Source organism: Tripterygium wilfordii, chromosome 22 (assembly GCF_013401445.1).
Source record: "Tripterygium wilfordii isolate XIE 37 chromosome 22, ASM1340144v1, whole genome shotgun sequence".
NCBI classification, from domain to species: Eukaryota; Viridiplantae; Streptophyta; class Magnoliopsida; order Celastrales; family Celastraceae; genus Tripterygium; species Tripterygium wilfordii.
The window spans coordinates 5,631,460-5,752,208 of NC_052253.1; the positions used below are offsets into that span (position 1 = coordinate 5,631,460).

General features: G+C 36.8%; 18 protein-coding genes across 32 annotated transcripts; 11 read left to right on the forward strand and 7 right to left on the reverse strand.

Annotated features, from left to right (window-relative positions):
• Nucleotides 1–3,600: 3,600 nt before the first annotated feature.
• Nucleotides 3,601–6,214, reverse strand: LOC119992231 (PLASMODESMATA CALLOSE-BINDING PROTEIN 3-like). 2 transcript variants are annotated; one of them, XM_038838915.1, is made up of 4 exons: nt 5,983–6,214; nt 5,551–5,793; nt 5,414–5,450; nt 3,601–4,172 (listed from the first exon to the last, which is right to left on the reverse strand). In XM_038838915.1, the coding sequence occupies exons 1-4, from the start codon at nt 6,032–6,034 to the stop codon at nt 3,947–3,949; spliced, it is 558 nt and encodes a 185-aa protein (XP_038694843.1). In that variant the 5' UTR covers nt 6,035–6,214; the 3' UTR covers nt 3,601–3,946. The 2 variants fall into 2 exon arrangements, with proteins under 2 accessions (XP_038694843.1, XP_038694842.1); XM_038838914.1 differs by having other exon boundaries at nt 3,601–4,164; nt 5,983–6,211.
• A 4,243-nt stretch (nt 6,215–10,457) lies between these two features.
• Nucleotides 10,458–13,461, reverse strand: LOC119990789 (14-3-3-like protein GF14 iota). Its single transcript, XM_038836884.1, has 7 exons — nt 13,270–13,461; nt 12,220–12,526; nt 11,688–11,775; nt 11,468–11,577; nt 11,225–11,373; nt 10,847–10,893; nt 10,458–10,750 (listed from the first exon to the last, which is right to left on the reverse strand). The coding sequence occupies exons 1-7, from the start codon at nt 13,340–13,342 to the stop codon at nt 10,745–10,747; spliced, it is 780 nt and encodes a 259-aa protein (XP_038692812.1). The 5' UTR covers nt 13,343–13,461; the 3' UTR covers nt 10,458–10,744.
• Nucleotides 13,462–14,829: 1,368 nt separating this feature from the next.
• LOC119991280 (probable inactive purple acid phosphatase 2) lies at nt 14,830–18,336 on the reverse strand. Its single transcript, XM_038837602.1, has 2 exons — nt 17,462–18,336; nt 14,830–16,484 (listed from the first exon to the last, which is right to left on the reverse strand). Exons 1-2 carry the CDS (start codon nt 18,143–18,145, stop codon nt 15,216–15,218), a joined length of 1,953 nt encoding a protein of 650 aa, XP_038693530.1. The 5' UTR covers nt 18,146–18,336; the 3' UTR covers nt 14,830–15,215.
• A 996-nt stretch (nt 18,337–19,332) lies between these two features.
• LOC119991062 (probable leucine-rich repeat receptor-like protein kinase At1g35710) lies at nt 19,333–22,188 on the forward strand. 2 transcript variants are annotated; one of them, XM_038837248.1, is made up of 12 exons: nt 19,333–19,552; nt 19,651–19,798; nt 19,924–19,995; nt 20,122–20,193; nt 20,294–20,365; nt 20,470–20,613; nt 20,708–20,788; nt 20,883–20,954; nt 21,126–21,197; nt 21,344–21,417; nt 21,627–21,698; nt 21,786–22,188. In XM_038837248.1, exons 1-11 carry the CDS (start codon nt 19,462–19,464, stop codon nt 21,689–21,691), a joined length of 963 nt encoding a protein of 320 aa, XP_038693176.1. In that variant the 5' UTR covers nt 19,333–19,461; the 3' UTR covers nt 21,692–21,698; nt 21,786–22,188. The 2 variants fall into 2 exon arrangements, with proteins under 2 accessions (XP_038693176.1, XP_038693175.1); XM_038837247.1 differs by lacking the exon at nt 21,344–21,417 and having other exon boundaries at nt 19,338–19,552.
• A 332-nt stretch (nt 22,189–22,520) lies between these two features.
• Nucleotides 22,521–25,825, forward strand: LOC119991063 (PH domain-containing protein DDB_G0287875-like). The gene is made up of 6 exons (XM_038837249.1): nt 22,521–22,946; nt 23,081–23,130; nt 23,501–23,692; nt 24,259–24,634; nt 24,933–25,014; nt 25,100–25,825. The coding sequence occupies exons 1-6, from the start codon at nt 22,921–22,923 to the stop codon at nt 25,289–25,291; spliced, it is 918 nt and encodes a 305-aa protein (XP_038693177.1). The 5' UTR covers nt 22,521–22,920; the 3' UTR covers nt 25,292–25,825.
• LOC119991064 (nodulin-related protein 1) lies at nt 25,647–29,325 on the reverse strand. Its single transcript, XM_038837250.1, has 2 exons — nt 28,887–29,325; nt 25,647–26,000 (listed from the first exon to the last, which is right to left on the reverse strand). Exons 1-2 carry the CDS (start codon nt 29,239–29,241, stop codon nt 25,930–25,932), a joined length of 426 nt encoding a protein of 141 aa, XP_038693178.1. The 5' UTR covers nt 29,242–29,325; the 3' UTR covers nt 25,647–25,929.
• Nucleotides 29,326–33,952: 4,627 nt separating this feature from the next.
• LOC119991269 (26S proteasome non-ATPase regulatory subunit 10-like) lies at nt 33,953–38,429 on the forward strand. 4 transcript variants are annotated; one of them, XM_038837580.1, is made up of 6 exons: nt 33,953–34,336; nt 34,456–34,588; nt 35,166–35,290; nt 35,429–35,575; nt 37,522–37,693; nt 37,929–38,429. In XM_038837580.1, the coding sequence occupies exons 1-5, from the start codon at nt 34,130–34,132 to the stop codon at nt 37,654–37,656; spliced, it is 747 nt and encodes a 248-aa protein (XP_038693508.1). In that variant the 5' UTR covers nt 33,953–34,129; the 3' UTR covers nt 37,657–37,693; nt 37,929–38,429. The 4 variants fall into 4 exon arrangements, with proteins under 4 accessions (XP_038693508.1, XP_038693509.1, XP_038693507.1 ...); XM_038837581.1 differs by having other exon boundaries at nt 37,522–37,679; XM_038837582.1 differs by lacking the exon at nt 37,929–38,429 and adding an exon at nt 35,693–35,811 and having other exon boundaries at nt 33,954–34,336; nt 37,522–37,660.
• Nucleotides 38,430–38,630: 201 nt separating this feature from the next.
• On the forward strand, nt 38,631–40,410 carry LOC119991268 (UDP-glycosyltransferase 13-like). The gene has a single exon (XM_038837578.1). The coding sequence runs from the start codon at nt 38,760–38,762 to the stop codon at nt 40,200–40,202; it is 1,443 nt and encodes a 480-aa protein (XP_038693506.1). The 5' UTR covers nt 38,631–38,759; the 3' UTR covers nt 40,203–40,410.
• Nucleotides 40,411–44,812: 4,402 nt separating this feature from the next.
• On the forward strand, nt 44,813–47,940 carry LOC119992245 (UDP-glycosyltransferase 13-like). 2 transcript variants are annotated; one of them, XM_038838937.1, is made up of 2 exons: nt 44,813–46,269; nt 47,804–47,940. In XM_038838937.1, exons 1-2 carry the CDS (start codon nt 44,828–44,830, stop codon nt 47,805–47,807), a joined length of 1,446 nt encoding a protein of 481 aa, XP_038694865.1. In that variant the 5' UTR covers nt 44,813–44,827; the 3' UTR covers nt 47,808–47,940. The 2 variants fall into 2 exon arrangements, with proteins under 2 accessions (XP_038694865.1, XP_038694864.1); XM_038838936.1 differs by lacking the exon at nt 47,804–47,940 and adding an exon at nt 46,680–46,875.
• Nucleotides 47,941–47,985: 45 nt separating this feature from the next.
• On the forward strand, nt 47,986–49,720 carry LOC119992246. Its single transcript, XM_038838938.1, has 4 exons — nt 47,986–48,236; nt 48,317–48,406; nt 48,494–48,590; nt 49,365–49,720. Exons 1-4 carry the CDS (start codon nt 48,017–48,019, stop codon nt 49,504–49,506), a joined length of 549 nt encoding a protein of 182 aa, XP_038694866.1. The 5' UTR covers nt 47,986–48,016; the 3' UTR covers nt 49,507–49,720.
• A 3,934-nt stretch (nt 49,721–53,654) lies between these two features.
• Nucleotides 53,655–62,037, forward strand: LOC119992118 (protein GDAP2 homolog). 3 transcript variants are annotated; one of them, XM_038838751.1, is made up of 15 exons: nt 53,655–53,811; nt 54,511–54,914; nt 55,919–55,996; nt 56,120–56,175; nt 57,313–57,432; nt 57,553–57,623; nt 58,629–58,722; nt 58,896–59,099; nt 59,941–60,192; nt 60,422–60,530; nt 60,759–60,826; nt 60,928–60,997; nt 61,080–61,154; nt 61,255–61,346; nt 61,670–62,037. In XM_038838751.1, exons 2-15 carry the CDS (start codon nt 54,594–54,596, stop codon nt 61,743–61,745), a joined length of 1,686 nt encoding a protein of 561 aa, XP_038694679.1. In that variant the 5' UTR covers nt 53,655–53,811; nt 54,511–54,593; the 3' UTR covers nt 61,746–62,037. The 3 variants fall into 3 exon arrangements, with proteins under 3 accessions (XP_038694679.1, XP_038694681.1, XP_038694680.1); XM_038838752.1 differs by having other exon boundaries at nt 53,660–53,811; nt 54,444–54,914; XM_038838753.1 differs by lacking the exon at nt 59,941–60,192.
• Nucleotides 62,038–63,673: 1,636 nt separating this feature from the next.
• LOC119990532 (clp protease adapter protein ClpF, chloroplastic) lies at nt 63,674–68,755 on the forward strand. Of its 2 annotated transcripts, none has more exons than XM_038836499.1 (9): nt 63,674–63,827; nt 64,468–64,886; nt 65,008–65,067; nt 65,384–65,478; nt 65,657–65,829; nt 66,553–66,665; nt 67,790–67,835; nt 68,266–68,306; nt 68,405–68,755. In XM_038836499.1, the coding sequence occupies exons 2-9, from the start codon at nt 64,545–64,547 to the stop codon at nt 68,558–68,560; spliced, it is 1,026 nt and encodes a 341-aa protein (XP_038692427.1). In that variant the 5' UTR covers nt 63,674–63,827; nt 64,468–64,544; the 3' UTR covers nt 68,561–68,755. The 2 variants fall into 2 exon arrangements, with proteins under 2 accessions (XP_038692427.1, XP_038692428.1); XM_038836500.1 differs by lacking the exon at nt 63,674–63,827 and adding an exon at nt 63,839–64,047.
• A 725-nt stretch (nt 68,756–69,480) lies between these two features.
• Nucleotides 69,481–72,418, reverse strand: LOC119990495 (pentatricopeptide repeat-containing protein At2g03380, mitochondrial). The gene has a single exon (XM_038836437.1). It carries the CDS (start codon nt 72,326–72,328, stop codon nt 70,184–70,186), a length of 2,145 nt encoding a protein of 714 aa, XP_038692365.1. The 5' UTR covers nt 72,329–72,418; the 3' UTR covers nt 69,481–70,183.
• A 2,075-nt stretch (nt 72,419–74,493) lies between these two features.
• On the reverse strand, nt 74,494–80,737 carry LOC119991264. Of its 4 annotated transcripts, none has more exons than XM_038837571.1 (5): nt 80,344–80,737; nt 79,001–79,138; nt 78,646–78,881; nt 77,522–78,332; nt 74,494–77,140 (listed from the first exon to the last, which is right to left on the reverse strand). In XM_038837571.1, the coding sequence occupies exons 2-5, from the start codon at nt 79,053–79,055 to the stop codon at nt 74,919–74,921; spliced, it is 3,324 nt and encodes a 1,107-aa protein (XP_038693499.1). In that variant the 5' UTR covers nt 79,056–79,138; nt 80,344–80,737; the 3' UTR covers nt 74,494–74,918. The 4 variants fall into 4 exon arrangements, with proteins under 4 accessions (XP_038693499.1, XP_038693498.1, XP_038693497.1 ...); XM_038837570.1 differs by having other exon boundaries at nt 80,333–80,737; XM_038837569.1 differs by having other exon boundaries at nt 80,321–80,737.
• A 6,068-nt stretch (nt 80,738–86,805) lies between these two features.
• LOC119991438 (alpha-1,3-arabinosyltransferase XAT3-like) lies at nt 86,806–89,386 on the forward strand. The gene is made up of 4 exons (XM_038837792.1): nt 86,806–86,880; nt 87,844–87,952; nt 88,044–88,125; nt 88,234–89,386. The coding sequence occupies exons 1-4, from the start codon at nt 86,806–86,808 to the stop codon at nt 89,384–89,386; spliced, it is 1,419 nt and encodes a 472-aa protein (XP_038693720.1).
• Nucleotides 89,387–91,035: 1,649 nt separating this feature from the next.
• LOC119990815 (mitotic checkpoint protein BUB3.3) lies at nt 91,036–95,169 on the forward strand. The gene is made up of 9 exons (XM_038836934.1): nt 91,036–91,239; nt 91,330–91,460; nt 92,346–92,428; nt 92,630–92,881; nt 93,036–93,105; nt 93,958–94,035; nt 94,113–94,194; nt 94,321–94,421; nt 94,749–95,169. Exons 1-9 carry the CDS (start codon nt 91,135–91,137, stop codon nt 94,831–94,833), a joined length of 987 nt encoding a protein of 328 aa, XP_038692862.1. The 5' UTR covers nt 91,036–91,134; the 3' UTR covers nt 94,834–95,169.
• Nucleotides 95,170–100,561: 5,392 nt separating this feature from the next.
• LOC119990683 (agamous-like MADS-box protein AGL30) lies at nt 100,562–107,019 on the forward strand. 3 transcript variants are annotated; one of them, XM_038836738.1, is made up of 13 exons: nt 100,596–100,692; nt 100,811–100,840; nt 101,011–101,196; nt 103,373–103,429; nt 103,514–103,532; nt 103,657–103,721; nt 103,837–103,852; nt 103,963–104,024; nt 104,140–104,236; nt 104,735–104,782; nt 104,879–105,003; nt 105,338–105,695; nt 106,557–107,019. In XM_038836738.1, exons 3-13 carry the CDS (start codon nt 101,012–101,014, stop codon nt 106,566–106,568), a joined length of 1,044 nt encoding a protein of 347 aa, XP_038692666.1. In that variant the 5' UTR covers nt 100,596–100,692; nt 100,811–100,840; nt 101,011; the 3' UTR covers nt 106,569–107,019. The 3 variants fall into 3 exon arrangements, with proteins under 3 accessions (XP_038692665.1, XP_038692664.1, XP_038692666.1); XM_038836737.1 differs by lacking the exon at nt 100,811–100,840 and having other exon boundaries at nt 100,562–100,692; XM_038836736.1 differs by lacking the exon at nt 100,811–100,840 and having other exon boundaries at nt 100,566–100,696.
• A 220-nt stretch (nt 107,020–107,239) lies between these two features.
• LOC119990812 (expansin-A1-like) lies at nt 107,240–109,092 on the reverse strand. Its single transcript, XM_038836929.1, has 4 exons — nt 108,983–109,092; nt 108,748–108,892; nt 108,142–108,439; nt 107,240–107,899 (listed from the first exon to the last, which is right to left on the reverse strand). Exons 2-4 carry the CDS (start codon nt 108,878–108,880, stop codon nt 107,593–107,595), a joined length of 738 nt encoding a protein of 245 aa, XP_038692857.1. The 5' UTR covers nt 108,881–108,892; nt 108,983–109,092; the 3' UTR covers nt 107,240–107,592.
• Between the last annotated feature and the right edge of the window lie 11,657 nt (nt 109,093–120,749).

Genomic DNA, 120,749 nt, shown 5'->3' on the forward strand with positions numbered 1-120,749 from the left:
TCTGATTTTCTGTCTATTTTTTAGATTTTGGGAAATTAATGCAGAATGAAGAAGATGAGGAATTAGGGTTTGCTTGTGGAGATTTGATGACGGAAGGCAATGCGACACTATCGGGGATTCTAGACTATCAGTGTAACTAACTATCGCTGCATTTCGCGCCATCCTTAACCGCTGATCTATCACCGATGAAGAGTAGTAAAATACTAAAATGAGCTTACATTTAGAATCTCTTAGATTGACTAATCAAAGCGCGACACGTCAATGGTGATTGACCATTCATTCTGTCATGTGACGTCGCCCGCTATTTTATTTGCACGGTTACTTGGAGTCTTGGAATCATATAAATTATTGAGTTTGGTGTACAGTTTTGAAATTCCAAAAATGTTAGGGACTATAGTAAAAAACACTCCAGTTATTTAAATAGTAGATCTTGTCTCTTAATTCATGTAAGTATAGGGGTCCACAAAATCTGATGATTGAATCAAAGAATGACACATCCACTATTGTGTGATGACTCAGATGCTTTTTACTGGAATATCTTTTTTTATATCTTGCTATATGAAATATTGGGAATATTTGGTTCAATTTATGCCGATAGCATATATGATGTTTAAAATGCTATGACAAATTATGTACAAGATTTTATGCATTTTACCTTAAACATAAGCAATTAAATATTTAATTGTTCCACAATTCTAAGTAATTCTTGTATGGTCTAAATTCATACCAATTTACTTTACAAAATATATTACATATTTAAAATAAAATAAAATAATTTCTTATTTAATAATTTTTTATTTACTCCTATCAAAATTTTTTTGAAAAATTACACTTGCACCTTAAGATGAAGTTGAGATAATTCGGATAATTCAATAAGAAAGAGAGGACAGTTTGGTCAAAAAAAAATAGAATTGTGGTGAAATGGAAAATGGTCCACTGAAGTAGCATTCCAATGCTACATAACATTGCTACTAAAATTATTATTGGAATGGTGGTCCAAAATTTGTGTTTGGTGTCCACCAAACAGACCCAATATCGATGAACAACTCTTATATAAATATAAATAATTTTAGTTACCAAAGTAAATGTAATGGAATGACAATCACATGTCTCAGACATGTCTGGGATTAATACAAAATTATTTATGAAATTCAAATGCAATGTCATGTTATCCATATGTTTTAGATTAACAACTCCTTAAAAACAAATTCTTAAATTCGCTTTCACATGCTTTTGAACTTTCAACATCTTTTTTTGTCTATTAGAAAGAAAAAAAACTTAAATCAACCACACCTCATATGTGCATGTCCATTATAACTATTAGAGGGGAAAATTGTTTCAAAAAATTCATAACCTAGTGAATTCATGAATGTCAGTCACATTAAAATGGAAATTCATGACTTAGTAAATTCATGAATGTCAGTCAGATTAAAATACTTTTGAAGTTGTGGACATGTGCTAGTTTGTTTGTCATTCTCTTTTATAATACACAAAAACCATTGATGAAACCATCTATTAATTAACAACCTTATAGGGCGCACCATTAATCAAATATTTGCCTGATCATTTAATTGAATTGATCAGGTCAGAATAATGTTCCAGCCCCATCTTATTGGATGAAGAGTTATTGTTGAATAAGATTCGAGGGTCGGTCCAAAAACGAAAGCCCATACATCGGACCCATGATACACTAGGGGGTTAATGAGTAGAAATGTGTCTTAATTATATTTAAGAACTTAGAAGTAATTATATAAGCCCTACTCATCGAAAGAGGCATACTTGAGCCCAAGTCTGTACTTGAGTGTTGGATCTAATATTGATCTGGTAAGATAAGCTTAGAGCATAAAATAATATTAAGTGTATTTAAAAAAATTTATGTTCTGAGTATATATATTTTTTAAAAATACACCCCTTCCATCGGCCCTTAGGCCTTAAGGCAATCCCCTTCCCTCCGCCCTTGGATACGCAATGTCGTGATATAGTTCCTTATTATCATTTAACAGTTTCTTCTAACTAAACCCTAAATATTAAACATTAAATCCTAATGTGCCATTTGCGAAAAAAATAATTATTTTAAAGGGGAATTATAGCTCATTCTAGCTAAAAGAATGGTCGATCACAAAACTCCAAGAAGTGTGGTAAAATTTACTTGGCTTGATCCAGGAATGACTTAAATCCTTAAAACTTTACAACTACCTTAATATGTTTGGGAGACTTCAAATCTACCATTTGTGTCTCCAACAATGTGGCCCACCAATACATGATATATTATAGATTCTCCATCTCTTTCAAGCAGTAGACAATCACAACACAACCACCTTGAATAAGAATATCACTACTCACTTGACCAAAACTATTGAGAAGAAGAAGAACAAAAGCACAACCATAATCCACGGGGTAATAGCACTTTTGAGTATTGAATAATCTGACCCAATTCAACTCGGGAACTCATTTTTCAAACTTTTCAAATTGGGTATTCAAAATTCAAATTTGTTTCAATTTACTCATTCGGGCAGTTAACTTGCTGAGATGGCAATAAAAAGTCAAATTCAATTGATTTTGGTGATGTGGCTTGATGACTTGGAAATTTATAAACAAATTAATGTAATTTCTCTTTATCGACGTGAGAATCAAATGAAGAACTCTTAAGAACTCAACCAGAATATGATAATTTCTCTTTATCCACCCACATCAATTTAATTTCAGGTCTGGTCCTGGATAAATTGGCCAATGTTGTTGGGCTGCTTGCTACTCCCACTGTTGTTGGATAATGAAGCCATTGTTATTTGAATAATCCCAGATGGAGAGGACACAGAGGTCGGCTGAGGGCTATCGGAATCTCCATTTCTGGCAGCAGCCCACCACCGGGTGTGGAGGCCATCCATGAAGTGGGTTTGCTGTGGCCCGATTCTATAAGGCCTAGCCCCATCCGGATCTGGCCCATCTCGTCATTCATCATTCATGGAGCTATGAGCGGCCATTGATTGCGTTATTCATGGAGCTGTGAGTGGCCATTCATGGATCTGACCTATCTAGCTGGGCTATTTGTTTCTGATGTATAGATCATAGCACTAGATCATTGTTGCTGGATTTGCTCAATTGTCACTGGATTATTTTACTGGTTTTGCTCTATTGCATTGGAGGATTCCGACGACAGTGGTGTTGTCGATGGTGTCTTGGCCGGTGGCGTAAGGCCAAGCGAGCATAAAGAAGGTAGCATTTGGGAGATTTGGTTTGGTTTTGAGGAGTGCAGTTGGAGGAGGAGGAGGAGAAGAGAGGTTGGAGTAGAAGGGAATTGAAAATTTAGGGCTTTAATTTTGAAGAAGATGATGATTAGCAGTATTTTTAATTATTTATTTATTTTTATAAAATTTCACATTATTGCCACATATTATAAACAACTAATTATTTGACTTTTTATTGCTATCTCAGCAAGTTAACTGTCCCAATCTGCCCGAATGAGTAAATTGAAACAAATTTGAATTTTGAATACTCAATTTGAAACGTTTGAAAAATGAGTTCTCGAGATGAACTGAGTCAAATTATTCAGTACCTAAAAGTGCTATTACCCCCATAATCCACATAGCTAGCCACCACAAATTGACTTGTACTAATTCTAAAACCTCCATTCAATTCAATTCAAAAAATACTGCCTCTCTAAATGTACAGTAGGAAAAATCCAAAGGAATGCAATAATAGTCATAGGGGTAGTAATCTATATTCCCAGCCACCGCGGCCCACAGGGAATCCAATTCCCAGCTTTTACACACAGAAAGATAGACCTAGTAAAGCAGTGGGGTTTGCATCCCTAGATGACAATGTACATGACTTCCCCCATTCGTGGCAAAATCTCATCCACACATCATAAACCCCACCCCGGCCAAGATGGTAAGTACCTTCTCAAGAGCTCAGCCCCACATGAGGAATAGGACGGAAATCCATAAAGTCAAAGAAACGTACAACAAGTGAGAGGCTGAGATGCGAGTTGTGCCACCATTAGGATCAGTGAAGCCGGTGCTAGTGGTAGGTCCAAGTCCAAACACTGAAGGAGTTGGAGTTGTGCCTCCGGTTGGTGTAGTTGTGCCTCCGCCTGTTGTTGGTGTTGTGGAACCATTAGTGGTTGGAGAGGTGGTTGGTGTTGAAGTGCCTGTCCCGGTGTTGTTGCTGCAATTCTCAGGAAACCCAGTTAACACCAAATTAGCCGACTTAACCCACACTTACTTTTGTAATTACCCAGATGAGAGCAAATCCAATACGTATATAAAGTGACTCAACCACACCAAATGAATAAATAAAAGTGAGTAGATACACTTATGTAGTACAGGTTAAGGATCCCTATAATATAAATCACAACAGTTTTAATCACAGACGTCTAGTTTGCTTACCAATATAAGGTCCACACAATTTTTGTATTGAACTTGGCGAACAGATTGGATGTCTGTGATTGAAACTATAAGAAAACTATCGTGATTTCTATTGCATGGGTCCCATATTAATAAACAAACTGGACGAACATATGTGATTAAAACTATATAAAAACTGCTAAATAACTTATACGACATGGGCCTCGTCTCGTCCATATGTAGTTACACTACACAGATGTGAAGCTTCCAATCTTTTTAATTAGAATATATATATGAGAAGGAAGAGGACAAATGACTAATGAAATATCAACATCATGACAGCTCACAGCTGTTGAAAAGAAATTCAATACATGAATCATGATGCCAAGTGTAGGGTGTTAGATATGTTAAGAAGGGACTTACGCAATCTAGTGCTATATACTATACATGGGTAAAGCCTATTCTCTACATACAACAAGAACTTTTCTTAAGTTAGTGAGTTCAGTTTTGACCCAATGAGTTAGGTTTTGACCTATAATAGCTGAACTAAGGAGGAGGAACAAAGCTATGTGAACCCGATATATTCACGAAAACCCCAAAACAGAACATGGAGGGGGTGTGGATTTCTTATAAAGATCTACTTGATCAATGCATTAAAAAGGTTTCTTAAGAACAAATTGAAAAAAGAAAAAGAAAAAGGAATGATATGAATGGAAGAACAATCCATTCATATCAACCATGTGTATTTCAATAATGATGGCGTAGAAATGAAAGAAAAATGAGATGTTACACCTGCCTTAGACAAAACCCAAAAGACAAAAAAGACTTTAGGTATGCCAGAAAGTTTCACAAAAGAAGAATTCTTAAAAGGAGCACAAAATTCTTCCATCATATTGCATCAAGATTTGAGAAGAATCAAAGGGAAAGAAAGAAAAAGATCTCCACACCCAATCGTTAAAATTTCTCTAGTGAAAAAGGGAATCCAAAGTTTTCAATCCAGATTCCCAACACATACACAGATGTGAGACAGACAACCTTATCTGCAGATGAGAATATAATTTAACAAATACCTTGGACTTGAGGGATATGCACAACCAGAAGCAGCAGCTGCAAGATTTTACAAGAAAAAAGAGGGAAAAAGGGGGAAACTAATCAGTGCTCAACAAAGATGTGCAAAGGATTAAGGGTTTGTGAGGACTGGACTTACTAGTGGGAGGATTGGCACTAACAGTGGCAGTTCCTGAAAAATCACAGCTTCCAGTAGCCTGACCCTTTCTCTGGTAATAGCTGTTGACAGCATAATTGCAGTGATCTTTCACAGTGTTGGGTTGATAACATGGACCGTTTTGAAGAATTGGTGTACAGTCGGCTCCAGCACCACAAGCATAATCTATGGCTTTTTGAAGAGATTGGTCCCCTACGCCATCTTTACACAAGCAGTAAGTGGCACCTAAAACAAAAGAAGACAATCAGTCCACACAACAAAACCAGTGATTCAACAATAAAGACAACATAAGAAAGATTATAAGAACAGAGAAGATCAGTAATCCTTGAAAAAGAAAATCTCTCAGTTTCAAGCTTCACAATCCAAGCAAGGAATAAATTGAAAATATGATGAAACCCATCTCGTAAAACTTACTTGAATGGCCAGTAAGGGACAAGAGAAGCACCAAGAACACTAAAACAGCCATGATTGCTACAAGATTTTGCGGGAAAGTATGAGAAATTAAGCAGCTTTATGAGATTGGATTGAGATTGAGATCGAGATGAGTGAGGGACAGTAAAGAAGAGGTAAGTTGTGTTTTGGGGGCTGGAGATTTCTAGACAAACAATAATAAGGAGCAGGCAAAGAGTGGGGAGGGTGGGTATCTGTATCTGAGCTTTATAAACCTTTTCTTATGTTACACAACTTTCTGGACAATAATATTTTTTAAAGGGAGAAGTAACGATTAAGGTCATGTACTTTTAAAAATGGGCCAACTGAACCTCTAAATTTATTTTCGTGTCAAGGAAGCCCTCTTACTTTGGATAGTGGTCCATATTTGCCCTCACTGCGCCACCATTCTTTTTCTTCCTTCTTCTTCTTTCTTCTTCGGTCAATCGGTTGCAAATCTCTCAACTCCCACTTTTTCAGGTACGATTCTTCTCTCTTCTCTCACTTTCCTATCCCTGAAATGCAGGTTTCGTTGCAATATTTTTTGTGTTTCTACTTTCGATTTTGCATTGGATATGATAATGGGTTGGAATGATATGTTCCATTAAGCTATCTTTTCACACTTATTCTTGCTTAGATTTCACTTAATGAGTTTCGATTTTGGAGACCCATTCAAAATCGAAAAATATAAACCCTAATTTTAGGGATTTTGGGGTTTTCATTTTTTATTGATTGTGGGGTTTTGATTTTCAGTTGATTTTGCTGTATAGGGATTGAAATGGTGAAAAAATCCAGAGCTAATAGAAAGGCAAGACCAATTTCAACACATGAAGAATTTTTCCCTTATGCTAGCAGTGATGGATTTCATGTTTAATCTTTTAATATGTGTTATGTTAAATTTGTATAGAAACTTATGGGGATTTGTATTGTTATTTGTGTTATTTCATGTTATGTTGAATATGTACTATTTTGTTTTTGAATTATAATTGAAGGACTTTGTGTCATCTGCTAGGTTTTCTTTTTTTGATCTGGATTACAGGGCATTCTCGAACTGATTGAAATAAAGGGGTGAATTGACTCATTTTTTACAACTATAAGGGCTTATTTGTCCCATTTATGAAAATATAAGGGCTTCAATATATCGATTTCATAAAATTTATAGAATTTATCTCCTCCATATCTAAATTTAATCATGTAGAAATTTAATGCCACATGTTATCAACACATTGGAATACACATGGAATATCTGAAAATTAAAAAAATTACATGTTATTCACTAATTGCAATGTTAGCATGTTTAAACGGAAAATGGGAGAGAAGGACAAACGTGGTCTACTGTCCAAAGTAGGAGGACTTCTTTGACACGAAAATAAATTTAGGGGCTCAGTTGACCCATTTTTTGAAGTAAAAGGGCTAAATCGTTACTTCTCCTTATTTTTAATATTTGTTATAGAATGGGAGAAAGTGTGTGATGGGAAATGAGCAAGCTAAAGATTTTGTCGTGATTGATGGGATAGTTGAGATAAAAAACACTAAGATGGGTCATACAAATTAGTTCATGACCGTTTGAGAACTAGATTGATAGCGATAGTTGAGACAAAAAACACTGAGATGCATATGATTGCTCAAGATACAAAAGGACTTAACGGAGAAAAGAAAATGAGAAGTGGACCTTTAAGTGTAGGAATAGGACCCACCTAACATTACCAAACCATGCTAAATGTTAATCATGCATATGAGTTTATGATGTATATGATCCAAGTGATATTATTTTCGAATTAACCCATGCCAACATTACTTCTTGGCTCTAACCCTGCCCACGAGTCATTTAGTATCCTAATTATTCAAACCTCAAAAATCAATTTCGGTTATGCTATAATCTACTTTGTGTTGGCTTCTCATTCAAATTGAGAAGCTTGAGAGAGCAAAATCAATGTTGTATTGAACAAACATATCTATCTAGTTTTTGAAAACTTATGCATAATGCATCATGAATTGCTAAAATTTTTCAATTGTGCAAATGAACAGATACACTTAGCATATTATATTGGCTAGAAATTGTCTGTCCCATTTTCATGGCCCCACGACTCTTCGACATGCACCATCTCCAAAACCACATATTTATCACGCTTCTCGACTCCGACCTTTGGCCCACCTTGATGTCGACATATCATCACCTCGACCTATCCATCCCCTCAACTTCAGCTCTCGATATTTAATCACTATGATATCATATGCTACTGATACCTCTTTAAGATGGATCTAACACTCATTCTACCTTTTACATCTCTAAAGTAAAATTCGATATTCATGCCTACCTTGCTCCTGACAGCAAAAGGCTTTGTCCCAAACATCTCTCCACCAAATCTGGCATGTCCCTTTCATCAGACCAAGTGATCAGATCTAGTGTTGAAACATTTTGTTACAAATCGTTCCTCTCTAACGGTAATCTTGACCAACGCCTGTATAGCTAAAAGACATGTGTCCCTCCAAGGACACTAATTAAGCCAAGTCCTTCACGGTTGAAAGGATTTTCTTATCCTTTCCTCTTCTAAAACAACTTATCTCTTGAACTTGCAAACAACCCTAACGAGTTACAGAACTTTAACACTAAACATACATAAACCAAACAACATCATATACCATAGACACATATTATATTCTTTTTGTCATCACAATCATTATTGACTCGATCGTCAAAGATCATTTCGTTGCCTGGCACCCCACCGATATCTAAGGTCCTCGATTATCAGCATTTGTTGGTTTCGCAGATTGCTGGTGACCCCTTTCGAATATTCCTTGATTATAGATTGGAAAACTTAAACATATCAGTATCACTAAGTTGCTCCTTCTCCCCCTTGCTTCGATCTCATCTTGTAGTAAAATATTTTTCTTGTTCTTTTTCCATACAAAAAGTTCAAGGTTCGATTCTTTGCTGATTTAATACCATAACTTAATTGGAATAAATAATGACATGTATAGTCAGATTATGCTAATTAAATAGGCTTAAAGGAAGACAAACACCTTTCTTCTTTCTTTTTTTCTTTTTGTTGAAGATTCTACTGCCAATGATGAGATAATGAGTTCACAATCAAATAACAACAGACTGCAAGCTGTATAATTATTGAAGAACAAGAAAATGCAATCTCCTTTAGGTGGTTGGTTGCTTTCAGATCAGTCTTTTTATTTTGTGTGTGTGTAAGTAATGCCCGAGTCTCTAAAGTGTTTGATTGGGCTTTGAAATTCCAATCATAAAAAAGAGAATAAAATTAAACTGGACGACAAATTACAAAACATAAAATAAAAATAAAAAGGTAGATGCCTTTGGCTGGTTGTAGTATAGGAGCACGTCTTAAAAAGACATTAATGTGTGTTTGGAAGGGTGGTTGTGTTGACTTTCAACCTTAGTTGTTAAGTTGTGAAAAAAAAATGAACATTTTCATTTGGGGAGTTACCGCCCCATTTTGCGGGCAATAATGCCCAGCGGAATCACCATGTGTGGTGAAGCTCGCTGTGCAGCCCAGTTCACCAAACGGAGCCAATATGTCTATTGAGCTAAGTTGAGCAACAAAAGGGAGATATCCCATTTTAAAAGTTTGAGGGCTCTCTTCACCAGGTTGATCCAAGGTTTCGAGCCCCTTCACAGACATTAGTGGGGGTGGAAGAGGAAGAATCCGATGGAGCTACTCAGATTTGGTGACGTAACTCTGTTATTATCAAGTAACCCAGAATCCGAGCCCGATAACCAGACAACCCGGTTAACACTTAATAGGATTATCGGTCGGGTAACTTAATTCTTAAAAAATCTCAAGTCAGGTCAAACCCGGCCCGATGGACACCTCTACTTACACCTTAAAATGTCGGGCTGGCTGGGTTTCATAAAATTTTATGAGTTTGGGTGTCGGGCTTGATTGGGGCCGGTAACTTGGCCCTACTTTCTTATAGATAAACGAGCCGAGCTCAAACAAGAGTGTGTTCTGCTCGGTTATCTTCGTAACCAAATTTGTTCCTCTGTAATGTTGGACTGAGGCCAGCTCTTAAACCACTTAAAAATTTTGGCGTTAACTTAGAACCAAATTCTCGACCTCAGGCAAGATTCTTTACACACTAAGTCCGAAGAGATAACCAGATAATCTATCACCAAGTGGTTCACAGAACACAGCTATGGCTAATCAATAACGTTGCACAAACTGAAGTGTCTAATGCAAATTGGACTCCAGAATGAGAATATGAATAGAAACATGTCAGGTGGTGATTATACCACATCAAAGTAAATCGCATCTTAGCACCACATAATATGGCAGAGGCTTTAGTGGCATTAGATAAGCCATAAGCCTCAAATAAAACATATTCTGATTCCAATCCTATTTTATCAGAATAGAAAGAAACGCACGATCCCTCTTCTACCACTTCTTCGACCAAAAGCAGTAAGTCAAGAAGGTGTGCAATGAAAGTTAAAATAGAGATAACTCTAGAAAAGATCCATTACCTTATGACAAGTTCACATAACCAAGCTTTGAAGTACAAGGAAAAAAAAGCAAGAAAGGAAAGAGAAGTAAAATTAGTTCTCTTCTCTAGGAAAAAAAAACCATTATCTGGCGTTTGAAGGACTCAAAATGATCCATCCAAGTTGAAAACTGTCCATGCTGTTTACGCGGATCTCTTTTGTGAAAAACAATAATAAAACAGCTACCTTGCAAAGTAGTCTAACATCCAATTGCCATGTGCAAGGTTCTCAAGAAAATCTTCAGTGCTGCAAATTACAAAGTAAAAAAGTGAGATCATCCAAAATGGCAAAGAAAAAAAATCAAATTTTAGTTATGCAATAAAATAGATCATGAGATCTTACCTCGCCTTCAGCAGGTTTGGATTCTTCACCTTTCAGATTTTCTTCACCTGTATAAATGCACTGTATGTCTGAGATGGAGATTTAGGAGCTAAATTTCTGAATAGAGATAAGCTAAAGATTAATAAGTACTCGAATTTCCAGACAAAGCTGAAATTGGTGTGAGACGCAAAACTATTTGTTCTCATTATCTACAACACAAATAAAAATGGAGAATGCTCTGGTGATGTATTTATGTCAACAGTTGACTATCTATGTTTGATCGGACTTTGAATGCCAGTGTTCTATACTAAAGCATAGTTCCAGCAGATTGCGTGTATGCATTCGCCATAACCAAACAGTGTCCATGCAATTAGGGCATTTTATTTCCATCTATTATACCTCCATCTTCAGGCAAATCAGAAGTCCATAGAGTGAGGTTGTCTCTCAATAACTGCATAATCAGGGTGCTGTCTTTGTATGATTCCTCACTTAAAGTGTCCAACTCAGCAATTGCCTCATCAAAAGCTTGTTTAGCCAAATGGCATGCCCTGAAAGTACAAATCATGGAAAGGTCACGAAAACATACATTGTCAGTGCTTCAAAAGCTTAAAAACGATTCAATAGCATGAAGCATGTTTATACCTCTCAGGAGAATTCATGATCTCATAGTAGAAGACTGAGAAGTTGAGGGCAAGGCCAAGACGAATTGGGTGGGTTGAAGGGAGTTCGGTGTTTGCAGTGCTGGAAGCAGCCTAAAAGAAAAAGAAAAAAAGAGGACAGCTTAATGGAATAAAAGAGTAGAGAATGCTAAATATGTATTCAGTAATTCACTGTGTTCATTTCAGAGGCCAGCTTCACGTGCCTCGTAACCCTTCAAAGACTGCTCAGAAGCTTCCTTCCTTTCCAGGTCAGCCTTGAATTCAGCAAGATAACGATAATAATCACCTTTCCTAAAAGAATGAATGCCGTGAATGTTAAGTCAACTATAAAATAAGTAAGTTAAGAACTTAGGTTATTTCATATATCATGTCTCAAAGATAACTTAATTAATGCATGGATAAGTTACACTGAAATATGAATCACTCAAACAATTATGTTATCAATGGTTGAACCCATCAGCCAGATGGGTTATGATAAGAAATTAGAAAGAAGGTTCCAGTTCTTTACTTGTGCACCACTTGTGTGCAAGGCAGAAAAAGTGAGTTATCATCATATCCAAACAAGAGCACTTTTTTTTTTCCAGCTTTTATTTTAAAATAATGTCAGAAAAGAGTCTAATTTCAGTGGGATAGAAAGAATTGAGGATAAAGCTATTCAAAAGCATGGATAGACTGCTAGAGGAGCAACTTCTACTGACTTGGAATAAATGCCGACCTCAAGTTAAGATGACTCACATTTTGTAGTAGAACACTGTAGCTTCTCCTGAGGTAGAAGAAGGGATTAGGTGTTTGTCTATGATAGTCAGGATGTCACCACAAATCTTGGAGAGTTCCTCCTCAACCTTCTGACGGTAACCCTTTATCAGTTTAACGTTGTGCTCATTTCCCTTGGACTCTTCCTTCTGCTCAATTGAAGACATAATGCGCCAAGAAGCTCTCCTGGAGCCAATCACATTTTTGTAGCCAACAGAGAGAAGGTTCCTCTCCTCCACAGTCAGCTCACAATCAAGTTTGGCAACACTTTTCATGCTCTCAACCATCTCTGTGCCACCAAACAAATATGAAGTTTTCAAGAAAATACAGTCATGTATAGTTGGTAGCCAGAAAACCAGTAATTAATGATACATTCCTTTACATAGAGATTAAATCTGTGCGTCTTGATAAACATCTTGGAAAAAATCCATGGTAACAGATAAGGCAAATAAGGTCAGACCACTAGCAGAAGACATTTAATTCTACCGTCCAACAAAGTTAATAAAAAAAACTAAATAGAAAGCACATTCATTATAGATTACCATCAACATTCAACAGACGGCTAACAACATATTATTGGTATTTATCAAAAAAACAACATATGCTGTTCTCTTGCTATATCATGGATATTTTCTCTCCTCTTTAGAAGCAATGAATGGATCCTCGGGTTGTATCTGTGACCATAAAGGTAAAAATCTCTTTCCATATAGGGGTCTTTTTGGCACCATTTATGCATATTAATTACATTTCAGCTGCTCAACTGATAACCGTATTCTTCAGTCAAGAAATCACTTCCCGCGCTGGTGGTCACCATACCATTGTATGCCGCATATTAACACAACAAATCAGTTTCTTATACTAAAGAGTACATATATATCAGACTCAAAAACTGGAAGTCTCAATCGATTCACTAGGCACATTTTCAGGTAATCATTAAAATTTACCAATTTTAATAAGAAATGATAAATCAAATCACAAGAGAAGCAGATCCAGAATATTGTCAAAATCAAAGACAGATCGGTAACAAATTACCTTCGTAACGTTCGGCCTGCTCGGAGAGCTTGACCATGTAAACATGAGTCTCTCTCTCCTTCTCGATCGACATTGCAGAGAGAGATTACCGGGAAAACGCAGACGCACACTCGCTCGAATAACGAAGAAGAGGGAGAAGATGAAAAGTCGGGAGAGAGAAACGGTAAAAATGAATATGGAGGAGGAAAAGGAAGGAAGTAGTTAAATAAGGAGGGAAGGAGGTGTTAAAGGTCGAGCAACTTGTGGGGAAGAAAGACCGGATCTGGACCGTCCGATTTGTTTTAGGGTATCATTTTGAAAGAGGGAGCGCGCAAGTTGGATTTGTTCAATCACCTCTGTCGGAGGGGCTTTTTCGGTATTGACCATCCTTAAAATTATGTGCCTCAAAGGTGTGGAATTTGCTGGTGGAAGAAGGGTTGGAGCCGGGTGGGGAAGTGTTGGAGAAAATGATGAAGACCCTTCTCAAGAACAATCGTTATGGTGAGGCAATGATGGTGTTTAGAACTGTGTGAGTGTGTTGAGGAAGGATGTTTCAAGTTACAGGCTAGTCATTGATTGGTTGTGCAAAATGGCCAAGGTTACTAGCAAATAGCCAAATATGGTGTTTGATGAAATGCTAAGAGAATATCAGAAATCTCATCCCATATATGCTGATTATATTGTCTGCTTTGGGTTATTCGATTCCCGTGATACATCGAATCCGCATGGCTTTGTTTTTCCTTGGTCCGTCTCACTTAATGATACTTGAAAAAGACCTAATTGACATGTATGAAGACGGGCTTTTGGCGAGGGGGGAGAGTTGGAGTGGCTTACAAGATTCGAGGAGGGATTTCGAGACCTGAAATTGGTGTTTACCATGCACTGATAAAAGGGATTTTGATGTTGAGAACGATTAGTGAAACAACTCGAGTGTTCAGTTATATACGTTGATTGAGACCTCATATTACTATGTTGATTTAGAGATCAGCCAACTGTGTCAATAAGGAGGATATGCTACATTGGCAATATGGAATTTAAGTGTAACAGTCCACCCCTCCTTGGGCCTAGTAGATATTGTCCGCTTAAGCCCGTCACGGTTTTGTTCTCCAAGACTCTTCGGCCAAGAAAACGCATCAACTAGGTTAGGAAATTTGATCTATTATATTACGCACTTCATGGGCGATGTGGAATTTACAGCACTAAGCCCCTTCGCCACTCGATAACTCACCCAGTACTATCAAACTTGATATTGCATAGACTTGTAGGTCCGCTCACTCGAGCCAAGTGTTACATTACATGGAACTGTCAATGATTGCCATCATGAAAGCCTAATATGGCGATTGAGGTATTTTTATTTGTTGGATTATATTTGTTCTCAACTCATTTGCTTAAAGTTTCAAAAGCTTGTGCCAAGAGTGTGTTTTCCTAGATGAGAGACATCACTACGGTTTGCTCTCTAAGGGATTGCTGCAAATTTCATGATAAACCCTCGTTCCCATGGTTTTCATCAACTAGAAAGTAAACAACAAAATCTTTGGTTTCCTACTTGAATCATCAATTGAATCATATGCTCAGGAGACATGAAAAATATCAGGATACATCAAGCAAACATAACTACTGAGTTTGAGAATCTCATCATGGCACAGCATCAGAACGTTTATGTTCCTATATGCAATGTACTTCTTTGCTATAAAAACTCCTATCAACAAGTAAATTACACAAACATTAAAAAGTCATGTTGCAGTAGCCTCTAGTTGACATCTAACATGGAAAAACTTACATAAGTACATTGGCAATGAGTAAAACAGGTGAACATCACAAGCATTTTTGTCTGCCTGATTCCTAACCTCTCCAAAAATAGATACCTTAAAGTGGAGACAACCATCTGTGATGCCTCATTCTCCAAGCAACAGTGACGCATTGAAGCGGCAATGCATCTCTCTCTGGTCATCTGACTGTTCCACATTTCATATATCCTCACTCTTTACAGGAGTCCAACTGTTTCCCGAGGTATTGTGTTTTCTGGCATGTGAAATGATCCCAAGAAGATAGCCCATAAAAGCTCCAAGCAACAGCATACTTGCTCCTTTCACATACCATGAGAATGGAGATTCCACCCCCTCTGCACTGCCTAAAGAAACAGTAGCATCACCACCACCACTGAGAACTTGCCCCGATGCAAGAATCTCGACCATATCGTGCACCTCCCCGTCATGGTTTCCCACATAAGAAAGTGTAAGCTTTTCCTTCGTGGCGAACAATCTGGTGTATCCGAACTCACCTCCACGGTATAAAGACCGCTCAGGCTGTGGAAAGATTGGGACATCCTGGTGGTCAGGTCTAGGTTCCCAGATTGGTTGCCAGTCTTGTCCTGCCATCCCAATAACAACATGGACTGGAAATGCCTTCCAATCCTCTCCATTCAAGCCCAGGCTTCCACAGGTGAAGTTATTTATTGGACAAAACCTCTCATATCTATGCACATGACCCCACAATGCAAGGGTCACATTATTTTTCACAAATAATGGTTCAAGGTGCTCAAGCATTCTCTCCCTAAATGGGGCATCCCTGTTTTCGTGGCTGGTTGTGTACATTGGCCTGTGCCCCTGGACTATCACAAAAGGGGTTTTGCTCCGATTAACAGATTCCAGGTCATGCTTTATAAATTCATACTGTCTGCTCCCAGGAAGAAAATTTGTCTCAGTTGATATGTACACAAAATGGACTACCCCCATATTAAATGAGTAGTAAAGGTTTCTAGTTGCAGGGGCACGATTTCCAGATGGTTCAGAGGAGTTCCCGGGCATGTTAAATCGAAGGCTATAGGGAACTCCACATTCGCCACCTCCATCAGTTCCATAAATTGAATAGGACCACTCAGGCCTCCATGGCTGTAAGGGCCAATCATATTCATGATTACCGATGCATACATGGTATGGAACTACGGATGCAACAGGTTCAATTTGAGCGAAAAAGTTGTCCCATATCCATGCATAACCTCTAGCATAGCTGATGTCTCCAATATGTGACACAAAAGCAGGCCGATCACCGAGGACTTTTATGTCGCGGAGGATCCACTTCAGTGTTGATATGCTTTCATCTTGAGTGCGAATAAAGGTTGAGTAAGGCGTTGCAGTTCCCATGTCTCCAAACAGAAACGCTACTGTTTCGGCTGAGTCTTCATTTCGTGACACAAAGCTATGAGTTTCGCTCCAACCTTTGGAGTCACTCCCCACCTTTCATGAAGAGAAAAAAAAAGTTCTTAGTCAGACCTCTCATAGAAAACACAAAGTCGAAACTTCTTAGTCAGAGGGAGGAAGATAGACTTTTTGAGAACAAACACGTGGTGCATGATGCTTTGATTGCTAATCCAAAATTAGAGTCTGCGATAACAATGGCATCAGTAACCTTATTGCCTATAAGTAATCTAGTATACATTCTACTAGAGCAGTATAAACTCAACTCTGCTGGCTGTGTGAATTAATGTGCCTATTTTTTGAAGGATCCTGAATCATGCTATAACAAGAAAGCTGTTGTGACAATGTGCCTCTGTGAAAGTGCTCTCTTGAAAATCACTACGTTCTAGCACCTTATTGATAATGCAAAGCAATTTGAGATAATATTGAAAGAACTTGCGAAGCAAACCAACCCAAAACCACTGCACAAATCAACTATCAGTCGAAAGAATTAAATCAAGTATCAGTCAAAAGAATATAACAATTCCTTTGATAAATGAACCAAGAATCCCAAGTTACGAATTACATTCATTAATGCTCCATTTGTTTCAAGGAAAATCAAACTTTTCAAAAAATCACAATTTTTCGGTGTTTGTTTCAAAGAGTTCTCTTTTACAAAATTTCATAAAATACTTGCCGAAAAACTAACTATTTTATCCTAGGAAAACCATGGATTTTCCAAACGGTTTATTTTCCTCAAACAAAGCCTAAAAGGAAAACAGAAAATGAATAGAAAACCCTATCAGATAGATAGAAGTTCTTGTTTATCCTATCCCTAAATTCCCACACAACTCCAACATAAAAAAATCCAATATACATATATATATACATATATATATATATATACATATATATATATATACATTTATATATATATATATAATCAATGATCTTCAAATTCGGAAAATAGAAAACTAAAATTGAAGGCCTTACTAATGATAGATAAATCCCAGAAAAAAGACAAAAAATTTGATTACCTGATAATAGTATCTAACTGCTTTCTTCAAATTCGTCATGACCGCATCATGGATCCATCCTGGATCTCTCCACCCAGTGCTCTCATTCGCCGGTTTGTCACACATGTGCTCTCTCTCATACCTATCCACGCGCGCAGCCGCCACGTGAACAAACGCGGCCTCCTCTAACCCATACCTCACGTACCTCTCCTCCCGATCTCCGGTCACGAACATCACCCGCATCTCGTCTTCATTATTCGTGTACGCCAGATGAATCTGTTCCGCCCGATGGTCCGAACCAACGAAACCAACCTCCTCCGACTTGGCCAACAAATGTGCCGTTCCAGGAAGGGGATTATGGTCGTGATCGTGGCGCTTGGGATTGATCTCGGACTCCGTCCAGCGGAAGATCCGAAATGAGTAATTGGAGCGAAGGTTGATGAGGGGCATTGATATGGAGCCCGAGCCGGATTGCCAAGAAGGCGAGGAGGAGAGGAACTTGTAGCCGATGAAATTTTCGTGACGCGAGTCCGAAGGGGAGTAGAGGCCGACCCAGTCGAGCTTAGAAGGGGACTCGACGCCAGACCATTGGATCTGAATTGTGTCCCCCGATTTAGAGAGGGTTTTGGGTGAGACAGAAATGGTGACTGCGGAAAGAGATGGATGAGGGAGAAGGAGGACCGAGAGGAGAAGGAGAGGTATCATGGTGGTGGTACGTTTTGGGGGGATTGTGGGCAGAGAGAGAAGGGGGTATGTAGAGAAAGGAAGGTGAAGGTTGTCAATGGCCGGTGGCCATTGATCAATCAGAAGGTGGGCTCTGATTGCTGCTTAGCACCAACAGAGAGAAGGAGACGCCGATTGAATCTAAAATCTAAGAATAGGTTAGCTACAATTTACGTTACGTGTATTCTGTTATACTGTTTTCCTCTTTTTTATATATGCATTTTTTTTTTGTTTTATATATGCATTTATATGGCCTTTCTTGACCAAACACACATATTATTGACTAGTCATGTATATACATTTAACATTTGATCAAAATTTCTTGGTTTTTTTTTCTGTTTTTTTTTTAATTTTAATTTTCTTCTTTTCTCATATTTTCTATTTTTTATAGAAAAAAATTATTGTGATTCCATGTTTCTCTCGTTTTTTAAATGAAGAACCAAATGTGTTTTCAAGGTTATTATTTATTTTTCATAAATGAACACAGAAAATACATAAAAGGAAAAAAAAAACACTTATTAAAGAGACCCAATACTAATTCACCTCCCCACTTTTTTTCTTTAGTAAACCAAAAAAAAAAAAAAGTGATAAGGAAAGGTCACCCTCGTTCGAAAATATTTTGTTTGTTTTGAGCCCGTGACCTGCATATATTTATCCTTTCAAGCTCATCCCATATTAGGCCCAAGAGACCTTATCCAAGTAGCAGGCCAAGGCCCGTACCCTAGCCTTAAAGAGCGTCGGCTTTCATTCTAGAACTCAGGACTTTGTCATCTTTGTCTATGTAGCTTTTATTCTTTTAATAAAGAAGTTTTGGTTGGAATGATGAAGTTGACTGTGATAACTCTTTGCAAATGTAAGAGGTCACAGGTTCAACTTCAACGAATTAATATAATGTTTGAGACTTCTCTCAATTTTATTGGTGGATTCCAAGTTATTTTGGTTTAGTCGTAAACTAACCAATCAATCATAACTTTCGCATAAGATCACATTTTGGGGGTTTCAATCATTTTCCAACTAGAAAACGAATAGACATTAAATTATCAAAAAGTACTAAAAGTAAAATTAAAAATATTAACTTGACTAAATTTTTTAGTAATTCTATAATAAATACATTTCTAATAAGAAAAATAAAAGTAATTTCCCTAATTTCCAAATGAAATTAGGAACTTGTCTTCACATCACCAATTTTCTTGACATTTCGACACTTGGCGGGCATCAACCCCCATTGCAGCAGTTGAGAAAGAAAAAACAGGCGCGATTTGATAGATCCAACTAAAAATCCTTGTCTTCAGAGATCTATGGCGCGACTGCCATTTTCACTCTTACTGTTCCTCTTCATCTTCCCTCTGCTCCTCGACGTCGGTGTCTCCAAAACTCTTAAACGCGACGGTAATCTCAAGATCTCTCTCTATTGTAATTTCCACACCTCAGTAGTTAGTTAATCAACTCTTGAATGAGAATTTCGGATTTTGTGTTTTTTTTTTAAGTGAAAGCATTGAACGAAATCAAGGCGTCTCTCGGTTGGAGAGTGTTGTATACGTGGGTAGGTGACGATCCCTGCGGCGACGGTGACCTGCCGCCTTGGTCCGGCGTCACTTGCTCCGCTCAGGGTGACTACAGAGTTGTCACCGAGCTGTAAGCGTATAGATTCACACCTTTTATTTCAAGTTGATTTCCTTGTTTTGAGGAGCAAGATCTGGAAACTGTGACTTGTATTTGATATTTTGATTTACTCTTTCGGATTTCATACTTGTTTGCAGGGAAGTGTATGCAGTGTCGATCGTGGGGCCGTTTCCTGTTGCTGTAACTAATCTGTTAGATCTCACTAGACTGTAAGACTTCTATCTCCTTAGCTTTGTTGATCTTGGTAATTATGGGTTAATGGGATGTATTTATGATGTTTGTGCATCTTCTACCAATATGTTCTTCACATTGTATGGATTTATGTTAAACTACAGGGATCTCCACAATAACAAACTGACTGGGCCTATTCCTTCACAAATTGGGCGGTTGAAGCGCCTTAGCATACTGTACAGTTTTTCACTATCCGTCTCAGTTTGAGTGAAATTGTTGTGTGCTCTAAGTTCTGGATATTTATACTGTTGTGTTGATTTTTCTTTGTTCTCTCAGTAATCTGAGGTGGAATAAGCTGCAAGATGTCATTCCTCCTGAAATTGGGGAACTTAAGAGTTTGACCCATCTGTGAGTAATTAATTCTAGATATGTTTGAAAGTAATATGTTTTTGTAAAGGAGTGAAATGGGGATATTTCCAAATTTACGGACTACTTAACTGAGAACTCTGCAGCTATCTAAGCTTCAATAATTTCAAAGGGGAAATCCCAAAGGAGCTTGCTAATCTTCCAGAGCTTCGTTATCTCTACCTTCAAGAAAATCGTTTCTCTGGGCGAATCCCAGCAGAATTGGGGAACTTAAAGAGTCTACGGCACATGTACTACTCTTTCTCTTCAACTTACTTTCTTCTATAATGGAAAATTCATATTATGTCTTGTGTTTCTTCTTACATATCTTCGGTCATATATAAGGGATCTTGGGAACAATCATTTGGTGGGCACTATAAGAGAGCTTATTCGCATTGAGGGCTGCTTTCCTGCTCTTCGTAACCTGTAAGTTGATGATTTATGTTACTAAACTGATTTTGCAATGTATGAAAAAAAAAATACTAATCTTGGCAGTTTTAATTGGGATTCTGATGGGCAGTTATCTGAATAACAACTACCTCACTGGAGGAATTCCATCACAGCTTGCAAACTTAGCCAACTTGGAAATCTTGTAAGCTTTCTGTTTCTTTCCTTCACCTCTCTCTCTCTATGACTTATGTGGACTACAAGTTTTTGTTATTTATGGAAGGTCTATATTTTGGAAACTGAGATTCAATCAAGGAGTCCATTTGTTTTTCTACTGTCATAAAAGTTTATAACTTTACAAATTGTTGGTTTTTAGGTACCTATCCCAGAATAAAATGTCTGGAGTGGTTCCTCCTACACTTGCTCATATCCCCAGATTAACGTACTTGTAAGTTTCTCACTTAGCATTCCTACCTCGTTGATGATATATCAGACTGAACAAGGAATACATTGATGAATGATTTTAGTGATGCAAGTTCAAAAGATACTGCCTTTAATCCCCTTACTTCTTGAGCTAAGGAATTTCTTTTGCAGTTTATACTTCCCTAGTAATATGCAAGTAATGGTTCTTTCAACCATGAGGTCCTCTAATACGCTCTACGGAAACTGTAAGGCACTGATGTAAAATTAATGGCAGATATGGCTTTAAGAAGTTCAATGGCTACACCTAAATTTCTTGCAGTTTTCTGCGCTTGGTTGGCATTTAGTGCCCTGTTTACTTATTTTCTACTTTAACTTTTATCACTTAAAAAACTAGGAAATGTTAGGAACACACATCAGTGCTTGATTTATGTTGTTGTCTCTTAATACAATTCAGGTACTTGGATCATAACCAATTTTCAGGGGGAATTGCAGATGCCTTTTACGAACACCCCTTTTTGAAAGAAATGTGAGTCATTGTATTCCTTAACCTGGGAAATTTAATATTTCTGCGGTCATGTCCATAAATTCATGATTCTCTTAATGTTATGCCCAGGTATATTGAGAGAAACTCATTTCGCCCTGGTGTAAAACCAATCGGCATCCACAAAGTTCTTGAAGTTTCTGACACAGAATTCCTTGTTTGATGGAGGTTGGTAGCTTCTTTTCTTACAGGCTCTGGTTCTGATTGCCACACGAGAGGTTAATCTCATTTCATGATTGAACTGTGTCAGTCAAAGTTTTGCCATTGATGAGCTATGTCCTTGAGTTAGTAACTTAATATTGATGCTTCAACTGTAGAAAATAGATTCTGCCTTCATAGTTGAAGGTTACTCTTGAACCAATGTACAAGAACCTCAGAAATATTATAGTTAAGACAGTTATTTTGTGGTTGTTCCGATAGAAATTCTAAGAAATTGTTTGTGTTAAAATATATTCACTCCAGCCATCTGACTATACACATCTATACATTGAACATGTGGAGTATCAGCTGTATGGAATGGCTATGCCTCAGAATGCCCAGTGAATTTTATCAATTTGATTTGTTACCATTTGAACGCCGCGGATTTAATTTCTATCAAATTCAACGCATGAAATTTTCATGTACTTGCCTGACATATTTGCGGGTTATATGGTAGACTTATGCATTTATCCAGGGCATATCAAAAAATAGTAGAAATAAGGCGGGTCTCGGGTCAACGGTCCAACCAGTGGGTGGGCCAGTTTCGAAATTTGCCTTTCTTGCATTAACTAATAATTAAGATTGTAATCTATTAAGATATTTATATAACATGATTAACCCGGCGGTCCGGTTACCGTGTCCGCCGGTTTTGCGGGGTAGGAGTAGGACTGCAAGTTCAGTTGTTTGAGCATTGATTTGATGTACCCAAACTTGGATTTGTCCCGGTTCGACCAGCCGGCCCATCTGGGTCTCACAAGACTGCATCAAAGCTTTTGCTTACATAGAAAGCTAAAACTGAGATGAAAAAGAATGCTTCCCTTGCTCAAACAAAGCCTGCTTTGCATGCAAAGCACATCAAACCTTGCTTGCCTCTCATCCTTGGCTCAACCCTATGGACAAGGCATAACATGCCTTCCCTCTTCCTAGATAAACTCACCTTCATATAAACACAACAACAATCCATGACAGATTCTAAATCAAAATTTTCAATCATCAAAGAGGAGCAATAATGGAATATCTACTCAAGCAAACGAGGTAATTCTTCTTCCATATAATACCCTCCTTGTACATCTAATTAGCTTATACTTCAAATAATTTTCATACCAATTCAGATACTTGTTCAGTTGTTCTTCTATTTGATTAACATCTCTGCTATGGTGAGTTTTTAGGTCTAGAGACAGAAGAACACTTCCCCAGAAAACTCAATCCTTCAAACCAGGTAATCCGAAGAATAAACGCATATATATATATATATATATATATATTGTACTATGTAAAAGGAGTAGCTGAGCGCTCTTTTCTTTCCTTTTCCTTGAGATACTTACAAAGGATAGAATACGACACTCTACAAAGGATAAAAAGTATGGAAAATGCTAGAATCCTAGTGTTTTTTGTACCAACTACCCAAGTGTTGATATGGATACACATGATCCATGTGAAAATCGTGGACTCCAAATGTCCATATGAAATCATGTGCGTTGATCTCTCCATTTGGGATAGCTGAGACAAAAAAAAAAAAACTGAGATCTGTAGGATTGCTCAAAAAGTATTGCTTGTTGGATGACTCGCAAAACTGGTGGGTTTTGCAGAAAAGAATAAAGCTCAAGACTGGTTCAAGAGACAATTTTCAAGAAAAATGACTGAAGATTTCACTTCCAACAATGAGATAGAGCATATAGTTGCGGTGGCAGCTGCTGCGTTCGCCATTAACGCAATCCAGGAATCAAGCTTCCCTGACAAGACACAGATTGATGATATCAGAATTTCAATGCCAAAACCAGGTAGGTATCTAATCACATGCTTCAATATAAATCGATATGATACCTAACTCGAGTACCAGTGTCAAACATGGGTATATATCTGAGTGTCAGACTCTTCAATTTGAAAAATTGATGGGTACATGGACACCGTCCAAAAACTAAGATACAAGTATGTGGATACCGTCCAAAACTAAGATACGGGACGTCATCTTAGTATTTGTTAGGATTATTAGATAAAAATATTAATGTTATGTTACATTTTTTTATCAAATGAATTTTAGTAATTTTATCAACTATAACTTAAGTAGCTTTCTCATACAATTAATAAACATATACTAACTGTTATATATGAAAGAATTAGTACAAAAGCATAAAACTCTCTCCCTAATTGAATCTTCAAATTTTTCGACATGAATCCCATATCATATCATGTCGTGTCGTCTCGACACAAGTATGGCAGGGTATATTGAAGAGTCGAGGTATCATAGATAAAGCGTGAGAAACAATTTGAACCAATTTTATTGAATGATAATTTTAAATTCCTGATGCTGTGATCTTTAAGAAAAACTAATGACAAGCACTGGCAGGGGAAAGCTCAAAGACAATGGCAGAGAGTCAGGATAGCGAGGTACCAGTAACTGCTGTAATGACCAGCCGTCCGCGGTCGATTAAAAAAACTCCAACTTTTGCTGGTACTAAACCTGAAAGTGATCCTGGTAGATCATTTAAAAAAGATCCATCCTTTTCTGATAAGAATTTGAACAGAACCAATGGAATGAAACCCGATGGCAGCAGACCAATGGCCGATACGCCGACCGTTAAACCTAGATCTCCATTGCCAAAACCTGAACAGCCTGCCTACCCATCAACCCAAACAAGAAGGCAGAATTCAGCAAGAGCTGGAACTGGAGAAACCATAGCAGATGCTTGGGAGAGAGAGGAGCTGGCCAAGATCAATGAACGGTACTTACTCTAAAGACTATTCCACTATTCCTAGCTTCAAAACCTCTCGCCACACACTTTACCCTGATGTCCCAAGTGTTTTTTATTTCAATTATCTTAGATGTTAAGATGAACGCATCCATATGAGATCATATGCGTCTATCTCAACATTTAGGATAATTGGGAAAAAAAATTGGAATTCGTAAAACTGCTGAATATGCTTATTCTGAAACAAGGAGAGGAAACTATGTTTACTTGTTCATTTTAACAAGAACATTAGAACTGTATTCCTTCATCTACTAACAGACAGAGTTGTCAGGTATGGCAAGTTAAAAGATGAAATACTTTCTTGGGAGAACAAGAAGAAGGCAAAAGCTAAACGCCGGCTCAATAAAAACGAGGTACCACTCCATCTGTTCCAATCTAGCTCACTTCAAAATTGATGGTTATATATGCACCAGTAACCTGTTATTTGTGTTCCTGCAGCAAGAATTGGAGCAGAGAAGATTGAAAGTGATAAGTAATTTCCACAGCAAAATCGAATACATCGAGCAGATCGCGGCAGGAGCAAGAGCACAGGCAGAGGAGAAGAGAAGAAACGAGGAGTTTAAGGTGAAAGAGAAGGCTAATAAAATCAGAACAACAGGGAAGATTCCTGCAACATGTTTCTGCTTCTGAAATCCATATCTCAGCAAACATCACCAGATCAATTAAGTAAGAAAGTAGATTTCGTAAGTTATATAATGTAAATAGCTCTTTCACAAACACAAACAAATGATATTAATGAATCAAGCAGTATATTATTTATAGTATTGGCTGAGATATAGCTTGACTAACATGGATATGAAATATGTAGTACCCGGCTCGAGTAGGCATGTCATGAGACTCTGCAATGTCAAGCTTGGTGGTGCTTGTTTAGATGACGATTGTCTGTCGTATAATATGTGCTTATGAAATTAATTAGTAGAACTAATCTGTTTAATTAAATCTAATATTTAACTTTACCAAACTCAAAATTTCAAAAGATACAAAATTGAAACAACATATTTATATAACATAACAACCGATTTTGGAATACAGGGGAAGGGGATGGGAGGCTCGAACCGAGACCTTTATGAGATATCATACACATGAGTACCATATGAGCTACTCGTAGTTCTCACATAATAACCGATTTGAATACAACTTTAGAGAAAAATACAATGTTGAGATTTGCCAGATCTCTAACACATAGATACATATAATAACATGGGAAGTTTAATCGAAAAGACATAACCACCATAATTTTAACAAATTAGACTATTATTATCTTAATGTTACTTGAAGAAGCCTTCAGCCATCTTGACATAATCACCATAACCACCACCACTCTCAGACTTCCCATCACCACCGCCAGAGTGCGACGATGGGTGCTGAGTGGCAGCAGCTGTGGTGGTGGTGGATGTGGTGGAGGAATGAGAGGACTGGTATTTGTGGAGATAATCTTCAGCTTGGTCAACATACTTTCCAACTCCCTTGTCGTCAAACTTGCCATAGTGAGAGGCGGCTCCAAGAATGTTCTCGGCAGCACCAGCTACCTTGGCCTTGTCCACCTCGTCCGTCTCTTGACTGAAGGTGGCCTTCCCTGCCTCTGCCACGAGCTTTGCACTCGAGAATAGCTCCGATGAGGATGGGTTGTGGTGTGGACGAGAGCCTTGCTTGTCTTGTGAATCCATTAATATTTTTTTTTTTTGTCTTTCAGATTGTGATTGTGGATTTCAATAGTTGAAGAGATTATAGAGAGATTTCAATGAATGTGTGGATATGGTTGGTTTATAATATATAGTTGGTTGTTGGTTGTTGGTTGTGACACGCGAGAGACGCGGTCTACTGATTGCAAATGGCATTCAAGTGTTTTGTGAAGTGAGCGTGTCGGCAGCGTGTCCTTTCCACGGTGTATTTCTTATCCCTATCCCTATCCCTCTATTAGTTTGTGAATCGAAAATGATAATAGAATAATTTTTTCATCCATAAACTTACATCATCTAGGTGGCAAGTAAAAAAGACATGCTACATAGATTAAAAAAATAAACAAACTTTATTAAAGAAATCACATAGACATGTCACATGTTTATGTAAGTTTATGGATGTTTATTTTATGGATGTGTAGTGCTTCCGGTTTGATAAAGAGTATATGTTATCGATTTATGCTAGAGTATATGTTGAGAAATTATTGAAAAAAGATGGTTTTGAGGCGTGAAATATCACTTTCTTTTAAGTGATATTTGCCCCCACTACAATAGTTTGTTATTGGGTTAATGACAAATCACCCTCATAATACAACAAAGCCTTGAAAACTTACAATCGGCAAAACTGAAAGTTTTTCAAATTAACTTCTTATTTTGTTGCAGAGAAACAAAGATAACAGAGATTGAAAGAAAGGATTAATACAACAAAGTCTTGAATGCAGAGAAACAAAGATAACAGAGATTGAAAGAAAGGACTAATACAACAAAGTCTTGAAAACTTACAGTCAGCAAAACTGAAAGTTTTCCAAATGAACTTCTTATTTTGTTGCAGAGAAACAAAGATAACAAAGATTGAAAGAAAGGATTAATAGAATTGTTTCTTAATATCAGTATTTATAAATAGCCAAAAGACATGAAGATCCGACAGCATGTACAGATATAGTATATATTATATATATTCAAATATTTGACTCACTCCAATATATATTAAAGTACATGATAGATTCAACTCCTTATAAAGTGTTTAAAATTCTCATCTCTTTCCAATGTGGGACTTTTGTTTTCGCACTAGTTTCAACTTTCAACTAGTATTGCAATCTATATCAAATTGTATACGTTAGAGTATACACTCATTATGTAAGGCCATCCACGGCAGCAACTGGTTAGCACTTCCAACAATACCATTTTGTTGGCCCATGGATCATAGATTTTAGGAATTTATTGGCCCATGGATACATTTGACTCTCCAATAATACCATTTTGTTGTCTTGAATTTGATGGGCCAAGCATGAGGAAATGGTGTTTGGCATGCCCCCATGCTGGCTTGCTTTATGTGTATCCTGGCCCACCAACGATCATATCACATAGTGAAAGTCTACATGGTTAACTATTCCTTCCAATTATTGTTTCCCTCCACTTATTATATGCACATATATTATTACAATTGAAACCATTGTTTTCCACCATTGTAGAGATTCAATATCCCTTCCTTGCCGCATCATATATGCACATATCCCTAGGTTTTTTGTTGGTCCAATCTCCCCTCCACCATTGGAGTTCAAATTTTGTCTTTTGTGTAATTGAAGCTCACATCAGAAACGGTAAAACACACTATAAATATGTTGTTTGCTACAGTGCTACTGGACATCCATGGTAAGCTGTAGCAAGCGGTAAGTTTATTTCAAAATTTTTTATTGGTGTGGGTTCCATACCAATGAAAGTTTGAACTCTTTTATATTTTAATTTTCTTTCTTTCTATATATTTTACATCATTCTTAGCACACTAGTTACTTTATCTTTTGTTCATACGTTTTTTTTAACTCAATGATTTCAATAATTACGTATTAAATTCATTAATCATTATTAAATAGGGATAAAGCATATAAAAGTATATAATATAATATCACGAATGAAAGAATTTGAAAAATAAAATATAAAAAATATTACATCTTCTTGAATCTTGGCACAAAAAAAAATAAATATTGAATAAATAAATATTATAATTATTGACGTGATATATAGTTTTAGAAAAATGTTAAATCATAAAAAGTGATTGTAGAAATGAATATTTAAATGATTAAGAGTATCATTTAGAGTTTCTGCTGTGTGGTGATACTGTTGTAGTGTAATATGTGCTTATGAAATTAATTAGTAGAACTAATCTGTTTAATTAAATCTAATATTTAACTTTAACAAACTCAAAATTTCAAAAGACACAAAATTGAAAACAAATTTATATAACATAACAATAGATTTTTGAATACAAGGGAAGGGGATGGGAGGCTCAAACTCGAGACTTTTATGAAATATCACACACATGAGTGTCATATGAGTTACTCGTGGTTCTCACATAATAACCGATTTGAATACAACTTTAGAGAAAAATACAATGTTGAGATTTGCCAGATCTCTAACACATAGATACATATAATAACATGGAAAGTTTAATCGAAAGACACAATCAACATAATTTTAACAAATTAGAATATTATTATCTTAATGTTACTTGAAGAAGCCTTGAGCCATCTTGACATAATCACCATAACCACCACCACTCTCAGACTTGCCATCACCACCGCCAGAGTGCGACGACGGGTGCTGAGTGGCAGCAGCTGTGGTGGTGGTGGATGTGGTGGAGGAGTGAGAGGAGTGGTATTTGTGGAGATAATCTTCAGCTTTGTCAACATACTTTCCAACTCCCTTGTCGTCAAACTTGCCATAGTGAGAGACGGCTCCAAGAATGTTCTCGGCAGCACCAGCTACCTTGGCCTTGTCCACCTTGTCCGTCTCATGGCTGAAGGTGGCCTTCGCTGCCTCTGCCACCAGCTTTGCACTCGAGAATAGCTCCGATGAGGATGGGTTGTGGTGTGGACGAGAGCCGTGCTTGTCTTGTGAGTCCATTAATCTTTTTCTATCTAGATTGTGACTGTGAATTTCAATAACTGAAGAGATTATAGAGAGATTTCAATGTATGTGTGGATATGGTTGGTTTATAATATATGGTTGGTGGTTGGTGGTTGGTTGTGACACGTGAGATTTTTGTTTGACGCGGTCTACTGATTGCAAATGGCATTCAAGTGTTCTGTGAAGTAAGCGTTGGCAGCGTGTCCTTTCCACGGTGGAATACTTATCCCTATCCCTCTATTAGTTTGTGAAACGAAAATGATAATAGAATATCTCAGCAAAGGATCTGTTTGTAGAGAGTATATGCTATCGATTTATGTTAGAGTATATGTTGATAAATTATTGAAAATAGATGACTTTGAGGCGTGAAATATCACTTTCTTTTAAGTGATATTTGCCCCCACTACAATAGTTTACTATTGGGTTAATGACAAATCACCCTCAGAATACAACAAAGCCGTAAAAAACTTGCAGTCGGCAAGAGACATGAAGATCTAACAGTCAACGAAGCCTTGAAAACTTGAGCATATCCCATTAAGTATGCCCCATTAACCCTTTAAAAACACACTAGAGTGAGATGTACTTAGTAAAAAATGGGATGCAAATAATGTTTGATGTTACCAAATTATCCTTACCAATAAGGGTTATACACATGGCACCAATGTGACATTTATGCTAGACACAGTCAGTAGCCGAAGTCTCTCTTTGGTAGAACTGAAGGGCACATCGAAGTGGCTACTTCGCGTAGTGGGAAGGTCATAGCCGACCTTCCTAGTACACTCCCTTTTACCAATACGGTTCTTCCCATATGATGTAGGTTGTACGGTTCAACCATACCTTACTAAGGCCAGATCTCCCAAGGAAGAGTCCGAACATGACACTAACTCCCAAGCAGAGTCCAACTCCCCTTTGGAGAGGGATATAGAGGGTATTTTCCCTCCAAGAAACCCTCTAGTAAACCAATGAGGGATAGTCCGACTCCTACTACAACTCAGACTGCTCATGCACATATAAAAGGGGACCTTCACTCTCTGGTAAGTATTCTAACTCCTGCACTCAAATTTACTTACTAAGCAAGAGGCAAAGCTCCGTACAGCGAGCCATCCTCCCAAGTTTAGTACCGAACTGACTTGAACGTCGGAGAGGCCCCCCCGAGTATACCCTCGGGGCCCTACCGTAGCTTACGTTTACTCCCTGTGCAGGAAGGAAGGAAGTAAGCGGGCACTCATCGGGAAGGAATTCGTTTATTCCAGCTTGATCTGGCTTGACTGATTTGCCAGATAGGAAGGACCTATTCCGGATATCATCAATGTGCGTCTTAAAGTTTTAACTCTTTTATATTTTAATTTTCTTTCTTTCAATATATTTTACATCACTCTTATCACTAGTTACTTTATTTTTTGTTCATGTGTTTTTTTAACTCAATGATTTCAATAAATTACATATTAAATTCATTAATCATTATTAAATAGGGATAAAGCATATGAAAGTATATAATATAATATCACGGATGAAAGAATTTGAAAAATAAAATATAAAATATTACATCTTCTTGACACAAAAATAAATAAATATTGAATAAAATAAATATTATAATTATTTACGTGATATATAGTTTTAGAAAAATGTTAATGTTAAATCATAAAAAGTGATTGCAGAAATGAATGTTTAAATGATTAAGCGTATCATTTAGAGTTTCTATCGTCTGGTGATACTGTTAGGAAACTGTAAATTTATGAAAAGTGAACTTTAATTTAAAGTTTTTGTTAAAAATTTCTACAATGGATGACGTAATGTCGCGTATTCTAATTTGGTGCTAACCAGTTTCGTCAATTTTTTATTTTTTATTAAAAAATGAGTTTAAAACTGGGTCAAAACAAACAATTGGGGTTTGTTTTTCTAAAAATAGAAAACAAATAAAATCAAGTAAGTTTAATTATTTGAGTGGTGCCCATTGGAGCCACAACCGTCACCGTTCCCTTCCAGTTGTCCTTTTCGATTTCTTCAATCCAGAACTTTCTGGGTGGTGAGCAAGGCCGTCTTGAGCGGAAACAACAAGGGATGTGCTGCCGTTTCCTACCTGTTTAGTAACTGCCTATTTGACAGGACGGCTCCGCACTATCAAATAGGTAAAATATGCCCAGCGCATCCGTTGGCATGTGGGAGCTTCTTTCACAATCCGTTGCCTCCTTAATTTTTTTTTCATTTCTTTTATGTGGGACCCATGTTGCATCATTGTGTTTTTGACTTTTTACATAAATTAATATGGGCCCCACAATTTTAATAATATAAATTTAATACATTATCTTGTTTTATAAATATTTGGCCAATAAATTTAATATTTATAATTAATATTATAAAAATTAATTTAATATTTATAAAATAAAGAAAATACACATTAATAAGCTTAATATTTTACTTCTAACATTCATCCACTTTTAATTATATTAACATTTTTTATTAATTCATCAACATTTTAAATAAAAATAATATTAACATTGTTATTGTAATGTGGGCCCGTCCACAGTATTAAACATATATATTTAATAAATTAATTTATTAATTTATTTATTTGACTAATTAAAATTTTCAGTTTTGATATAAAAAAAAAATTCTAATATACTTACATTAATTTTAATAATAAATTATATTTATTAAATTAACTTTAATAACAAAATTTTAAAAATTTTAAAAATGATTAAAAATTTATTATTAAATTCAAGATAATACTTTTAGTCAACGGTTTTTCCACTAGCGTCACCTTTTAATTCACCAAACACCTCACAGCATATTTTACAGCTTTAAGCTCAATTTTTTTCTACAACATTTCCGCTAGCATTGAAAATCAAACTTTCCGCTCTACCAAACGGAGCCTAGGACAGCTTGGCCAAGCATTTCAACGGGAGATGCTCGGCCACGCTCCACTAAATGATTGAATTCGTGGGCTCCACATATTTCATTTGATGTACATGAAATTATGTGTGTACAACTCATTGAGATAATTGAGATACCAACTGTTAAGATCCCTATCATAATTGTCTTAAGCTGGTCCTCCAAATCCATGTAATCGAACCAGCTCTCACAATTAAAAAAAATATATCATTATTGACTCATCTGGCCATCTCTATTACATTAAAAAAAAAAAAAAGTAACAAATTTATACAATTGTATCAATACATATAACATTTCATTCTCATTCTCAATCACCTCGACAAAACACGTCTCTCAATATATTCTATTATCCCCAATAACATTGCACTATTGTGGTTGCTCTAACATGTGGCTTCCCCACTGCTTGATTGTCCTTAGCTGGCCGTCCATCTCTCGTGAATCATCTCAAGAGGGTGCTCGAATTGGCGCCGCTGAAGTAACGTGTCCCTTCAATAATTCTAAAGATTTTTGGATTCGGATTTTAGATTTTGAAATCATATGGGAATTTCAATGTCAACACATAACAACAACGATGGCAAACATTTGTTTTCATCAATGGATAAATGACGACATGATTAGGTTATGTACATTCTTTTTCTTCATTCAATAAATGACGACATGATAAGGTGTTGCTAGATGACCACATTGCTACTGATAATCAAACCTACACTACACACCCTTATAAAATGACGTACACTAAGAAGAAGCAGCAACTGGTCAACAAGAAGAAACAACAGAAGGTAGACTCCCAAAGGGGTGCACCTCAGAACACAGCTGCATTTGCATTTGCAACTCATAATTCAGTGCCATTGATATGATGATGCATGCTTCCGTGTTCTCAGGTCACCCCTTTGAGGACCCCTGTTTTTACATGCACTAGCTAGCGCTAATCCTTTCCAACAAGTTTTGACATATATTCCAAGGCTTTTCCAAAGTAGCTAGGTGAGGTAAGTTTTCTCCTACTCTCCATTTCTGTATTGAGAATAATCCTTTCAACAAGTTTGATATTCCGAGGGCTTCCGCTGCTTAGGTGACGATGAGGAGGTTGAGTTCCAGAACGAGACACAGACAACACACCACTGGACATGCCTCGACTCACCGCCAACTCCTTCTCCTATGTCTCGATCTGGAACTCCACCTCCTCATCATCACCTAAGCCATGGGCAGATGTACCATAGGCCCAGTGGGGCACATTTGAGAATTCTAGTAGAATAGGTATTTGAAAAAAATAAAGATTTTCCCATATATACACTATATTGTCCCCATAACCTAATTTTTTCCCAATTTTGCTTGTCTTTGTTTATACATCATCCAGCTGACAAAGGAGTTCCGAATTCAATGTATTTCATTGAATATACTAAGAAACTAACAAACATTATTATTTATTCAATTTATTGATTTAAATATTATAATTGTATTCATTTTTGAAGTATAATTTTTTTTCTAAATACGGAATCTCTATGCATTCTGTGATATTTTTATTTTTCAATAAATAGCTCTAAAATTAATTTTTAGTAAATAGTTCTAAAAAAATTTTTCAGGGGAGCCCAACTTTTTGCCCCTACAAAAAATCTTGGATCCGCCTCTAACCTAAGCCCTCAGATCGGATGGATTGGTGGACGACCTAATCGTCACTGCCGTTGTTGAGGGTTATGAACAAATCGCCGCCATTGATGTCGGATAATTATGAACAAATCTGCTACTCATACTGCATATATACTATCACAATATATGTTAATGTATATATTACTGTCAAAATTGTCTATATTGTCTATTAAGAAGCCTAATATCCCACTTACCACTCGGGTTTGGCTCCCTGTGGAATAGAGGAACCCGACCTGGTTATCGATCACCTGGGTGGGCAGGGGATGATCGCTTACCATGTGTAAGTCACACGACAGTCGAAACTCAAAGCCGGCGAAACAGAAGCCCCTACTGAAAATTCCTACCGGACATGATGGACATGCACATGGAGATCGATCCTCCCGTCAAGCAAGAGGAGCTGAAGATCAATGAAAAAGATCTCTACAAAGCCGCAGAAACTGGAGATTCTTCCGCTTTCAAAGAACTCTCACGAGAGCAGCTCTCCAAAGCCCTCTCTCTCAGAAACGAAGACGGCCGTTCCCTTCTCCACGTCGCCGCTTCTTCCGGCCACCCGGAGGTCCTATTTCTTTCTTTGTACCTATTTTAGGATTGCGAGAAAATCGATTAGATAAGTAGCTTTCCCTTCCAGCATCGTATTCAATACTTATCTCTTTAATTTTTGCACACCTTGTATAGGTTGTGAAATTGCTAGCAGATATAGAGGAATCGAAGAGCGTTGTAAATTGTGGGGATGAAGAAGGGTGGATAACACTGCATTCCGCTGTTAGTTTTGGAAATGTAGAAATTGTGGAGGCGCTGTTAAGCAAAGGTGATTACTAGTATTTCTCTTATTGCAGTTCTAATTTTTTCCTAGAAACTTGTATTTTTCTTGTCCAATTTGATGATTGGGATCAAATAAATTAATACGCCCAACTAAAATAAACAGTAAGGCCAATCATTCTTTTGACATCATTTTGGTTTGCTTCTGGCCAGACAGGATGTTTTGCTAATCCTATTACTTTGTCTATTGGATGTTAGTTCAGCATTTTCTGCCTTGTTCTTTCTGGATATTTGTCCAATGGTTGTTCGAAGAAAGGATTTTTGTGGTTAGACTTATGGAAGCTTGTACAGTTTGGGAAGTGGTTTTGATTGTTTTGTTAGAATCCTCCATATCAGCCATTATTCTTGCAGAGTACGAGTATGTTGTTGAAAAGTTTTTCTATTTTGTGAATTTGTGGTTAGACTTTGACAATCATAGCGGATCACAATGTACTTACATTTGTGATTTAAGTAACTTCTTTTCTGAATTTTTTTTCTATTGGTAGTTTGGTACGATACAACAATGAAGGACTTATTATTCTCTTTGATGTTTGCATCCAAATCAAGCCTGGAATTTTTCTTAACAGGGGCTGATGTTAATTTGAGAAATAATGGTGGTCGTGTGGCTCTTCACTATGCTGCCGGCAAGGGATGGTTGAAAATTGCTGAACTTCTGATTGCGCATGGTGCAAAGATCAATTCGAAGGACGAGGCTTGTACCTTTCCACAATTTCAGTAGTTTTGCTTTTCTTTTGATTTTCTCTTTTAATTTTAAGTGTGCATTAGATGCTAGTAATTGAGTTTTTGATTATCTTATCAGCAGTTCTGCTCCTGAACACATTGCTTTCAGGTTGGTTGCAGTCCATTGCATAGAGCAGCTAGCACAGGGAACTCGGAATTGTGTGAGCTCTTAATTGAGGAAGGAGCGGAAGTTGATGCTGTCGATAAAGCTGGTCAAACTGCTCTAATGTATGCTGTGATTTGCCATAATAAAGGGGTGAGTTTCATTGGCATTATTACCTGTTTGACCAAATTTTTCTTGCTACTCCGAACTCTTTTATCTTGATACAGAGATCAAAGATAATGATGCTGGGTCATTGTTTTTTTTTAATAGAAAATTTTATTCATAATGTACCAAGGAGGTGCACTGGAGGTTACAATGAGGCAACATAGATATCCTCAAGAAGATTGCTACAAGAACATGAAAGCTTTAAAGTCGAACAAATATTTCCAGTAAGAATAGCTAAAGAAGATTCCTTATTGTCAAAGGTTATCCTTTTCACAAACACGAAACAACAGTAGATTCTTCTTTTTCTATTGTGGCTTTATCATTCTTATTTGTCTAAAGGGCTACAAGCATTCATGACTGCCTGTCTAGAGAGCGTAAATTTGCTCATATTCAGCTTAAACTCCATGATTTCTATCCAATTAGTTAACTTGATTTTGGTTGATCATGAGCTTAAGAAGCCTATTTCAAATTGACGATATGGATTAATCACGCGTACGAGATCATGTTATGATCCTTGTAGTTTCTCAACTAATACCGCAGACATAGCTGCCTCTCAAGTCTCAACATTGATTTGTAATGTATTGGGGTTTAGTTTTCTTCTTCTCTGTCATGCTGTTGTTGACTGCTCATGGCCTACTTTGTTAATCTTGGTGTTTCTTAATTGCAAATTTTTTGGTGTTTCTTAATTGCAAATTTTTTGACGACGTGGAACGTCTCTGAGGCAGGTCCACAGCGGGCTGCCCTATTATTTTTTAAATTATTTTTTAAAATTAAGGTGCTCCTGTAAGATTTGGATTCAAGACCTTAGTGTTTAATGGTTGCCCCAGAGTTCACTTCCCTTTCCATTGGGCAACCCTTGTTAAAAAACTGATCTTTTGTATCTAGTTCCATCATAGTTGAGCCTAAAGAGTTGTTTAGGGATTAAAATTTTAGCTGTTCGGTTGCCACATTCCCATTTTAGATCTGCATTCTTGACACAGACTTTTTCTTTACGAATAGTGTTCCGTTTCCAGACTGTTGCTGATGATGCAACATGCTCTCTAAGACTTCTTAGCTAGTAGCTGGTGAATTTTGTCTCTCACACTAGAACTTTGTTTGTTCTTTCTTTTCTCATGCTACTGGATTCTGAAGATGGCATCTGCCCCTTTATCACAGATTGGCCTGGTTGCTGCACTTTCCAGACTACTTAAAAAAATAAGAGACATTCTAAGTCAAATAATCATTGTAGGAAAAAATGCTAATTGAGGCAAATGACACAGATATCATTCAGAAGAGTTCTACTCTTACCACAAAAAGTTCCACTGTGTAAATAAAGGCTATTTAAATCCCTGTTGAGTACTTACATTCGCCTGTTAAAATCTTTGTGCTCTTGATATTTTTTCTGACAGATAATCATCAATAATAATGTATTGACACATACCGGTTAGTTGATTTATATTTATTCCTTTACCTAACTTGAAGAAAACATGGGTGTGAACAACTGAATATTCTTATCTATCTATAGATAGAACAGCTTATATATGTATAGAAACATTTTCAAGGGAACATGTGGCCCAGTGGATTTGTGTACATCCTATCTGTTCTTGAACCCATTCACTACGGAATTCTTTTGCACGGAAGTTGTTTAACTTTTGATGTATGTGCATTAAGTGGATTTGTGTACATCCCTTTTGTTCTTGACCCCATCCACTACGGAATTCTTTTGCACAGAATTTGTTTAACTTTTGATGTATGTGCATTAAGTGCATAATGTAAAAACAAATTATTCAGATTGTGAATGGCTAAATAAAATAGAACTAAAGAGACACGGCCCAAACTTTGAAAATGTTATTGTTCGGATATATATATATGTGGATTATATATGCGGCATCCCTTTGAGAAGTACTAATAGTCAGATCATTTTTTAATTACGTAATTTGTGTTGGAGTTGACAGGTAGCTCTCCTTCTAGTAAGACACGGAGCAGATGTGGACGTGGAAGACAAGGAAGGATACACTGTGCTTGGGCGAGCCTCAGATGATTTTAGAGCAGCACTTGTGCATGCAGCGAAGGCTATGCTTGAAGGGTGAAATTTTTAAGTTATCAGATTTAGGTAAAAAATTCTAGATAAGAGGCTTGAGTTTTGCATGTTGAAGATTTGTATTTTGAGGATAACTTCTACCTTAATGAAAAAAAGAAAGTCATACTCCGTTACGCTAACTTATTATCTACTATTTCTGAGAACCTGGCGAAATAATGAGTGGGATTATATTTAAATTTCCTTTAATGAAAAAGTAATTATATTCCTTGCTGAGGAGGTGAGTAGAGTTTCCACATTTAATCTTTGTTATTTGCTTTCCAGGTTTTGCATTCCCAAATTGACTGTATTAGCTAGACGCAGGGCAACGCCCATGATAAGTAAGACAAGGAACCTTTTTTTTTCCTTTTGTTTTCTGCCTGGCTAAAGTAGAAGTTAAGGATAGTTCAACTGGTTTAAGAGATGGCACTCTTGAAATTGTTGAAATGGTAGTTTATGTGAAAGTCGAGTAAAATATTAGAAATTGTAAATCTGGATGGGAAATCTGATTGACAAATTTTGTGATAGGGTATATGATGTACATGTTTGATTAAGAAGATATGATAGTAGAAAGCAATGACGTGTAAGCTGTATAGTGGGCAAGAGAACAAATGGTGGTGGGTGGTGGAATGTGGAACTCCTGGATCCTCTGATTTGTAGGATATAAAGTAGATGAAACATTGTCCTTCCATTTTTCTTTGTGAAATTCCAGTTTTACTTTGCTGGAGTACGTTTCTCTTTGCTCTTGGATACTGTAATGATATAATACTAATCTCTCTTTGAAAACCTGGTTGTGGAGGTGCTACTATGAGTAGATGTGTAAAAGACGAAGAATGCTTTAGGTTTATTATCAACGGTTCAGAATTTTCATATCTTTTTCATTTCTACTTTGATTTTTGTTTGGAACAAAATAAAAAAAATATTGATAGACTCATAAACATGACCCCATAAAAAAGCTGTAAATTTTTTACAGTATATCCCTCTCGCCCATCACTTTTGCTGTTTTTTTTTTGGTAGGATTTATTGTCAGTTGTGATAAATGTATGATTAATCTGGAAAAGCGGCAGAGTTGTTGACCAATCATGGCAGACCTTGAGCACAGTATTTTACAGAGATATGGAGGGTTGCAGAGGAAGATCTATCACTCAGTCTCTCCAGGAGATTTCAGCTCCTCCACATGCCATGTCAGACTCCGTTGACTTGCCTCCGTATCCTCATGTGGTGCTTATTCCTACTGCTGGAATGGGTCACTTGACGCCAATTCTTCGACTTGCTGTTTCTCTTGTCCAACACAATTGTCTAGTTACCTTCATCACCACCCACCCCATAGTCTCACAAGCCGAGTCTGACCATTTGTCTCGGTTCTTCTCTGCTTTTCCTCAAGTTTCTCAGAAGCAGTTTCATCTCCTCTCTATCGATGCCAAAACGGTCGATGCATCTGATCCCTTTTGGCTCCAGCGAGAAGCTTTTCGTCACTCTGTTCACCTCCTATCTTCTCTACTCTCCTCACTGCATCCGCGCCCCTCTGCCCTCGTCTCCGATAGGTTCGTAGCCTCTTCCGTCATTCCAGTAGCTGCAGACCTGGATCTGCCAAATTACATGCTCTACGCTTCATCAGCAAAAATGTTCTCTCTCTTTGCATACTTGCTTTCCAACCCAGATTTTGCTCAATCTAGTGAAATTCATATTCCTGGTATTGGTACAATACCCAGGTCCTGGATTCCTCCTCCACTTCTGAACCCAAATAGTCTCTTTTCACAAATATTCATGGGAGATGGTAGGGAAGTAGTGAATGTAAAAGGTGTTTTGATCAACACATTTGAAGGACTGGAATCAGACACCTTACATGCACTTACTGGTGGAAAAGTATTAGCTGGGTTGCCACCATTGTCGACCGTTCAACTCTTGCCGTGTGAATTTGAGAGAAGAGAATCAGGAGCCCAATTGGAGTGGCTAAATGAGCAGGAAACAGAGTCGGTGGTGTTTGTGAATTTTGGAAGCAGAACAGCCCTGTCAAGGGATCAAATAAGAGAGTTAGGGAAGGGATTAGTTAAAAGTGGGTATAAATTCTTGTGGGTATTGAAGGACAAGATAGTTGACAAGGAAGAAGAGGAGAGTTTAGATGAAGTGCTTGGTCATGAACTAATGGAGAAGATTAAAGAGAGAGGGTTGGTGGTGAAGGAGTGGGCTGACCAAGGAGAGATACTGAGTCACAGGGCAGTGGGTGGGTTTGTGAGTCACTGTGGTTGGAACTCAGTGGTGGAGTCGGCCTGGACTCGGGTGCGGATGCTGGCTTGGCCTCAACATAGTGATCAGAAGATTAATGCAGATGTGGTTGAAAGAAGCGGGCTAGGTTTGTGGGTGAAGAGGTGGGGATGGATTGGAGAAGAGGTGGTGAAGGGAGATGAGATTGCGGAGAGAATCAAAGAAATGATGGGAAGCGAGCAGCTTAGACTGCAAGCAAAACGCGTTGGAGAAGAAGCAAGGAAGGCTGTTGGTGCTGGAGGGAGTTGTGAGAATGCACTGAAACTACTCATCCGTGAGTGGAAGAACAATTAGCAGGCCTGCCTGCAGATTTCCATGGCTATGTTTCAAAAACCACTATGTATGCATGTTTGGATTAGTTACCCATATTTTGTGTTGGTTCAATTGGCCTGTTGTAAGTCGTAGGCTGTTAATTTCTTTCAGGAAATAACCAACTATGACTTATTTCATTGATTTGTGCTTTACTGGATTATAATCATAAGAACATTTGTTAGGACTTGGAACCACATTTACATACACCTCAAGAAAGGGACCCGGGGAGGACCTGTGCAAAAACCCTGAAAAGCAACGTTTAAAGCCTCTTTTAACACATTAGAAAACCCGTTTGGAATATGCTTTGTGAACAAAGAAAAACCTAAAGGAGCCAGAAAGACACCATAAACCATTTTGGAATCCCTGTTGAGTAGTTACATTCGCTGTTTAAAATCAACAATAATGTATTGAGTATTTGACACGTACTGGTAGTTGATTTATATTTATTGCTTTCCTTAACTTGAAGAAAACATGGGTGTGTACTGTGTACAACTGGACATTCTTATCGGTCAATAGATAGAACAGCAACAGCTTGTATATGTTTAAGCGAGCTTGTATATGTTTAATCGAATATATGATTTAGTGGTAGAGTTGTAGAAGTGCAACATAGAGGTTATATATGATTTACAATTTTGGATTAAAAAGATATGATAGTAGAAAGCAATGGCGTGTAAGTTGTATAGTGGGCAATTGAACAAACGGTGGTGGGTGATGGAATGTGGAACTCCTGGATGCTCTAATTTGTAGGATATAAAGTTTTTTTTTTTTTTTTTAACACAAGGAAGAGGATGGGGAGGCTCGAATTCGAGACCTCTATAAAATATCACACACATAACTACATGAATGTCATCTGAACTATTTATGGTTTTATGTACAATATAAAGTAGATGAAACGTTGTCCTTCCATTTATTTGTGAAATTCAAGTTTTACTTTGTTGGAAACCCTTTTTCTCTTTGCTTTCTGATATTGTAATGATATAATACTAATCTCTTTTGGGAAATGTGGTTGTCGAGGAGCTGCTTTGAGTTGATATAAACGCTCGTGTTAGGTACTACCGACAGTTCTGTTCTGTTATGTGCTAGTGAGCAATTGGGAGTTTGGTACTTGGGGGTTTGGTGGTGTCTCTGGACCTACAAGATTTAAATTTTTTATTTTATTGAATCATAAATATATAATATTTAACATGATGAATTTAATAACATTTTTTTGTTTGAAACAAAACTTAATTTATGGCGATCGGAAATCTAATGTTTCCAATGTATATCTAATTGTCTATATATGTCACATCTTTTTTATGTTAAATTTGATTTTTATTTCGAATAAAAAATATATAATTGGAATAAGAAATACTACACATTTATCCGCCCCGGATCTGATTTATTGTTTATGATTCATCTAGGTGTGCGGCAGAGTTGACCAAACATGTCAGACCTTGAGCACAATATTTAACAGAGCCATGGAGGGTTGCAGTCTTGCAGAGGAGGAATATCTATCACTCACTCTCTCTGGGAGATTTCAGCTCTTCCACCAGCCATGTCGGACTCCGGTGACTTGCCTCCGTATCCTCATGTAGTTCTTCTTCCTAGTGCTGGAATGGGTCACTTGACGCCATTTCTTCGATTTGCTGTTTCTCTCGTCCAGCACAATTGTCTAGTTACCTTAATCACCACCCACCCCATCGTCTCACAAGCCGAGTCTGACCACTTGTCTCGGTTCTTCTCTGCTTTTCCTCAAGTTTCCCAGAAGCAGTTTCATGTCCTCTCTATTGATGCAAAAACTGCCGACACATCTGATCCCTTTTGGCTCCAGCGAGAAGCCCTTCGTCGCTCTGTTCACCTCTTATCCACTCCACTCTCCTCGCTGCATCCACGCCCCTATGCTCCCGTCTCCGATATGTTGGTAGCCTCTTCCATCACATCAACTGTTTGACTGTCCGAAGAGGCAGAAAACTGCCCGTATGGTAACTAAACAAATGTGAATTTTGGATACCCAACTTGAAACATTTAAAAAATGAGTTCCCGAGATGAATTAGGTCAGATTATTCAGTACCCAAAAAGTACTACCCTACATTTACATACATCTCAAGTACTACCTGTAGGAGCCGATTTCTACAATAGTTGAAAGGTCAATCTTTCTTCCTGTGGGGTCCGTTTGCAGCCTTGGATCCTGCAAGTTTCACAACAAGGCAAACCGTGAAAGCTCCTTAACCGGCTCGGGGGGTGCCGGTCGTGGAAGCTCCGACGATCAAGTTAGTACTTGTCGGAGATGGAAGACCAGCTATAGTCTTAGGTGTTTTGTCTGAGTAGGTCTTTTCTAGAATTGGTAGAAAGTGTTTTTGTTCTGTTTTCTCGGGTCCTTTTGAAGAACGCTCTCCCCCCCTTTATATATGAAAAGAGGGGGGTCTTAATAGAGAACGAGGATCGACCCCGGGAATTGTGTATCCATTCCTGTTATATCATTGGACCAAATTGTATGAAGGAAGTGTATAAAAAGTCTACTATCCCGGTTGTGTCAGGGTAAGCGGTAAAGTAACAATATGTCATAGTTAAGACAGGTGTCGATGATAGTATGGAAGTTTTGTAGGCGGTATTTAATGAATAGATACGTATATGAAAGAAAGCCATACCTAAGAATGTGAGTCAGTCACACCTGTAAATATCGGCTGTAGATTAGACTGACAAGAACTGCTTTATGAGTGATGTAGTCCGAGTAATGGCGCTTATAGGTGGTGTCGCCATTACTATGCTCTGGCGACTGTACTGGGTCGCCAACACCTGCGGATGCTTTGACACCTAGTTCCATCATGCTAAGGAAGGATCATAATAAAGTGACCAGTCTATAAAGCTATAAAGATCCTGTAGATAAGTGTCAGAGAATATGACAGTTTTGGTGTCAGAATACTGTTTATATTACGTAGCAAGTAATGTAAAGATTGTATATGGACCCAAAGATTGGCTTTTTAGTCTCGGGCCTAACTGTGATAGTTAACCTGGGGGCCTAGACAATCCAACTCATCTTGTCGATGTGGGACCAGGCGGGGCCATACCATTTTTGGCACCTACACTACCCTATCGTTATTGTAGTTGACGAGGGGAATGCTAATGTGATCGACATTGGGGAGCCTTTAAATTTTCATGAAGATTTGGAGATGACCACTTTACGTAATATGATTGATGCGGAGTTAATCGGTATTTAGTGTAAACTAATATAAGTAAATGAAACATTGTACTTCCATTTTTCTTTGTGAAATTCCAGTTTTACTTTGCTGGAGTACGTTTCTCTTTGCTCTTGGATACTGTAATGATATATTACTAATCTCTCTTTGAAAATCTGGTTGTGGAGGTGCTACAATCAGTTCATATAAATTCCCATATTTTGTACCTTCCTACCTACTGGTATGTGGTAGTTGGCGATTCTGACCTAGGGGGTTTGGTGGGGATTTGGGTGCTCCGCAATTCCCTAGACTTTACAATTCATATCCAATGGTGAAAAAAAATCATATAAATTTTAAAAATAAAAAAACAAAAAATGTGGTGTGATGTGACACATCTCTCAATCTATTAGATTTCAATTGTAGACTCTATAATTTGAAACTAATTGCGGAGCCCCCTAATCCGTTTGGTGGACTCGTCTTTGGTTGACCATGTTTATGAGTCTTAACGATATATTTTTTTTATCTTGAATAAAAATAAAAATGGATGGGTAAAAGACATATAATGTCTTAAGTCTATACTCAACTGTTCAGAATTTTCGTGTCTTTTTCACATTTATTTTGATTTTTGTTTGGAATAAAATAAAAAATATACCGTTAAATTTGTAAAAACAATCAAAACAATTAGGGCAATCACAATGGTATTTTTTGTTAAGGACAACAAAATGGGTTGGAAAACGTGTTTTGTTGATATGGTTGAGGCAACAAAATGCATTGGTAAAACGGTGTAAATTTGCCCGCTTGATTTTTATGTAATAGAAGTGGGACCTAATATTTATTTAAAGGTAAAAAATGTGAGCATGTGTGAGATGTGAGTACCATTTTGGGCCAACATGCAGACATTGTATGTCCCATGACTTCATGTTGGGCAATTAAAAAGAGGCCAACAAATTACCATTGTTTAGAGCACAAAAATTTTTAACGACCCAAACAAAAATCATTTTTGCCTCTTAGAAATAAATACACATCATGCAACATATAAACACAGCAACACACACTGCACCCCGAAGGGCAAAAAGCAATATGATTAACTGCGCCTATATACAACACAATACACACACTTTTGATGTGGGAGTTTTCTGTGGTAGATACAGTCTCCACACACCACTCACACATAGCCAAACAAATGGGCACCAAACAAATCAATTTTTGCCTCTCATGCCCAAACAAATGGGCACCATCACAATTGCTCTTATAGCGACCCTGCTGTAAATTTTTTAGCAGTCCCTCTCATCTTTGCTGTTTTTTTTGTGTTCTTTTTCCTTCTTGGAAGGCCCTGATTTATTGTCAATTGTGATAAATTTATATGATTAATCTGGGTGTGCGGGGCCGGGCCGTGCGGCAGAGTTGTTGACCAAACATGTCAGACCTTGAGCACAACATTTAACAAGAGACATGGAGGTTTGCAGAGGAAGTTCTATCACTCACCCTCTCCGGGAGATTTCAGCTCCTCCACCAGCCATGTCAGAGACCGGCGACTTACCTCCGTATCCTCATGTAGTTCTTCTTCCTAGTGCTGGAATGGGTCACTTGACGCCATTTCTTCGGCTTGCTGTTTCTCTCGTCCAACACAATTGTCTAGTTACCTTAATCACCACCCACCCCATCGTCTCACAAGCCGAGTCTGACCACTTGTCTCGCTTCTTCTCTGCTTTCCCTCAAGTTTCTCAGAAGCAGTTTCATCTCCTCTCTATTGATGCCAAAACTGCCGATACATCTGATCCCTATTGGCTCCTGCGAGAAGCCCTTCGTCGCTCTGTTCACCTCCTATCCTCTCTACTCTCTTCGCTGCATCCACGCCCCTCTGCTCTCGTCTTCGATATGTTGGTAGCCTCTTCCATCACTCCAGTAGCTGCAGACCTGGATCTACCAAATTACATGCTGTTCACTTCATCAGCAAAAATGTTCTCTCTCTTTGCATACTTGCCTTCCAATCCAGATTTGGCTCAATCTAGTGAGATTCGTATTCCTGGTATTGTACCAATACCCAGGTCCTGGATTCCTCCTCCACTTCTGAACCCAGATAGTCTGTTTTCAAAAATATTCATGGGAGATGGTAAGGAAGTAGTTAACGTAAAAGGTGTTTTGATCAACACATTTGAAGGACTGGAATCAGACACCTTAGATGCACTTACTGGTGGAAAAGTAGTATCTGGGTTGTCACCATTGTCCACCGTTCAACTCTTGCCGTGTGAATTTGAGAGAAGAGAATCAGGAGCACAATTGGAGTGGCTCAATGAGCAGGAAACAGAGTCAGTGGTGTTTGTGAGTTTTGGAAGCAGAACAGCCCTGTCAAGGGATCAAATAAGAGAGTTAGGGGAGGGATTGGTTAAAAGTGGGTATAAATTCTTGTGGGTATTGAAGGACAAGATAGTTGACAAGGAAGAAGAGGAGAGTTTAGATCAGGTTCTTGGTCATGAGCTATTGGAGAAGGTTAAAGAGAAAGGATTGGTGGTGAAGGAGTGGGCAGACCAAGGAGAGATACTGAGTCACAAGGCAGTGGGTGGGTTTGTGAGTCATTGTGGTTGGAACTCAGTGGCGGAGTCAGCCTGGACCGGGGTGCGGATGCTGGCTTGGCCTCAACATGGTGATCAGAAGATTAATGCAGATGTAGTTGAAAGAAGCGGGCTGGGTTTGTGGGTGAAGGACTGGGGATGGTCTGGAGAAGAGGTGGTGAAGGGAGATGATATTGCAGAGAGAATCAAAGAAATGATGGGAAGCGAGCAGCTTAAACTGCAAGCGAAACGCGTTGGAGAAGAAGCAAGGAAGGCTGTTGGTGCTGGAGGGAGTTGTGAGAATGCACTGAAACTACTCATCCGTGAGTGGAAGAACAACTGGTAAGCCCGTCTGAAGATTCATGGCAATAATGTTTCAAAAACCATATTTTGTGTTGGTTAATTTGGTTAAATTTAGCCTCTTGCAACTAGTAGGCTGTTAATCTCTTTCAGGAGATAACCAATTATGACTTATTTCATTGATTTGTGCTTTACTAGATTATAATCACAACAATAATTGTTACAACTTATAACCACATTAACCAAGAAACTGTGAAAAGCCACATTAAAATCCTTTTAACACATTAAATACACGTTTGGAATAGGGGTAAGTACGGGATTAGCCTCTTTAATCTGCCTTTTTGATAAAAAAAATCCGTAATCTTTTTTTTGGATCAATAAAACCCTTATACTTATAAAAGTGGTACAAGTTAACCTTTCTGTCAATTGTTCGTTAAAAAACTCTGATTGGGGGAAAGAGTGGAATGGTAACCTCCCAATCAAGCTCTTGATGTCCACAAGATTCACCAACATCACAGAAAGAGACGATAAAGAGAGGGGAAGAAGAAGCCAACAAGAGATAAGGATATGGGTTGATGGGATTCTTTTGTGCTAGTGGGTGGCTGGTTGAGAGGCAAATTGTGCTAGTGCTTCATGGCTGCCATTGAGGAGGAAGAAGAGGGGGAGAAGATATTAATTTAATTGAGGATTTTTTTTAATTTGACCTGGTGTTTTTTTTTTTTTAGTACAAGTATAGATACAATATATGACACATCACCAGATTAAATCTAGGAAAGTACAGGTGTCAACAGGCTCCACGTAGGAGGCACAAACCAAGCTCACGCAGGGGCAGACTAAACTCACACACCTCCTTATAAATATTCAAGAGGAGGTGAGACTAGAACACATGACATGAAGTCAGGGACATACAAAGTCATTGTCACTCAATCAATGACTCAATTGCAATTTGACTTGGTTTTTGACATGTCATTTACACATTTTTTTTTTCAAATCAAAGTCACATAAGATATTAAAGTTCACATTAGTATTTTTTAACGGAAGTTTGAGAGAAGGGTTAATTTGTAAAATTCTTATAAGTGCAATGGGTTTATTGATAAAAAAAAAAAGATTAAGGACTTTTTTAATCTAAAAAGAAAAACGCATGGCTAATTCCTTACTAACTCCTTTTGGAATGCGCTTTATGAACAAAGAAAAAGCTAAAAGGCAACATTAAAAGCCTTAACACATATTCCCACGGATCCGTTAGGAATATGCTTTATCAAAATGATATATGTTCATAATTTTTCCATCCATAAATTTGCATAATCTAGATGATAAGTCAGGTAGACATGTCACATAGATTAAAAAAAAAACTTTATTAAAGAACCCACATAGACATACTATATGTTTATGTAAATTTATGAATATTTATTTTATGAATGTGTAGTGTTTTGTACGTTTTATGAACAAAAAGAATATGCTGATCAATTGATTTAATCAATTAATACATAATGTACTTTTCTTTAGACTGTCCAATAAACAAAAGAGAAAAAAAAGTTTTTATTAACGTGGTTAATTTCCGTCCGGCTATGATCAGGTAGAGAGAATCCTTAACAAGAAGCATGCAACCTGAACATCTTCACGCTTGATCGACCTTCCGACTTCCGAGTGCAAATACGAACACAAGATCGTGACCGTTGGTGTGTAAACCAATGAACTAATGCCACAACGGCAACCTCGATACTGAATTGCTGATTAGCATCAACTATCAACCGTTCGACCGTCCTCCTTCCCTCTGTTATCTCCAAGTATGGGTTCGTCTTCATTCTTGCCGCTCTCACAAAACCAATTCCGGATTCCACAAACCAAATTCGCAGTCTGCGAACCTCATAAGATAACCCAAGTCGCCTTCTCCAAAAAACCCACAACTCCTTCTCCTTCTTCTCCCTCCTACTCATTATCTTGCCAAGTTCTTCACCGGTGTGTTCCCTTCGCTGCTTCAGTTTCCATTCTTTTGTGTTCAGGTCCAGGTATGCTTAATTTTTGTGAATGGTACGAATTGGGAGTGTGGAATTTCCTTAGCTATTGATTCCTCTTCTGGGTTTTGCAGCTAAGGCTGGATTCCTGTCTGGATTCCCTGGATTAGAATCGGTACCTGGACCCAAGTTACCAGAAATTGAGTTTCTGAATCGTTTCAATGGTATGTTTTCCTCTGCATTTATTTCACGAGTTTTAAATTCAGTGCCAGTTTGGCTTAATCTCTGAAAATTGCACTTGTTTATTGCAGAGGAAAACCAGAAGAAATATGCTGAAGATGATGCAAGATTTAAATCCTCTCCATTGCTGAAGAAGTTGCTCGAGCAATCCAAGCTGAATAAAGAAAAGTAATTTTCCTTGTTATTTGCTTCTTGTTTAATGAAGCAGCAATGCTGCTAATGTGGTTCACAGAGAAACTAATCTTAGGATGCAGAACTGTTTGATAAAATCCAACCCTATGATTAGCATTCCTAATGTCCATTCCAGTTTGGTCTTGTTGGTGCTTGTCAAAAGGGGTTTATAGACAACCTTATAGAACAAGCTTTAGCTTTTTCTTTGAGTAGTTCCGGTCACAATCAAACACCAAACTAAGCCTAAAGGAAATAAATCAATCAGGCTCTTAAGAAATGGCCAAATCTAATTAGCATTCTTATGATTTAGCTTGTAGTTATTTAGAATTGCTGATATGGCATTGTAAGTTAGATTTCATGTGAATAAGGATAGGGAGTTGAAGAGTTAGTTTTTTCTTCGGCCAAAGGCATATCCCTGCGTGGTTTCCTTGGTTCGATCCCCAATGGGATCTATCCCCGTTTTGTTTCGCATTGAGCCTCCCCCAACTTATTTGTCGGCAGGTTGTGCACGCAGCAGAGTTAATTTTTGCTAAATTGCAATTCAATTTTTCTTCATGATTTTATCTTTATCTTTTATGTATATAAAGGATCTTCGTTGTTTGTATAAAATTATTATATATCGGTTTCAATACAACTCTTCAGTTTCAAAGTATTTTCTCTCTGTGAGTCATATAATTTGATAAGCATCCCTAACTTGATGCAATCCTTGAATTGAGTCATAGTGTTGTTAAGGCCTCATTGGTAATCCATCATGTTGTGTGAGATTTTCAGGAACCGGCAAGAAATTCAGGACAAGTACTGCCTTCGTGGCGCAGAGTGGGGGGTCGGGGATTGTTCAGCGGAGGCAATGTCGCCGGAGGACAGAGAGAAGTTCATTTCAATGCTCAAGCAGAAAGCTGGATTAAGTGAATGAATAGCATTTCTTCAAGAAGGTTATCTGCCCTCCAACAAGCGAAATGCACCCTCTAACGCTTGATTTGTTTCCTTTTTAAACCATTCCTTTTGATTTGGATGTAGAACAGAATTGCTTTGTATATGAATTATGAATTTATGATAGTGAACCCTTTCCATGTGCTTTGCCATTCCTATCAGTTCAGTTGAGCTCATGCTGTACACACATTTATATGGAAAAATGGATTCGTCCACAAAGAGCGGTTGCATTCAACACTATAGGATGGTAGTTTATAAAAATTATTTTATATTCATTATTAAAATTTTTTTTATATAAAATAAATTTTAAATTAGTTATAATTTAATAAAACAAAATAAAAGTAAAAAATATAAATATAAATTTATGGATCGCTCAATGCTCCAACAGACAAGCTTTTTGAAGCTTGTTGATGGCCAATAATACCGTTGGCTTATAGTAGTCATTTGGTGGAGCGATCTTACATGCGGTACTGCCTCACCAAATAGGGGGAGCTTCGTCTGGTAGAGCTTCATGTATGTAGCTTATAAGCTGTAAAAAATAAGTGAGCATGAACTTATTAGCGGTCAAAAAATTTTCAAAGCTGACAGAGATATCAATGGGTTTGTTTGGGAGTGTTTTGTATTTTGGTGCTGTGAGATAAAAAATTATGGTGTTGTGAGGTGAGTTCTGTTGACAAAAAGCGTTTGGCGTGTCACAAAAAATAGAGGTCAAAAAATTTTCAAAGCTGATAGAGATATCAATGGGTCCGTTTGGGAGTGTTTTGTATTTTGGTGCGGTGCTGTGAGGTGCTATGGGATAAAAAGTTATGGTGTTGTGAGGTGAGTTCTATTGACAAAAAGCGTTTGATGTGTCACAAAAAAAACTATGGTGAGGTGAGTTGGTATGTAGTTTAGCGTTTGGATGAACAAAATTACGGTGTAGTAAGGTGCAAGTGAAATTTGTCCAAATTTTATCATAAATACTAATAAATTACTTTGTGAATTTATTAGTGGTTGAATATAACAAATTTAAATTTAGTCTTTCACAAATTTATTTAATATGAATGTATTGAATATAAAAAAGATTTATTTCCCTATTCATTCACAAATTTATAACTATTAAGTTATTATTATAACTGGATACTTCACAAATCACAACAATCATTGAAATGGAAAAAACGAAAAAAATCAAAATTAAAAATCAAAACGATGCTTCCAGATAGATGAACATAAAACCAGAAAATTAGAAAAATAAAATAAAATCAATGTCATGCGTACAGAGGATGAGCAGATCTAAGGAGAGGTAGTTGTCATCTGCACAGGGGATGCCACACACCCACTTCGCCCTTCCTCTTCATTCGTCTTTGCCCCACACTCACATCCACTTCACTCTCTTCAGTCCATCGGTTTGCACAGATGAAAACGATGGTTAAGGCGAAAATGTTAGCGACGAGCAGATGGGAGCAAGAGAGAGCGGCACAAACTTGAGAGCTTTGAGGTCAGGTTCTCGCATACGCGAATTAGGTTTCGTTTTGGATAAGGACATAATTGAAATTACATAAAAATTTCAAGGATAGGCGGGTAATAAACCGCGCGTTTATTTCCGAAACCGAGTTCGGTTGAACTACTTCCACCGTGAAAGCAACTCTTACGAGCTTTCGCTTGGGCCGGCATTTGGTGTGGTGTGACCCCACCGAAACGGACTTTCACATGACGCGTCGGGATCATGGCAGACGCGGCAGGAAAATTTTGCTGAGAACGGAGAGCCAAACGGGCCCAATAAGGACATGTATCCAAGCATTTGTCCAAAAATAAGGACATGAGACCAATTCCCTAAATGTCTTTACGGATTTTTCTCTATCCTGACCATACGCTTAACGTGAGAAAGATTGCTCTCTTTTTTCGAAAGAATTTCTTAGAAATTCTATAACATTCATTCGTTATTTTTTTATGACTGATTATTTATCTCAAAAGTTTAGGGTCATTGCATAACTATATAATGAATTTAAGTTTATTATAAATTAAATTTATTAATTATTTATGCTTTTGAGCGGGTCTGACTGCGCTTTGCCCATGAATTTGCCAATAAGGGTGTAAACGGGCCTGGTCCAGTCGGGCTTTGCCATGCAGACGCCTTGCCCATTACTTTTTATGAGAAGCCGAGCTCGGTCCTAGCCTATTAAGGCCTGTAAAACCTCAACTTGAGCCCGACCCTATGAAAAGCTCACGGGCCCGAGCTCACCTCGCGGGCCGCTCGTTTATAAACGAACACTCTAACAGTAGCCATCATCAGTTCATCAATCATCAGCAAAGTACTTTTGATTTCAAAACTTCTTTCACCCTATAAATCTAAGATAAAAATAGATTTGAAGTGGGTATTCATTTCCAGACATGATATTTGTAGCCAAACTAAACACTTGGAGAATTTGACAAACATTACTCACCCTATCCCAATCTTCAGAACTTGGCAAACATTTATATTGTGGTTCCCTTTCTTCGAAAAGAGGGAATGCATCCTTGAATTTCAATGCAAGAGATAACATCTCAAATGTGGAGTTCCAACGTGTGGGACAATCCAAAATTAGCTTTTTATAAGGCAACTGCAATTGTTTAACAATCTCACTAAACTTGAGAAGCCGAGAATCAGATTGTTTCACAAATTTAACACTCTCCCTAACATTATGGATGATATCTTCTACAACACTAAGGCCATCTTGCACAAGAAGATTTAATATATGTGCACAACAACGAACATGGAACAACCGACCTCCAAGCAACAACTTCTTAGTTCTAGATAATGTAGTTTTCCAAGTTCTAATAGCGACATCATTATAAGAAGCATTATCAACAGCAATGGAGTAGATTTTATTTTCAATCCCCCACTCATTCATACATTTAAACAGAGCATCAACCATATCAACACTTCCATGTGGAGGAGGCACATTCACAAAACTAAGAACTCACTTCTGTAATTTCCAATCAACATCAACAAAATGCTCAGTAACCACCATATACTTTATTTGTTAATTTGATCTCCAAAATCAGTAGTCAAGCTAATGTTGTTCACATTCTTCAACGTTGCCTTCAACTTAATTTTCAGCATCTCATACACAGCCATACAATCCCTTTTAGCAGTAACACAAATAATCTTTTGAAAATGTGGGGTGCTAATTTTCATCATTAAATTGAAACCCTCTTGTCCCACAATTGTGAACGGATGCTCATGCATGAGAATAAAATGTATAATTGATTCTCTCATTTTTCCTTGATCATACTGAAAATTAGAAACAATTCCTACTTCCTTGTTCGATGGAGATGGAATCAAGTCCAGCATCTTCTGTGATTTCAAATTTACTTTCCTTCTTGTACAACCATCTAGATGCCTCTTGAAATGAGTGGTAGTGCCTTCACTAATGACCAGTCTTGCCTTGCAATGAGTGCACTCTGCTCTCTTCACTCCATCTTTCCCCATTACATCCTTGAACACTAACCAAACTATAGATTTTTTTTTCCTTTTCTTCATCTCAAACAAGCCACCTTCTGCAATCTCTTGTTGATCATCATCAATAGCAATAGGATTACTCGGGTTGCTTTGTGTAGCACCAGATATTGAAATTGCAGTAGGCAAGCTTGAAACAGATTGTTGAAGGGAAGACCCCGATGCTGGTACTAGTGGTGTATGTGGATTTGTCATTCTCTCCTATCCTATGAAGAAGAAGAACTCACTTTAATTGCAATAGAATGAAGAAATAAAAGAATGAATGTTGAGTCGTGGTGGAGTAGTGGAGTTGTGTAGATTGCGGAGCGGTGGAGACTGGAGAGAAGAAGAGACTACAAAGTACGAAATGAACAAACCCTATATATATAATAATAATGTAAAAGCTCGAGGGCTTACAGACTGGGCTTTGCCATGCTCAAGCCCCGCCCTTTTACAGAAAGAGCCTTATAATAGGGCCCTAGCCCGGCTCTTTTATTTTGCAGCCGGGCTCGAGCAGGTTTTTATTGTGCCGCTCTCGAATAGCTCGCGAGCAGCCCGGTTCACTTACACCCCTATTTGCCAGGGATATTAAAGACAAAGTTGCAAACAGATTGGGGTCTTAAGCACAAATTAGATAGTTTAGAGGGACAATTGCAAAATTTAAAGTCAAATTTCACAAATGACAATTTGAATGAAATTTCCAGTTTTCACCTCGTTCCCTATTCCGGTCGATTGCGAGGATTGCAAGCTCATCGACCACCATTCTTAGTGGTACTTATTACGACCGAATAACAGTAATACGAAATACTAAAGCCATTTTTACAATCTCAGGTACGTTTATGTTCTCTGTATTTTTCTCTCTCTCTTACGTAGTCTTGCAGCTCCAATTTCGAGTTCAACTACGATTGTTTCGTTTGTTTTTGCATTTTCTTGGAAAATTTTCGTATTAGGGATCCGATTTTTCCGTTTGTTTCTAAGGAAACGGGTGAAAGTGGGGAAGGAAGGCAGAAATTGTTTGGTTCTGGCGAAGTGACAATTTCAACTTTCAGCCAATTATGGGCTAAATGAATTGAGGAATTTTTATTCCTGAATTTTTGTAATGGAGGATTTCGGGGCGTCCGTGTGTGTGCTTCTTCTTTAATTTCCTGCACTTTCACTGTAAATGGAGGAAGATCCACAATTTATTTGTGTTTTGAAAGAGAAGATGCAGTTCTTCATTAAAGATATTTTTTAAATTTTCTGCTCTTGTTTTTTCACTTGAGAATTTTAGAAGGTTAGATAGTTGAAATTGTGTTGTATATGGTAATATGATATGTTTATGCATGTAGAACGCCTTTTTTTTTCAGTTAAATTGTATAGATTCTTAATTCAAATATAATCTTTTATATATAGGTAAACAACCCCCGTGCACAAACATATAATCTTTTGTATATATGGTCCTTGAAATAATTTTATTTTTTCAGGGAATGTTTTTTGATTAGTTTCATATTTCATTTGAAAGTTCCATGTGGTTGTTTTGAATCATGAAAGGATCGGGTTATATGGTGTTCATTGCTGGAGGGCTAGGAAAACCAGCCGTCAGGGAAGTGAAATTCTGACCTGGACTTGCACAAATGTATCGGAGTGCAGCCACAGCCACAACCACCAGGGGTGGATTACCAACCGATAGTGGGGACTCTGTTGTTACTTTGGATCAAGTTCCACGTTGGAGTGATGTAGAGCATCGATCATCATTGGACTATGAGAATGAAGATCCGTCATTTTCAAATCCTTATTTTCCCGATCCGTTGACATCGTCTTCAGAGGCAGGAGGTAGTGGCAATTGGATGGTGTCAAGATTTCCTGTGGATCATGAAATTAACTCAAAAATTTATCTGTGGAGAGGCCACCCTTGGAATCTCGAGGTGGATGCTGTGGTGAATTCTACGAATGAGGTGAGCATTTAATTATGCCTTAAAAGTGTTAAGACTTAAAATATATGAATAATTACTAAATTGCGCTGACATTAATTGATGTATTTGTAGACGAAGACTTCATCTCGTGTTTTTCAGTTCATTTGACGTTATCTTCCATCTTCTAAATTTATGCGTGAAATTTAAATGATTAAAAAATTGGTAACCATTCTTAAACCAAAGTGCTGTATGGGGTGGAGTTTCGAGATTGCTTAACTGATGTAAAAAGGTAAACAACACCCATGTATAAGGCTCCCGCAATGGGCGGAGTTGGGTACATGCAAGATGTGCGCAGACCTTACCCCCATATAATAAATTGGGAGGTTGTTTCTAGGAATTGAACCTATGACCTCTACGGGGTGGAGTTTCAAGGTTGTTTAATTGATGTAAAATGGTAGACAACACTCGTGCACAAGGCTCCCGCAATGGGCGGGGTCAGGTACATTGACGATGTACGCAGCCTTATCCTCACATAATATGTGGAGAGGTTCTTTCTAGGGATTGAGAACACATGTAGGGCCCACTTAATGTCCAACACTTCACATTAATTGGAGATTAAATGGGGGTCACATTTTGGGTGGATAAAGCATTATTCAAAAAAAAATTGCATAATTGTCAATTCGCACTATAGTGTAAATATGTGGATGCAATGACTGCCAGTTACTAATTGAGTGTCTTCTCATATTTCGGACTACAAGATGTTTGAGCTTTATACTTAGATCACCACCCTTGTTAAGATGTGGAGAGCTATGTCCAGATGTAGTGTTGATAAGGAAAGCTGTTTGACTATCTGCTCAATATGGTATAGGAGTGCCTGATGCCACTATCCAATCCATCAACTTGTCCATTACATCCATTTGCCATTTTTTCTATACTGGCTGGTAGCTTCACCACTTCTTCAAACCTTATGGAATGGGTCATAAATGAGATGCATGAGGCAGGTGTTAAGTTTATCTTTAATACGTTTCAACATTGATGGTTTACAGAACTTGGATGAAGCACATAGCAGCCCTGGTTTGCATGCAGCAGCTGGTCCTGGACTTGCCGAAGAATGTGCTACACTGGTATGCCAACATTTAATTTAGGGTTCTGTAATCCACATATTTGGGAATAAATGATTTGTGTGATGCACTTTGTGAGAAACGAAGGTTTTGACTGACTTGTTGTGCATCCTTTTTCTCATCTAGGGGGGTTGCCGAACAGGGATGGCCAAAGTTACCAAGGCATATGAGCTTCCTGCTAGGTATGCATTCATCACCTTTTATCTATGATGAGATTGAAGCAACGACTTTCACTTGTATGGTTCTATCATAGTAGAAATTCATTTTTGTCCTCACACTTCTAATTAATGTTGCTTGGAGACCAGGAATATGATGACATCTGTTGCTTTTTATGTGAAAACGTAACGGTTAATTATAACATTTTTTTTGTTTGGAATGATTGGATACGTTAGAACATACCAGCAAGGCCCTATATCAATGTTAAAGATTGTTTAACATGTACTACAGACATTTAAAGTCAGAAATTTAGATAGGATTCTTTAACCAAACCGACGAGGACATGATCTGAGATTTCTCATGGAAGGCAATATGGAAACCTAGGGTGCCTATAAATGTAGCTTTTTTCTCCCCCTTCTGATGCATCATCGTAAAGCCCTGGGTAATTTTTTGTTCAGAGAAGCTAGTCACTCTTCAGTAGGTGCTTTTCATTGGAAGAGGAGGATCTGAGAAGATGTATTACTCTTGCTTCTAAATGAGCAGTTATACAATTAATGAGCTTGTTGAGTGGTAGCCGAAATGGTAATGCAGAGCTTAGTGCTTCCAGTTGCGATGCTGCTGGGGTGGAGTAGAAGAGTTATTTCATTTCATCCCTGTAGCAATATTTTGGATTGTTTGACAGACAGACAAAAGTGCTTTTGGGGGGAGGAAGCAAAAATGTTGTATTAATAGATGGTTATATACTTATATGTGCTATGTATTTGGTGTAGTGACTGAGGGGTGCAGATGAATGTTAGCTACTTTTCTTGAATGTGATTGATCTGGTAGCTTGTAGAAGTGTGTAATTGATTGGCAATCCCTTAGTCCCATTTTTTCATCACAACAAATAATTTGTTCTACTGTTATCCACGTTTACTCTAGTTACTTATGAGCTATATTAGGTGAAAACCGCATATTCTCCGATCATTTGGGTCAAAATTTGTTGCTTTCATAACTCAGTCATGTGTTTATGTGATATTTGCTATGTTAGGGATATAACTACTTTATAGTTGAAGATGCAATTTTTTGTATAATTCGTGAAATGTTATTGCATGTGAACATACTTTCTAGTCTTCCTTTTTCCCTTATAAGCTGCTGATTGTTTCCTTTTGATGTTACTCTAGGCGGGTTATCCATACTGTTGGTCCGAAATATGCAGTGAAATATCATACTGCTGCGGAGAATGCCTTGAGTCACTGCTACCGGTCTTGCCTTGAGCTACTCATTGAAAATGGTCTTCAAAGGTTGGCAATGGATGCTGCAACATTTTTTTTTTCCTTTTCATTTGTCTCATATAGTTCTCCATGTTCTCCATCAATTGTTTAAATCTAAGAACTCATTTTTGCTTGGCATTCCCAATGCAGCATTGCGATGGGCTGTATATATACTGAAGCTAAAAACTACCCGCGTGAACCAGCTGCACATGTGGCCATAAGTGAGATTCCTCTGTCATAAATGGTTGAAGCATTATTTTTTATTAGTACTATTGTAGCTCTTAATGAAAGGGATAGATTACTGGACTTGTTTATGCATGAATGGGAAATTGAATTAGGCCTGCTTGTCATTGTTGCGACTTGGTTCAGTTTAGAGAGACTTTTAAACTAAACTGATCAACATTGGTAGTCAAAACTGTTATCAATAATGAAACCAGATGAAAAAATAACATCCAAATATCCAATAAATCCCATGTTGACTAGGATAAAGCATTTACTCAGTTTTATAACAGGAAGAGTCATAGTTGCTCCAATTTCTTCTTTTAAATAGGTGCAGGTAACACGTGTCAGGCTGTGATTGCCATGGGTTGAGTTGAGTGAACTGACTCAAAAAACCCAGAATGAAACTTTTTTAATTTGTCAATAAAAATAATGGAACTGGATGCCCAAATACAAGTCACAAATGCCTATTGTTTGGTGTCTATCTTAGGTTGATGTGTAGGGTTGAACCCTTGGCCTAGTGGTACCTAGTGGTCTTGGGTTCAATTCCAACCTTTCTGCTATATATTGGTATGCTGTGTAATCTTCCCCTTCTCCTGCCCACTTCCCTACAGCAGCCCTATGCATGGAAGTTATTCATCTTATCTTATGTTGAACAGTGGAAGTCATACTGATGAATTATTTTTTGTGTGTGTGTGTGTGAGAGAGAGAGAGAGAGAATTAATGGGTGATTATATTTCATGAGAAAAGTAGGATTGGTTGGCTCGTGCGTTTTCTCTTGTGTTCTTGATTTAATATATTGTAGATAATGAGGCACCCCTTTTGTGCCAAAGGTTTAATTATAATTCTTTCGCTACTTGAAACACTACTTTTGCAATGCATGTTACTGTACTGTTATTTGTGTGCATAATAATAATTGGGTGTTTGAAAGATTGTTCGTTCTACTTCTTTCTGACTTTCTCATTTTAGTTCCTACGATCCAATTCAGATATATTTATTTTGCTTAGGAACTATCCGGCGTTCGCTTGAGAAGCTGAAAGATAAGATAAGTGCAGTTGTTTTTTGTACAACAACATCATCCGATACTGAAATATATAAGAGGTATTCAAATTTTGAAGTACATTTGATTTCATTGAAGTGTGAACATCTTTCCTCATTAATTGAAGTCTGTGATGCCTCACTGTGACTTGCATCAAATGTTTTCTTTTGTAGTATAAGTTTTTTAGGATCTCATAAATTTCAAACATGATCCAGTTTATCACTTTTCTTTATAGATTGCTTCCACTTTACTTCCCTCGAGATAAGCATGAAGAAGATGTTGCCATATCAAAGCTTCCTGCAGATGTTGGGGATGAGAATGGTGAAACAACAATAGATGAACGCAAAATAAGAATAAAGCAATTGCCTCAAAAATCTGTTCCAAAACCAGCTGAAGATCCAGTAGAACTTCCTGTTACCGATGTTGGCTTGGTACGAAGGTCAGTGGATTTTGTTAATGGTGCTTAATGTTGAGGATTACATCATTATGTACAGAATCAACATGATTGGTCTCGAACATCTTGATCATTTTCATAACAAGATTTGCTAAATGTTACTCATTGGTCATTCACAATTCTGAAACGTTGGGTTTATAAGACACTGAATCAGCATAAAATAGTGATTCAGATTCCTCAAGCAACAGTGATTTGCGTTTGTGCTCTTAGAGTCTTATGGGAAATATGTGTTTCATATATGTTACTCTGCATTATGGTCTACTGTCCTGATAATAATGAAAACAAGCTAAAAATCAGATGCGTAATTGGCTAATTGCACAAGGTCAGTTCAACAGCCTATTGCATCTCATATTGATATTTAACAATATTTCTATGTTTCGTCCTTTTGTACGTCGTCTACATTCCATTCAATTAGCATCTTGGAATTCTATTTGTACCTAGTAGCATAGCGATGCCCATTTTTTTTAATTTTCTATTGTTTTTGTACATAGAACTTAGAAGCATTGCAACTCTCTTTTCTTCTCTATGTCTAAATGCGGTTTGATTTTGCAATTTCAAGGAACTTCAATGTACGAACCTGATGGAATGTTTCTTTGGTAAATACTTGCTGAACAATACCTTTAAGAACGTTTAATGTTCATATATGATGTTTTACTAAGGTTTGTTTTGAATTTCCATCAATTTGTAAGTTTCCCGTGGCTGTTGGTTGACACTATCACTGTTTTCTGTTGCTTTATTCCTCTTATGCTATGATTGTATTATGAAGCTGCCACTTGCTGTTCTGTTTTTAATTTTCAAATTACCTCACTAGATTACATCCTTACAGAAACTCTCATTATCTGGATTCATATTTGGATCCTGCCTTCATGTCCTTAATCAAAGATCCAGATCAGAGACGAACAGAACAATGGGAAAAAAGTGCTCAAGCTCAAAGTAGATTTAATTGTGCCAAGTTACTTGGATTTGGTGACCTTGGTGGACCTTCTTTATCAGCTGCTGAGGAATACTCTCTCCATTCCCGATATCTATCGAAAGCAAATTCTCTAAATCTCTCAGAAATTGCAGAGATGAAAATTGTGTGAGCATTGGATAACTACTTTTGTGGTTATATGCCTCTACTGGTTTTTTACTGGATGTTTTCCTTGCCTGGTTTACATGCCTCCATTAACTTGATTCACTTCCCCTTGCTTGTGCATATAGCCTGGATTTGAAAAAATAATGATGTTGATTTTTCATTAAAATTGTTTGCCTTACGTGGCTTCATGTAATTTTTAGTTAGCTCTTTTGTTCTTTTGTTACGATATCAGTTACCGGGGTGGTGTGGACAGTGAGGGTCGTCCAGTAATGGTGGTCGTGGGAGCACATTTTTTGCTCCGATGTCTTGATTTGGAGCGATTTGTTCTTTACGTAGTCAAGGTAATCTAGTTAGATTTTACTTCCACTAATATAGTTCACATACTGCTACGAATCAACAGTTATGCAATCTGCTGTTGCTTTTATTTATTAGAGTTCTTTTATTTTGGTATTGGAAATTTTGTTGTTTTTCTTCCAATGTTCTTGTCCACATGTTGAGCAAACTTGATTTAAACAATTTGTATGAATACTAATAATTGGCCGTTGTACATTTTCTTGAATGAATTTTAGGAATTTGAACCGTTGATACAGAAGCCTTATACTATTGTTTACTTCCATTCTGCAGCATCTTTGCAAATGTAAGGTTTTTTTCCTTCCTTTTTCAGGTTTACTTGTCATAATACCATACCAACTTTGACTTATCCTGCTTTGTTTATTAATGTTTGTTTCTGTTATAAAGTCAACCAGCCATGGGATGGATGAGAAGATTGCAGCAAGTTCTTGGTCGGAAACACCAACGAAATCTTCATGTATGCAATGCTAAACTATAAGCCTTGTCAGGAAATTTATATCTGGAATCTCAGTTTTTATCTCCCTCTCTGCTCTATCTAGGCAATATACGTTCTCCACCCGACATTTCATCTGAAGGCCACAGTGTTCACTTTACAGTTACTTGTAGACAATGTGGTATGTCTAAAGGTTTTATCCATCTTACTGACTAATATTACAATTTTAGTTGACACTTTACACTGAGTTCATTGTTCTGGTTTTGGATTTTTATCGCTAGGTTTGGAAGAAAGTCGTCTACGTTGATCGTCTTCTGCAGCTGTTTAGATATGTTCCTCGCGAACAGTTGACTATCCCTGACTTTGTTTTCCAGTTGAGTTTTCTGTTTACTCATTTCATTTTGTTAACTCAACGAAAAATGAGAGCTTCGTTGCTGGAAGGTGATTATAGGTCATCAAGGTTGTCTAGTTTATGATATTTAGGGTCTTGGAAAGGCGATGTTCCTTTATATAGTAGAATTGGGTTTATATACTGAGGAGCATCAATAATTCAAGTAGTCAAGCTCCTCAGCACGTGCCCTAAGGCCAGGAGTTTGAATACCCATCCCCTGTTTTTTTTTTTTTTTTTTTTTAAAGAACAAAATAGGCTGGTGCATGTAAATTAACTTGATTTTTTATTGACATTTTCAACTGCAGGCACGATATAGAAGTGAATGGAGGAAAGGGTCTTACTGTGGATCCCAGGACAAAGTATGTATATCACCGACCGTAGCCATCACGGAACGGTTCAGTTCCTTGATGTGATAAAAGTGTCACCAGATCTTGATTTATTCATTTGATTTGTTCTATTGTCTTCATTAGCTGGGTTGGGGTTGGCCTTTTTGAATGTGTACAATAGCTTTGCATTGTACTTCATTTTTTTTTTAAATTTCTGTGTAATAATCTGTTTGTTGGAAGATGAGTTCTTGCATTGTTTCAAATGACTCGAGTAATACAATGTTATTTGAGCTTTGTAATGACTTGACAATGTTGTATCATCGGAAATCGTTTCTGTTCTACTTCCATCATTGCCTATTGCCTATTTGAGTTTTTTTTTTTTGGTTTGAAACTAACATTACAGTGAGAGGTAATGAAGATAGAATGTTGACTAACAATAACATTACATGACTGAATCCAAGGGAAACACAGGACATGTCAAATTTTCTAAAGATTAAGAAATTCCTATTTCAATAGAGAAATTATAAAGACCGATCTCAAATTGGAAGTCTCAAAAATGGTATCCTATAGTCAAAAAGGAAAGAAGGAGAGATTGATTGTGTCCCACCATACTAAAGATTTAAAACTTGCATGGATTCATATAAAATCAAAACTGGAGAAAAAGAGCTGTTAGCCTACTACTCTAAAATAATGTTGTCTGCCTGCCCATTACTAGCCCTAATGTTTACTCCTCAGCCTCGTCTCCCTCTTCTCAGCTCTCTTAGAAGCATAGGCAGACGTACGCCTAAGACACTAGGGGTCGGTATGTCAACGGGGAGGATTTAAAACGGGATCTCTTTGTTCGTCTCCGTATCAGTTATGCAAACGCTTATCCATGGATAAGAATATAAGATACCCGTTGAGTATTTGAATCTTCATCCCATCCCTGTACCCATCGGTGCGGGGAATCCACCCCTTTACCGTTCCAGCTAAAGGATCCGTTGGGTATGTGAATCTTCACCCCATCATTGTACTCATCTGTGCGGGGAATCCTCTCTCCTTTACCCGTTCTCATTAACTGTAATTTTAAGAACCAGTAATTGTAAAAACCTCAACAATTGGGAACTCTAGTAAAAATGAATAAATTAACACACATGAATACATGAGCGAAACTATCTATATAAGAAATATATTTAAGTCAAGCTAACAAGTAAATTATGAGTATTACAACATGTACTCAAGCTAACAAGTAAATTATGAGTATTACAACATGTATGAGTACAGGGGCAAGTTGGATTTCGACAAATGTGGGCGTCGATCGAACGTGGGCGTAGAGCATCGCGTTGACTGAACATGGTCATGGGGAGTGCCATGTGCACCTCCGCATAGAGCGTAGCCAGAGGATATTAGTGGATTATAGAGAAGGGGGACAAGCTTGTTCACCTCCTTCCTCAATGAAGTTTTCTCCCTCTATTTATAGCGACTTTGTGGGACTCTTTAGGTGATGTAAATGGAGCTTTGGGCTTATGAGTTGTTTGCTTGGGATGGTGGGCTTTGGCTCTGGGCCAAGCCTTTGGGCCTGTGGAGCCTTTTGAGGCCTACAAGCTTGTTCATACTTGGCCTATAGAGAGCTGTTGAGCTGGATTTGAGTCTTGTACCAAATTTAACCCCGATAACTCTCACCTCGACGCAATATTTATAATGATACGTAAAACACTTTTTGTCACCTTAACTCACTCCACTACAGTTTCGAAACTCGTTTCACCACGGGAGGCAAAACACAATACACTTCCCAACCGACCCGGGTTTGGGATGGTTGGGGCGCTTGGCCTGGTAGGTTTTTCTGGGCCTAGACTTCCAGTTAGGTTGAGCTGTGACCAGGTTGATGTGTGTTGGGCCGTGCTTATAGTTGGGTGTGGGTGGGGTTCCATCTGTGCGCTGGACGAGGGCCGTGGGTGTATGTCATTGGGTTGGTAGTACAGGTCTATACATCTGGACTTACACTTGTTGGGCTGGTGTCTCATTTTGAAGGACGTGGCTATAAGCTAAAAAGGCCGAAGACCTGGTGTCATTTGATTATGCGCCCAATCTATCTGTGAGGACGAGATTCTGCTCTTCCTGCACTGGCACCTCTCTGGTACCCCGTTAAATCGTTTGTGTAAGTACACAATCCATGGCTGTTTGCCTGTGTTGATTCATATGGTATATAGTTATTTTTTGAGGGAGTTGTTGAAATTTCCGTTTGGTCTGTGAGAAAATGTAGTAGTATCACATACGATGTTGTACGTAACTGGAAATTTTAGACTGTGTTATATTGCGTGTACAATTCCATTCACTCAAGGACGCACAATTGCTTAAGAATGAGCGCTGGAGTTGAGGTATGATTCTTTCTTAGCTCAGGTTTTGGCAAGGTAGAAAGTGCGGATTTTAGTTTTTTTCCTTTAGAAAGAAAAGAAGGGGAAAAGGGTTTTGGATCCTTGACGGTAAATTTCAGATTTTGCAAACAGGGTTTATATATTTTTTGGTTTCTTAATTAATACTTGAAATTTGAACCAAGCAGATTGGATGGAGAACATGATTGTAAATGTGTTTTTATTTTCTTTTTGTAACTTGATTTCAACCAAATTGAGAGTGAAAGATGATTTCTCAACACGTTGGCTTCTCCTGAATAGTAATGGATACGGGCATATTGTTAATTGTTAGGTAATTTGATAAGAGACGGTCTCAGCAGAATTATCATGTTATATATTATCTTTTCAGCTAGAAATTGACTGGCTTTTTATCATCTACTGATGCAGGTGTTGATATCCTGCAATCTGGAAGAGAGTTGTGTTTTGAACGGATCCATTAAAGGAAATTTCAATAACCTGTTGAAATGGTGACAAGTCTGTATTTGAGCATTCTCACAACTTCTGGAAACAGCTGTGCTTATGGGTCAACTTACTCATGGAAAAGGCATTTCAAGCTATTGGATAATCATAAATCTCATATTCCCTCTGGGATTGATAAACAATATCCTTGGAATCATTCTGTGATGGGTTTATACTTAATGGGTAATCCCAGTATATTGAGACGAAGAGATTTGAGAACACAAGCTGGATGGTTTTTTAATAAGGGGGGTGATGTGGGGTCGGATGCAAGTATTGAACGTAGTGAGAGTGCTAATGAGGATATATTGATATTTTTCTTCCAGTTAGATTTGGCAACTCGAGTACAGGTTGGAACATACTTTTATTTGTGCTATACATTGAGTTTTTAGGCATGTTAACATATGTCAGCATGCAATGTTGATGCTTTCTGCTAATGACCTTTACTCGGTTGGGTTTATGGTGTTGCAGTATGCTCTGAATATGGAGCAATATGATATTGCACAGCAACTGAGGAATAAGCTTACCGAGGTTAGATCTCACTACTTCACATATAAATTGAAGAATCATCAAGAAGGATTTTCACAAAACAGTGACTCATCAATGTGAAGAAATAAAATTTGTTAAGCAATGGTTTTTTCCAACGGTTATGATGGCTAATTCTGCTACATTTGCGTCATCAAGGGGGATTGTTGGATTTGATGCCTTGGATTTACAATGTCTGTCATCATTAATGAATGGGCTTTCCTGGCTCAAAAAATGTACATCTTTGTGTGAATGACCTAGCCAATAAAGGGAAGTTTATAAATGAAACTGCATCATGCTTAATAAGTACTCTTTTTGCAAGGTTGAAGCTGAGATCATCAGGCAGCAAGAAGCAAAGAGGGGATCATCTTCAAAGAGCGAAGCTCAAGACAAGGGTCTTAGTATCATACGTCTACGGTGAGGCAGACATCTCGTTATCCTTGTATATATGTGGCATTTAGTCCTAGAAATGATCATAAGAGACATGTTAAGTTTGTCTAATTTCCTCTGTGTCTAATTTGTCTACTAATTGTAGGTTCCTTTCTTGGCATATTGGCCCAACTTGAATATATGAGACTTCTTTCTTCCCTTTCAGTGCAGACCTGCAGACTGCAGTGGAGAGTGAGAACTATGCTTTGGCAGCTGAATTACGGGATCAGATTTCCAAAATGGAGGCAGAGGCTTTGGCTGCATCTGCAAATGCTCTAGCATATGAAAATGCACAATACTCTTTTCGTTTGGGACAAAAAGTGAACCACAAAATTTTCGGTATCTGATAATGCCTTCTTAATTGTAGTTACTAGTTATGCCATTTTGGCTGTTCTCAATTCAAAACAATTTGATTGTGGACCCTGTATAACTAATTTAATTATCTTATTTTCTAGAATCTATCTACACTGGAACCTTAAAAATATAAAATGAAGTAAACTACGGAACCTCTAATAGAATTAGACAATGCTCCTTGCTTCCGGAGGAGCTCACAATCCATGGAGCAATAGGTCCCTGTTTACTTGAATCTTTCTGTTGCATGTCATTTCCTTTCATACTATTAATGCAGATGACTACTTGGGTCTAATATCTTAAAAGAAGGCACATGGAAACTTGATTGTTTTCACTTTTTGAAATGCCATCTCTCTCTCTCTCTCTCTCTCTCTCTCTCCATTGTACACATATCATGATCCTTCAAAATTTGACTTCTGGATCTGGGCTACACTATTTTCTGTTTGGATATGTGCTGAAATAACTTTTTAGTTGATGATACAGTAATTGCATGTATTTTATGATTCTCAATACAAATGAACCTTTTCCTACGTCAAAATAAATTGCTAAATTTGCTTAATGAGCCAAAATAGTTAAATGTAATATTTACAAATTTCCTGCATTCTCACATATGTCAAGACCTGTGGATTTACTCTCCCTTCCAATCTCATCCCTTCCCCCTCCTGCTTCTATTTTCCGTATGGTACTGAGTGCCTTGTTTATTGGTCTTAGGTTATCGGGCTGTGGTTTGTGGAATGGATCCTGTTTGCTGTGAGTCACATTCATGGATGGAAGCTGCAAAGGTTGCAAAGCTGCCTCGGAGTTCTAATCAACCATTTTATCAGGTGACTCTTCTTGCCCTTCCTTTCGCTTTTAAATATGCAGGATAATTTACATCAATTTTGAGATCAACCCTTTGTATTGCTACTCCCAATGTGAAAATAAAAATGGTTAGGAATTGTTTGGGGTTCATATGTCTTTTTTACTTTCTTTTTTCCGTTTTCCTTTTGCTACCATTGTCTGCTAGATTCACTCAAAACCTTAGCGATTTGAGTACTATCATAGTTGTTAATAAAGGCGAACATGTGGACCAGTGGTGCAATCTAGAGGTAACATGTTCAATACTTGGAAACAACCTCTCTACATATTATGTGGGGGTAACATATGCGTACATCATGTATGTCCCCATCCCTGCGCATGGGAATTGTTGTTTACCATAATTGTTAATATCATAAGATACGAGATATGTATCGTAGGATACGTATCAGTTTTGAAAGATTTTGTGTGTATCGCACAAGTGTATCGGAATAAGCAGAAATATCGTAAGATTCAGTTTTGGGATTCTTCTATATTGCGCACAATTTTCTTAATCTCCTAATTGCAGAGAGAGTTAGCCAACAGAAGACTGAAAATTGAGAAGATAGGTGACACAGCTAATCTGAACTATTGAGAAATAACAAAATAATCCAAGAAGAAACTTTAATTTTGAGGAATCTTCAACTCTGAATTATGGGTTTGTTTTGGCCTTGAGGGATGATGAGAAAGAAGAGTACTTTCCATCGAAAAGGAACGCATGAAGGTATGATGTGGCAGATGATGTATGTTTGGGACCAAAATGGAGAACTCGCCTTAACTGTGACTGTGAGAGTGAGAGTATGATCTTGCAGAAGATGTATATTTGGTAGTTTGGCAGAGCCGAGTGCTTGTACCATGTGATTGTTAATGAGTGGATAGTAGAGGTCTTTTCTTTTTGCATTTTGGCACTTTTTAATTATTTTCTGGCAAATTGATGTTGTTGCCATCCAAAAAGTTTCAGTAATAGTTGATACATATATAGGAGCCTGATCCAAATTGTGGGATACATGCATATCTTGTTTCTTTTCATCTCATTACATCAATTTGATGAGTGTGCGTCCATTCTACATGCATAGGGGAACTGATAATGTTAAGTCTTTCAAATGTTTTGCAGGTTTTGGTCGATGTGCATGAAGATCCTAATCTACTGGTGGCATATGGTGAGAACTCATTTCTGTGATTTTTTTCCTGTACTAAGTTACATTACCTGTGTTGACTGCTCACACAGCTGCGTGTTTAGCATCATCTGCACCTTCTGGTTTTATATCTTTATGCATATATACAAAACTATGCGACCCAGTGGTAGAGTTACAAGGGTGCCACCTAGAGGTCATAAGTTCAATTCTTGGAAACAATCTCCGCATATTATGTGGGAGTAGGTCAGCGTACATCTTACTTATCCTTAATCGCGCCCACTGCAGGAGCCTTGTACACGGGTGTTGTTTACTGTGCATATGTATTTTTGTGAATCTCACAGTGCATGGCCCTTAATTGGGGAGCATATTCTATATGTTTATTGTTATATAACTTTTTGCTTACTTTCTTGCTAATATTCTGATGAGCTTGTGGAAATTTGTTCCTTTATTATAGTTGCCGAAGAGAATTTGGTGGCACCTGACGAACCAGCCATGGTGAGTAGATTGTTGTAATTGGAATTTGGAAAACATGAATCCGGATCAATTTGTTTTCCTCCATCATGTATCATATGTCCATTTAACCATATATGCAGGGGAGGTTTGATCATCCCTACATATCGTTTCTATTTTACGGGATGGATGCAGCTGGAGATTTTATCCCAGTCAGGCAGCTGAGGGAGAAGTATAATAGGCCACGGCATGAAGTTCCCAATGATCCCCATGATAAGGAAAGTGGAGATGATGCATGAAGAACTATTGTGATATTTAGCTACCAATGTGAAACTTCACTTTTGAGTAGTTCCCTATATTACTGATGATTTAGGATCCTGTATCATGTATGTAAATATACACTTGTCTTTCGTTTTTTTTTTTCCCTTCTTTCTAGTGCACACTAATGTAAATTGTCTTTAAATTATTGAGAGTCAACAACAGGGGATTAATAATGGCCAAGTTCATAGAAAGATGGATTGTTTATGGCATTTGCCACTATAATCGAATTTGTTTCCAACCCAACTTGTTAATGGTTGAGAGTTACTGCAGTCTTAATGGCCAACCTCATTGCAGGCAAGATTGGGTCGAAATCTGTGTGGGTAGAGTCTCGGAAGTCGGAAGTGAAACGAGCCCAAGGAACCAGGATTCCATGAGAAAATATCATAGTTGATTGGTTTGAACATCTGATCTCCGATATCGTAGATACTAAGTCCGGAGAGATAACCAACTAGACTATGACTTCCTCTATTAGATCCACGTTAACCTTAATACACTCCATGAGCCGGAGGTATTCATTGGTCCAAACTACCCTCTGATTTCTTTGTTATCCTGGCATAGGCTTCCTTATTGAAACAACTATATCCACCTTCAGTCTGTTGTGCAATCTGTTTTGAAGAAAAGCTGTAATTTTGTTCTTTGGAAGACATTTTACTTCTTCATCCTAAAAGAATTGCAAAGCTTCTTGTAGACTAACAAGCCTCCTTATTGCTGCAATACTAATTAAGATTTCATAGCCAAGGTTTACATGCCTATCTGATTAGTGATGATCAACCTGCCTCGGTTAAATGAAGAACTAAAAACACACTCCATCCCTCAAGATGGTAAGAATGGTAAAATTGTTAGAAAAGAATTTACAGCCACATCAAGAGGAAACAGAAGTTACTAAGGTGGAAAATAATTGAATTGGAGGATTCTCGTGCTTCCATTTACTAAATTTTCTTTTTTAACAAGGGAATACTACTACATATGTGAAGACCAAAGCTTAATATTAATGGAGTCAATGACTAATCTCAACATGAGAGCTCAAGAGTCGTATCCCTTAACATTCTAAGATTACAAAAAACAGAGAACTTGCCTTGAACCAATGAAAAATATCCATCAAGTTTTGACTCCATCTGTAGTTAACTGAGAGTCCTCTATGGTTAAATTAACCTTTCCCATCCGCTGGCGATCCAAACCTCTGGCATGGTAGGCGACATCAAATTCTTGAGCTCATGCAGGACCATACATATCACACTTCCCTCTTTAACACAAGAAGAGATGTTTCTGCAATTTGTTCGCCTGTGTACATGAACTTTAAAAGTGATGTCAATGATACGTCCTAACTTCAGAAACTTTTTCCCAGGATGCATCTCTAAAAGCATTTGGCCAGTAACAATATCTCAATCCTTTGATAACATGTTTGTGAACATACTTATGTGTGCCGAAGGATACCTAACAAGGACCATGGAACCAGCGATAGAAAATCCACAGCAGACTTGCCTTGCTCTGATAAATATTGTTGCTAAATTCCTTGAATCATCTTTTGTGGTGACAACATGCTGTATACGACCTAGGCAAGAAAGATCCTCCTGACCAAAGAATATTGGGCTAGCCAAGATCTACGCAAGTGATGCAACTCTGGAGAAAGTGAGGCCATTATCAATATCCATGCCCACCTGGCTGTAGCCGGGGGACTTGCTCAGCCCTCTCTGCTTCATTAGCTCTCTCATCTCGTTAACCTGACTCCATCTACCATCTGAAGCATACAGATTAGACATGAGTACATAGTAGCAAGCTTCGTCAGGATGTAACTCTAGCATTCTCCTGATTGCCATCGCTCCAAGATCAAATCTAGAATACAATGTGCATCCATGTAGAAAAGCTCCAAAAAAAGAAACGTCAGGTCGAACTGGCATTTTCTCCATGAAATCCCAGGCTTCTTCCAGTCTGCCTGCACGAGCCAAAAGATCAACCATACACGCATAATGCTTCTTGGTCGGAACAAAATTATAGTCCTGGCACATAGAATTAAAATACTTCCATCCCTCCCCAACCATCCCTGTATGCCTACAGGCAGATAGAATGTTTGTAAACATTACTTCACTAGGTTTCAATTCTTCCCTCAACAAATCACTAAAAAGTGCAAGGGACCCACTACTATCCCCCTGCACCCCATATCCACCGATCATAGCACTCCAGGTTATATGAGTTTTCTCGTTCATGCCATCAAAAACCATACGAGCAGACTTTGCATCTCCACATTTGGCATAAAAGTTCAGAAGGGCAGTACCAACATACACATTAGAAGATAGTAAACCGACTTTAATAGAGTAAGCATGAAGAGAACCACCAATATGAAAAGAACCAAGGGCAGCGCAAGCAGAGAAGACACCGACCATTGTGACTGCATCAGGTGAGAAAGCTTCTGACCTCATTTGATGAAATAGTTGAAGAGCCTCATATACAGACCCGTTCAGAGAATACCCATATATCATTGAGTTCCACGTAACAATATCTTTGTCTGAAAGCGCAGCAAACATAAAACGAGCATCATCAATCCGATGGCACCTTGCATACATGTCCACCAGAGCATTTGTTACAGCAGGGTCATCAAGCCCAAGCTTAATCAATAGACTATGAACTGACCTTCCCAAATATAAATTGCCCAACTGTCCACAAGCCGAGAGCACACCCGTGGTGGTAAAATTATTGGGCAAGATACCAATCCATTTCTTATCTATGAACAGCTTCAAAGCCTTCTCAGGATAGCCATTCTGAGTATACCCTACAATCATTGCCGTCCATGAGACAAGATCAGCAGTAGGAAGCTCATCAAATACAGATACAGCATCTCTAGTCTCCTTAGACTTAATATACATGTCTAGAAGAGCAGTCACTAAGTGTGAATTAAGATCGAAACCGCTCTTGATTACATAACCATGAACCCACTTCCCTTGATGCAAGGCACCTAACTTTGAACAAGCAGTGACTAAGCTCACCAATGTAAATTGGTTAACCTCAACCAACCTTTCTCTCATCAAATTAAACAAAACCAATCCTTCTTCAGCACAATTATTCTGTACGTACCCAACAATCATTGAAGTCCATGAAACAACATTTCCATCCACAATTTCATCAAACACTTGACGAGAAAAATCAATTTGTCCGCACTTTGCGTACATATCCACAAGACCCGTCAACACGAAACTATCAGGATTTCCTGCCTTGACTATTTCACAATGTAACTTCCTTCCCTCAACAAAATCCCGCAATTCACAGCAAGCCTTTAATACGACGGAGAAAACAACATTATCATGCTCTTTGATGCATTTCCTCATGTGGGTATAAAACCGAATAATCTGCCAATACAAATCATGCAAAAAATACCATCTAATCATCACTTTCCAAGAATAAAAATCCGGGCTTGGTATTCTGTCGAACACCTGCCGAGCATAATCAAGTTTCCCAAACGAACCATACGAACTGACCAATTTCGTATCACATAAAAGATTACCGGTAAGGCCATGGACAACGAATAAAGCATGGGTTTTTCTTACAGAATGGATGTTTTTGCAAAGACTAAGAATGGCGGAATAGGGGTTTGAAGCGATGGAGTGGACGGAAGAAGCAGTTCCTTGAGTCACTTCATGTGGGTGGTTTAAAGTGAATTGATGATGGGTTGCATAGGATAGAGTCCTCGATGTAACGTAAGCCTGCCGCTTCTTAGTTACGTGGATTAGCAAGACGTGAAGAAGTCTCGCCATCTTCCATTGTCTGCCACAACTAGGTCAGTCAGTTTGGTTGATAGGAAATATGTTGGGAATCCGCGGTGGCTCAAAAGTTAAAAAGTTTTTCCACGGAAGAAAGTAAGAAACCTCAATAGGAGAGCACTTAATAAAGGAAAATTGTTGGGTGATTAGATTGAATGTGGATACTTTTTTTTTAGCTATGCTTTGCCATGAAAGGACTGTCTCATACTCTCCTAGTATTGCAACTTTCTAACCGACGATAGTTGGTTTGGTTGGTAATTTTCTAACCAACGAGAATTGATTTGATTTATAATCGATTGAATTAGACATATGTGTATTCAAAATTCGATTCCAATCGCAAATGTAATTCTGCTTCATGATGTTTAAAAAAAAAGTATCACAATTTTCTTCCAAATCCACAGTCACGTGAACTGCCCGCTCACACTACCCATCGGATTTAAACTCAGGACACATATAGTTCTAGTCTTCTAGAATTTGGACGTGGTGCTAACCTTCAGAATTTAGACGGGTTGGACCAGCCACATGATTCACATGACCTTGATATAATAATTTTTTGTTGAACAAAATCAATTATTCAACCGTCTTACTTTAAAGGATAAGTCCCAAAATAGTCCATTTATTTTCTAAAACTAGTCGATTGAGCCATTTTACTTTTTCAAGTCATTCAAGCTCTCGTACCTTGAAGAATGAGATCCATTAACCCTTCAATAGGTGTCGGCATCGGGCCGAGCCAACTTTTTAGGGCCAGTGCCTGGCTTAGCCTTCAAAATGAGACCCAAGCCTCTAAGGCTCGGACCTTTGAGTCGGGCCTCAGGCTTTGGGCCTTTGGACTGGGCATGGTCCTACTTTTACTATTTAATATTTTTTTGACTTTTTGACTTTTTTTTTCCTATTTTTTGATACATATATATATTTATTTATTTATTTATATACACGTGCAGTAGACACACCACATATATATATATATACACACACATATATACACAGATATATATATATATATATATATATATATATATAGACACATAAATCGACATGCATGCATTGTTTATACATATATAGACACACATGGGTCCAGCCTCGGGCCGGGCTTTGAGCTTGGGCTCAGGCCAACCCAAAGTTGACTCGAGGTGTCGGGTCAGACACGGCCCAAAAATGAAATCCAAGCCCACCAGAGGTAATTTCGAGGCCGGGCTCTGGCCAGGCCTAGGTCCACGAGTCAAATGGTGACCTCTACCCTCCAAGCCTTCACACTTTAAAGTAAGTGATAAATTTTTTCTTATGTGACCTTTTTTTTTGAAGAAATTAAATAATGAGGTGTTAAATGTGACATGACATTAAAAAAACCCTAAATTAAAAGTTAAAAGGGTGAAACCGAAGGTTAATTGATTGATTGAGATTAGAGGAAAAATATATTGAATTTGACAAAAAAAAAACTAAAATGATAAATAAAATTGTTTATATATTAGAAAAATTAAAATAACATGACATTTTCTTGTTTCTTACAACTCCCTTTTAGTGATTTTTATGATATAAAAAAATTAATTATTCCATTGGTGTTGCAACATAAAAATAGATAGGTAGATTACTATTGGAGTTTAACATGTGGACTAAGCCACAAGCGCAATTACAGAGTTTTTTTTGGGTAACTGAGAAAAATACATACGAGATTGCTTGTTGAACATCCAATATGACCTAAACTTGCACCTGTGCACATAGAAGTTTTTCACCTGACAATTGGGAAAGTTGAACCAAAACCAAACATGTAGCTACAACGGTATTGTTTCCAATGAGAATCAAACTGAAAACCTTCCAAATCCATATGATTTGACCCCATAAAGTTACAATTACAAAGGTTCCAGTATGCAGAAACAAAAAATATAAGACAAACGGATAATAACAATAGTGAGTTAGAAAAGGACAGATAAGTAAGAGCGTGCTGCATGATTCCTTTAAAATATAAAAAGAACATGTGGGACAAGTTAAAGACACTTGAGAAAAGCCCTCAACTTTTACCCCATGATATATCCGCATAAAGCCAGACACTACTTTCATCACAATCAAACAAGCAAACCTCCCCACAATTCAGGCGCAGATCTTCTGATCAAGTTTACTTTTTTCAAAAAAAATCATCTTTGTGCAGATTCTCAGCTTTCATATAGATAAAGACATCTTCATAATTTATCAGTAATAATCCTGTAAGGCAGTAATCATACAAATGAAGCTCTCCTTGAAGCTTTGCAGGGGTAGTTGAATCTTAGTGGACTAAGGCAGGCTGGACTACTTTTCTTTATACAGAAATCTACTACAAGGAACAATGTAAACATCTGGGAGGAAATTTTGAGCCTCATACCCATGACAGTCCAAACAGTGGCTGTCAAATGAAATTGAAGAAATACTTGGAATATAATCCTCTGGAGAAAATCATGCAACATGATTCATGAATAATACAAATTAGGGGCTGAGAAATATACAAAAGGATGTACGATGGCTGGCAACATCCTGAATTCCCAAAGCCATAGAAACAACTCCCTACTGCCCTCTTATAACATTCTCTTGCAATATAAAAAGCCTCTTTAAGTTACTAGGTTAAAGGGAGTGTATGAGGATTACCTGCAGGGCATCTTTGCCGGCGGGGCCTTCTAGTTGTCTTTCCCCACCCTGTTAGGCTTCTATCCTCCAGTCCCACATCAGTGTTATTAAGCTGCTGAATTAGTTGAGTACATGGAGGGGTTATCAGACCAGGCGAGGGGCTGACCGCCGATTGCCACCTCCCCCTTGCACAACCATTTCTAGTGGAGATCCTCCTTGTCGATCCTGACTGCCATGAATGGCCGGTTGCTCTCATTAGTCCTCCAAATGTCTGAAGATCTTCTGTAACCTCATGCCTTGATAGGGAAGCGATACCTACAAGAACGTCCCTTTGGAAGTCCCTACGCTGCCGACCTCTCCTCCCCTGGCCCTTTCGTGGTCGATTAGCCAACGAAGTAGCCCCCGTTTCTTCAAGTTTTAAGTTCTCTGAAACCAAAGGCTTGGGCATGTAATCTTCTTCTTTGGTCTCTGTCAATTTCAATGTCATGGACTCAAAGTAATCAATTTGTTCTAAGGAAGAGTCGGAGTTCGTTTCAGCATTGTTGCCTCTTAACACAGCATCAAACTTGCCCTCAGGATCATCTCCACAAGAAGAAACAATCTCTGAAAACCACTGAAGCGGGTCCACCATAGAAGATTCTGATGGATCACAAGTGGCATTACATATATAATTCTGGTGGTCAAGAGAAGAGATGGAAACTATTGCTTCCGCTGCTGTCCTTATCAGGTCATCCTGAAGACTTCCAGCCTTTTCTTGTGGCAATCGTAAAGGGGCCTCGTTTGCCTTTTCTGGTGATTCAATTCCAGGAATAAGATCCTCCTCAGTCTCAGGAATAGCAGGGGCTTCCAAATCTATCCCCACAGTAACCTTCACATTGCTGCTGAGAACAGAAGGCATCAAAGAATCATCGTCCTCACTCATACAAGAATTCAAATCAATGTGCAGTCTGAAACTGGCAATTTTGTTTTCTGCCCCCTTGTCCTTGATAGTAGTTTCTTCTACCATATGTTGGCTCAATTCAGGAAGAGTGTAATCACAAGGCAAGTTGATATCAAATGTTATGTTTTTCCTGCAATTTCTCACTCCTCTCACAGATTGCTGAGGATGGGGAACAGAAGGGGAAGTAAACGAAGAAGCCTCTGTTTTAGAAATTTGAGGTGATTCAAATATAGGAAACCCAAGAATTGTTCTATAATTTTGGCACTCAACTGTTCCAATCTTACCAGCCTCGACTACATTGGAAGGAGAGAGTGGCTTCATGGTTTGAGGAGATAGTCCAATATGACACTCTCCCATTGCACTTTTTGCAGACAACTGACTGAGAGAAGATTGAGAGAAACTCGAATTCCCTGTGTTCAAGTCCTTGACTGAAATGGTGGGCTCATTCTTACCACCAGAATTAGCTTTTAGCCAAGGTAACACTGCAAGATGTTCCTCTTGCTTTCTTTCTCCATCTGAAGTCTCAAGGCCTTGCCGGTGAACTGGTTCATAGGCTGTGTTGTTTGAAAGGGCTACATTCAAATTAACTCGCTCAGAAGGCCTTACATCCATGCAATTTGGACTTCCATAGAACTTTGCTGAACCATGATTGATCAACTGCTCAGAGGCTACAGTATTATCAGTACCGCAGTTCTGATTGTCATAGAATATTGATGTGCAGCGAACTGGTAGTTCCTTTGACTGTGATGAGGATTCACGGTAAAATCCATTTTGGTTAGAAAATTCACTTACAAAATTCATGTTGGATTGAGCGTTGCTGTTATTGCCATTATGTTGCCACTTGTCCCCAAAATTTGCATGGCCCTGAGTTGATCCTGGATTCTTATTCAACGTAGCAGTGGTGTTCAAATATGGATGAGTTTGAACTGATATTGAATTTGGGCTTAAGCTAATACCAGGCTTTTGCCAAGATGAAGCAGAGGAGCACCAGAAGTTGACCAAATCGTGAGAAGCAGCAGCAGGATACAAACTAGGTATGTGGGGAGCTGTTGCTGATTCTGGGAATTTAGCTTTAGAGACTTCATTATTTCTTTCAGGGATTTCTAGACCAAGAACGCTTCTCTCTTTCCATTGATCTGCCTTGCTTTGTTCAGTTATGAAAAAGGCAGGAGTCTCTGGAGTTCTAGTAAGCATAGGTGGCTTTGAATATATAGGTAACTCCTCTGGTTGACAACCTTGAGAATCAGGCTTTAGGTAATCATTACGATCATCTGCTAATAGAGATGAAATCAAGTATCAGAATCAGAAAGAACAACCCTAGAAAGAATATATGTGAAAATGCCTAATTTGAACGTAAAATGGATCCGACAATTGATATCAGGCTAAATTAAGCATATACCCAACATACCCTTGTAACAGTTACAACAGCAAAATATAACATGGGTTAGTATGTATAAGAAAGAGCAACATAAGTTCTTCACCTACTAAACTGATATTCTGGATGTCAAACTGCAACTGTCACTCGGATTCCAAGAGCACCAGATATGTCATTTTCTTTCATTTGAGAAATTAGTTATGAGTGAAAGATGTTTTGAATTGAAAATTCGGCGTCTGAATGACCAAGAGAGTAATTGTAAAATCACATAGAAATCTACCTGTAAGGAAGTGGCAAGACCAACTCTTTCCATTATTTTCCAAGCTCAGATTGCTCGGAATACCACTATCTTTTCCTTGACGGGAGTCAACAGAAATTTCCTTTGGCAAACCTAGACACTGCGACATTACTTTAGCAGGCAATTCAGGGTGTTGCATATCCACATGATATGAGGAACAGCCCAAATGATCAACATATGCAGCAGTATGCAACTCTTCATGCTGAACAGGTTCATTCAAGTCAGCCAAACACTTTGCGCTCCTTAAACGCGAATCAAAATCAAGTCTCACTGCATTTCCTTGGAAGTTACTCTTTATACCATCTCCACAAATATCTTCTACAACACTCTCAGGTGAAAATTTATGAATCCCATTAGGAATTGGGAAACTAGATTTCTTTTCCTTCCTTGACAGCTCCCCTTCATCAGTATCAATGTATTCAGCAGATGGAAGTTGGAGGTCAATCAGTTTTCTTCTCATTTTTGAGGGCCTGGAATACAGCACATCAGCTTCCTTTGAACTACATCCATTTGGAGATGAAAATTGACTGGCTTGTGCACTGTTCCCTTTCAAAGCACTGAAAGGAGAATGAATGTCTTCAGCACCTGATGTAGAAGTTCTAGCACAAGCAGACTTCGCCAAGGGAAAGTTAAGAATATGCCATTTCCTAGAATTTTCAGAAGTCATTCGAGATGCTAAGGGGCTTGATGACAATGAAGTCTCAACATGTATCCCATTGCTATGCATATCTGTCCTTTTAATTTCTTCCATCATGTCCCTTTGAATTCTGTATAGGCGGTGAAGTTCAAAGACCTGATAAGAGAGCAAATGTCATATGCATTTAAGAGTCAAGCACGTTACCTGACAACAACCAACTCAGATTGACCCATGTAAGGGGAAGACATCTAAATTGAAAATTGTTAAAAGTATAATATTTTAATCATCTGGCCTAAATAGAAGTTGAAAGTATGATCTTAGATAGAAATGAATACACGTAGTGGATTCCCATTGATTTTATCATAGACTCATGTAGCCGACCCCAAACTTTTAAAATAAAGGCTCAGATGATGAAGATGATAACTTTTAAATCAGCCGCCAGGTAGAGTAAAATCAGAACAAGACATACCTGATTCTTAAATATGGCTTCATGCTCAAGCATTGTCCGCTTCACCACGTCTTTATCATACCCTGCATAGCCATCCAGAATGGCCCCCGGCAAGAAACCATTGTAATAGTGACCATTTGTCAAGGTTTTATCTCCATAATACATGGGCCAGCTACAACCATCAGAATCTTCATTAAGATCCCTCATTGAGTAATATCCTGAAAGAGAGCTCTTACAGTGCACCTTTGTGCCCATTCCTGCCAATTAATAATTGCAAGTATTCAATATGACAGATATTAGCCAGTGGACTATGGCAGCACAACAGGAAGTAAAGAAATGTTTTTCTCCACAAATGAATCTGAGAAAAAGGAATCACCGAAGTTTCGGCCTTCCAACAATCTGAATATAAAGCCCAGGTAACTACAGAGCATCAGTGCTCAAGGATAATGGTCCCTGTGCCATTGTCAAAATAAAGTGATCCACTCGCACAAACACCCCACATCCGATCATGAGCCTGCCACGTTCATCTTAAGTTGTTTACTATGAAGGATACTATAACCCCGTTGGGATCCATGCATAATCAAACGTGAAAATAATCTCAGCCAAAGATGCAGCATTCATAGATGGATTTAACTGATTCTAGATGTTGTGAGCAATCAACGAAAAGAAATTCTAGATTATTGATTTGACTATGAGAGAGAGACAGACAGAGAGTCAATTATTATGCTTATAATCTAAGTCTGATGTTACATAAAATTAAAATAATTAAGGAACAGAAATGACACTGAATGACAAAAACTTGAAATGAAATTTCTCAGCAGGTTAGAACCCCACAATACTCCAGGTCGAATTTTATTATAATTTTCCATTCTAACTGATCTAGGAAGAAATAAAGTGTCCTTATACAAGTTGATACAAGACAACGGAAGTCTCATATGCCTAGAAGTTGCAGGAAAAAAAAAAGTTCAAATGTAATCAAAGTACATGCAGTAGGTTCAAAGACTATGCATCAAAGCAAGGAACTATCGACAAAGACCCAGACATCTGAACCAGTTGACCTCATTAAACCAGTCTCCAAAGGTAAATGTAAACACATCGTTTGAAAGGTAACAAAACGTTTCCCATCATTGCGATGAAGTACATATTTTCTACCAATGCAACTGAAAACAAGCAAATGATGATACAGGATGCAGAACCAAAATAAAAAAAGTTGAAAATGATTAAAGCTCCATAGTTCCAAATTGCTTGCAGAGACCAAGTTTCCAAGAAGAAAACCAAAATTATAAAAGAAGCCAAACTTGGCAGATAAGCCCTTAGATACTGGAAATTGTGAAACAATTTGATCAAGAAAGAACTTCTCCATAAGAAATCTAGATGAAAGAAAGATGCTAATTAATTATGAAATTTAATAGAACAGGTCCCATAAGCACATACAATCTACAAGACCAACAAGTACGTATCTTACCATCAAATTTAAACCCCAATCAAAACAATCAAGAATCAATAACAATGGAAATGGAAATGGAAACTTCAAACACAGTAATAACTGAAGTGCAGATGTCACAATTATACAGCAAACCCATAACCCAATTCACAAACTCTGAAACCCCCAACAATTACTGATATGAAGAAAAATCCCAATCATCCAAATCATTAGACAACAATGAGTCATAAATAAAATGAGTAAGAAAGTAACTGAGAATTTTACGTCAGACCCACATCCTGCAATCGCCACTCGTCAAAGTATTCCCCAATAGATTAATCCTTCAACAGTGACTACATATCTCGGACGATTCAAGAGTCCACGACTCACTCTGTCGAAGACACTAATAATAACTATAACAAATCCGAACAATCCAAGAAAGAGAGAGAGGTAAAAAAAAATAATAAAAATGGGTGTTATTGCAACACCATTGAAAGAGCTTAGATCGTTTTCACGCGAAGGAATAGAAGAAGATTTTCGAACAGCTGAGCCAGTCTCTGTCTCTCACAACAGGAAATGAACGAATATTGAGTTTCTAGAGAGAGAGAACGAGATTTTCATAGTTTTTTATTTTCTCTAGAAAGAGAGAGATCCCAGATAAGAAATTCACACAAACAAACGACCTTCTACAGTGACATGAAATTTGTCAACATCCCAGTCTCTTTTCATTCTCTGCTTTTTCTTTCACTTCTCTCTCACATTCTCTCTCTATCTCTTCTTCTTCTTCTTTTTTATTTCCATAAATAGTTCATAATTTCCATTCAATACATAATGTTTTTCAGGAAATGATTAAAATAAAAATAAATGTACATTTCTAGATTCTTTCCACCTTTCTGACCAGATAATTAAAATTAATTAACTACCATAATATGTTTTCAAGATATTTTGAATTTTCTTTATATGTGTTTTCTAAAATACATATAAACAAACTTGACAAAAAATAATTATTTACTAATAAGCTGGAGCTGGTGGTGACTGTTTGACTAAGAATAATTAATGTATTTAATTATAATGAAACTTTTTATTTTAAAATTTTGGGAAATAGTTGTGGAATGGAGATTGAGATTGGTATCTACAATATCTTCATACCAATTTGGTTTTATGTCGGGACGTTTCATAATGGAGGCGATATTTTTATTTTGGGGACTTGTAGAAAAATATAGATAGGAGGAAGAAGATTTTCATTTAGTATTTATAAATTTGGAGAATGCATTATTCAAGAATACAAAATTGAATGCATGTTAGGTGCCTAGGTAAGTAATTTGGTGAATTTTAGGGAAGAGATGAGTCATGATTAGTTATATTATTTTTATCAAAAATATGTTTGAAATGAGTCGTAACTAGTGTTAGGAATAATAGAGGAGTTACAAGCAAGTTCACCAACACAATGTATTTGCACTAGGGGTTGGTATTAAGCTCATATTTGTTACAGTGATGGATTAACTCACATTCAAATCTAAGGTTAGGTACATAGGTGTATGTTGTTTGCGGATAATATAGTTCTAGTGAATGAGACAATATTAAGAATTAACTCAAAACTCGAGATGTGGAGACAAGACTTAGAGTATAAATAATTTAAATTAAGTATGCTTAAAACAAAATACATAGAATATAACTTTAGTAAGAATGGACAAGGGAACGATCGAACGGTTGAATTAAATGGAAGAGAAGTAACAAAAAGAAAATTTTTCAATATTTGGCTCGATTTTATTATATGATGGAAAAATTAGTGAAGATGTAACTACTAGAATTAGAAACGGGAGGACGTTGATTTAGCTAGTGATATTTGATGGTAGAAAAACACTACAAATTTTGTGTTCACATTAGGTGGTCTACAATACCGATACCATGGGGTTCAAACTTGTAGAAGATTGTGACACTTCAACTACAGAAGTTGAGCATGTTGTTATGTCCAAAGCAACAAAGGAGATGATTTGGTTGGAGTCTTTTGTTTTTCCTATTTGTATGGGGATTTTTGGGCATTTACTGTATTTTCGATCCAGTTTATGGCTTATATATTTATATTTTATAATGTAAAGTTTCGTAGTGTATGTAATCCTGTAGTTGCCGTATTATATTTTATTCTCTTAATAGTGAAAATTTTCTACATCTCCATAAAAGTAAATACAATTGATCGAACCATCTAAATTTTTGTGTTGTGATTTTATTTCTCGTCCATGAGGAAATCATGCTTAGGAATTAGGACCACAACAAAAAAAATCTTATAAGCTTATGAATATACATACATACAAACGAATACTAGGATATGATGTGTCCCATTGGCTTACACACAATAAACATGACCCATAGAAGGCAATCACTATATTTAGAAAACTAACTATTAATTGAGAACTTTAATAAATAAAATGGGTTGCGAGTCAAATAAGTTTTTAAAAGATTTGTTGAAAGTTTTGGGCCTAACTAATTGTGGTCCTATATTACTTCGGATTGTCATTGTCATGTAAAAATGTGTAAGTGGAAGATTTAGTACGTAGCTAATTAAATCACAAGTAAAGGAGGGGCCTTTACTTGTGATTGTCATTGTATTTGCCTTTAAATGCTTTTGATTTTTCATTTTTTTGGGGTTCCATTAATTTTCCACAATGGTTATCTTGTGATGCGTGTCAAATTACGTAGCCAACCTATTTAAAGCATTAATACAAAACGTACTTGGATAATTAATCTTGATATAAAGACAAATCTCATACACTATACTTTCATAAATAAAATTAATTTGATCATGTTAGAATATGTATTGATGATACCCCAATAACCTCCACTCAAAACCCACCACGTGTCTTAACACCTGACACAGAGTGAGTACAGAACGTCCAAGAAGGGCGAGGAGGAGAGCTCCTAGTCATGACTGAGGAGCCACCCTCGGTATAAGATTGAGAACCATGCTCGGCATCCTGTCACCCTGATGACAAAACCCAATCAAAGACCTAGAGTCCACAGAAGACTACTAAGGAAAGGAATCAAAATGGGATTCACTCTCCTATGATCTCGTCGAGGATCAAAGAGGGGAGATCCACTCCTTCCAAAACTACAATTCTTCTACCTCATATAAAAGGAGATCTTGTCAGAGGTAAACAATTCCAACAATATTTCAACTTTTGCACTCTATCATAATTATAGCAATGTGAGAGAAAAGTTTCGAACACCGAGCACTCTTTTTTTTTACTGTTACTTACTTGAGCATTAGAATGATCCCCGTAGCATACCCTCGAGACCCCCATATCTTACTTGCTTCTTGTGCAAATCATCTTTCGGTCAACGAGAACGATCCTGACTTCGGCCCTGTCTCCTGTGATGTCCTCATAATTAGAGATAGTTTTGAATGTTATCAGGTATAAATGATGTGAAATACCAAAACCCAACAGTTAACTTATTGGATTGAATAACAAAATAACTAATTTTAACATGGTATCAAAAAATGGGAGATCTCAGGTTTAAATAATAGTTTCCGCAATTTAAACTTTGATTTGTGGTTGCCCAAAGTATAGGCCTTTGTGTACATTTTTCGTTGCTCCAAATGAGGGTCTTGTGTGATAATAACCCTTGTGTTGGGGTTTCGTTTATTGCACACATGTTAAACCTTTTGATTGCTAAGCTCACACATCAAGGGAGAGTATTAGAATATGTATAAATGATGTAAAATACTCCAACCGGCCACCATGTTAATGAATGATCAAGTCACTAAACCTAATAGATCCAAACCGTACATTTTGTCCATAAATTAAAGACTATTATGAAGCTTAATTTGCAGAACAATTATAATCAAACCCATCATTTTATATTGGAACGCTCTCTAATCCCCCCCCCCCAAAACACCCGCGCGAACACTCGTGTTAATTAATCACACACTTAATTAATTAATTAGTCTTAGATTGAATTTTGAAGATCCTTTTGTGTCTCAATTATGTTCGTCTTGTCACAATTATGAAATATATTAATTAATCTAATTTGGTTTTGTTTTAGGTCCATAATAAACTTTAGTTAATAATTCGTAGATTTTTGTGGGAATTGTGAATGTACAAGCCAAATATAAATCAACTTCTTCAAAATCTAAAATGTTTTCCAATTAAAAATAAAATTTGTTCAATTTGGGGATATGTTATATATATATATTGCATGTGAAATTCTCCAAGAAAATGATGTGAAACAGAATGACCAACTTAATTTGTTTTGTGAAAAGTGTATTTGCAAGTAAGAATATAATGTTTGGTGGTGTAATGAGTGTGCATCAATATGCACCAAGCAAGTCATGAGACGAGGCTGGTCCATCAAGTATCCTCCTTTAGCACTATAATCATACAGAAAAACTAACCAATTTGGTGTCAACAAGTAGTCACTCTCATGTTGCCATGGTGGTAAGGAGTAGGGGTGTCAAACGATCGGTTCGATCAAATTTTTTTTTTTTTTTCATTTTTGGAAATAAACTTAACCTATCGTTCGGTTATTGACAGTTTGATCGATTTTTTTGGGTTTTTTATCGATCCTCACATATATTTTATAATAACCGACCAATGAATATCGATTCAATTTGCATGGTTTTTTTTTACAACCCTAGTAAGGAGTATGATAATCGTGCTCATCCACAAAGATTTAATCCTCTTTAAAGTCACGACTTCATAAATGAATTTTTCATGGGATTGTCTGATATGTATGTATAGTTTGTGGGTAAGTGTATAGAGTGTACAGACTCGAGGAATTTATCCAATTTACGCTCCAAAGATAATGACTATGGGTCCCACAGTTTAAGAAATAGTCACTTCAATTATTGCTCTCAAACTAGCTGTCACCATATGAATAAGTATTGTTGCCACATATTCGGATTGTTGGTAATGTACTAAAATAGAATTACAAGTACTACATTTTAATCCAGAATTGGTAATTCTATATATTCTCTGAGGCTAGAATTGTAAACATGTAGAGCGATTCATTAGGTCGTGGACTGTCCGGACAAATCTTTCACAGCACTCAAATCCCCTTGTCGATATAGGTCCACGAATCTTGGGTGGCAGGGGTCTGCTGTAAATGTTTTACAGCGAACCCCGTTGTAAATACATTATACAATGTTATGATTTTTTATAAATTTTAAAAAAATTATGATTGTATTTTGATCGGTATTACGAGTTTAACGTTATATTTTTTGTTTCAAACAAAAATCAAACTAAACACGAAAATGAAATGAAAATTTTGGACCATTGAATATAAACTCGAAACATTCAATGTCTCTTTTTAACATGAATTTGATTTTTGTTTGAAACAAAAAATATACCATTGAACACGTAATTTCGACCAAAACAAAATCATGGTTTTTTTGAAATTTATAAAAAATTATTAAACACTAAAAATGAATTTACAACGGGTCATTGTAAAAAATTTACAGCAGGCCCATGGCTTTCACGAATCTTGGGTTTGTAAATGACCTAGAGCAAAATACCCTTCTATCTAGTTATAACCACGAAAATACCATTGCATTAGTCGTTTTGACCACACTGAGAGTGTGTTTGCTTTGTTTTTATTTTTTATTTTTTATTTTAGTTTTTATTTTTTGTTTTTCATTTTCATTTTTCATTTCTATTTTCTAAGTGACATAAAACATGTTTGGTTTGAAGTATTCTATTTTCCATTTTCATTTTCTATTTTTATCATATTACTTGTTAACTAATTATGGTTAAAAAACAAACAAAACAAAGATGACTTTTTTTCTTCCCCTTTTTAATACTCAATTGTCCATACTATGTAAGTATTGACTATATATGTGTGTATATATAGATAGCACAGCTATATAAGGATATATGTGTGTGTGTGTGTATGTAAGGATATATATGTGTGTAAGTATTGACTATATATGTGTGTATATATATAAGGATATATATAAGGATATATGTGTGTGTGTGTATACATAAGGATACATATATATGTGTGTGTGTATGTCTATATATCTATATATATACTTTCGGAAATTTTGACGGAGCAAGCTCCATGTTTTCAATTGAAAACGTCTTTTATACGTTTTCTATATTTTCTAAAAATGAGAGTTCATTTTCTGAAAAAATGAAAATGATAAATTAAACATCATTTCTATATTTTCTATATTTTTAGAAAAGGAAAATAGAAATGCTCAAACCAAACAGCCTCTAAACCTTTTCTTGGTGGGCCCCGTACAAAGCTGAATCTCTCTCCTCATCTTTTGTGTTTGCATTTGCTTTTTCTCAGAAAGCACTAAAAACTCTTCGGAATTGAATTTGGATTTTTTAACAATATTTTGTGACTTATAACTTATTAAGATATTTGGAAAGAATAAGAGTGTTAATATAGGCCAAATATTAATCGGAAAGGTAAGGATGGCGTGTATAATCCTAATAATGGGGTTCAAATCTCCCCTTCCCATTCAAAATAGACCAAATACTCGTATTCTCCTTTCATAGAAAAAAAAACTATTGAGAGCACAAATGTAGAAAATTAAGTAATTAAGTATAAAATAATAAAAATGATTTTGCAATGCTAAATCCTTAGCCAACCCCAAAATTGATAAATGGGCTTTTAATCACACGCCATTAATGGGCTTTTTAAATTTCCCTGTTGGTGAGTCAAATATGAGGCAGTGATTTGAACCCAACTCCAAAGAGCATTGAGGAAAGGGAAAAAAATATATAAAAAGGTAAATTTTTTTATGACGATGAATTATGGGGGTTTTGGCTCATGTAGACTCCGAAAATTTTGATTGCTCCACTCACCTCAAGTACTTGACAAGTCGTGTGGTGTTAACGTGAAGAGTTGGTCTTGAGTATCGAGCTAAAGTCTGAAAATATTTATCTCCAACCAACTCGGTCACCCTAAAATGAATAATATGAGATAAATTGTGGTGCCTCCACCTCTAATAAGATTTAGTTTGTAAACATAGTCAAAAAAAAAAACTACATTCTTGGGAGAGGTCCTCACCTTTGGTGCCCGATCGTACCTTGGAGGATTAGTCCTGGGTGTGCTTGAAGATACCTTGAGAAACAAAAAAAAAACGACATTCAACTTTAGATAACCGACCAAAACAAATTTCAATTCAAGGCTTTTAATGTATTTTCAATTCATTTAACTTATTTTTTTAGGAGTGGGTTTAATACTTTAATTATTCATGCAATTTCCATTAATTTCACAAATTATTGTTTGTGAAATTTTTCGTAGAAAAATAATGTGTTTCCTAATTTATTATCCCCACCGATAAAGTATTAATTTTATTAAAAATTAATTTCAATTTAACTAAGTAAACTAGGCAGAATTTTTTTTCTTCTTATCTATAAAAGAACTCAATTATTACTAAAATACTTTAGTAGTGAATTAAGGGTTTGTTTGTTTTTTTTCAAAAAAATACAATTTTTGGAAATTTCATAAATAGTTATATTTCAATATATATGTAGAGGAAAACTCCTTATAACAAAAACTGAAAAATCATAAATTTTTTAAATTTTGAAACTGGAACCCATTCATTTCATTTTGGCAACATATCTGAAATTGAAAATATAATTTGCAATATATCATTATCGTGTTTATTAAGGAACTCATTTTATGGTTAGGTGTAAACCCATTTTTGGAATTGTTTTTATTGGTTTCCTCAAAGACCCACATATTACCTTACCTATTTTAGGATACCTATTTGGCTCCGCTCAGAATTTGTCACTACCCTCAATTCATTTTCTTACATATAAATCATGTTACAATGGGAGTTTAAGGTGATGAAATACAGAGGAGGTTCTGTTAAAACAACTGCATGTCTCACATTTTTGTTTTTGTTTCTTCTTGTCACTCTTTCAACATTGAGAAATTCCACAAAACATCCAGGTATGTAGTCCTATATATCTATATGTACACCCGAACTCTCAGTGCATACGTCTATTTTTTTTTTCCTCTCATGTACTTAAAAGTGAAACAGATGGGAGCCCAGCTAGTTCAGACTCCACTGGTTCACAGAAACAGCGGGCATCCGTAATATATGAAATTACGGACGTCCGCACGTGAGCATTTCTGTGTATATACACATTTGATTTTAGTTTCACAAAATAGAGTTTGGTATAAATCTAAAATTACACAACAGGACTGGGACTTTGGAGATTGAATTACAGCGTGTCCGGACACATTGAGGCAATCACATGCAACAGCTCTAATCTCGACTACGATTTGTGCACCATTGGTTCCCAGACGCTTTTGGATCCAACCACTGCTACTTTCTTTGCAGTGGGCTCCACCAGCTCAGCTCTCGTGAAAACCCGTCCCTACCCTCGTAAAAGGGACAAACGTGCTCTATCCGACGTCAGAGAAATCACGCTCTCCTCATCTCCACCGGATTCTACGTGCGGAGTCACACATGCTAGTCCAGCTTTAGTATTCAGTACGGGCGGGTACACGGGAAACTTCTTCCATGATTTCAACGACGGCCTCATTCCCCTCTTCATCACCGTCAACTCTCTATTCCCCGACCACGATGTCGTCCTCGTGATTTCCGATTTCGAAGACTGGTGGGCCCAAAAGTACAAGGATCTGCTCCCACACTTCACTCGCCACCGCATCGTCAACATGGAGCGTGAGATCTCCAACCACTGTTTCCCATCCGCGATCGTAGGGCTGATAAAGCACGGGCACATGAAAATGGACCCACCTAAAACACTGGTTGACTTCTCTGCCTTCCTAGAACAAGTATACAAGCCAGTTGACTCAACGTTGACCCAGAAAGTCAAATCCACAAGACCACGACTTGTCTTGGTCAACCGAAGAGGTGATGTTGGTCGTCTGATCTTAAACTTAGAACAAGTAAAAAACGCAGCCATGGATGTGGGATTTGAAGTTCTTACATTCGAGCCAAACAGAGAGAATTCACTAGCAGAGTCATTTAGGCTAATCCATGGAAGCCATGCAATGATGGGTGTTCATGGTGCTGGACTGACCCATCTGTTGTTCCTTAGACCAGGCTCAGTGTTGTTGCAGGTGGTGCCGATCTCGACAGACTGGCTGTCTCAGACTTATTTTGAAGATCCAGCGAGGGAGATAGGACTGGAATACATTAACTATAAGATTACAGCAAATGAGAGTAGTTTGTCCAAGATTTATGGACCCGATGACTTGGTGGTGAAGGACCCAGAAGCTTATACAAGGGGAGATTTTAGTAAGATGAAGATATACTTGAAGACCCAGAATGTTGAAATTGATTTGGTTAGATTTCAGAGATACTTAGAGGAGGCTTATGGAAAGGCCAAGATATTGTTTGACAAGGAAGGTTAGTTAACTTAGTTAATTTGTAAGTGTGTGTTGTTTTTGTGTTGATGATATTTGCTTGGAAAAATGCTGGAGTATTTGTGAGACAGTAATGGTGTTGGGGCGTTCTAGGTTTTTAATCAAATGAATCCATTTCATAGGTTTTAGCCTTTTAGACAACAATTGACCGGATTGGATTATTTTAAAAAAAGACTGGCCATTGAATCGATTTATATTATGGTGGATTGTTAAAAGTACCACATCCAAAGATGTGAGAAATTTCTTACAATTTATAAAGACAAATCATCCCACATTACACTAACAAGGCATTTTCCTAGTGCAAGAGAGTTGAGCTTTGATCTGTAGTAATTGGGTTAATGATGAATAAAATTGGGTGGGCTCGATGTATCTTTCAGACCCAAACAACCTAAAGTGGATAATATTATTAGTGCGTGGGAGTGTTGATTTACGACATGGATTAAGATTATCTTTTGTTTGGTATTACATGTTATAAACGCATGATACGATTATAAAATGTAATTTTTTGTGTAGTTGAATTTCATACTTATATAATGATTATGTTTTTTTGTGTAGTTGAATCTGCATATGGTAATGCTATTCAAGGTCATTGAAGTGCCACTACTAATTGAATCTGAATAATGCCTATGATTATAGTGAACACAATTCAGTGGTTGTAATTATAATGAAAATAAAATTCAAATGACATATTTCATGCTCATACACATGTGAGAGAACTTTTTAAAAAAAAAACCGTAACAAAAATTGTATATGTCCAACTTTACATATTGTTAAGAACAAATATCCCACATCGATCGATTGGGAATGTCTCAATCGATGTGTTTATATGGACAAAGTCTGTCCTTACATGTCAATTATGCCCTTTTTCAAGTTTAAGTGAGTTGGGCCTTGGCTTGTTTATTGGGCTTGAGAGGAACAAACCAGTGAGGATAATCCGATATATTCACGGGAATCGAAATCTCAAAACGGACAATATAGTTAACATGTATTGAGGTGTGAATTTTTGATACATATCACCAAAATTCAAATTAATCCACCCAATTTGGGATATGGGGCTCCAATTCTTTGATACAATTTTAGCAACAATTTTACCCTCAAAATCATGAAAATTTCAAACTAATCCACCCAATTTGGGATATCGGGTTCCAATTCTTTACTACAATTTTAGCAATAATTCTACACTCAAAATAATGTTAAATGATGATAGGGGTTCCAATTCTTAGATATAATTTTAGCAACAATTCTACCCTCAAAATCAAGTTAAATGATAAACTAAAACATGTTATTGAGTATTTTGATGTTCATAATGTTAGAATATGATAGATTTTGAATTTTTTTTTATTGACTACTAAATTTCAAACCTTAAATACTAAATCTTGAACACTAAACCCTAAACACTAAAATTTAACTTTTTTTAGTAACCAATAAAACCTAAACCCTAAATTCAAAATCCTAAAATCTAAACCCTAGTCACTCATTTCTAACTCTTAAATTCTATGATATCATTTATAAAAAATTGAACATAATCTTTATGAGAGAATGATAGCTAAAAAGTGGAACCCCTCAAACGCACCCAATTAGACAGAAGTAATATATTTGTAGAAATTTAAAACATTCCATAATAAATTTCAAAAAAACTTTTTCATTCCCAATTGCAAAATTCTCTATTTTAGAGTGACGAAAGAGGACGAATTTATTCACAAGTTTATTACTTCTTCTATGCATAGGCCGTTAAGATGAACGGAGCATGCTTGGAGTTCGAAGATCAGATTACCGACGCGGTTTCTAGGATCCGGTTCGCTCCTCTTTCCAACAACCTCCTTATCTCTTCTTGGGACTCTGTGAGTGATTCTTTGATAATCCCTCTTTTCTTTTCATTTTTTATAGTTTTCAAAATTATGTGCAATTAAAGCGGCCCCTTTTCTTTGCAGAAACTCAGATTGTATGATGTCGATAGATCTCTGCTTAGATTTGAAGTGGCCTCAGAAGCTGCGCTTCTTGATTGCTGTTTTCAGAGTGAGTCGGTGGCTTTGAGTGTTGGCTCTGACGGTTTTGTTACAAGGTTTGTGCCTTAATCAATTAAATTAAACTAATTTATTCAAGTAATTGGAGACAATAAATGTTATTTATGAGTTTGATGTTGTCATAAAACAAATGTATTCATTCAATTCGGTGTAAGCAAGAATTGTTTGCGGTCTTTGAAATTATATATAACGTATTGTTTGGAGAAAGAATAGGATTCTGCTTTGTGTTTCCACGCCTTTAGTGATTCAAAGCAAAGGATGAAAGGAAGAAAGGGTTCCATGCAAAATGCTCGGTTTCTTTGCCATTAGTTTAATCCCTTCTAAAAGCAATATATTTCAACTCACAGAAGATAAATGAGAATTTATAATGCTTCCCCATTTGGTGTTTGCTATGAAATGTCACTCTCAGAAGCGCTAATTAGTAGGATTCATTATGGTTGTATTAGAAGGATGTAATATATTTTGGGAAATGCCAAGGCCCTAAGTGGCTAAGTAAGCTTGAGTGGTCAAATAAGGAACATAGACTTTTGTATGAAGGTTGAATTATCTTAACACGTGGATGAATTTTGTGGAAACAAAACCTTCGGTCAATTTTTTTCCCTTTTATGAAAGGAATTTGGAGGGAGGGAGTGGACTGTAACATAACGCCTTTGTGAATTTCATATCATTTACACAGTATCAGCCCAATTATAATTTGCTTACTCTGTAAGTTTGTGTGCATTTTTCTGGATGCAAACTATTTTGAAAGTCTCGTCTTTTTGTTGTCATGTTGGACTGTGCAGTTACCAAATTGCATCATATTTCATTTCAATCAATTTATATTAATAGTGTGAAAGTCTCTCTCATTTTGCAACATTGGATAAAGATTATGTTGTGTTCGTTGTATTTTATTTTGACTCCTTAACGTGGGTCAAATTTTCTAGGTATGATTTGCATTCAACAAATGGTGACACAATTGGAAATCATGAAGATATAGCTACAAGGGTTGGATATTCAGAAGAAACATGTAAGCTATCTAACCACCTCTATTTAAACTTGTGTTTACAAAATTTTATGCATAAGTGTGCCTTTTCTTTCTTTTTTTCTATCTCTCTTGTAGCTTCACAACATACTATTTACATCTTTAAATTAGGCAACTCTTTCTAAGATCACTGATCATGAACCAACCAGCCTTATATAAATAATTCGTTCTCTGTGATTGTTGTAGGCCAAATTATTACAGCAGGTCTGGATAAGAAGATAATATGCTGGGATACACGCACAACGAGGCCTCTAGCATGCTTGGAGAAACTGGATGCGGAGGTCGAGTCAATGTCGCTCTCTGGATTTATTTTGATGGTAGCCATTGGAGCATCAGTATATATGTATGACTTACGTAACTTAGATAAACTAGTTCAGTCGAAAGAATCAAAAGCAGATGTACGCATAAGATGTGTCAGTTCCCATCATTCGTCTAGAGGTATTATTACTGTGTTTATGTTTGCCTTATCCCCAGAGAATGTCGAAGCTCTTCAATTTTTTTGTAGATAATCTCATTGATTTCATATAACAATTGCATATGCTGATTTTTTTAGTAAATTTTTCAACATATTAAAGTACACCGTGTGCTACAGGATATGCAGTTGGATCAATAGATGGACGAGTAACATTGGAGATTGATCCAACCGTTTCAAATGATATGGGGTCAGTTTACTTCTTTTACTATGATCAACGTTATTCTCATCTTTATCTCCATCTTCACCATTCATATTTTTGTTTTTGTTGTTGTTCTTGTTGTTGTTGTAAACTTGTAATGACTACTATGTTGCTTCCATTTCTTCGGTGCAAAATGTTTTTTTGGCTAGAAACTTTCGAAATATGCATGAATGTCTTCCATTGATTTATTGGGGGGTTCATAACTCTGACTCCGAGTCACCCTTACACCAGTTCAGCCAAAAAGTTGACAGCAAGCCCATTATAGGATCATTTTGGCAATACACAAGACATCAAGTTTATCAGATACGTGTTCCACCTATGTTGCAAAAACATTTGATGGACTTGATGAGCAGACTTGAGTTCTTAACATCACTAACTTTTCTGTGGATTTTTGATGCTTGCATATGATCTCCAAGTCCCCAAATACTTGATTCAGACTTAAATGGTCATGGAATTACCTTACTCTTCTTTCATTTCTGGTTGAACAATTGTCAATCACATAATTTTGATTGTTTGTAGTTGTTCTGGAACCAAATGGAGTTTGAACTAAATAATTTAATGAAATGCAAATCCATGATCATTGATCATGTTAATGCCATTCCACATTTGCAATACCATCATTACAGCATGGTTCAGCTTGATTTCATATCTCAAATTCTTCAAGAGAAAAGAGAATATGATAGTTCTTGTAGGCCTCGAACCAAATTGAAGAACAAAGCATACTTGTTCAAAGCTTTCTTGACTCTTGAGAACGTTCATATGTTTCACATGAAGGCTTTTTTTTTTGTTTTTAAAAAAAGAAATGTCATAATAGCTTGTGTGGTTCTTATTCTGGTTCAGATATACTTTCCGTTGCTATCCCAAGTCAAGGGATGGAAAATTTCTCGTACCAGTCAATGACATTGTATTCAATCCACAGTATGTATTTTCCCTTATGTAGTTCTCTTTAAAAAAATGTGGAAACTTAAATTAATTGGAAATTCTTTTTAATTTAGCATTGGCAGTGCTTTTGTCACCGGTGATAATGAAGGCTATGTTATGGCCTGGGATGCTCGAAGCAAAAGGAAATTATGTGAGGTATTACTCATTAAACGCTTGTAGGACTTGAGATCCAGATATGCAACATTTTCATTAGTTTTTTTTATCTGGTATTCTGGTTATTTGTACTTTCCTTTATTATTCTAGCCTTCTATTGCTTTTTAGCTGCCAAGATACCCAAATAGTGTGGCATCCTTGTCATACAACAGGGAGGGACAAATTTTGGCCATTGCATCAAGCTACACATACCAAGAAGCAAATGAAAAGTAAGTTATTTTTTTATATCTTTTTTTTTATGTCCTTGTATTCTGTTTCAATATCACTAGTTGATAACATAGATGATTACCTGCATTTCTCCGACATTTGCAGTTTCTTGCATTATTTTTTACGTCTCTTAGCTGTGGTCGTTTGGTTTCAGTGATTGCTAAATGCTATGCCATCTAAATTGTTTATCCTTGAGCTGCTCGGTTTAGATCTATTGATTTCTTTATTATGTTTCATCACCATAAATTTGTTAATGACTATACATGGGTTGTTTACCTATGGATATTGTGAGGAGTTAATTTCTTTTATCTGTGCTTTGCCTGTGGCAGAGAAGAGCCTCCTCAAATATTCCTGCATAACTTGGATGACAACTCTATTAGATCGTGTGCTGGTGGAAGCTCAAGTCGGAAATGATTATAGTCCCTGTACATCTTATGATTTAGAATGGAGGTAATTTACTGAAATCATAAGATTATTTTTTTCTGCATAGTTTATTGGTCGTGGTTTGAGGACAGTATTAGCTAGCGGGCTACCAGTTAATCACATAACTGTATCACTGTTCCTAGTAACACTTTCCTGAGAGCTTTTGTATTTTTTTCTCCTTTAAATGTAATTTATTCAGTTTTGCCTCATCAGGGGATTATAGCAGATTCTCAATCCATATTTTGTACCGTAATGTAAACCTTTGGGCTATGTATTTATTCCTCTTTGCCACCGTATAGATAAAATTGCTGGAGGCTTTGAGAATTCTATTGTCTGCATAGTATTCATATGGTAGACATCGTCAAGCTTCCGAAGGACCTGGGAGGCCTTGGCTTCACCTCCTCATCCACCTTTAACAAAGCAATTTTGGGAAATGGTTATGGATATTTTGTACCAGCAAGGAGCATCAATGGAGAAAGCTAATGGTATCCAAATATGGCTTGCAGAAATCCGGCAGGGATTCATAAGAAAGGGATGTGAAAGTTGGCAGGGAGAGTGTGTTTAGGGTTTATGAATGATATTTGGTCTGGTCAAAGCCCTTGAATCTGCAGTTCAATCCATTCCACATATTTCTTGTTTTAAAGATTCAATCTGTCTCCTTCCCATTATGGGATTGCATGCTTCACTAGAGATGCCCAAAAATGGGAAGTTGATATTTGGTCTGGTTTAGGGTTTATGAATGATATTTGGTCTGGTCAAAGCCCTTGAATCTGCAGTTCAATCCATTCCACATATTTCTTGTTTTAAAGATTCAATCTGTCTCCTTCCCATTATGGGATTGCATGCTTCACTAGAGATGCCCAAAAATGGGAAGTTGATAGCTTTCTCAGGTGGTTAGAAACCACTGGGCTTATCTGGAAGGAGAGAATTGGGAGATGGCTTAGAGCATCCACATCAGTTCCTCTTTCCAAGTTCTCTGAGGTAGTGTCTACATCCACGTTATGCTAAGGAGCCATTTGACACTAATGAAAACAAAAATGGTTTTTTGAAGCGTCATGAAGAAGGGGCAAAGAGGCAAAGATTACTGCTTGTCCATTTTATTGAGGCCCTAAACAAATTATGGTGGTTCACCTTGCAGGGCGGGATCATATGATTAAAATGGCCCTAAACAAATTATGGTGGTTCACCTTGCAGGGCGGGATCATATGATTGTGTTTTGCATGAGTTCCTCGTCAAAAAAAAAACAAAGTTTGTATGCTAATTCAAATTAAATTTGCAAATGAAAGAGAGCATTCAACAAGCATCTCGAGAGCTTGTTCGATAAGAGTTTGTTTATGTTCATTTCTCAAACTGAACAAATTAGTATGATCAAGATTCTTGAACTCACAATGTGTGCTTTAAGAACACTAAATAATAATGAAAAATGTGTATTGAAATATAAAAAATATATGTATTTTGAGTTCAAAAAAAATTAAGTGAGAATGTTTATCACACATGATATTCTATAGTGAATCCTTAACAAGTGTCCTTAGGGCAAACGTTATCAATACCCTTAATAAATAAGTTAAGTTTGAACAAATTCATTTGAACTCGTTAAATGTTCATGAGCAAATTTATGCACATTTTTTTTTCGTCAGTATTTACACTTTTGTAAACAAAGTTAATTCTAAATTTGCTAAGACTTAATTGTATAGTCATGAACAATCTAATTTTTACGAGGGGAAAGAATATTATAATATCTTTATAAGATATGGATATGGGGTAAGAGAATATATAAAATAAAAGAAACCTTGTGAATGGATGACACATGACAATAAAAGAGAGAGGGATGAAAGGTTAAATATAGGAGATGGGTGAGAGCTTAATTACACTCTCCAAACCCACTATTGCCGAGAGAGAGAGAGGAAAGGAGGAGAGAGAGTGAGAAGGTTGAAAGGAAAAGTTTAGCATTGTAGAGAGGAAGGCTCCTAGAGGTGTTGGAGACCACGGCTTGGCAAGGAACCAAGGAGGACTTCTGGTTCTTAGGTTACAAACAAGGTAAAGAGTTTTGATTTGGTTTAAAGAGATAGAATTAGTGTTGAAATCTTGATAAGATGTTATGGTTTTCTTGCTAGATTTCCATCAAGAGACTAGAGACTCACACCAAGGCACCCGAACAAGGAGAAGGTAAAAACTCCATGGATTTTTCTAGATAGCAAGTAGATAAAGATTCATTAAACCCTTGTATGGATGTGACCGTGAGTGAGGAAATAAAATCGATTTAAGTATTGGGTAAACTATGATAAATCTAATGACATGCATGTAAAGATCAAGATGAGGAAATAGAGTGTGTTGCATGCTATGATTTTGAGAGAGGCGTGACAAACCGAAAAATAGAAACTAAAAGGAGTGGAATGCATGTTGGATAATCTAAATGACTAGGATGTGCATATACATATATGATGTTTCTTTTGACATTTAATTTGTCCATGAGCATTATCGGTTCTAAAAGAGAATATTGGACTAGGGACCATACCCGATTTGGTGTACGATAAGCTTAAAGGAAAGACCCCCATTTGCGGGTAAGGACATCGACTAAGGTAAAGGTTGTCATTACTAGCACATTCCAAATTATGATTTGCGAATGATGATATTCTTACCAAATTTAAAGTGATTGAGCTTGATTATTGAAGATATATATGTACACTTATACATGTATATTGTTTGGTCAATATGGGAAAATCGTGATGATATTGTGATAGTGAATGACGGATTGCTATTAACTTTGGATATTGAAATCTTGTTTATAAGATGTTTTGAACTTCATATATGATTTTGAGGTCATTACTAAATTTTGAAAATATATGCTTTGAAACTCCCTATTCTGCACTCTTATTGATATGTAACTTGGTTAACCCCTCCTACATGTTTTCCATACATGTAGACAATATAATGCAAGCTAAGAGGACTTATATGAGCTCTCACAAGGAGTTGAACCACATTAGGCTACGGATACCCGACCTACACTATAGTCGTGGAACCACATGGAGCCTATTTGTGTTGCTGCCTGTGGGTATTTCGGATGATCTGGAGCCAAGCTTGAGGATCAAGAGAAGATGAACCTAAACATAGAATACGTGAGAGAGGTGTTAGCCGAGAGAATGATGAAGAAGATTTTGTGAGCAAGGAGATCGCAAGATTGGAGATTTCAATTGGTGAGACATATGGCGAAATGAGGAGTATGATCTCTAACCTCACAAAGCAAGTGGACATGATGATTGCAAGTAGGAAGAGAATGTCGACAAAGATAAAGAAAATAATACAACAAAGAGGAGTTGTCGAGAAGGACCTATTGCTTAGTGATAGAGAGAACAATGAGCATAAGGCTAAGATGGCACAATTGGAGCATGAATTGGATGTTCTTCGTCATGGGGTAGAGTGAGAATGAAACGGATCCAAGTAAGGATAGTGGTTATGCCTCAATGGCTCAATGGTCCAAAGGTAGATGAGAGATGATCTTTTATTAGCTATGTATGATTAAGTACTTGAACTTTTAATAATCAAATGTAGTAAATAGTTAGTATGTACCGAGACCAAGAGATCTTGATTAAAAATAGTCTAGTTGTTAGTTTTTGTAGTTGTTTGTTTAATTTTATCTATTAAATTGATTTGTTCAACAATTTATGTGTTAGATTTATTGTTTTTATGGTGATTTATTTTTGTGTTGGTTTTTATAATTTATGTGTTTGTTCATAATTTGTGTTTTTGTGTTGGTACGTTCAATTTTATTTGTTCAATTTAATATTTTTGTGATAGTTTATTCATTTTTTCCGTACAATTGACTTATATGTCCCTTATTCATTTTTTGTGTTAATTTTTGAATACTTGATTTGATAGTTATTTTATTCAATTAAGTTTCCTCTAATGACATGAGTATTAACGGATTATGTACTGACTGTTGTGGAGGATGATACATCACTAGGCATCAAGGGAGTGATTCTTCCACTTCAACCATTAGCAATGACATTCCTAAATGTCAATTACTTTATTGATATGTCCAAGCTATATTTATCTTTAGATTTGATTACCTTAACCTCCAAGAGAGGATGATACATCACTAGGCATCAAGGGAATGATTCTTCCATTTTAACCATTAACAATGACATTCCTAAATGTCAATACTTTATTGATATGCCCAAGCTATATTTATCTTTAGATTTGATTACCTTAACCTTCGAGGATTTCATCCATATAACTATGCCTAAGATTGGCTCCGATACCATTTGTTGGGACTATGGACCCACATATCTCCACATTAGTATGATATTATCTGTATCCATATGACTATGCCTAAGATTGGCTTCGAAACCATTTGTTGGGACTATGGACCCACATATCTCTATATTAATATGATATTATCCGCTTTGGGCTTAGACCCGCACAGATTTATTCTTGGGTTTCTACCCAAAATGCCTCATATCAATGGATATATTGTCCACACTTATAAACCCATCATCTTTCCCATGTCTAGCTGATGTGGGACTTTGGTTTGCACCAAAGATAATCAACCATGCATGATTAAAATATGACTAACCACAATTTCTAGTCGAATTTCCTTTAGTGCCACCAAGTGGCACTGCCCACATCAACTCAACCTCGTCCTCCTACACCACATTTGCATTTGACGGCCTCTCAAACGACTTTCTTTCTTCTCTATAACTCTATCAACTCAAAATACTTGCTCTCATTTAAGGTTGTTATGGTCGCCGCCACCACCTCAGTTTTACTCTCTAAATCGCTCTTTGTCTAGATCACACTTTCTCTCTCCGAAAATAAGAGTGAATCAATTCATTTTTTGTTTATTTCAGCATGAGCGAGTTTTAGATGTATAAAGTACTCAATCGTTGTAGAGCTTAATACCTAATCAGAACTTTCAAACATAAGCAGCACCATGTGTGCATAAGCTTATGCATTTATGTGGACAAGTGTCTTAACAAGGCAAGTGGATGATAAAGAGGATAGTTGTTATTGTGAGGAAAACTTTCACAATGGCCTTAAATGACGTTTTGAATATGACATATTTCATGCTTTCACATAATATGACATGTTTTCAATATTCTTAAAAAAATTAACTTTCAACCAATTTGTCTTATAGACAAAGATGCTTAATCATAGGTCCACCATCAATTAGAATGAATAAAAGAGAGAAAATTACAATTAAATAAACAAATAAGATACAATGGGAATATGATATGTAATATGGAAATGCACAACTTTAAAAACATACATTCTTTTCTTTTTTTTTCATATATGAAGATATTAAAATTAAAAAATGAATTCTATATTTATAGACACACATTTCAGTCTAAGAACTCAAATGTGTTGAATAACATAAGCAGTTACTTACACATCAAGTTTAATTAAATATTCTCAAAAAATACATGAAGCCTCATGAAGCATATGTATTAATCCAATTCAATTTCGTCAATGTTCTTTAAAATTGCAACAATAGAAAAAAAGGAGAGAATGTGATGGAAGACATTTGACGAAAGTCATAAACAAACGGTCAAGATTGAATTTAAGAATTACAATTGAGTCATTAATTTATGTAAGAAAAAACGAAATCCACGTGGCAATCACTTAGAATCTGACGTGGCAGCATTTAAAATATTTTTTTATTATAAACGCCATGGATATGATATATGGTATGATTTGGACGGCTCTTATTAATCAAACATAGTTAATTGGAAGCCAATGGATCGTTGAGAGAGACGGAATGTGATGTACATGGGAGTTTCTGACCATCCCGATTCTCCAGCTCCTTCTCGTCACCGCTTTCGCCGCTCACCCGTTCGTACTACTGTTAACCCTGTATGTAAGCTCAGCTCTTCTCTTCTCTTCTCGCTCGACCTCTCCCTCGCTTAAACACCTTTGATTTGCTCCTTCGGCTATGTCTCTCTCTAACCATATCTCTCTGAATTTCTGAAAGAAACAATTTTTTTCAAAACAGGAAAACAGGGTACGAATCAATTCACGATCAGTATTACGTGTTTTCAGTTTCAATTGCTTTATCATAAATTAGTATTCGATGATTTTATATTGATGTTTAGATTTTTTTTTTATGAATTGGGAAACTGGGTTTTGTGAATCATTTTCCATGGCAGAGCATAATGTTTCAATCATATGCAGGATGGGAAGGGTTAAACTAAAGATAAAGAGATTGGAGAATACGAATGGCCGTCAAGCGACGTATGCGAAAAGGAAGCATGGCATCATGAAGAAAGCTAATGAGCTGTCTATTCTTTGTGATATAGACATTATCCTTCTTATGTTCTCACCAACTGAAAAGCCTTCTTTGTGCCAAGGGAAGAGCAGGTACGTTTTTTTACTCTCTTATTTCATCTTATCTTATTTCATACATTACAAGTTGAAGGACAAAAGCACTGCCATGGGTATGCTCAAGATAGAGAAAATATAGTCATAAAGCTTGTTATAGTGACTTTCAGCAGGATAGAGCCCAAATATTAGCATATACCATTCTTCGCACATTGCCTGTGAGCTTGTTTGGATAGTATTTTTTGTGATGGTAGAGTTGGAATGGGTGAAGTCCATAGTATTGGCATAAAGGCAATTCTTATCGATGTTGTATTTGGTACATGATCATTGAGAAATTCGAGGATAAGATTGGATGGAAATTCCAAGTGGGATTAAGGATTTTGACTTGTTTACATGATTCATTGAGGGTTTCACGAAACTTCCTTCTTATGGGATGGATGGATACCTGTCATTTTGTGCGTATGTACACCCAAAAGAAGTATTATTAGTTGTTTCGGATGGTAGTAGCATTGTTTATTATACAATTTTAATCTGAAGAACATGAAGTCTTTTATTGACTAGAGTTGCATGAGGCACATGTTCTTGCATATGTTTCTATTTATTTTCTTCTTGAAGTAGATTAGCTGAAGTGGCATGTAAAGCATAGAGAGACACGAGTGATTCGAATCTACACATCTAAGTAGCAAACATGATGAAGAGAAGAGGGAGGCTGAAAAAGAGATGCAGGGGGTAATAACATATGTATTAAGCTATGGTGTTCCTTATTCTGTAACAACTTTTTGGAGGGCTTTCATGCTCTCCTCGTTGTAGCTCTGGGTGGAAAAGGTCCGGTGTCTTGATTAACTTATTTTCCAATAAAAAAAGGAATATATGGAGTGTAGCTTTAATCCCGATTAAATTGCATATGAGATTCCTCCTAGGGCTTCCAGTTATTTTTGCTATAATTCATGCATAGTAAAAATTAGGATGTTTCCCTTTTGCTCATGAATTATAGCGTTTGATTTTCCCTCTTGCTGGTTGTTGTTTGATTTTTTTTATTTATAAATTTGGGAAGTCAGCTAGTTTCCTGGTTTCAATGCGTAGAAAACGAGTCATACACTTACAGGAAAACTTGACATACTCATTTGGTGTATTTGGCTGGAATTTTGATTTAAATCATATTTGTAAGAAAGGAAGTCATTTTAGCAGGAATTTGAAGTGTTCTTGAAAAAAATTATCTTGGTCACTATTTGTGCTTCCTATTTTTCAGTTTTCTTAGTAACCATGGGTCCATGGTACATAGTTCGCTATATCATTGTGCATGCTTTTTAGATTTTTATCTTCACCACTAGGCCACGGAGGGTAAGATTGCTTCACCACAATCTAGGTTCGTCGATTCAAATCCTGTGAACGGTCTATTTAAATTGAAAGGGTAAGGTTGCATGTATCTTGCCCTTCCGTAACTGCACTTCCAGTGGGGGTGCTTTAGTCCACCATCATTTTTCCCTTTAATTTCTGAGGACATCCAGTTCAAAACTCATATTTAGGCATTTAAGATAAATCATTACTCATGTAGAAACAAGTTGTAGAATTCTTTGCTGGCCTGTAACTGTAAGGCTTAGTTGAGTTGAGCTGTACCTTCACAAGTGAAAAAAAAACATTTCAAAATCTTCAGAATAACGAGTTCTATTCTAAGTGGTTCTATATGAGGGATGAGACCCAATTATGAGAGATAATTCTTTTGTGTTTCTATTTATTACTCTTTAGACAGTTATCAAATAGAACTAAGATGATTAATTCTTGGAAATAAGCATTTTTATTATTATTGTTTTTCCTCAAGTAAGGTTGTGCAATTTGCATACATACAAGAGTATTCACATGATGCTTTTACCTGGTTGGGCATACTGAAATTAAATTTGGCTATTATGGGCATAATGTGGTGATAATTTGTTCCCGAAACACTTCACCACAAGTCCACAGCCATTGTGCTCTTACACAAAGGAAATGGTGAAATAAGCTGTCTACATATAGATGAAATATAAACTTAAACTATGGAAAGCCTGCAATGATAGATGCTCTTCTGTCCATGAGACCTCTGATTTTGATCCTTCCATCTTGTAGTTTTAATGTTAGAAAAGAAACCAAAAGTTTTCTTGTTTTGTGCATTGTATCTCTTAATCATCGTCATTGTAAAAAATATCTCTCATTTTTTACATACATTTTATGCATTTACCAGCATCGAGGAGGTTATTGCGAAGTTTGCTCAACAAACTCCCCAGGAAAGGGCCAAAAGGTTCATTTTTTCCTAACACGTCTCATTTTTTAGTTGAGTATTTATAGAATTAGAAGTGAATTGATTCTTTCTGAATTGAAACAGGAAGTTGGAAAGCCTTGAAGTAAGTCCTTTTAAACATCAATTTTCCCTGAATTTGTATCATCTCCTGTCCTTCTGCTGAGTTTGATGCAATTGTATTGTTTGTATCTGCTTGTAATTCATTTGTTTTCTCTTTGAGAATCTAGGCACTGAAAAAAACTTTTAAGAAGTTGGACCATGATGTAAATATACCGGAATTCCTGGGTACAAGGTTTGTGACAATTTTGCTCTATTGACCCAAATTGTTGCTGTATACTGTATAAGATGATTATTTTTATTGTAATTAATGTTGGCTAACTTTTTTTTTTCTTTGCCTTTTGTTTCAGCACTCAAACAATTGAGGTATGCATGAAATCAGTTTCATTGTTCTTTGTGGTCACTCGTAACTTTTAGTTGATGATATGCAAATTCATGTTGGTGACATTGTCTATTATGCCTACGTTCTCTTTCAGGAGCTAACTAACCAAGCAAGGTTATTACAGACTCAACTCTCTGAAATACACAAGCGTTTGAGGTGAGCACATGCACAAATCTTTTGTTGTAGGGTCATTTTTCTTACATCTTATGTGTTCTTGGTTTCCTTTTTGGCTACTTTCCTACTCTGATTTCATACTATTGAATTGCTGCAGCTATTGGAATAACCCAGAGAAGATTAACAATGTAGAAGATTTGGGGCAAATGGAAAATTCTCTCAGGGAATCACTTAACCAAATTCGTGCACATAAGGTGTGCTCAATAATCCTGTGATGGATGCCTTATCAAGAATTTAATTCATAATTGCTAACATAAGTATCCTATCAATTGCTCTTAGGTTATGAGTTTCATTATTTATTGTGTTGCATGCAAACTAGGAGAATATATGATGGAAAGGGGATTTGATTAGGATCACCCTGTGAATCCTACATATGAGAGGATACTTGAATTGGATGATTTACAGTTGCTTTTTTGGAATAATTTCTTGGTTGAAAGCTAAAGTTTCTTAGTTAATCTGATTGAGGATAGGCAAATTGAAGATATTGTTAGTTTTTGAAGGATGATAGAAATAAGTCAATGCCATCCTTCAAGGGTGAAAATATAGGAGGGAATTTGTCTAAATAACTATGTAGGAATAAATTTTGCTGAAAATTTTATTTCGTGCTAGGACTCTAAAACTAAGACACTAAATTTCATTGTTTTATCACTTATTACCTTCCTAACATAAATACTATCTACTTTCTTTGGCAGGAAAATATTGAAAAGCAACAACTTATGTCATTAGAGTGCACTAATCAGGTAGCAATGTCTTATTTGGTTGTTAAGTACCTTTCCTATTGGGGTCCCTTGATATGGTCTTGGGAAACTATGTAGCTAACTTGGCTTGCGTTGCAGTTTCAAAGTGGGATGCATTTACCTTTCAGAATGGATGCTGAGCAGCAGCTTCAACCTTTGCCTTGGATTCATAGTAATGACAGTCAACATGTTCTTCCAGGGGACCCAAATTTGCTACCGCAGAGGTGAGTGCTCTCTTAAAAAGAGCTGCTCATTTAATTCTTTAAATCTCAATCCATAAGTTTTAATTATCTTCATTTTTAAAAAAATTGTAAATGGGATTTAGTTTAGAATATTCCAATTATGCGCGTACTTATTAAGAAGTTGCAAATGAACCCTTCTGGTGTGCGTTCTCAACAATGAGTCTTTTTAAAGAGGAGGTCTCAGCCTAGAAATAGCCACTCCTTAGGATTTCAAGTAGGTCCAGTTTTGTCCTCACTCACGCTAAAATAAACTAATAATAAAAACAGCATTATTTATCAAAAAAGAAAAACAATGAGTGAGTTTGTCTTGTTTCAGGGACGTGGAATGTTCTGCAAGTTCCTCATTTGGGATTTATTCTGGTTACTTTGGTCCGGGTAGGAATTCTGAGATGTCCAACTCGGGACAAGAAAGTGGAATCCTCAATGAGATTGGTGGAACTGCATCTCTAAGGGCGCAGTTGGGATTTCCATATCTGCCGTGCAATCTTAATATGCTGAGTGAGATGAAATTTCAACCTGCAGCAGAAATGAACCTACAGCAAAGTGCTATGGATTATCATGTCAATGGAAGCTTTGAGGCTCCCAGACCTGCCTATGATACTACACACAGTAGTTGGGCTTCCACATCTGGGCCTTGTGCTGTCACCATGTTTCATGAGGGCTTATATTCACAGGTAACTCTTCCTGCTACATGTTAAAGCCATCAATTGTCTACGATATGTAATTAGACTTGGCCCATTTACCTTTGATATGCCTCCAAGCAGGTGCAGTATCAGCTTTCTGGCATATTTGTATAAGTGAATTAAACCTTAAGATTTAAATTCTTGTGTAAGTTCCCATCGTTCGTAATTTGCTAGTTCAACTTGTTTCCACATGGTGGTTTGGGTAAACTTGCTTGGAAACTAAATATTTAGGAACTGGAAATTTGGATCAGATGTAGTAGCTTTAAACTTGCTGATGTTAGGAATTTAGCAAAGGTTTCAATGACCATGTAGTAGTAGTGGTCTTCAGCAGCTTAAACCTTAGCATTCATTCTATCTATTTATGATATATTACTTTGAAAGCCTCTTTTGAATTTTTGTCGACTTGGAAAAAATTACATTAATCCTAAAACACTTGTATTGTGATTATAGAGAAATTCTGCTTTTTAAGCTAGTTTCCTTCATCTTTTTGTGTACTTTTCCTTAGAATTTTGGTTGTATATTGAACTCGGTCGTCTCCTTTGGGCTGTTCTCTCTTCTGTTTTCCTTTCCCTATTTCAATTGTCTATTTCTTTTTAAATGTTAGTATGTTACTTTTCAATAACATGAATCCTGATGTTGGGGCTCACCCCATAGAGAGCTCACCCTTTATTACCACTAGGAGGGCATCAAGGCTACATAACGAGACTAGACTACCCTTAATGAAATTTTAACCTTAGACTGATCTGCTCTTTTTTTTTTAATGCATCTGTACTTATCTTCTATTTCCGGTTACTTGCGAGTATGGTGATTCTTCTTACTCTTTTGACGTTGGTTTCCTTCTTGTTGAAGCAGCAACCAAATTGAGATTATAAAGTGTAATGTTACCATACAAGCACTGATCAACTTGGTCATATGCATCTGAAGACCGATCCCTGCCAGGTACTATGTGCTTATCTTGTCAGGGCCCTTTTGAGCACGAGAACTTGGGAAGCAGTCGCAGTTGCAGTCAAATGAAAAATGTATAATATGATGATTATAGCACAGGTAGCCGATACATCACCCACCAGGAAAAATGGTGCTGGCTCTGTTGAAATAGGCAAACAGTTGTCTTAGAATCTTTGTGTATAAAAAATATAGTCTGTAGTAGGTTTTGCCAAGTGATTTCTACTTCCTTTTTGTTGATGGCACCAAAATGGCAGCCAAACTAGTGCCCTCCCCCTTCTCCCTATAATTAAACAAAGAGTTGTAAATAAATTTACACGTAGCGGAATGGCTGTAATCTGAAAACTACATAAATTAAAGATTATTTTGAGCATCCCCATCCTGTGGTGCCTACTCCCCATTATAATGACATACAATTTTTTTTTTATGACGTATAGAACTCACACACATGCAACATAACACGCTCATAAATATGTGGTCCGCAAGATTCGAACTTTGTATCATGGATAGAAATATACTTGTGATCCGCAAGATTAGTACCCTACACCATGGATAGAAATATTTAGTCCACCTACGTTGTCAAAAGCATGAAATAACAAACACTATTATCATTTACCATTACTAGTAAAACAGCATGAAATTTGCAATTCTGTCTCAAATTAGAGACCAACAGTGGTGATACACTGATACACACACAGCACAAGCTGTTTACAATTACCTCTAAACCCCCCATGTAACAACAATAAAAGCCCCTAATTCCTAGTAAAACACTCTCTAAGCTTGGCGGGTGGTTAAAGACAAAGTCCCACCTCTGCAAATAAATCATTAAAAAAAAAGAGAGAGAGGCCATTTTGACCAAATACTCTTAAGGTTTTTTGTTTCCCCCAAATATACTAATACAAATATAAAATATATTCTGGGCCGGGCCGTCCGGAGAAGAAGAGCCCTAGCGGAATTGGGCTCCAGAGTAGGTCTGTCCAAAGCCCCAATTAGCAGGGGCAACATTGTAAGACACAACAGTACGACCATCACTGGTGGTGACCTTAAACGAAAGGGGTTGTCCGTTGAGAAGGCTGTTGCTTTGCCAGTTCTGGCCCCAGTTCCTTGACATTGCCTGCCAACCTGTCCTTGAACCTTTGATTGACACTGAGTGCACATCACCAGCACCGCCAACGTTGGTCACAAGGACCAGGTTGAAGTAGCTGTGTCCATTTATTGTAAACCTAATGCCTCCTCTCCGCCTACAGGGTACCCTACAAAAACACCCAAAAAAATTGGCATCAAAATTATACCAGTCAGACGACCGGCATGCGATTTAACCGATCGAACGGCACAAAAATAAAATATATATTGCAGAGTATAAGAGTAATAAAAATCATATTATTTTGGTGGTTAAAGTTGAGATTTCCTACTTGAGTGTCCAGGTTCAAATTTCATTAATAGTATGTACCTGAAATACCCAAAATACCCTCACAACAAATAACAGAGCATGTACCTTCTGTAGGCAACAGGGACAATTCCGGCTTTGTACTGGGCAATATGTTGGAAGACAGGTTGAGAGAGATCAAAGTGTTGTTGGGGAGGGTTGCACCATCCACCATTGCTGTTTGGTGGGCAGAAATTAGTGGCTGTGACCACAATTGAACCAGGGAGGCACCATTTCTTATCATTCACACACCTCATCTCATAGCAAGACCCACAAGCCAAGCCATTGTTGAAGAGGGCAGTGCTTAAAGCAGCTGTGTTTGTCCCATATCCTTGACTGTACAAGTTCCCATAACCACAAGCTCCACCTAAAATTACAAAATTAACCCAATTAATCATACTTTTCTTTTCTTTTTTAACCGAGAATACTTCAGTCCAATATGTTCATAAGACAGGTGGATAATTTTAAACTCGAGCCGTGAATCCAGTCTGTTTCATGTTGACGACAGAAAAAGACCGGATTGAACTTTGTACGGGAAAATAACATCTGATCTCCCGCATTTGCAAGAAGTTAGCATAGTCATCAACTTCACGATCCCAACCAAAATTTGGTTGTTTAATTAATGACACTAATTAAGCAAAATAAATAGTTACTTTTTTAGGCATATGTACATACCCATGGTGCCTGAAGCATCACCACCACCATAGAAAGTGGCGTGTGCATTAACCCAACCTCCACCGACATAACAGTGAACAGAGGATGCCATTGCAAGAAAACCCACGAAGAAGAAGTACCCACTAACAGCCATACCTTCTTGTCTCTGCAAGAGAAAGGGGAATTCAATTTATCAGCATTTGCAGAGAATGTACTAAAAAATCAAGAGAAATGTGAGAAAGACAGAGTTAGTTACTTGACGAGAAGGAGAAGCAGAGAGAAAGTGCGAGGAAGATGCGTTAAGTGATGGGAGTGGAGGGGGGGGGGAGTGGGAATTTATAGAGATTTGATAGGTAGAGGAGGGTTTGGGGGAGGAGAGTATTTACAAAACGGCCACTCCATCACAACCAACTTAGTTTGAGCAGTTAAAAAGTGTGTAAAAAACCAGTGTTTTAAATACCGGATTGAATCGGCTGGTTCAACCAGTTAAGTCGGGTACCGGCCAATCCACCTGTCCGATTACACATAAATTATAAATGCAAAGATTGTGTCGTGTTGGTTAAAAATTGGTTGAAATTATAAATGCAAAGACTGTGTCGTGTTGATTAAAAATTGGTGGAACCCGTGTTATATTGGCCTAAATATTGGTGTCATACCAACTTTTCATACGAAAAATAAATATTTTTAACTAAAAATAACTTTTTAATATATAGATAAATAACAATTTAAGTAATACTCAAGAATTGAACTTGACACTCAAATAGGAGATTCTATCAAAACAACTTGATTTTTGTTAGAAAATAATAAAGACCCCAGCAATTAATATTTTAATTTTGCATAGAATTTAAGTGAATTCGCGGGTTCCATATAATGCACATGAAATTTCGTGCATATGACTCAACTATAATTATAACTGAGATATCAGTTATCGGAATCATATCATAACTAATTTTTGTTATTCCTATCCTCTCCAATACATATATATTTTATTTTTACACCGCTTGTTTAGTTGAACCCATTATAGCGGACACTGATCAGGTAAGATTCCAGTAAGGGCATTTTAAAACAGAACATACACATGGGAGGGGAATGCCGTTCTGCGGCTGAAATCGGGTGGGTTTATGTGGAAGTATTCGAGTGGGGCATAGCGAGTGGTTTGGTGCTACGCACATGCAAGCAAAGCCAATTTGCCGCAAATGCCCTTGTCTTCTCCTTTTATGTACAGTTCCATCAATGTCGTCTACCTCCATTAAATACAGTGTTTTTGGGACGCACAGCTGTTACTACTTACTAGTAGACGGTAGAGGAGCAAAGTCAGAAACACAGACAGCATATGTGTGGATGATGAGCTTGTAATTGAATCTCCCATTCAATATTCAACTAATATATATATATATATAAAGTGAGAGATTCAACACTTTATTTGAAGTGCGGGATCCATCTAACATCATTCATGTTTGAACCCCATCACATGTGGGGGCCACATTTATACCTAATGAATAATGCTAGATGGATCCCTCACTATAAATAAAGTGAGGGATCCCTCACTTGAGACTTTTCATATATATGTGTGTGTGCGTGTTTGTACATACTTTCTCACATACGGACATTCGTAAACGTGGTGAAAACCAACGGTTGAGATTAAAATATTATTATGACCATTGAGCCTCAACTTTCGAGTCAAAATGGATTTGTACAGGTCTAATTCCTCCTACAACCGTTTCGGCCGAAAATTGATCGGACATGGTAGCCTAGTTCTGGTGAGTAGAATAGTATCATCAATTGTTGGATGAGACCTTCTGTATCAGTCGGAACGACGACGAAAAGGTGAGGTGCACCGCCGCTTCAGAAGGATTTTCGATGAATCTAGCGGTTGTTCTTGACAAAGGATGGTCCAGATGAGCTTGAGGAAGACTTTTTGTTGTCCGACTTCCACCGGTTGGGAGAGGACGAGGGAGATGAATCTGCTTGGGTCATTTTGCAATATTTCATAATCAACTTCAATCTCAGTCGTTGGTCAGATCTAACGGTTGAGATTATTATATTTTAAGGGGTTGGTATGTGAGAAAGTCTGTATATATTTATATATGCAAACTAGTGTGCGTGTGATAATGAAACCCAGCTGGATTACATGATATTTGTATGTATGAGTGTATGTATATGTGCAGCCAGATGGTGATTAATTAACAAAGACAAGATGTTAGATAGATACTATAATAAAAGATCTTGCATGGACAACGATTGGCGTGATATTAGGACCGTGATTCTTGGAATTAGCGTATCTAATTACCCATTTTGATCAAATCTCACCTTCATCAGATAAACAGTTGTTAGTTGTCGTCTTTTGAATTTTACGGCATCTGCTGCTCCTCCAAATAATTTTTTTATGCTCCTATCATGTCCTTCATGTGGACTTTAATTTACTTGTCCATGAGAGGTTCCATTGTGACAATATCAATTTTTCACATGAAATAATTTTATAAATAATCAATTTTTTAAATTATATTAATACGATTAAGAATATGTATGAAGGAGTCGTGCCTAATGTTAGGACTAAAGGAGGAGTTACATGTGAGTATCTCGTCACAATAGGTTTGTCTCAAGGGTCGGCACTATGCTCATTTCTATTTGTTATAGGGATAGATGAACTCACACAACATATATATCAAAGGTGAGATATCTTAATGTATGTTGTTTTTTGGATAATATAATTCTTGTTATGAGATGATATTGGAAGTTAACTCAAAGATCGAGGGCAAGTCTTAGAGTCTAAATTATTTTAATTAAGTAGAATTAAAATAAAATATATGAAATGTAAATTTAATAAGAGTAAAAAATTGAACAAACAAACGATTAAGTTAGATGAAAAAGAAGATAAAAATATGAACAAAAATATAAATGAATGGCAGAAATGAAAACCACTCCAGACTTTTGAGATAAAATATACCATCATACCATCATACCATCATATTAAAAGCTACTTTTGGGGGGATCATTCCCTAATAGAAGTCAAAACTATTATTATGTGAACAATCCATTCAAAGACTCACGTGAATTACAACAATCACTTTCCATGCTTTAACGGGCAATAATTAACCAGCTCGTCAATCTTGATATGTGATTTACTTTTCAATAATGACCTCCTCTCTTTATATGTGCTTTGTCGGAGACATCAAGATCTTATCTTGACCGTTCATTTTTTTCCTAAAAAAAATTGTTTACTTATACAGTATTGCTACTCGTCCCAGCAACTAGGACCCCACTTGCACTTTTAATCTTCTCCATACACCTCAGCAATTGGGATCACTGGGATCCCAATTGCTGGGACAAATAACTTTTTCGTTACTTATAAGCAAGTTAATTAAGGCACCATCACACCCGAGCCATTAATTGGATTAGTAAGGATAGTGTGTATCACTTTGGTGACCAAGATTAGAATCCCTCTCCATTAAAAAAAAATTTAAGGCACCATCACAATTGAATTTAATTTTTCATAAACAAAAATCACATCATACAAGTTTCTTCTTTGAACTTTCGATATGAACCTAAACTCGTCTTGTCAGATTCGCATGCACACAAGTTCTCACCAATGTCAAGATAAATTGGGTCAAAACTCAATGTGTAGCCAATAAGGGTACAGTAAAAATCAAATTTAGGAACTATGGATTCACGTAGGGTTGGGACTGGATCGGTTGGCCAATAATCAATTTTATCGGCCATTATCGATCGGATGATAATCAACTATCAACCGACCCATAAAGTCAGACCTATATCATCACCCAACCCATATATAATTATCGGCCAACCAATTATTTAAAATAAATAAGTATAAATTATATTTTGGGTTGTCAAACATTATTCGTCATGTATTAATCAAAAAAGACATGGCAACGGCTGCTTGCAATAATTATGACTGACTATAATTATAATTGGCCCTTTTGTTTGAATTAAACGGTGTAATCATATTCTAAATCTTTCTCTAAACCCACATGTCCCATAAAATCCATAAACAAATAAACATTGAAAAAATAAAGACAAGACACCAAATATATACATACACAATCTCTTTAAGTCATCACTACCCAATTGCATTTTGCAATGTTAGTCTTGTCTAAACTAAAACAGTGACCATCATCATCATATGCTTTAATGCTTAATCATATATTGTTTTGGCTTTAATTAGTCCATCATGCCCTAATAATGTCCTACTAAATACAAAGAAAGATAGACAGTAAGAATTGTCCCTTTCACAAGCATCCAATTTAGACATAGACAGGATAAAAGCTTCACCAATGTTTTGTCTGTCTGTCATCCAAAAGGCAGTAAATTTATCATAACGATATTCAAACTGCATCCACCATGATGGGGTCCACAAGCGAGGTTAAAATTGGGGTAAATCAAAGATGTGGAATTGTTAAAATTCTAATCCTAGACACATTAAATATATTGGCTGCTTTGCGTTACGAGTTTATAAGGATTTATTCTTCATGGATCATCACAATTGATTTTTAAAATCTATGAAAACGCGTCTTCAGTGTCAGAATAGCGACTTGGTCATTACCAAAACGATGTGGGATTTTAGTATTGACATTGATTTAACAAGAAATTTCACAAAAAAAAAATTCAAAATTCAAATTTCACTATAAAATTTGAATTATTTTAAAATTTTGGATTGCATTTTGTTGCTAAATTTAATTTCTAAGAAAAATTGTTATATATTTTTCTTTATTTTTAAGCGAAGCAGTTGAAAGGATGAACCAAATGTTCTGGTTAGCCTCCGATTCGATTTTGCAACTATAGTTAATGAAAATGGGCGCCAAGTACATCACCAACAAAAAAAAAGTGCATTAAAAAAATTAAAATAGTGGGTAATTGTTCAGAGTTTGCTCAAAAAGTGCATTATTGCCCGTCATCAATGGAGAAAGTTGCCTTCAAAAGTAAGACTTGGTATCTATAGATTTTTGTGTGTACTCAATATTTAGCTTCACAAAAATAATATTTTTGGTAACTTAACTATACACTCAATCTCGATAATCGAATCCAATCTCAGTAACGACGCCATCAAGGCCAATCAGCTGTGACAACATGTGATCATTCTTCTACTAGGATTTCAATGTGTGGGGACAAAGATAATTGATGATTTTGGGATTTCGGGGATTAGTTTCTTTTCTATTTTGAGTTATTGTCCCCTTGTATTCTAATCATAAAAAGGTGTACGAAATACAACCAATGTGATGGCAAGTCATATTTTTTCATCATCAGAACTAACTAAGAAAAATTATGGTTCTCGTGAGCCTGTTGGAGTGAGCTTTCGGCTCTTAGGTCATCCACATAAGATTATCTAAATATAGATCCTTCTGTAAAATAGGGAACGATTATAGAGAACCTATCAAAATAGAGCGCTATGCATCAGATTAGCTAGAGGTTCTTATTTTATAGAATATGAACAGTGATTCCATACATCTAGGGAACTACTATTTACTTCCCTAAACATAAAATAATATACCTTTTATTACTCACCTCTCTCTCTCCTCTCTCCTCTCTCCTTATTTTTCCCTCCTCTCCCTCTCTCTCTTCAATCCTCTTTCTCACTCCTCTCTCCCTCCTCACTTTTTTTCTCTCCTCTCTCTCTCCTCACTCCTCACTTTTTCTCTTCGCTCTCTCTCTCTGACAACATCTCTTCCTCCTCATATCATTAAATCAAGCTAAAAAAATCTCAAATTTTTAATAACATTAATTTATTATTTAAAATAACATTAATTAATTAATATTAAATATAATTAATCTATTATTTTAAATGGAATTAATTTATTATTTTAAATAGAAGTAATTTATATTAATAGAATAAACAGAGGGAATATAAAGAAATATTATTTTAATGCAATAGAGAATATGATAGATAATCTGATGCAATGTTGGCTGGATAGAGAAGTTGTAAAATAGGGAAAAGTGATATTTTGTCTGTATTTTAGGGAATCTAGTAAGAGAAACTAATGCAAATGCTCTTATGGGCCTGATTGCTAGTTAGCTTGGGCCTATATAGTGCGACTTACACTCTCGTAGGTCTGGTATCGACTGGAACTTGGGTTTGCTTGGCTTATTTTTGTGACATGTTACCTGTCGACAAGGGCCTTCATAGGCTTTATAGTGTAGATCCTTGTGCAAATGATTTTTGGTCCATACATAAACTCATTGGTAGACTTTTCTCTAACCAATGTAAGACTTTTATGTTATTAACAAGAACCACCCAAGCTTTTTTGTAACCACCGTGTAACTAATAATAATTACTACTATCTGTGTATTTGTTTATAAATAATTATGATATCAATATCTCTTAATAAATTCTCTATTTTACTTATTGAAATATAAATTTTTGACAATTTATAGATTTTTTATTCAACAATAATTGTAACAGAATCTCTATTATAAATTTCTACAACATTAAATTATTAAAATTTTTATTTTATTATTACTGGTTTCAACGACAACAATAATACTGTGTCAACACCAACAACAATGATGGCTACTCTTTCTAAAATATTCAAAGAGGGCCACATTTCAAGCAAACAATAATTTGCCACATCAATAAATGCAATCCAGTTGTTTCACCCATCAATTAGAACATCTTCCATATCCAACTGCAAAATGAAACAACAGATAAAAATTGAAAGTTTTTGCCAAGGAATCAACAAGGATTCCACGCCAAATTCCAAGATCACAGTGAAAATATTAGAAATCGATTCTTGTACATACATCGGGTCCGCACGAGTTTGTTCTTCATGGAATCAATAGCTAAGCCGAAGCCCAACTGAACCAAGTCCAGGAAAAGGACTTAACCGATGTGGGATTTGATTCTTAACACAATATAACTACTTTGCATCAATTTAGAACAGACACATGGGAGGGAAAGGCTGTTCCGTGGCTGAAATCGTGTGGGTTTGTGTGGCCGCAAATGCCCTTGTCTTCTACTTTTATGTACAGTTCCATCAATGTCGTCTACCTCCATTAAATACAGTGTTTTTGGGACGTGCATTTACTAGTAGACGGCTTAGGAGCAAAGTCAGAAACACAGACAAAAATCATAGCATATCTGTGGATGATGAGCTTGTAATTGAATCTCCCATTCAATATTCAACTATTATATGTGTGTGTGTTTATACATTCTTTCTCACATACGGACATCCGTAAACGTGGTGAAAATCAACGGTTGAGATTAAAATATCATTATGACCATTGAGCCTCAACTTTCGGGTCAAAATGGATTTGTACAGGTCCAATTCCTTCGATAACCGTTTCGGCCGAAAATTGATCGGATATGATAGCTTGGGTCTGGTGAGTAGAATAGTATCATCAGCAGCCAGACGAGACGTCTATATTAGTCGGAACGACGGTGAAAAAGTGAGGCGCATCGCTGCTTCGAGAAGGATTTTCGGTGAATATGGCGGTTGTTCTTGACAATGGATGGTCGATATGAGCTCGAGGAAGAGTTTTTGTTGTCCAACTTCCACCAATTGGGAGAGGACGAGGGAGATGAATCTGCTTGGGTTGTTTTGCAATATATCATAATCAGTTTCAATCCCAATCGTTGTCAGATCTAACGGTTGAGATTATATTTTAAGGGGTTGGTATGTGAGAAAGTATGTATATATTTATATATGCAAACAAGTGCGCGTGTGATAATGAAACCCAGCTGGATTACATGATATTTGTATGTATGAGTGTATGTATATGTGCAGCCAGATGGTGATTAATTAACAAAGACAAGATGTTAGATAGATATAATAAGATCTTGCATGGACAACGATTGGCGTGATATTAGGACCGTGATTCTGGGATTAGCGTATCTAATTAACCATTTTTAATCAAATCTCTCCTTAATCACATCAGATAAACAGTTGTTAGGCAGCATATATCTGCTGCTCTGCTACCTAAAAAAAGGGGCATTTACTAAACTTTTCCAACTACTTTCTTTGAGTATCAACTTTCATCAAACCAATTTTATTCATGCTTGAGAGGTTCCATTATGACAAGAATATGTATGATGGAGTCGTACCTAGTGTTAGAATTAATTGAGATGTTACAAAGAAGTTTCTCATCACAATAGGTTTGCCCTATAGGTCGGCCACTAAACTCGTTAATATTTGTTGTAATGATAGATGGACTTACGTGAGATATCCAATGTGAGGAACCTTGGTGCGCATGTTGTTTGCGGATGATATAGTTATTGTGGATGAGACAATAAAACTCAAGATATGGAGATAAGTTTTAGAGTTTAAAAAATTTATATTAAGTATGGCTAAGATAAAATAAATAAAATGTTAGTTTAGTATGAACAGACAAGGGAACAAAAAAAACGATTGAATTATACAAGAGAGAAGTAACAAATTAAACGTAAAATTTTTAAATCTCATGGCTCAATTTTCCAAGAAGATAGAGACATTAGTGAAGAAGCATTTAGTAAGGTTAAAAATGAGTGGATTAGGAGAAAGAGTGCATTCGATATTTTATGCAACTGAATGATTTCTTTAAGGTTGAAAGGAATATTCTATAAGTTAGCTATACAATCCGCAATTAGATATGTTTTTGATCAATTTTGTGCTATTAAGAGAAAACCCATCCAAAAGATACATATAATAAAAATGTGAATGGTTCGTTAAATGTATAGCCACTTGAGAAAAGATATGTTATGAGATGAGATTATTAGATCTAAGGTACGAGTCGCTCCAATTAAAGATACATGCGAGAAAATCGTTTAAAATTGTATATGAGCATGTATAACGTAGAGATAGTGTTGCTTATGATATGAATTCAATAGAAGTTGATTAAAGTATTACTCTAGACAGAAATGAATGATGGAAACAAATACACGTACTAAATTCTTATTAACTTTTTCAAGAGATTCATGTAACCGACCCTAAATTTTGATATAATCACGATGCTTTTGTAGATTATGTAGGACCTAGATAATCGTGGTGTTCCCCCAAAATATCATCTAATATTTGTTTATGAAAAGGGCACAATCCCCCGAAGGAAGTCAAAACCTATTATTATCCGAACAATCTATTCAAAAAAAACTCACGTGAATTACAACAATCAGTTTCCATGATTTAACGGCCAATAACTAACTTGTCAATCTGGATTTGTGATTTACTACTTTTCAACAATTACCTCCTCTTTCTATGTGCTTTGTCGGAGAAACCAAGATCTTATCTTGACCGTTCATTCTTTTTTCAAATAAATATTTGTTTACTTATAAGCAATTAAGGCCCCATCGCAATTTTTTTTTAATAATTGATAATGATATCATATAAATTTATCATTCAAATATTCGATATGGGTATAAACACGGGCTATCATGCCCACACGTACATATATTTCTTACCTGACGACAGAGTAAATTAAGTTAAAGTTCAGCGTGTGATCACAAGGGTACAACGAACTCAAGAACTATGATTTGGTTCCAAAAAGATTCACAGGGAGGCTATCGACCCAAATAATCCAATTGAATTCAAATCCATAAACTAAAAAAAGATTCATTTTAAACAACTGGATAGGTGAAACATTATACTTCAAATCCATATATTAATCAAAAACAACAGGGCTACTGCTCTTGCAATAATTAAAAGTGACCCTTTTGTTTGAATTAAATGGTGTAATGATATTCTAAATCTTTCCCTAAATCCACATGTCCCATCAAAACCCATAAAAAATAAACAAATAAACATTGAAAAAAAATAAAGAAAAGACACCCAATGTGTAATATATTCGATCTCTTACATTATTATCACTACCAATTTGCAATGCAAGTCTTGTCTAAACTAAAGTAGTGGCCATCATCATCATATGCTTAAATCTTAATCATATATTGTTTTGACTTTGATTAGGCCACCAACCCTTTGTTTATAACACGAAATTCATCCAACAGCCCATCAAACAACTCATTGATTAATTCCAGACCACATGGAAGACATGCGTCAATGTCCAATGCATGAAGATAATGCAGGATTGACATTCGCACACGCTGGGTAGAGCAAAGATTCATTTCACAAATTACGATAATGGAAACATCCATTGGGACTTAACTCTCCCGCATGCGTCAAGAGTTATCGCAATCAAATTCATAATCTCAATCAACGATGCGTTGTTATCAACCCTTGATAATGTCCTACTAATGACATAACTCTAACTAAACACATAAAAAGAAAGAGAGACAGTAAGATTCTTGTTCCTTTCAAAAGCATCCAATCTAGAAGCGGACAGAATAAAAGCTTCACCAATCTTCTGTCTGTCATCCAAAAGGCAGTGAATTTATCTTAACATATTCAAACTACATCCACTATGTATGGGGGTTCCACCACAAGGACCACAAGCAAGGTTAAAATTGAGAGTTCTTACTGAACCAGTAAACAAAAGACGTGGGATTGTTAAAATTCCCATCCCAAACACATTAAAAGTGTGTTTGGATTGAGAGATTTGTGAAAGGGAAGAGAAGGGAACAGAAAGGAAGAGAATGGAATGAAGAATACATTTCTCTCTCACACATTTAGATAGACAAAAAAAAAGAAAAAGGAAAGACAAGTGATTTAATTTACTAATTTATCCTTACTTTTTATGTTTAAGTATTATGTACAATGGTAAAATAGGTTTTTAACTTATAAATAATTTAATTAGTCATCCATTCCCTCCAAATGACTCTATTTTGGGAGGAAGAATTTTGACAAAAATTTAATGAAATCTTCCTCCCAAATTCTCTCAAATCCCTCCCCTAAATTTTTTGTAAACTATCCAAATAAGAGAATTGGAAGGAAGCTTCATTTCTCTTATCTTCCCTTCCCCCAAATCCCTCAATCCAAACACACTCTAAATATATTGTATGCTTTGTATTACGAACTGGCACAGATTGTTCTTCATGGGCCATCACTATTGATTCTTATGCCCATGAAAACACGTCTTCAATATGGGAGGGAAAAGCTGAGCTTTATTTATAAACCACTCGACTAGGTTATTACCATATCGATGTGAGATTTTAGTAATGGACATTAATTGAATAAGAAATTTCACAAAAAAAATTTTCAAAATTCAAATTTCATTATAAAATTCGAATTATTTTTGGATTACATTTTGTTGCTAAATTTAATATCTAAGAAAAAATGTTATATATTTTTAATATATATCTATATTTTTTTGATATTTTTAAGCGAAGCAGTTGAAAGGGTGAACCAAATGTTCTGGTTAGCCTCCGATTCGATTTTGCAACTATAGTTAATGAAAATGGGCGCCAAGTACATCACCAACAAAAAAACAAAGTGGAGAATGAGAGATAACCTGGTTGGTTTGGTTATCTGCCAAGGACATTGAGGTCCAGGGTTCTATTCTCACCAGGGGTTTGGGATTTGGATAGTTTTTCATCCGCTATGATGGCATTCATGCCCCTCGGGCATGGCTTAGCGTGTGTGGCTTGTGGGTCTTTCAAAAAAAAAAAAAAACAAAGTGCATTAAAAAAATTAAAATAGTGGGTAATTGTTCATAGTTTGCTCAAAAAGTGCATCATTGCTCGTGATCAATGGAGAAGTTGCCTTGAAAAGTGAGACTTGGTATCTAGATTTTGTGTGTACTTAATATTTAGCTCCGAAAAAATTTAAAATTTTGCTAACTTAACTATGCACTTAATTTCATTTTCGGTGTTAAATTATTTTTTCTCAATTTCGTCACTCAACTATCAAAAAGTGTCACTTTTGTCCCTCACATGGGCAAGAGGTCGGAAGAGTCCAATGTCTATGTAACTTATCGAAAAAAATTTATGTCTCAAATTTTGACAAAAATGAACGTTATGTCTATAAACTATGCAAGTGTGACAACTTTCAACCACGAAATATGTCCTTATAAAAAATTTAAGAAAAAACAATAAATATGTAGAAAAAGCCACTATGGCACAACTCAGAGCCAGCCTCCCCACCATCTCGGCCCATTGGGCCGTGGCAGTTCCTAGCCCACCTTCCTGGAAAAGGCTGGACGATGAGTTG

Excerpts from the sequence above, each read along its gene's own strand:
- LOC119992231 (XM_038838914.1), bottom strand. The coding sequence starts at position 6,034 with ATGGCTGTTTTAGTGTTCTTGGTGCTTCTCTTGTCCCTTACTGGCCAT. Across the intron at positions 5,451-5,550 it reads TAGTGCCAATCCTCCCACTA|CTGCTGCTTCTGGTTGTGCA; the intron begins GTAAGTCCAGTC and ends AAAATCTTGCAG. Across the intron at positions 4,165-5,413 it reads GCATATCCCTCAAGTCCAAG|CAACAACACCGGGACAGGCA; the intron begins GTATTTGTTAAA and ends TGAGAATTGCAG.
- LOC119990789 (XM_038836884.1), bottom strand. The coding sequence starts at position 13,342 with ATGTCGATCGAGAAGGAGAGAGAGACTCATGTTTACATGGTCAAGCTC. Across the intron at positions 11,776-12,219 it reads ACAGTGTTCTACTACAAAAT|GAAAGGTGATTATTATCGTT; the intron begins GTGAGTCATCTT and ends TCATTCTTTTAG. Across the intron at positions 11,578-11,687 it reads AGTCTTTGAAGGGTTACGAG|GCTGCTTCCAGCACTGCAAA; the intron begins GCACGTGAAGCT and ends TTTTTCTTTTAG.
- LOC119991280 (XM_038837602.1), bottom strand. The coding sequence starts at position 18,145 with ATGATACCTCTCCTTCTCCTCTCGGTCCTCCTTCTCCCTCATCCATCT. Across the intron at positions 16,485-17,461 it reads CAGTTAGATACTATTATCAG|GTGGGGAGTGACTCCAAAGG; the intron begins GTAATCAAATTT and ends TCTTCATGAAAG.
- LOC119991062 (XM_038837247.1), top strand. The coding sequence starts at position 19,462 with ATGGCGCGACTGCCATTTTCACTCTTACTGTTCCTCTTCATCTTCCCT. Across the intron at positions 19,553-19,650 it reads CAAAACTCTTAAACGCGACG|TGAAAGCATTGAACGAAATC; the intron begins GTAATCTCAAGA and ends TTTTTTTTTAAG. Across the intron at positions 20,789-20,882 it reads TTTCCTGCTCTTCGTAACCT|TTATCTGAATAACAACTACC; the intron begins GTAAGTTGATGA and ends TCTGATGGGCAG.
- LOC119991063 (XM_038837249.1), top strand. The coding sequence starts at position 22,921 with ATGGAATATCTACTCAAGCAAACGAG. Across the intron at positions 23,693-24,258 it reads AATTTCAATGCCAAAACCAG|GGGAAAGCTCAAAGACAATG; the intron begins GTAGGTATCTAA and ends AAGCACTGGCAG. Across the intron at positions 25,015-25,099 it reads GCCGGCTCAATAAAAACGAG|CAAGAATTGGAGCAGAGAAG; the intron begins GTACCACTCCAT and ends GTGTTCCTGCAG.
- LOC119991064 (XM_038837250.1), bottom strand. The coding sequence starts at position 29,241 with ATGGACTCACAAGACAAGCACGGCTCTCGTCCACACCACAACCCATCC. Across the intron at positions 26,001-28,886 it reads CAAGTCTGAGAGTGGTGGTG|GTGATGGGAAGTCTGAGAGT; the intron begins GTTATGGTGATT and ends ACTCTGGCGGTG.
- LOC119991269 (XM_038837579.1), top strand. The coding sequence starts at position 34,130 with ATGATGGACATGCACATGGAGATCGATCCTCCCGTCAAGCAAGAGGAG. Across the intron at positions 34,589-35,165 it reads GGAGGCGCTGTTAAGCAAAG|GGGCTGATGTTAATTTGAGA; the intron begins GTGATTACTAGT and ends TTTTCTTAACAG. Across the intron at positions 35,291-35,428 it reads AGATCAATTCGAAGGACGAG|GTTGGTTGCAGTCCATTGCA; the intron begins GCTTGTACCTTT and ends CATTGCTTTCAG.
- LOC119991268 (XM_038837578.1), top strand. The coding sequence starts at position 38,760 with ATGGAGGGTTGCAGAGGAAGATCTATCACTCAGTCTCTCCAGGAGATT.
- LOC119992245 (XM_038838936.1), top strand. The coding sequence starts at position 44,828 with ATGGAGGTTTGCAGAGGAAGTTCTATCACTCACCCTCTCCGGGAGATT.
- LOC119992246 (XM_038838938.1), top strand. The coding sequence starts at position 48,017 with ATGGGTTCGTCTTCATTCTTGCCGCTCTCACAAAACCAATTCCGGATT. Across the intron at positions 48,237-48,316 it reads TCTTTTGTGTTCAGGTCCAG|CTAAGGCTGGATTCCTGTCT; the intron begins GTATGCTTAATT and ends TGGGTTTTGCAG. Across the intron at positions 48,591-49,364 it reads TCCAAGCTGAATAAAGAAAA|GAACCGGCAAGAAATTCAGG; the intron begins GTAATTTTCCTT and ends TGAGATTTTCAG.
- LOC119992118 (XM_038838751.1), top strand. The coding sequence starts at position 54,594 with ATGTATCGGAGTGCAGCCACAGCCACAACCACCAGGGGTGGATTACCA. Across the intron at positions 57,624-58,628 it reads AGCTGCACATGTGGCCATAA|GAACTATCCGGCGTTCGCTT; the intron begins GTGAGATTCCTC and ends TATTTTGCTTAG. Across the intron at positions 60,827-60,927 it reads TCTGCAGCATCTTTGCAAAT|TCAACCAGCCATGGGATGGA; the intron begins GTAAGGTTTTTT and ends TCTGTTATAAAG.
- LOC119990532 (XM_038836499.1), top strand. The coding sequence starts at position 64,545 with ATGGTGACAAGTCTGTATTTGAGCATTCTCACAACTTCTGGAAACAGC. Across the intron at positions 66,666-67,789 it reads CTAATCAACCATTTTATCAG|GTTTTGGTCGATGTGCATGA; the intron begins GTGACTCTTCTT and ends AATGTTTTGCAG. Across the intron at positions 67,836-68,265 it reads TAATCTACTGGTGGCATATG|TTGCCGAAGAGAATTTGGTG; the intron begins GTGAGAACTCAT and ends CCTTTATTATAG.
- LOC119990495 (XM_038836437.1), bottom strand. The coding sequence starts at position 72,328 with ATGGCGAGACTTCTTCACGTCTTGCTAATCCACGTAACTAAGAAGCGG.
- LOC119991264 (XM_038837571.1), bottom strand. The coding sequence starts at position 79,055 with ATGCTCTGTAGTTACCTGGGCTTTATATTCAGATTGTTGGAAGGCCGA. Across the intron at positions 78,333-78,645 it reads AAGCCATATTTAAGAATCAG|GTCTTTGAACTTCACCGCCT; the intron begins GTATGTCTTGTT and ends CTCTCTTATCAG. Across the intron at positions 77,141-77,521 it reads GTCTTGCCACTTCCTTACAG|CAGATGATCGTAATGATTAC; the intron begins GTAGATTTCTAT and ends CATCTCTATTAG.
- LOC119991438 (XM_038837792.1), top strand. The coding sequence starts at position 86,806 with ATGGGGGTTTTGGCTCATGTAGACTCCGAAAATTTTGATTGCTCCACT. Across the intron at positions 86,881-87,843 it reads AGTACTTGACAAGTCGTGTG|GTGATGAAATACAGAGGAGG; the intron begins GTGTTAACGTGA and ends TGGGAGTTTAAG. Across the intron at positions 87,953-88,043 it reads AAATTCCACAAAACATCCAG|ATGGGAGCCCAGCTAGTTCA; the intron begins GTATGTAGTCCT and ends AAAGTGAAACAG.
- LOC119990815 (XM_038836934.1), top strand. The coding sequence starts at position 91,135 with ATGAACGGAGCATGCTTGGAGTTCGAAGATCAGATTACCGACGCGGTT. Across the intron at positions 92,882-93,035 it reads TTCCCATCATTCGTCTAGAG|GATATGCAGTTGGATCAATA; the intron begins GTATTATTACTG and ends CGTGTGCTACAG. Across the intron at positions 94,036-94,112 it reads GACATTGTATTCAATCCACA|CATTGGCAGTGCTTTTGTCA; the intron begins GTATGTATTTTC and ends TTTTTAATTTAG.
- LOC119990683 (XM_038836736.1), top strand. Across the intron at positions 104,237-104,734 it reads ACCAAATTCGTGCACATAAG|GAAAATATTGAAAAGCAACA; the intron begins GTGTGCTCAATA and ends TTTCTTTGGCAG. Across the intron at positions 104,783-104,878 it reads CATTAGAGTGCACTAATCAG|TTTCAAAGTGGGATGCATTT; the intron begins GTAGCAATGTCT and ends CTTGCGTTGCAG.
- LOC119990812 (XM_038836929.1), bottom strand. The coding sequence starts at position 108,880 with ATGGCTGTTAGTGGGTACTTCTTCTTCGTGGGTTTTCTTGCAATGGCA. Across the intron at positions 108,440-108,747 it reads TGATGCTTCAGGCACCATGG|GTGGAGCTTGTGGTTATGGG; the intron begins GTATGTACATAT and ends TTGTAATTTTAG. Across the intron at positions 107,900-108,141 it reads GTCCCTGTTGCCTACAGAAG|GGTACCCTGTAGGCGGAGAG; the intron begins GTACATGCTCTG and ends GTGTTTTTGTAG.